At 48.1% G+C, this 131,216-nt stretch overlaps 4 protein-coding genes and 2 long non-coding RNA genes across 50 annotated transcripts; 2 read left to right on the top strand and 4 right to left on the bottom strand.

Annotated features, from left to right (window-relative positions):
* Nucleotides 1–4,234: 4,234 nt before the first annotated feature.
* On the bottom strand, nucleotides 4,235–13,651 carry ERVK3-1 (endogenous retrovirus group K3 member 1). 3 transcript variants are annotated; one of them, XM_045380534.2, is made up of 4 exons: nucleotides 13,577–13,651; nucleotides 12,827–13,005; nucleotides 6,635–6,931; nucleotides 4,235–4,689 (listed from the first exon to the last, which is right to left on the bottom strand). In XM_045380534.2, exons 3-4 carry the CDS (start codon nucleotides 6,926–6,928, stop codon nucleotides 4,654–4,656), a joined length of 330 nt encoding a protein of 109 aa, XP_045236469.1. In that variant the 5' UTR covers nucleotides 6,929–6,931; nucleotides 12,827–13,005; nucleotides 13,577–13,651; the 3' UTR covers nucleotides 4,235–4,653. The 3 variants fall into 3 exon arrangements, with proteins under 3 accessions (XP_045236469.1, XP_045236468.1, XP_045236470.1); XM_045380533.2 differs by having other exon boundaries at nucleotides 12,827–12,955; XM_045380535.2 differs by lacking the exon at nucleotides 12,827–13,005.
* Nucleotides 13,652–17,316: 3,665 nt separating this feature from the next.
* ZNF8 (zinc finger protein 8) lies at nucleotides 17,317–39,079 on the bottom strand. Of its 3 annotated transcripts, XM_015441641.4 has the most exons (5): nucleotides 38,912–39,079; nucleotides 31,282–31,408; nucleotides 30,914–31,009; nucleotides 24,618–26,102; nucleotides 17,317–19,705 (listed from the first exon to the last, which is right to left on the bottom strand). In XM_015441641.4, the coding sequence occupies exons 1-4, from the start codon at nucleotides 38,975–38,977 to the stop codon at nucleotides 24,664–24,666; spliced, it is 1,728 nt and encodes a 575-aa protein (XP_015297127.2). In that variant the 5' UTR covers nucleotides 38,978–39,079; the 3' UTR covers nucleotides 17,317–19,705; nucleotides 24,618–24,663. The 3 variants fall into 3 exon arrangements, with proteins under 3 accessions (XP_015297127.2, XP_015297126.2, XP_073881132.1); XM_015441640.4 differs by lacking the exon at nucleotides 17,317–19,705 and having other exon boundaries at nucleotides 24,330–26,102; XM_074025031.1 differs by lacking the exons at nucleotides 17,317–19,705; nucleotides 31,282–31,408; nucleotides 38,912–39,079 and adding an exon at nucleotides 26,543–26,615 and having other exon boundaries at nucleotides 24,330–26,102; nucleotides 30,914–31,281.
* Nucleotides 39,080–39,229: 150 nt separating this feature from the next.
* Nucleotides 39,230–56,439, top strand: LOC135968595 (uncharacterized). The gene is made up of 4 exons (XR_012428065.1): nucleotides 39,230–39,325; nucleotides 41,579–41,767; nucleotides 48,096–48,253; nucleotides 56,051–56,439. It is a non-coding gene; the product is annotated as an uncharacterized lncRNA (long non-coding RNA).
* ZNF544 (zinc finger protein 544) lies at nucleotides 40,528–76,756 on the bottom strand. 22 transcript variants are annotated; one of them, XM_074024995.1, is made up of 8 exons: nucleotides 76,727–76,756; nucleotides 76,138–76,236; nucleotides 64,282–64,373; nucleotides 61,942–62,068; nucleotides 61,581–61,664; nucleotides 58,956–58,958; nucleotides 41,593–41,696; nucleotides 40,528–40,823 (listed from the first exon to the last, which is right to left on the bottom strand). In XM_074024995.1, exons 3-8 carry the CDS (start codon nucleotides 64,312–64,314, stop codon nucleotides 40,581–40,583), a joined length of 594 nt encoding a protein of 197 aa, XP_073881096.1. In that variant the 5' UTR covers nucleotides 64,315–64,373; nucleotides 76,138–76,236; nucleotides 76,727–76,756; the 3' UTR covers nucleotides 40,528–40,580. The 22 variants fall into 22 exon arrangements, 17 of the variants coding, with proteins under 17 accessions (XP_073881096.1, XP_065392075.1, XP_065392079.1 ...); XR_012428040.1 differs by lacking the exons at nucleotides 40,528–40,823; nucleotides 41,593–41,696; nucleotides 58,956–58,958 and adding exons at nucleotides 43,104–43,256; nucleotides 75,252–75,320; nucleotides 75,727–75,810 and having other exon boundaries at nucleotides 61,979–62,068; XM_065536003.2 differs by lacking the exons at nucleotides 40,528–40,823; nucleotides 41,593–41,696; nucleotides 58,956–58,958 and adding exons at nucleotides 43,104–43,256; nucleotides 75,252–75,320; nucleotides 75,727–75,810.
* Nucleotides 76,757–76,801: 45 nt separating this feature from the next.
* On the top strand, nucleotides 76,802–97,057 carry LOC141409165 (uncharacterized). The gene is made up of 2 exons (XR_012428063.1): nucleotides 76,802–77,330; nucleotides 95,077–97,057. It is a non-coding gene; the product is annotated as an uncharacterized lncRNA (long non-coding RNA).
* On the bottom strand, nucleotides 94,035–126,517 carry ZNF274 (zinc finger protein 274). Of its 20 annotated transcripts, none has more exons than XM_005590583.5 (8): nucleotides 126,150–126,517; nucleotides 125,594–125,671; nucleotides 124,083–124,209; nucleotides 122,864–122,959; nucleotides 100,738–101,220; nucleotides 97,564–97,676; nucleotides 95,904–96,030; nucleotides 94,035–95,433 (listed from the first exon to the last, which is right to left on the bottom strand). In XM_005590583.5, exons 2-8 carry the CDS (start codon nucleotides 125,624–125,626, stop codon nucleotides 94,451–94,453), a joined length of 1,962 nt encoding a protein of 653 aa, XP_005590640.2. In that variant the 5' UTR covers nucleotides 125,627–125,671; nucleotides 126,150–126,517; the 3' UTR covers nucleotides 94,035–94,450. The 20 variants fall into 20 exon arrangements, with proteins under 20 accessions (XP_005590640.2, XP_045236458.2, XP_065392088.1 ...); XM_045380523.3 differs by having other exon boundaries at nucleotides 125,996–126,171; XM_065536016.2 differs by lacking the exon at nucleotides 95,904–96,030.
* Between the last annotated feature and the right edge of the window lie 4,699 nt (nucleotides 126,518–131,216).

Raw genomic sequence — 131,216 nt, 5'->3', positions numbered from 1 at the left:
GTGTGAGGGCTGAGGGTGGTTGTGTGAGGATGAGGGTGCCTGTGTGAGGGCTGAGGGTGGTTGTGTGAGAGTGAGGGTGCCTGTGTGAGGGCTGAGGGTGGCTCTGTGAGGTTGAGGGTGCCTGTGTGAGGGCTGAGGGTGCCTATGTGAAGGCTGAGGGTGCCTGTGTGAGGGCTGAGGGTGAGGGTGACTGTGTGAAGGTTGAGGGTGAGGATGCCTTTGTGAGGGCTGAGGGTTAGGGTGGCTGTGTGAGGGCTGAGGGTGAGGGTGCCTGTGTGAGTGTGAGGGAGCCATGCCACTTGCACACCCTCCTTCTGCTCCTGACTCCCAGGAAGGGCAAGGGGGTCACTGGCCTTGGGGTTCCACAGAAAGAGGATTCCTGATTTGATGCTTAAGACCTGTGCCTCAGACGCCTGCCTCTATAACAGAAAGCCGTCCACACAGACACCCCACCTCATCTGGGTACCTCCTCTGGACCTAGACTGGGTCTTCATAGGCAGCCACAGCCACCTGTGCTGCTGCCCCCACATTGCCTCTGGCTTTGGGCTTCTCAAGGACTTCCTGTGTGATGCTGAGTTCCTTAACATGGGGACGATGTGTTGGAATGTGGCAGTGTTCAGGCCCTGGTAGCCAAATAAGGGGACCCACTTCCACCAAATGACAGCAGCAGCTCCCCTTTCCTGAGCACCTCCTGCAGGTCAGGCCAGCCAGCAAACACCTTTGGTGGTACTCTCAACCAATCAAAGGGGAGGTATTATCATTACTGTCTTTTACAGGTTGGGAAACTGGGGCACAGAGAAGTTAAACCAAAGGTTGTTTGGTAAAGTGACTGGCAGGCGGAGATGTGAAACTTTGTGCTTTCAAAATTACATATACATGTTTTACAGAAGTACAAGTGCTCAGCTTAGTGAATTTGGTAAATGCACAGCCCTGTGTAACTAGCATTCAAATTAAACTCTAGAATGTTCTGTGAGGATGGAAAAGTTCTGGAGTTGTGCTGTCTAATATGGCACCATCAGCCCCATGTAGCTCCTGAGTACTAGAAACATAGCTAGTCTGACTGGGAAATGGAACTTGTAATTTTATTTGAATTTAATCATACCTACCATATTGGACGGTGCAGGGCTAGGACATTTCAGCACCTTAGACAGCTCCCCTGTAGTAAGTAGCCCTTCCGGAAAAGGTGTCCCAGCCTAATTTTTTTTTAATTTTAATTTTTTTTTTTTTTTTAATTTTGAGACGGAGTTTCCCTCTGTCGTCCAGGCTGGGGTGGAATGGTTCTATCTCGGCTTATTAGAGGCTCTGTCACCCGGATTCAAGCGCTTCTCCTGCCTCAGCCTCCAGAGTAGCTTGGGATTATAGGCACCTGCCACCATGCCGGGATAATTTTTGTGTTTTTAGTAAAGACACAGTTTCGCCATGTTGGCCAGGCTGGTCTCGAATTCCTGAGCTCAGGTGATCTACTCTCTTCGGCCCCCCAAAGTGCTAGGATTACAGGCATGAGCCACCATGCCCAGCCCAGCCTCTTCTTGAACTTCATGCAAAATTATGTGCCCTGTTATAGTCTGAGGCCTCAGCTCCATGCTATCAGGTTTCAAGGACAGCAGCCACAGGATACCTATATGAGGACTATGTGAGAACAAAGTGAGATGTCAAGTGGGTGAGTGCTCTAAAGAGAGAAAAATTGATCATTCCAGCTGTACTGAATTCAGGTCCTAACAGAGACTCCCAGGAAGGAAGGGCAGATGTGGGGTCTTTTGTTCCTTCCCACAGAGGCAAGAGTACTGAACAGACTCTTTGGGCCCTGATTTGCCCAGTACCTACACCTTCCTCCCCATCTTATTCCTAAGCTGAGAATGGCAAGTATGATGGTAGTCAGATCTAGGCTCAAATCTTCACCACTCTCTGCTGTGATTCTGTACTGCTCACATCCCTTGGGGTCTGTTTCCTATGTATAAAATGAAAAGCTTGTGAAAAGCTTTTTGCTCATTGATTAATTTAAGGAATGAATTACACTTAATGAAGTTTTGGATTTTATTAATAAAATGTATGGACATGTGTTTTTCTCTTGTTAGATAGGTACCTTTGTAACATCTTTGGTTTTCCTTCTGAGCCTACAAAGCTGACAACATTTGCTGCTTGGTTTTTTGTTTGGTTTTTGAGAGAGTTTCGCTCTTGTTGCCCAGGCTGGCGTGCAATGGTGCAATCTCGGCTCACCACAGTATCTACCTCCTGGGATCAAGTGATTCACCTGCCTCAGCCTCCTGAGTAGCTGGGATTACAGGCATGCACCACCACGCCCAGCTAGTTTTGTGTTTTTAGTAGAGACAGGGTTTCACCATGTTGGCCAGGCTGGTCTCATACTCCTGACCTCAGGTGATCCACCTGCCTTGGCCTCCCAAAGTGCTGGGATTACAGGCATGAGCCACTGCACCCAGCCTGCTGCTTGTGTTTTACAGAAGAGTTTGCCAACCATACTCTGATGGCCTGGGCAGTGATGGAGGGTTTAAAGTGAGGGGTGGCCTCACCAGTCAGGGGTAAAAGACCCTCTCTACCCAATGCTGAGTGGAGAGTGATGAAGGGGGCAATGGGAAGCAGGAGAACTGTGAGGAGGTAGTGGCTTAGAGCAGGCTGAGGAAGGCAGGGCAGTGGAATGAAGGAAGCAGAAGCAGGGTGTGTTTTAGAGGGATATCTGGTTTCTGAAAATATCTAGCCCTATACCTGCCCCCTATACCACTGTGACTGCCACCCCACCATCTACCTCACCTGGCACCTCAGGCTCCACCTCACCCACTGCTCTGTCTCCACATTGCTTGGCCTCAGCAGCTACAGGGTAGGGGGCACCTGAGGTCTCAGTCCTGGGCAGAGGTCCCAGGTTGCTAGTGACTCTTGCAGAGACAGGTTTGTTTCCAGGGCCACTGCCACCTTCTCTTTGATCCTACACACCAGTGCAGCTCTAGGCTCCTGGCTTTGACTTCAGGGGCCCAGGCCTGGGATTCTGGAAATGAAGCACGGCTAATGAGCACAGGCAGCAAGGAGAGGGTGTGGTCATGGCCATACACACAGGCGCTCCTGGGACAGAGAGATACACCCAGGCCAGGCTCTTCACAAGCCTAGGTCCCACCCATGGCATCCCCTTCCCAAATTAAAAATATACATCCACACAAACACCTGTACATGAATGTTCACAGCAGTAGCATTTATAGTATCAGAAGAGTTGGCAACAACCCCAACGTCTAGAATGAGTAAACAAACTGTGGTATATCCGTACAATGGAGTTTTTTTTTTTTTGAGACGGAGTCTTGCTCTGTCACCCAGGCTGGAGTGCAGTGGCACAATCTCAGCTCACTGCAACCTCTGCCTCCTGGGTTCACGCCATTCTCCTGCCTCAGCCTCCTGAGTAGCTGGGACTGTAGGCACTCGCCACTACGCCCGGCTAATTTTTTGTATTCTTTTTTTTTTTTTTTGAGACGGAGTCTCGCTCTGTCGCCCAGGCTGGAGTGCAGTGGCGCGATCTCGGCTCACTGCAAGCTCCGCCTCCCGGGTTCACGCCATTCTCCTGCCTCAGCCTCCCGAGTAGCTGGGACTACAGGCACCCACAACCGCGCCCGGCTAATTTTTTTTTGTATTTTTAGTAGAGACGGGGTTTCACCGTGGTCTCGATCTCCTGACCTTGTGATCCGCCCGCCTCGGCCTCCCAAAGTGCTGGGATTACAGGCGTGAGCCACCGCGCCCGGCCTATTTTTTTGTATTCTTTAGTAGAGACAGGGTTTCACTGTGTTAGGCAGGATGGTCTCGATCTCCTGACCTCATAATCCGCCCACCTCGGCCTCCTAAGGTGCTGGGATTACAGGCGTGAGCCACCGCGCCCGGCCTACAATGGAGTATTATTCAGCCATAAAGAAGAATGAAAAACTGATACATGCTACAACATGGATGAACTCTGAAAACATGTTCAGTGGTAAAATGCCAGACACAGGAAACCACATATTGTATAACTTCATTTATATGAAGTATCCAGAAGAGGCAAATCTAGACACATAACGTGGATTAGTGGTTGCCAGAGGCTGGAGGAAGAGCAAATAGGCAGTGATGATAACAAGTATAAGGGATACTCACAAACCTGAGGTCATACCTGCACAGACAGGTGGCATCAACACATGCAGGACTGTCACGGTTGCTTCTGGACCGAACGAAGGAGGATGAATGCAGAAATGAGACAAAGACAAAAGGATCTGTTTGAAAGAAGGGGTCAGGGGGCTCCTTGATTCTAGGGAACAAGGGCCCTGAGCTTTTACAGCCCTTCATATTTATTAGGTAGAGTGAATAGGGAGGAAGGGGTAACTGTCAGTCAGCTATTTAACACAGGCCCACATGATTGCTTTCTTTGTTCAACAGGTTCTAGATGTTCCTGTAGATAACCTCAAGGAGCATGGGACCTGGGACATGACTGCCCCCAGCATTCCTTCTGGTGGCAGACACAGTTTGTCAGTTTGCCAGCATCTTGCTTTCATGAGAACAGTTTGCTGTGTGCTCATAGAGCCTCCAGTAGTATATTGAGTTGGTCACGACCCTCATTCCTTCGGCCTCCAACATCTCCCCCTTTTTGTTTTTGCATTAATTGAATAAAGGTAATTTCAGGCTGTGCAGCTTTCAATTGCTGGTTGGTGGTTCACCTGATCCTATAGACTATAAGCAAAAAAACAGAGACATAACAACATTATTCTTCTAAAAGAGACATTGAGGTTATGTTTAAGTAGGTCCAGGGGTTGAGGCTATCTAAGTCCTGCTGGAATTCTGTTTAAGCTTCTAAAAGAGGGCTGTTATTTTTAAGTTTGCTTATTCAAGTTAAGAATTTTACTCTGTAAGTTACTGATATCAAAAGTAATATTGGATGTAAAAGCTCCCTGCAAATGAGCTTTTACAAGGTTCCATGGATATTTACTTTGGTTCTATTCCAAATTGATCACACAAATATGAATATGATTGAAATGACAGTGCAATTGCTTCTGCAATTGCAAACTTTGTACCTGCTTTCCCAGCCACAGAACAGTAGTCTTTAACACTGCTACCTTTGTTTGTAATTCGGTATTAATTTTATTTTGAAGCATCCATGCCTGGTTGGCTGTACGTGTCCAATTTTCTACATGTTGGGCTGTTTGAATAGAACTATGTAGTGCTACTGAGGACACCACAACCGAGGTTATTAGTGTGACTGAGATTACACTAAAAATTACTATGTTTAAGGCTTTATGTGCACAATGAGTGAGCTGAGTAAGGAGTTTTACAAAATGTAAAGCAGGGGTGGCAGCCCAAGGTTTGGACAAATTGACAGGGATCCATAACCCAGGGATACGACCCAGAATTATTAGAGTGGGGATGTTGTGTGTTTGTATTGTGCTATGATTGAGGCAGTGATACAGTTGACAAGAGTCACAAGTCAATTGGGTGATGTTTACTTGGAGTTGCTCCTTCTTAGATGCTAGAAAAACATAGGAATTAAAAATACAAACCAGCCAGGCGTGGTGGCTCACGCCTGTAATCCCAGCACTTTGGGAGGCCAAGGCAGGTGGATCACCAGGTCAGGAGTTCAAGAGCAGCCTGGCCAAGATGGTGAAATTCCATTTCTACTAAAAATACAAAAAACAAAAAATAGCCTGGTGTGGTGGGCGCCTATAATCCCAGCTACTCGGGAGGCTGAGGCAGAGAACTGCTTGAACCCGGGAGGCAGAGGTTGCAGTGACCTGAGATCGCACCACTGCACTCCAGCCTGGGTGACACAGCAAGACTCCATCTCAAATAACCACAACAACAACAAAAAAACCCCACAAACCATAAATTGGTAATATTTTTTACAAAGGTGATATTAAAACTGTGTTGAGTAATATTACTATTATTGGATAATGTTCTAACCCAGATGCTGTTATTCATAAATGGGAGTGTTGCCTTCCATATTGATTCCTGAATTGGGCCTCTTTTTCCTAGATGACGCCACTAAGGTAAGGCTGGGCTAAAGCCTGTCCTGTGCCAAGCAAGTTGTGCAGTCAACTGGGGGATTGAATCCCAGTGTGATGTGGCGAAGAGGTGTTGAAGGTCCGCCACCAGTGCCAGTGAAGTTTGTGCCAAGAGATCTGATTTTCATCTTTCCCATCTAAATGGCCAAGGGAACCCCAGTCAATGTTTCCCATTCACACAGAGTTGTCTGGCCAAGGGGCCAAGACACTGGGTCCAAGGAGGGGGGTGAGAAATATCAAAGGGAGCCCATTACGTATAATCAATACAATTTGAGTGATGGGGCCAGAAGTGATTGGTGAACACACCAGTAACATTAATGGAGCTGAGGCCTAATGAATACATAATTTTTCCGTGGTGATTTAACCATGCCTAAGATTGGACTGCAAGACAGCTGCAGTTGAGTGACATATCCGTGGTGATACATAAAGGGAGTCCTTCCAATGGGGTGGTGTAATTGATGCTATTGTTCTGTGTCAGGGGGAGTTAGGGGTCCTGGTGCCCATGCTCCCTGATCATGATATATTTCAGGAGGAGTTTCACTCCAGAGTACCAATCGCACTGCTGGTGGGTTAGGAACATATGCCCAATATGTTTTTGCCTCTACACAGGGGAAACATACCGCACAGGACACTACAGCTAGCATGGCCAAGAACATGGAGTCAGGGGTTTTTGCCTGACCCTGGCGCTCCAGCAGTTTCTCAGCTTCCTGTGTGGTTTTCTTGATCTGTCCCCATGTTATGGGGTTGGCTGTCATTGTGACTCCGGTCGGCCCTCGTTCTGTCTTCGCATTCAGATTCCGCTGGCTCATGGCTCGTACTGGAGGGAACAGGCCCATGGTTGAATACCATGGATCCCTCTGGTCTCCCATTCCATGGTCACACACACCTGGAGGGCACCCACACGGTTTGTCCATCTCCTGTAAAACACAAGCATACCCTCGTCCCCACGTCAGCAAATCCACCGGACCTTTCCATTGTCCCTCTTCCAGGGATTTCCATAACACTTTTGGATAAACTTGCCTCTTTTCCTCTAGCACTTGCCAGTGTCGTTCTGCTGGAGTCTTGCCCTCCATACCAGGAGTCAAACAATTTAAAGTAAACAAGGCAGCCGGGCGCGGTGGCTCATGCCTGTAATCCCAGCACTTTGGGAGGCCAAGGCGGGTGGATCACGAGGTCAGGAGATCAAGACCACGGTGAAACCCTGCTGCTACTAAAAATACAAAAATTAGCCGGGCGCGGTGGCGGGTACCTGTAGTCCCAGCTACTCCGGAGGCTGAGGCAGGAGAATGCCGTAAACCCGGGAGGCGGAGCTTGCAGTGAGCTGAGATCCGGCCACTGCACTCCAGCCTGGGCAACAGAGCGAGACTCCGTCTCAAAAAAAAAAAAAAAAAAAAACCAAAAAAAAACAATAGTAGTAAACAAGGCTAAATGTAATTTTGTTTGAGGTGGTAATTGGTCTCCTATTCTCCCTTTTTGTTTTTTCAGCATACGTTGTAGTGTTTGGTGTGCCCGCTCAATAATGCCTTGCCCTCAGGAATTGTATGGAATTCCTGTTTTATGATTGATTGCCCACAATTGTAAAAAATTTGGAAAGCATGACTAACATAAGCAGGTCCACTGTCAGTTTTAAATTGTTTAGGGACCTGTATATGGGCGAATGATGACAGACAATATCGTCAGACATGACCAGCTGTTTCCCCAGTTTGGCATGTGGCATGTAATATATGGGAGTAAGCGTCTATAGTTACATGAACATAGCGGAGTTTGCCAAAGGCTGCTCTCTCTCTATATGTAGCATTCATCTGCCAGATTTCATTTGGAGCCAAGCCTCATGGGTTGCATCCTTCCACGGGTGCAACACCAGGGATATGCTGGCAAGTGGGGCAGGCTTGTACAACAGCTCGAACCTGGCTGCGAGGCAGATGACACATAACGAGTAAGGGCAGAGGTGTTTTGATGCAGTAAAGCATGGGAAGCTTGGGCTTATTGAAATACAGAACTGATGAATTTATCTGCTCTATCATTACCTAGAGATAGTGGCCCAGGAAATTGCGCGTGAGATCAGATACAAGAAATATGAAAAGGGGCAGCATGAGAGCAAACAGCTTTTTGGAGTCTCAGAAATAGGTTAAGCAGTTCTGGTTTTAAGGTGCTCTTGATAGTGGCAGTTTTAATGCAACTAGCTACATTTACAACATAGGCTGAATTACAGACAATAGGAAATAAAGGTTGAGCTTTAAAACTTGAATAACTGCCATTAATTTGGAGTGCTGAACTGAAACTCTAGGGGTCTTTATTATTTGAGTATGTTTAAGTCCATAAATGGCTGTGCAGGTTTTGGAAGAGCCATCGGTAAAATAGGTCTGTCCACCTGAAATGGGTTTGTGATGAGTAATCACAGGGGGAATAAAAGGGTGAATTTTATAAAATTGCAAAATTTTGTCTGATGGATAATGGTTATCTATTATTTCTACAAAATCAGGGAAAGTGATCTGCCACGCAGTCGATACCTCCAGGCCTCAGCCTATTGTTAGGAATCCAAGGTAACAATAATTTTATCAGGATCATATCCTGTAAGCATTTTTGATCTATGCCTGCCTATTGTTATAAATTGTGTGACTAAAGAAAGATAAACTTGCAAAGATTTTACTGTTTGGATTAAAAAAACCATTCTATTACCATTATAATTTTGTCTATGAATTGACCTAAAAGTCCTGCTGGAGAATGGGGGGTAGCAAGAAAAAACAAAAGCAAAGTCTTTTGTGGTTGTAGCCGGGAGGCATGTCGTTGCTGAAACATCTGTTCTACAAGCTGTAATTCAGCTTCTGCCTCCTTAGTAGTTGCTGAGGGGAATCTAATGAAGAATCTCCTTGGAGGGTTTGATAAAGATGAGTGAGTTGATAAGGAGCAATACCTAGCATTGGGCACAGCCAATTAATATCCCCTAATAACTGTTGAAAGTTATTCAGAGTTTGTAATTTGTTCTTACAAAGAGCTACTTTCTAAGGCTAAATACTTTTTTCAGTAACAATAGTACCTAAGTACTGGTATGGGGAGGTTGTTTGCACCTTTTCAGGAGCTATTTTGAGATTCCATTGAGTTAAAGCCCATTTTATTTCTCTGAATAACTGGTATAATACTTGATCTGTAGGAGCGACCAAAAAAACATTATCCATATAATGAATGACGTAGGTGGTGGGAAACATATTCTGAGGCTCCTTCAATGCTTTTCCTACAAAATGCTGACATAACATAGGACTGTTGAGCATGCCCTGGGGTAATAAAACTTTTCATTGATCATGAGAGACAGGCTCTCTCTGATTAACAGAAGGCACAGAGAAGGCGAATTGAGGCTTGTCCTTCTTGTGTAATGGTATAGTAAAAAAACAGTCTTTAAGATCTATTACTACAAGAGACTAATCTTTTGGAATGGCTGCTGGGGATGGCAGACCTTGCCGTAATGCACCCACTGGTTTAATTTGTGCATTAACTCTCAAATTATGCAGCAGTTGCCATTTTCCTGACTTTTTTGGGGTCACAAATACTGGTGAATTCCAAGCACTAACTGATTCTTTTGTACAGCCTGCATCCAACTGCTTTCTTACCAGCTGATGGAGTTGAGTCAGTTTCTCCTGTGATAGGGGCCATTGATCCACCCACACAGGTTTATCAGTCAGCCACTCTAGCGGCAAGGCAGTGGGTGGAAGAGAAGTATCAATGACCCCTATCAGAAATTCTGATGTCCTAGCCCTGTCCTATCCGTTTGCCCAGTTACCGATATTGGATTGGGGTTTCCCTGTAGGAACTTTCCCAAGCCTTTCCCACTCTGATATCACATTTCCTTCAATATTTTAAATCCTACATTATCAAACTTTTCATTTGTGAGTCTCATATCCCATGCTGTAAGTAAATCTCAGCCCCAGAGATTTGCAACATAAGGTTGAAAAGTACATGGCTGTCCATCTGGACCTAGACAAAGTAAAATTTCAGCACTCTGTTGAACACTTTGAGCTGTTCCTACTCCCACTAAGGATGTAGAGGTTAATTGCAGGGGCCAAGATGGGGGTCAACTGTTTTTGGATATTACTGAAACATCTGCTCCCGTGTCCACACGTCCATAGCACTTCTTTCCTTTAATTTGCACTGCACAGGTGGGTCAATTAGAAGCTATGGGTTGGGATAGGTAAATTTCATGTGTAGTTGTACTCCCAAATTCTTGATTTCCTGTTTTCTCCTTTTGTGAAGAAGGGTGTAATTTGCAGAGAATAATAATAATAAGCCATAGATAGCTGAGCAATATATTCCCCAGGTTTAAAAACCCAAAGATGGGCCGGGCGCGGTGGCTCAAGCCTGTAATCCCAGCACTTTGGGAGGCTGAGATGGGCGGATCACGAGGTCAGGAGATCGAGACCATCCTGGCTAACACGGTGAAACCCCGTCTCTACTAAAAAAAAATACAAAAAACTAGCCAGGTGACGTGGCGGGCGCCTGTAGTCCCAGCTACTCGGGAGGCTGAGGCAGGAGAATGGCGTAAACCCGGGAGGTGTAGCTTGCAGTGAGCTGAGATCCGGCCACTGCACTCCAGCCTGGGCGACAGAGCCAGAGTCGGTCTCAAAAAAAAAAACAAAAAAAAACAAAAAAAAACAAAAAAAAAAACCCAAAGATGTTGTGACATTACAATTACTTGAATTTCTCTTTCATAATCAGAGTCAACAATCCCAGGGACCACAGTAATGCCCTGTAAGTTAAGATGGCTTTGGCCTAAAATTAATCCTTTATATCCTGTTGGCAAAGGTCCCCAAATGTTGGTGGGAATTTTGGTGGGTTTCTCTCCTCCAACTAACGTGACCCTTTCTCTGACTGGGCCATCTAATCCTGCACTCCCGGGTGTTCCAGAGGAGAGGGAGTCAATGTTCCTCCAGGAACCCACCCCTGTAGCCGGGTTGTGGCCTGGATGGGGAATGCCCTCATTGTTTGAGGGGCTGGGCCCAGGCCCCATTTTCATTTCCTGACAGCGGGGTGCCATTCTGATGAAATTTTTAGCAATATTGATTAGCCCAATGATTTCCTTTATTATGGCAAGGGCAGAGTCCCGGTATTTGTGTGTGTGTGTGTGTTTGGGGAGGGGGCAGGTACTGCATTATAAGATCCCTTCCGCCTAGAGGTCTGATGGCATTCTTTTTTGAAATGTCCAATTTTTCCACAGTTATAACATTTTCCCACTTTAGGGCTCAACCCTTGGCCCTTTTCAGATTTGTTCACTACTAAATTAGCCATTGCTTGAGCTAACATTGTTGAACGATGGAGTTCAGTTCCCACACCTCACAGGCTTTGAGAAAATTTCCCAAGCTCTTTGTACATCTCACAGGTGCTAATGCACATTTACAATCTGCATTTGCATTTTCTTTTTTTTTTTTTTTTTTTTTTGAGACGGAGTCTCGCTCTGTAGCCCAGGCTGGAGTGCGGTGGCCGGATCTCAGCTCACTGCAAGCTCCGCCTCCCGGGTTCACGCCATTCTCCGGCCTCAGCCTCCCGAGTAGCTGGGACTACAGGCGCCCGCCACCTCGCCCGGCTAGTTTTTTGTATTTCTTAGTAGAGACGGGGTTTCACCGTGTTAGCCAGGATGGTCTCGATCTCCTGACCTCGTGATCCACCCGTCTCAGCCTCCCAAAGTGCTGGGATTACAGGCTTGAGCCACCGCGCCCGGCAGCATTTGCATTTTCAAAAGCTAGGGTCAAAGTAAGCATTTTCGCAGCAGCAGTATGAGAAATTTGACGCTGCACTGCCTGTTGTAACCATGCAATAAACTGTGCATAGAGCTCTTGTGATTTTTGCATGATATGCAGAAAAGATTATACTGGGGCCCCTTTCTCAGGAATGGTGGCCCAGGCATGCTTAGCAGCCAAGGCACACTGATGGTAAGCGGCATCTGGAAGTGCAATTGTTGCACCAGGTCTGAATAAGTCACTACCCAACAGCATTTCCTCTGTAATGTTCCCATGTCCAGCGGCAAGATTCTGTCTAGCCTGGTCTGCACACATTTCTTGCCAATTTAAATTCCATGTCAGATAGGCACTAGCGGACAAACAAGTGCAAGCTAAATGCTTTATATCCAAGGGTGGGAAGCACACAGCGCTGAATACAGATTCTAACAATCCTAAAGTAAATGGGCTCTGTATTCCATTAGTAACCACACTAGCTTTTAATTAGTTCAATAATTTAAATTTTACTGGAGTGTGTTCATGAATAAACTGCTATGGATTATTTGGATCAGGCCTTAAGGTGATAGGAAAAGCGCAAGGTCCTAGTGGCTCGCCAGCTATGGCTGCAGCACACAGAATTTTTTGTATTGGGATCTCTATTTCTGCTACTGGGGGCAGTACAGGCCAGTTCTCATCCTCCCTCTCCTGTTTATCATTTTCAATAGGCGCTGTTGGTGAGACAAAAGATTCTTTCCATTTTTGAGATTCAGATCCTAGCTCCTGCTGTCCAGCAGAATAAGAAGGGGACAATGGCAGGAGAACAGTACAGACCAAACCCCAAGCAGAGAAAACAGAAGGATCCACTTTAAGAGCTTTCTGATAAGCTCGTTTCAATCCTTCTCCTACTTGGTCTCAATTTTCCACAGCCAGGGTACCTGTCTGCAGAAACCATGGGTTATGTGTAATAACCTCCTGTAAAAGCTTAATGTTTGAGAACTAACCTGAGCACCAGATTAAGTAAAACTTTAAGCAGCTGCACATAATGTTGCTCCTCAAAAGACAAATTCTGCCCCATGTTACCCTGATTCAGAAACTCCTCAGGGAACTGACCTTATAATCTCCACCTGCAGACTCTTCCTTCCAGGGGTTCCTAGTTCCTCTAATCAGTTTCACTTTCTCTGCTCTGGCAGACCTTCCTCGTTCAGGTCCCTGGTCGGGCACTACTTGTCAGGGTTGCCTCTGGACCAAATGGAGGACGAAGGCAGAAATGAAGACAAAGACAAAAGGATCTGTTTGAAAGAAGGGGTCAGGGGGCTCCTTGATTCTAGGGAACAAGGGCCCTGAGCTTTTACAGCCCTTCATATTTATTAGGTAGAGTGAATAGGGAGGAAGGGGTAACTGTCGGTCAGCTATTTGATTTAACACAGGCCCACATAATTGCTTTCTTTGTTCAACAGGTTCCAGATGTTCCTGTAGATAACCTCAAGGAGCACGGGATGTGGGGCATGACTGCCCCCCAGCATTCTTTCTGGGGGCAGACGCATTTGTCAGTTTGCCGACATCCTGCTTTCATGAGAACGGTCTGCGGTTTGCTCATAGAGCCTCCAGTGGACCCTCATTCCTTCGGCCTGCAGCACAGGACCCTCCCCTCCCAGGGGCGCATAAGCGGTGACACCTGGCCAGACACGGGAGGTAGCGCCCTCACGCACCGCGCGCGCCTCTGCCCGCACCCACCGGGGGTCGCGTTTCCCTCACGGGTCCCACCCGCCCACTCGTTCACTCCCACCGCCAGCATTCTCAGGCCAGGGCGCCTGTCCATCCCTCACAATCACCCTCGCCGCTCCTCCACACACCACTCACCACTGAGGCAGCCTCCTCAGAGAAGGCCCCGCGATAGTCCGCACGCCCGGCCTTGTCTTACACACGGCCGCCAGCACTTCCGTTACGCACTTCCGTCCAGTGGCCAGCGGCCGCCCAGGACTTCACCTCCCAGAAGGCCCTTCGCTTTCCTGCCTGGAAACGGGCATGCACGGGATACAAGGCCTTTTGGGAAATGGAGTTCCCAGCGCTGCGGGGCCGGAAGGGGAGCGCGGGAGCTGCAGATGGTCAGAACCTGTCGGTTCTGCGCAGGCAGCGCACCTAAAGGGAAGTATATTGACATCCATGGTTTTATATGTTCTTTGAAATATACAGCATATGTACTTTTTTCTTGCTCTACGCGCACACATGTACACGCATAGATATAAAAGTATATCGTTTGGAGATATTTTCCCCCCCGAACCTTGTATATCCTTAAGCAGATGTCCCTTAAGAACAGGTACGTTTGGCCGGGCGCGGTGGCTCACGCCTGTAATCCCAGCACTTTGGGAGGCCGAGGCGGGCGGATCACAAGGTCAGGAGATCGAGACCACGGTGAAACCCCGTCTCTACTAAAAATACAAAAAATTAGCCGGGCGCGGTTGTGGGCGCCTGTAGTCCCAGCTACTTGGGAGGCTGAGGCAGGAGAATGGCGTGAACCCGGGAGGCGGAGCTTGCAGTGAGCCGAGATCGCGCCACTGCACTCCAGCCTGGGCTGGGCGACAGAGCGAGACTCCGTCTCAAAAAAAAAAAAAAAAAAAAAAAAAGAACAGGTACGTTTGGCCGGGCGAGGTGGCTCAAGCCTGTAATCCCAGCACTTTGGGAGGCCGAGACGGGCGGATCACGAGGTCAGGAGATCGAGACCATCCTGGCTAACACAGTGAAATCCTGTCTCTACTAAAAATACAAAAACTTAGCCGGGCGAGGTGGCGGGCGCCTGTAGTCCCAGCTACTCGGGAGGCTGAGGCAGGAGAATGGCGTAAACCCGGGAGGCGGAGCTTGCAGTGAGCTGAGATCCGGCCACTGCACTCCAGCCTGGGTGACAGAGCGAGACTCTGTCTCAAAAAAAAAAAAAAAAAAAAAAAAGAACAGGTACGTTCTTCCACTCACCCAAATAATGACACTGAAGCCTGTACCCAATCCCCAGTCCGCATGCTAAATTCTCCAGTTGTCTCAATGTCTTATGTAGTTTTCATCTTTTATTCAAGCACAAATTAAACAGGCATTACACTCTACTGTCTGTATCATTTCAAGTTGCTTTCAATCTAGAATGGATCCTGTTGTTTCTTTATAATGATCTTGGCAGTTTTCATGTATCCAAGCGAGTTTTCCAAAATGCCCTCCAATTTAGGCTTGTCCGTATAGAGTATAAAACAATCATCATCTAATTTTACACACTTGTTTTATTCCACTGACCCTGCACATTTCTCCACTGAACAATTTTTGAAAACTTTTTGAAACATGGCATTACACCGTATGAATGCCATTTATTTATCCCCTACCTCCAGGCATTTAGCTAGAAATTGAGCAACAGGTGTATGCAGTCCCCGTACATTCGTATGTTCAGGAGACTCCCTAATAATAGGCAGGCCCTGCATGATGCAAATCACCTTAATCGAGGGAGGTGCCCCGGTACAGTGTGGGACATGATAATTCCATCTACACACAAAAGGCCTGTATGACCTAGTGGAGGAGGTTCCCAATGTGCAAACTGACTCGGGTTACCCCTCCCTATTCCTACCACGGTCAGATCATCACAAGGGTCTTTAAACATTCTATCAGCTACTTCCGGGCACGGTGGTTCACGCCTGTAATCCCAGCACTTTGGGAAGCCGAGGCGGGCGGATCACGAGGTCATGAGATCGAGACCATCCTGGCTAACACGGTGAAACCCCATCTCTACTAAAAATACAAAAAATTAGCCGGGCATGGTGGTGGGCGCCTGTAGTACCAGCTACTTGGGAGGCTGAGGCAGGAGAATGGCGTGAACCCTGGAGGTGGAGCTGGCAGTGAGCCGAGATCATGCCAATGCACTCCAGCCTGGGTGACGGAGTGAAACTCCGTCTCAAAAAAATAAATAAATAAAAATAAAAACAAATAAAATTTTTTTTTTTTTTTTTTTTTTTTTTTTGCGACAGAGTGAGACTCTGTCATAAAAAAAAAAAAAAAAAAAATTCTATCAGTTATCGGCCTGGCGCGGTGGCTCACGCCTGTCATCCCAACCCTTTGGGAGGCCACAGTGGGAGAACCACTTAAGCTCAGCAATTCAAGACCAGCCTGGGCAACATAGTGAGTCCCTGTTGCTATAAATGAAATAAAAAAAATTAAATAAAATTTTAAAAAACCATATTTACATCTAAATAGCTATACATGACTAGTGGCTACCATGTTGTACAGTGCATTCTGGAAGATGTCCATGTTGATTTCCTTACAAGAGACCTACGGGAGACTGCTTTTTCAGACTGGATGGAGATTTCTTTCCAGTTACCCATTGCAGAAACAACCTGAATACCTTGGAGGACATGCAAATAACACTGGAAATGGACTTGGCTGTTGCCTACAACTTGTATGTAGGGGGCTCTCATAATTGGGGCTCACTGATACAGGAAATTTTAAAAAGTAACTTGGAAATGTATGTGTGCGCTACAGCCACCTTCCAGGGACCTTTATCTTACATCTTTGGTATTGTCGAGTTAAAGCTGTTTTACACTCAACTGTTTCTGTCAACTGAACACACAAACACACATACACGAGTATATATAGAACAAGTATGAATATGACCAAGACACACAGTCTCTGCTCATGTGAAGATTGTGTGGGGGACGCAGACAGTAAACAATGAAAGAAATTATCAAACTTACTTTAATTTGAAAGAGTTAAGATTTTTGTTTAAATTTATTTTTTGAACTGGTAATAATTTTACATGTTTCAAAAATTCCAAAAATATAGAAGGATAAAGAATGAAAATTATTCCTCATCACTCTCCTCCCAATTCTCCTGGCCAACCACTATGCTTGACAGTTTTACCCTTTCAGAGATTGTGTGTACATATAAACAAATGTTTCTTATTTATTTATTTATTTATTTATGAATGAGACGGAGTTTCGCTCTTGTTGCCCAAGCTGGAGTGCAATGGCACAATATTGGCTCACTGCAACCTCCACCTCCCAGGTTCAAGCGATTCCCCTGCCTCAGCCTACTGAGTAGCTGGGATTACAAGTGTGCACCACCACACCTGGCTTTTGTATTTTTAGTAGAGATGGGGTTTCACCATGTTGGTCAGGCTGGTCTTGAACTCCTGACCTCAGGTGATCCACCTGCCTCAGCGCCTCAGCCTCCCAAAGTGCTGGGATTACAGGCATGAGCCACCCCGCCCAGCCTGTTTCTTCTTTAAATAAATGGAAACATACTCTATAGTTTGACATCTTGCTTTTATCTACTTAACTATCTTGGAGCTCTTTCTCACATTAGCATAGTTTGAGGATCCCTAATTCAAAAATCTGAAATCTGAAACACTTCTGGTCCCAAGCAGTTTGGATAAGGGATACTCAACTTGTATATAAAGAGTTTTCATTTTTAAGGCTATGATCTCCATTCCACCATAAATGACTTAGCCAGTTCCCCATGGTGGACACGGAGGGTTGGTTCCAAATTCTGACTTTTAAAATTAATAGCATAATGAAAACCATGTACAAACAGTCTGCACACATACAAATGCATGTGTAGGATTCATTACCAGCAGGTTTGCTTAGACAAAGGGTTTATGTATTTGTAATTTACATAGTGGCTGATAAACTGCCCTCCACAGAAGTTGTATCAATTCACATTCCCACTGGAAATGTATAAGAACCCCTCCAATGCCCCCTCTGAGAAAACTCCAGGCTGGTAAAATACTGGGTGGAGAGCACATTATTACAATCCTCCTGAAAGTTAATTTAAAAAGCTACATGAAATTCATAGAGAAAATAATCAAAATATAGTAAGCATATGTTACAAGAGAACTAGAAGGGATTCCAAATTTCTAAACACAAGATAACTATACACATATATATTCCTCTGTGTGTATGTAAAATTTAGTGTACACTATATGTATGTGTAGACACACATGTATATTTTAAGAAAAATTGCAACGAAAATTAGTAAAATCCTAATGGTAAGGACCATCTATGGATGGCTAAAGTATAAGGAATTTTACACAAGTTTTCATATATATATATTTTTACTTTTATGCATTTTCCAAGTTTTGCTACAAAGAACTCACATTACTTTTACAAACAGAAAAAAACATGTCTTTTCCCTAGTTAACAGTAATTTCCACAGAGGAGTTTCTTCTCTGTTTCAAAATATCTACAAGGAAATCAGTAGGAATATCATGTTTAGAAAATGTGAACTTAAATGAGAAACAGAAAATATGCAAAGATCTGAAACACTTCTGGTCCCAAGCATTTCGATAAGGAATATTCAAGCTGTATATAAAGAGTCTTCATTTTTAAGAATATGATCACTATTCCACCATAAATGACTTAGCCAGTTCCCCATGGTGGACAAGGAGGTTGTTTCTAAATTTTTACTTTTAAAATCAATAGCATAATGAAAACCATGTAGCCTGCACACATATAAATATATATGTAGGATTCATTCCCAGCAGGTTTGGTGAGACAAAGGGTTTATGTATTTGTAATTTAGAGACTGATAAACTGCCCTCCACAGAAGATGTATAAGAACTCTCCCACACCCGCTTTGAGAACTCAAGGCTCGCTGAGTTCCGGTTGATTGCTTAATCCCAGCTTACCACTCAGTGAGGCTGCTATAACCTCAGCCAACCCCATGCCCTCTCAGAGAAGTATCAACTGTGACCCCTTCAGGACTGGCCGTTTTGGGGGCCAAGGTGGAGGGAATGAGGCAATCACAGGCCTGACTTCCACAGCTGTCTAGAACCATGCTGTCACTGTTGGTCCCACTGCTTCAGAGGGGAGGGGCTTTCCTGTCTGGATTCCCAAGCCTGTGCCCCAAACTGCTGGTGGAGCAGAAAGGAGGAATGATCACGAATAGGGTTTTGGTACCAGACTGTTTGGTTCACGTTCTGGCTGGGCTGCTTGGTAGCACGTTGCTTCTCCTCTTAGGGCCGTCCTGCACTGTTGGTGGTGGTGGGGATGAAATGAAGTAAGCAAATCTGAAATGTTTACATGGCAAAATCAACAGGACCTCTAACTCCACGGAGTGGGGAAGGGGAGAGGTCAAGAAGACTGATGACTGATTTTCTGGCTTCCATGAAGGGTTGGCGAGTGGAAACAGCCTCCAGGAAAGGGATCAGGGAAGCAGAGACTAGTCTGGGTGGAAAATGAGTTTTGTTTGGGGTAGGCTGGGTCTGGGGAGCTTTCGGCACACCTCGGGGAGCTGCCCAGCAGCACACAGCAGTTGTCTGGGTCTGAAGCCCAAATCTCAGAAGCACCAGACTGATTTGGGAGTGAGCAGCACAAAGCTAGGGATGTGGATGACACCTGGGGAGGGCGTTGAGCACCAGGTGGACCCTGGGACAAGACCCCAGGGACCCCAACGTTTAGGAGGGGTGACGGGAGGTTGAGAAGTCCCTGAGGAGTTGGAAGGAACCCCACAATGCAAGGAGATGGAGCTTCGCAAAGAGGTTAGCAGGCTTCACAGTCCTGGGGATGAAGAGAGACGACACCAGAGGTGGTGCCCTGGACAGTGGTTGCAGTGGGTTCTGTGAAGCAGTAGGGGCGGACAGCGGGTCTGAGGTGTGAGCTGCCACCAAGGGAATGGGGAGCACAAGCAATTCTCCCAAGAGCTTGAAGGAGAAAAGCAGCAGATACGGCTAGCTGCCTCCATCATCCACTTCCCAAGACTTCTCTCCTACCTGTCTCCACCACAAAGGTTAGCAAGGTAAATACGAGGTTTCTAAGCCCCGCTGTTATTAGGGGTGGCCCCCTGACCCATCCGTGGCCAGTGAGACTTAGGGGGCCATGTGCTGCAGGCTTCTGGGAATGTTTTTCCTTTAAACATCATCAGAGATAAGTGTTGGCCTGCCCATTCCCTTCTTTCAGTCTTCACTGTGGATGCAAGGGCTGGAGCCATAGTAGTCTCCCCGTGATCACGATGGAAAGGTTGAGAGAACTGCAGAAAACATTGGCTATTACACAGCTGAGCCATTGAAAAGACAGCCTTTGAACAAAGCCTAATCTGTTTAAGCCATGGTCAGCTGGGTGCTGACATCAAATTCTAACTCCACGACTTCCTAGCTTGGGCTGGTTACTTTTATTCTAGTTACTACTAACTTTTGTCCTGTGCCTAATTTTGACTATCTGTAAAATGGTACTAACTCACAGAACAATTATTGTGGCAGTGTCTGAGGACGCAGCATTTAGCTATGCGAATGGAAGGTTATCTAAGGAGATAGAAGTGGCGCAGGTCAAGGTAGGAGGCCAGAGTTGCTGTGAAAAGTGAGCGCTGACACGGGCAATGTTTTGAGGACAACCCCAAAAAGGTAAGTGCAGAGAAACGAACCTGGGCCATCCACAGTGTCCTGTTGAACCTCTAAAGATGAACCACAAAGCTGGCTCTGGCATCCTGGAAGCTAGCTCTGCTTTGATTGAATAGCTGAGTTGTCACACTCCCAGCATCCAAAAAGCAAGAATGGACATGGGAAGTTCTGATGCTAATGAGTTCCAATGCTCAAACATTCCAACACGGTTATTCAAATTGCTGTTTGGCAGGGTGCAGTGGCTCACATCTGTAATCCTAGCACTCTGGATGGCCAAGGTGGGAGGATCGCTTGAGCCCAGGAGTTTGAAACTGGCCTAGGCAATGTAGGAAAACCCCATCTCTACAAACACGAAATTTGCTGTGTGTGGTGGTGCACGCCTGTAGTACCAGCTACAGGGGCGGCTGTGTGTGGTGGTGCACGCCTGTAGTACCAGCTACAGGGGCGGCTGTGTGTGGTGGTGCACGCCTGTAGTACCAGCTACAGGGGCGGCTGTGTGTGGTGGTGCATGCCTGTAGTACCAGCTACAGGGGCGGCTGTGTGTGGTGGTGCACGCCTGTAGTACCAGCTACAGGGGCGGCTGTGTGTGGTGGTGCATGCCTGTAGTACCAGCTACAGGGGCGGCTGTGTGTGGTGGTGCACGCCTGTAGTACCAGCTACAGGGGCGGCTGTGTGTGGTGGTGCACGCCTGTAGTACCAGCTACAGGGGCGGCTGTGTGTGGTGGTGCACGCCTGTAGTACCAGCTACAGGGGCGGCTGTGTGTGGTGGTGCACGCCTGTAGTACCAGCTACAGGGGCGGCTGTGTGTGGTGGTGCACGCCTGTAGTACCAGCTACAGGGGCGGCTGTGTGTGGTGGTGCACGCCTGTAGTACCAGCTACAGGGGCGGCTGAGGCAGGAGAATCGCTTGAACCTGGGAGGTTGCAGTGAACCGCATGACACAGCAAGTCTCTATTTAAAAAAAAAAAAAGAAAAACTCCAACCAAATGCACTGTGTGGATCTTGTTTAGATTATGATTACCGTGGCCGGGCGCGGTGGCTCAAGCCTGTAATCCCAGCACTTTGGGAGGCCGAGACGGGTGGATCACGAGGTCAGGAGATCGAGACCATCCTGGCTAACACGGTGAAACCCCATCTCTACTAAAAAAAATACAAAAAAAAAAAAAACTAGCCGGGTGAGGTGGCGGGCGCCTGTAGTCCCAGCTACTCAGGAGGCTGAGGCAGGAGAATGGCGTAAACCCGGGAGGTGGAGCTTGCAGTGAGCTGAGATCCGGCCACTGCACCCCAGCCTGGGCGACAGAGCAAGACTCCGTCTCAAAAAAAAAAAAAAAAAAAAAAGATTATGATTACCGTGAAACAAATAGAAAACAAAACAAAATTTATGAGGCAACCCAGAACATTTGAACACTAGATATTTGATATATGTTTAATGTGATAATGACAATATAGTTCTAGTTGAGATTTAACAAAATTAATTTTTCCTGTTTCATCACAGAAAGTCAGTGAAAGTAGGCCAGGCGTGGTGGCTCACGCCTGTAATCCCAGCATTTTGGGAGACTGAGGCGGGCAGATCACTTGAGGTCACAAGTTTGAGACCAGCATGGCCAACATGGTAAAACTCCATCTCTACTAAAAATACAACAATTAGCCAGGCGTGGTAGTGCGCACCTGTAATCCCAGCTACTCAGAGGGCTGAAGCAAAAGAACTGCTTGAACCCGGGAGGTGGAGGTTGCAGTGAGCCAAGATTGTGCCACTGCACTCTAGACTGGGCGACAAAGCAACACTCCATCTCAAAAAGAAAAAGAGGGCCAAGTGCGGTGGTTCACACCTGTAATCCCAGCACTTTGGGAGGCCAAAGTGGGCAGATCATGAGGTCAGGAGATCAAGACCATCCTGGCTAACACGGTGAAACCCCGCCTCTACTAAGAATACAAAAAATTAGCCAGGCGTGGTAGTGGGCACCTGTAGTCCAACTACTCAGGAGGCTGAGGCAAGAGAATGCCGTGAACCCGCGAGGTAGAGGCTGCAGTGAGCCAAGATCGCGCCACTGCACTCCAGCCTGGGCAACAGAGTGAGACTCCATCTCAAAAAAAAAAAAAAAAAAGAAATTAAGTGAAATTCTTTTTTATTTACTGCAATGTCCAGTGGAGAAGAATATGAACACCCTCAGGGCTACTGCCCTGCTTTGAACTCAGGCTCGGCAGTTTTACCCGCCATGGCTTTCACACTATCAGGGCACAGCAAAAATGCAAAATGACAGCTTAGTATGATTGTGAAATGGTTTTGTCCCAGTGGAGGAACATCGTTATATATATATATAGGGCAGGAGAGTGTGGGGGAGGTAGGTGGGTGTACCAGCAAAAACATACTACTCATGTTTGAAAATGTCCACAATAAATCCTTAAAGGTTATTCAGAAAAATAAGTGGCTGGGCACAGTGGCTCATGCCTATAATCCCAACACTTTGGGACGCTAAGGTTCGAGACCAACCTCGGCAACACAGTGAGACCCTGTCTCTGCAAAAAATAAAAAAAAAATTAGGAATGGTGGCGCATGCCTGTGGTCTCAGCTACTTGGGAGGCTGGGGTGGGAGGATCACTTGAGCCCAGGAGGTCAAGGTTGCAAGTGACCAGTGATTATACCACTGACTCCAGCCTGGGCAAAAGAGTGAGACCCTGTCTCAAAAAAAAAAATACTAATAATAACAATAATGGATTATCTTCCTTATTTCACATCAGTTATGAATGCTGCAAAACAGTAAAGGATGTACTAAAAATACATCATGTATAAACTAGCTAATGACACCATTTGTTAAAATCAAGCTTATATGATTTCTAGTCCAGCCCTGATCAATCAATTTGAAGTTTTTTGGTTTTTTTTTGAGACAGAGTCTTGCTCTGTCACCCAGGCTGGAGTGCAGTGGTGCGATCTCGGCTCACTGAAACCTCTGCCTCCTGGGTTCAAGCGAGTCTTGTGCCTCAGCCTCCCCCAGGTAGCTAGAATTACAGGCACGCGCCACCACACTTGGCTAACCTTTGTATTTTTAGTAGAGATAGGGTTTCACCACGGGTCCAAGCTAGTCTCAAACTCCTGACCTCAAGTGATCTGCCCTCCTCAGCCTCCCAGAGTGCTGGGATTACAAGCGTGAGCCACCACACCCAGCTTGAAGTTTTAAAAATGTCAGCTGCATTTCTGGGCTGGGTTTATACCCAGGTGGCTTCTCTACCTTGGCACTACTGACATTTGGAGCTAGAGAATCCTTTGTTGAGGAGCCGTCCCGGGCACAATAGGATGTTGAGCAGCATCCCTGGCTTCTACCCACTACATGACAGTGGCACCCTTCCTCCAGGCACAGCAACCAAAAATGTCTCTAGATGTCACCAAATGTGCCCTGGAGGCAAGAGCACCACCAGTTAAGAACCTCTGGCTCAGCTGGGCGTGGTAGCTCATGCCTGTAATCCCAGCACTTTGGGAGGCCGAGGTGGGCGGATCATGAGGTCAGGAGTTTGAGACCAGCCTGGCCAACATGGTGAAACCCCATCTCTACTAAAAATACAAAAATTAGCTGGCTGTGGTGGCGGGTGCCTGTAATCCCAGCTACTCAGGGGACTAAGGCGGGAGAATTGCTTTAACCTGGGAGGCGGAGGTTGTGGTGAGTCAAGATTGCGCCACTGCACTCCAGCCTGGGTGACAGAGCAAGACTCCATCTCAAAGAAAAAAACAAAAAAAAAGAACCTCTGGCTCAGAGCAACACCAGATGTTTTTCAAGAGGAGCTGTGACACTCCCCTGCAGGGAATGCTGTGAAATTTCATGGGGGCTAGTCATGTAAGTGGGTTGGGGGTGTGGCTGAAATGTGGGCAGGAGCCATGCATGCTGCAAAGATGGTGAGGAACAGAACTGCCCCCAGTGGACCACATCAACAGATGTGGAATAAGCAGTTTTCAGGGTATGAACTGAGAACCTAACTTGACTTCACACATAAGCACAAGCTAATTGCTGCATGCCTGGAATTTACCCAGAATTTCCCAGAAATGCAATAATAGCACATTGTGTTGTTAAAAACGTTTCCAGGAGTTGGTTACTACTTTGGAAGGTCACGTTCCACGTGGAAAGGCCCCTCACAGTATTGCCATGGTCAACATCATACCCTCTACCAGTCCACAAGCAACAGGCTATTGTCCTAGGTCTCCTGGCAAAATTGGGCCCACAGTGACAAGGAGAAATAGTGCACCAAGTCAGTACACGTTACTCTACAATTTACTCTACCATAAATTACTTTCGTTTTAATGATCCTTTACAAAATGGGGTTGCATACTGATTTCTTGACATTACACAGGTGGGTAGGTTATATTACCTGTGAACTCACTGTGCTGTAATGGAAGGAATGTCACAAAAGATGTCGCCAAAGAGGGCACTGAGTTTGACAGATTTGGACCAACCAACCTTGGGTGCTTGGGAAGTGTCATTTCCTCAGAAAGTCAGAAGTCACCAATGACATTTCTACCCCCAGCCCCTCTTTTCATGAGTACGCTATGTGGACTTACCACATTTTTGTACCTGTGGTTAAAAGTCATCAGCAAAGTTTCTCTCCTATGTGGATTCTCTGATGTCAAATAACATGGAAGCGCCCACAGCAGGCTCTTCCACTCCAATAACGTGCACGGGGTTTTTCTCTTGCATGATTTTTTGGATGTCGAACAAAGCCAGGGCTCTGCTTTCCGGCTGCCCTGCCTTTGCTCCGCCTGCAGAGCTCTTTCTGGAGTTCGAGTGTTCATGCTGAACTAGGCGTGAGTTCCTGCTCGAGGACTGTTCACGCCGCCGGTTTCGCCCATGAGGCTGCTCCTCTCTGGTGTGAGTTATCTGGTGCCGGATGAGGTGAGAGCTCTGAATGAAACACTTCCCACACTGATTACATTTGAAGGGCCTGTCGCTCTGGTGAGTCCTCTCATCTTGACTCAAAGGTGGGTCACAGCCCAGGGCTTCTGTCCATTCATGCTTCGTGAGAGCTGGCGTCTGCTCAAAGATCAGCCTCTGGCGGCACTCAAAAGGCTTCTCCCCTGCGTGCTTCCGCTGGTGCTGGGCCAGGGAAGAGCTGTGCCTGAAGCCCTTCCCGCAGTGGTTACACTCGTAGGGCCTCTCCTCGGTGTGAGTTCTCAGGTGCAGGAAAAGGCAAGTGGTCCGAGAGAAGGATTTCCCGCACACGCTGCAGGTGTACGGCTTCTCCCCAGTGTGTGTTCTCTTGTGCCGACCCAGGGAGGAGTTCTGGTTGAAGGCCCGCCCACAGTCCTGACACTCATAGGGCTTCTCCCCAGTGTGAATCCTCCGGTGGACGGTAAGGTGTGTACTATGGCAGAAAGACTTCCCACATTCGGCGCACTTGTAGGGCTTGTCTCCAGTGTGGATACGCTCGTGCTGAACGAGGGAGGAGTTCTGGCTGAAGGCTTTCCCGCACTCCTTGCACATATAAGGTCTTTCTCCCGTATGAATCCTCTTGTGCACAGTGAGGTGTGCGTTATGGTTAAACGACTTCCCACAGTCGGTACATTTGTAGGGTTTGTCCTGCGCCTGGTTTTTTGTGAGCTCCGTAATTGGAATGCCCTGACTGGAAGCTCTGTGACAGTCACTGTTTTCACCGGGCTGTTTTCCTGGGGAGCCTGTCTGCTGATTGACTAAGCTGGAGTTGTGTTCTGAGTCTGTAACCTGTGAGTCGTCAGTATAGAAATACTCTCCTCTAGAGATCTCCGGGAATGGATGTGGGCTTGAACTCAGGACGCAGTTTTCCCCGAGTCTGAGAGTTTTGTAGCCTTGATCTTGAACTGGTGCTTCCTTGAGGCCAAATTCCAACTGCTTCAAGTTACTCTGCTCCTTGAGTGCCAGACCCTGGCTCTGACACTCCCCGTCTTTCCCTAACGTGGTGGGATAAGGAGCACCTGTCGGGAATCCTTCCCTTCCTGTGACACGGGATGGCTCCTCTTCAGGAAGGCCCTCTTCCTTGCGTGATGCTTGGCTTTCAGATGGAGGCTCCCAGCCTGAAAGAAAACCCAGAGATCTCTGAGCTGTTGGGAGAAAACAAAGGAAGGGGGACAGGCCTCCAACACCGTAGGCCTGATATTGAACTGGGGTCCTAACCAGCTGCCCTGGCAAGTCCCCGATTCTCTTCTTATTTTAACATCAAATACGGCTTTGCTCATTCAACAAACATTTATTGGGCACCTGCTGTGGGTCATGCACTGGCAATGAAGTGAAGGTATGAGTTCCCTGTTCGCTGCTGTAACTTAAAACACACTTATTATCTCATAGTTCTGGGATGCAGAAGTCCTACAATCAAGGTGTTGGCAGGGCTGGTTTCTCCACGGGAGGTTCTGGGGAAAATCCTTGCATCTTCCCATTCCTAGAGGCCGTCTGCATTCCTGGCCCTTTCCGTCACCTCTGGAGCCGAGTACAGCATCTTCAGATCTCTCTCACTCACCTCTGCTTCTGTTGTCACATCTCCTTTTCTGATTCTGACCCTCTTGCTCACCCAGTATCCGAGATAACCAGTTCTGGGGATTAGGACAGGGACTCTGTTATAAGCCAGGCTCCCCTGCTTTCCCCAAGCCCTCTCAAGCCCTCTCATCTGCTCTCGTCCTGACCAAAATACATGTCATGTGTTCATTCATTCCGGGTCCACCTCACCACACTAGAATGTTCACAGCCAGTGCCTAGAAATGACAAGTAGTAGAAGCTCAAAAATATCTGTCTCAGTGAATGCTGAAGGAACGTTTCAAGGGAATGAATGAACGAGAGCTCGACAACAGGAGAGATGCTGGAGCAGCTGAAGCTGGCCAGGTGCCAGGCTTCCTGCTCAGTCACCTCTGGCCCCCAAATATGACTCTCTGGCTAGGTCCGGTGGCTCATGCCTGTAATCCTAGCACTTTGGGAGGCCGAGGCGGGAGGATCACTTGAGGTCAGGAGTTCAAAACCAGCCTGGCCAACCCTGTCTCTACTAAAAATACAAAAATTATTTGGGCATGGTGGTGCACACCTGTAGTCCCAGCCACTCAGAAACCTAAGGCACGAGAATCGCTTGAACCCAGGAGGCGAAGTTTGCAGTGAGCCAAGACCACACCACTGCACTCCCGCCTGGGCGACCAAGCGAGACTCTGTCTCAAAAAAAAAAAAAAAATTGACTCTCTACAGAGCACCCAGAGGTTTCTTCTAAAATATAAGTCACTTCACACAAAAATTTATACACTATGTTCACAGCAGCACTGTTAATTAACAGGCAAAAATGGAAACAACCCAAATGCCCCTCAACAAATGGATAAGCAAAACATGGTCTATCCACACAATGGGACATTATTCAGCCACAAAAAAGAACAAAGTAGTGACATATGCTACAACGTGGATAAGCTGGAAAACATTATGCTGAGTGAAAGAAGCCAGATACAAAGGTCACGAATTAGAAGATTCCATTCATATGGAATGTCTAGAACAGGAAAATCCGCAGAGACAGAAGGTAGGTTACAGGTTGGCAGGGGATGGGAAAGACAGAGAGTGACTTCTAATGGGTGACTTTTGGGTGACTGCTATGGACTGAATGTCAATAGCAAAATTCCTGTGTTGAAACCCTAATCCCCAATGTGAGGGTATTTGGAGATGAGGCCTTTGGGGGGTGATTAGGTCATGAGGGTGGGGCCTTTAAGAATGAGATTAGTGACCTTATAAGAAGAAATACCACAGGGCTTGCTTCCTCTCTCTGCCATATGAGGGCACAGAGAGAAGGCGGCCTTCTGCAATCGAGGAAGGGGCCCTTACTAGGGCCTGAATCAGCTGGCACTGTGCTCTTAGAATTCCAGCCTACGGAACTGTGAGAAATAAATGTCTGCTGTATAGGACACCCAGGCGGTGGTATTTTGTCATGGTACCCCAAGCTAAGATGGTGATGACATGTTCTGGAATTAGATAGTATAGATGCACACAATCTGAGAATATACTCAAAACCACTGAATGGTACACTTTAATAGGTGAACTTACGGTATGTGAATTGTATCTCGATAAAGCTATTATGCAAAACCAAACAGACCCACCCTCTTCCCCACTGCAAGCCAGTCCTGGTCACTCCTCTATTCACTCTGCAGTCACTTCTGAGGGTGGATATGACCCTGTGCCCTTCTCCACCATGCCCTGGCTGGCCTTACCTCCTGACTCTTGCCCCAAGCCCACTCTGCTCCACATGGTTCCTCACATCCCTCCAATGCATCCCCCATACTCCCTCCTGGGGCCCTTGGCACCTGCTGCTCCCTCTGCCAAGAACCCTCATCCCCAGACATCTGCCCACCTTGCTCCCTGTGCCCCAGCTTGAGTCACTTTCTCAGAGCGGCCTCCCTGCCAGTCCTGGGGCATGAGTGCCCCACCTCGCCCTCCCCAGGTGCCTTTTCCTTTACAGCCTCATCACGGCCTGGCACTGGCATCCATCTCTCAGACTTCCATCTCCCAGATGCTGAGTGAGGGCTCAGCCTTTCCTGTCATTCTTTGCTGCATCCACAGCACAAACAGCAGCACATGGCAGGTCCTCAGGAACATCCACGGCACAGGCTCGTGAGCCAGGAGACTGGCTGAGAGACAACATGGACGAAACACGGAGACTGAACACAACACTGTGACCCTGGCCAAGACTAACGCTGCCTGCTGGGAGAGTGCGGAAGAGCATCCGGAGGAGGCGGACTTGAGAACACTAGTGGGGTGAACTGGCCTGGCCAGGAACAGCAAAGAGCGCTGAGATTGAGACAGGCTCCAACTCCAGCCTGACTCCCGGCTGCCCAGAACGACTCACTGAGCCTGGCACTTGGGAAGCCACGGAGTCTCTGGAGAGAGGGTGAGCAGCTGATGAAGAGAGGAAATGGGAGAAGAGCTGGGACTGCAGTCAGCCAGGAGGTGACCTGCAGCAGGGGAAGCTGAGCAACCACGAGAGGGAACCAGTAAGGAATGATGCCAGATGAGTGACAGGGGCCAAGGAGGGGCTTGAGATCGCTCAGCCATCCCTGAGCCCACAAACCCCTGTGAGTGCACTGGGAGTGGGAGCTGCCTGGACAGGGATTCTTTACCATTATTTTATTTTTGAGGCAAGGTCTTGCTCTGTTGCCCAGACTGAAGTGCAGCGGCATGATCTCAGCTCACTGCAACCTCTACCTCCTGGGCTCAGCCTCCTGAACAGCTGAGACCACAGGCATGCAACACCACACCCAGCTAATTTTTTCGCATTTTTTGTAGAGATGTGGTTTTGCCAGGTTGCCCAGGCTGGTCTTGAACTCTTGGACTCAAGCGAACCACCTGCCTTGGCCTCCCAAAATTCTGGCATTACAGGCGTAAGCCACCATGCCCGGCCTCTTTTCCTTTATTTTTTTAATGCTCTGTTGCTCAGCCTGGAGTGCAGTAGTGCCATCGTAGCTCACTGTAGCCTTGAACTCCTGGGCTTAAGTGATCCTCCCCACTCAGCCTCATAAGTAGTTACGTCTACAGGCACACACCACCATGCCAGATAATTTTAAAATTTTTTTGTAGAGATGGGGTCTTCTTCTATTGACTAGGCTTCTCTTCCTTAAAAATAATTTAAAAATTTACACTCTCTTTAATCATGTGGTATGCTGAATAATGGCCCCTCAAAGATGTCCCCATCCCAATCCCTGGAACCTTATGTGGCAAAAGGAATATTGTAGCTGTGATTAAGAATCTTGAAATGGGCCAGGCGCGGTGGATCATGCCTGTAGTCCCAGCACTTTGGGAGGCCAAAGTAGGTGGATTGCTTGAGCCCAGGAGTTCGAGCCCAGCCTGGGCAACATGGTAAAACCCCATCTCTACTTAGAATACAAAAATTACCAGGACATGGTGGTGCACACCTGTAATCCCAGCTACTCGGGAGGGTGAGGTGGGAAGATCACTTGAACTACGGAGGTCAAGGCTGCAGTGAACCATGATTACGCCACTGCACTCCAGCCTAGGTGACAGAGGGAGACCCTGTCTTAAAAACAAAACAAAACACAAAACACACAGAATCTGGACATGCAAGAATGAAATAGAGAAGATGAAGAGCAGGTTCACACATTAGAAACGATCCCACAGAAAGGACAAGCTGAGAAGGATGGTGAGAGAGGGAATGACCTGGAACCTAGAAAGGAAGATGAAGCTGAGAGGGAGGAAGGGGTGGGATTCTCAGCACTGGAGCAGAGGTGATGACCTCTGAGCTTAGAAGATGGGGAGCTCAGGTGAGAAGGCTATGGAACACTGTGCAGAAAAGATTTAACAGGGCAGGCCTGAGACCAGCATTCTTAGGAGAAGCCTGTTCACAAGGTTAGCCCTTGGCTGCAACTGAGAATTTGGATTTGGGGATGGTTCCCACCACCCTAACTGATGAGAGTGCACACACTATGTGGTTTATTCTAAACACTGGCTTTCTCCTGGTAGCCTGGAACCTTGGTCTGTGCTAGGCAGAGAGTGTCTATGTGACAGCCTCAGTCAAAACTCCTAGCACTGAGTCTCTGACGAGATTCCCTGGTAGAGTCCATGTCTCACGAGGTGTCACACCCGAGTGCTGGGGAGCCTGGCACATCCTGAGTGACTCCACAGTGAGGGGACCCTGGAGGCTCATGCCTGGCTTCCTCTGACTTATCCCCATGCGCCTTTCCCCTTTGTTGGTCTCACTATACTGAGAGCTGTCAGCGTGACTTGATGCTGAGTCCTGTGTACTCCTAGTGAATGGGGTGGTCTTCAGGACCACCAACCACCACTCTTTCCATGAAGTGCGTCTCCAGTGACCTGCCGGGCTGCTCCCATTAGCTGCTCCCACAGAGGGGGTTCTCACCTGGATGGCAGCCCTGGATGGTTCCTCTCTCGGCCACCCATAGCTCGGTCCCTTGCTCCAGCTGGGAGATGACTTCAGGCTTCGGAAGCTCAGGACCTGGAAATGGGGAAAAACACAGGAGGCGAGGGGCTGCTCGGGACAGAAACAAGCCTGGGCTCCAGACCAGACTCCCGACTGAGAGGACATGTGGGCGCCTCACAACACGGCGAAGTCGGTGAAGCTCTGCATTGTGATGGAAAAGGGCAGACCTCCCTCTTCATGCACTTCCCACAGGGAGTGAGGACCCAAGGTCAGGTCCTCACACCAGAGGCCCCAGGACTTATAACCCGGGGAGAATCAGCTGTCGCACCTCGCGAAGCCGGTCTTACCTATGGAGAGCAGGTGCCCAAAGGTCTCCAGCATCACGTCACGGTAGAGGATCCTCTGGGTAGGGTCCAGCTGCCCCCATTCCTCCTGGGTAAAGTCCACAGCCACATCCCGGAAGGTCACTGGTTCCTGAAACATCACACACATTCTCAATCAGCTGGACTATCTCCATCATTGCTTTCTGGCAGAGGAAGAATGGAAAAGGAGAAAACAGGCAGGCCCGTGTCACGAGAGACTGCACGTTATGAATGATGGGAGTCAGGTTTCACTGGGCACCTATTAGGCCACTACACATAGGTGTGGGCTGTACAGTGAGGACATGTGAGAGGACTCACCAAATCAACGCCAAGCAGAGCTGACCTACATCGTCAAGACAGACGAGGGTACCAGCAGAACGTGGCCTAAACCACCAATTTGCAGGTTTTAAGTAAAACAGATACTGTTTTAGGATAGTGTGTTACACAGCAGCTAACTAATACACTCACTAACACTTAGATACAAAGTGAAATTGGCTGGGTGTGGTGGCACATGCGTAATCCCGGCTACTTGGGAAGGTGAGGCAGGAGAATCACTTGAGTCCAGGAGGCAGAGCTTGCAGTGAGCCAAGATTGCACCACTGCACTCTAGCTGAGGCGACAGAGCGAGACTCCACCTCAAAAAAAAAACATCCAAAGGGAGGTTCACCATCCTTCCTGAAAAGAGAAGGACATGAGGCTGGGGTCAGAAATTCACCTGCTTTCAGGGCAAAGCAGGCTCACATGACAGAAGTGGGCCAGTTTCAGAACCCACACTCACCTGTGAGTGGTGGGACTGGAGGTGAGAGGCAGCATGGACCTTGTCTGAAGGAGCAGCCGGGACTCAGAACTGACTGAGTATGGGAAAATACAGGCCCCTTTGTCAGAACTGCTCATCTCTAAAGAGAAGCTGAAAATTAGGTCAGATTTTTATGTGAAAAATTATTTTTCTTTTTGAGGTAGAGTCTCGCTCTGTCACGCAGGCTGGAGTGCAGTGGTGCCACACCTCCGCTTACTGCAACCTCTGCCTCCCGGGTTCAAGTGATTCTCCTGCCCCAGCCTCCCTAATAGCTGGGACTACAGGAGCGCATCACCACGCCCAGCTAATTTTTGTGTTTTTAGTAAAGATGAGGTTTTACCATGTTGGCCAGGGTGGTCTCAAACCCCTAGCCTCAAGTGATCCATCTGCCTCAGCCTCCCAAAGTGCTGGGATTACAGGCGTGAGCTGCTGCACGTGGCCTTTATGTGAAGAATTCTGACTTTTATAAGTTGATGCAACATTACCTAAAATGTGTCCCATAAACAAAGCCCTTCTGCAGCCATGCTTGAAAGCCAGATATTTCTGGATCAGAGTCTTGGCTCAGTCACTTCGTCCTCAAGAAGCATCTTTGCTTCCCAGTTTCCATATCAACAAAGCATCACCCCTTGGGGGCTGTATAATGATTAAGTGGTTTACAAACACTTCCTACGGGACATCTGGATAGCCACATGGAAAAGAGTAAAGATAGTCCCTGTCTCAGCATATTTTCTGTTGCTGTAACCAATTATCACAGACTGGATAATTTATTTTTTTTTGTTTTTTTTTTTTTCCTCGAGATAGAGTCTTACTCTGTCAATCGGGCTGGAGTGCAGTGACACAATCTTGGCTCACTGCAACCTCTGCCTCCTGGATTCAGTTCATTCTCCTGGCTCAGCCTCCTGAGTAGCTGGGACTACAGGCACATACCACCAAATCCAGCCAATTTTTGTACTTTTTAGTAGAGACAGGGTTTCTCCGTGTTGGTTGGCCAGGCTGGTCTCGAACTCATGACCTCAAGTGGTCCTCCCACCTTCTCCTCCTAAAGACGAGGTAATTTATAAAGAAAGTTTTGTTCTCTCTCTCTTTCAATAACTTAGATAAAGGAAGTTGATTTCTGGGCTGGGCGTGGTGGCTCACGCCTGTAATCCCAGCACTTTGGGAGGCCAAGGCAGGCAGATCACAAGGTCAGGAAATCAAGACCATCCTGGCTAATACGATGAAACCCTGTTTCTACTAAAAATACAAAAAATTAGCCAGGTGTGGTGGCGGGCGCCTGTAGTACCAGCTACATGGGAGGCTGAGGCAGGAGAATGGCGTGAACCCAGGAGGTAGAGCGTGCAGTGAGCCAAGATCGCATCACTGCACACCAGTCTGGGCGACAGAGTGAGACTCTGACTCAAAAAAAAAAAAAAAAAAAAGTTTACTTCTTTTTTTTTTTTTTTTTTTTTTTGAGAAGGAGTCTCACTCTGTCGCCCAGGCTGGAGTGCAGTGGCCGGATCTCAGCTCACTGCAAGCTCCACCTCCCGGGTTCACGCCATTCTCCGGCCTCAGCCTCCCAAGTAGCTGGGACTACAGGCGCCCGCCACCTCGCCCGGCTAGTTTTTTGTATTTCTTAGTAGAGACGGGGTTTCACCATGTTAGCCAGGATGGTCTCGATCTCCTGACCTCGTGATCCACTCGTCTCAGCCTCCCAAAGTGCTGGGATTACAGGCTTGAGCCACCGTGCCCGGCCAAAAGTTTACTTCTTACAGTTCTGAAGGCTAGGAAGTCTAATATCATGGTACTGGCATCCAGTGAGGGCCTTCTTGTTGTGTCATAAGATGGCGGAGGGCATCACATGATGAGAGGGTAAGACTGTGCCAGCTCAGGTCTCTCTCTCCTTCTAAAGCCACTAGTCCCATCAAGGGAGTCCCATCCTGATAACCTTTTCTAATCCCAAATTTCTCCCAAAGGTCACCACCTTCAAATACTATCAACACATGAAATTTGGGGAACACATTCAAACCAACACAGACTTCTACCTTATACTATATATAAAAATTAACTCAAAACAAATCAGGCTGGCTGGGCAGAGCGGCTCATGACTATAATCCCAGCACTTTGTGAGGCTGAGCCAGGCAGATCACTTGAGTCCCGGAGATCAAGACCGGCCTGGGCAACATGGTAAAACCCTGCCTCTACAAAAAAAAAAAAAAAAAAAGAATAGAAAAAAATTAGCCAGGCTGCCTGTAGTCCCAGCTACTTGGGAGGCTGATGTAGGAGGAGTGCTTGAGTCTGGGAGGTAGAGGTTGCAGCCAGCCAAGATCATGCCACTGCACTCCAGCCTAAGCAACCAGAGTGACATCCTCTCCCAAACAAACAAACAAACAAACAAACAAAAAGAGAAATAAAATAAAATAAAATAAAATAAAATAAAATAAAAACAAAGCCATAAATGTAAGAGGTTGGGCACAGGGGCTCACGCCTGTAATCCCAGCACTTTGGGAGGCTGAGGCGGGCGGATTGCTGGAGCTCAGGAGTTCGTGACTAGCCTGGGTAACATGGTGAAACCCCATCTCTACTAAAATATGAAAAAGTAGCTGGGCGTGGCAGCGTGCGCCTGTAGTCCCAGCTACTCAGGAGGCTGAGGCAGGAGAATTGCTTGAACCCAGGAGGCAGAGGTTGCAGTGAGCCGAGATCGTGCCATTGCACTCCAGCCTGGGCGACACAGCGAGACTCTGTCTCAAAAATAAATAAATAAAAATAAAATAAAATAAAAAGTAAGAGCTAAAACTATAAAACTCTTAGAGGAAAACAGAGATAAATCTTTGTTACCTTGGATTTGGCAAGGGATTCTCAGATATGAAACAAAAAGCATAAGCAACAAAATGTAATCAAAACAAAAACTTTTGTAGTTCAAAGGACATTAGCAAGGAAGTGAAAAGACAACTCACAGAATGGGAGATAATAATTGGAAATCACATTTCTGATAAGAGACTTGTATCTAGAGTATGTAATGAACACATACAACTCCGTAATAAAAAGAAAACCCAGTTAAAACAGGCAAAGAATCTGTATAGTTATTTGAAGAATATATAAAAGAAGATACACAAATGGCAAATAAGTACATGAAAAGATGGTCAACATCATTAGTCATCAGGGAAATGAAAAATCAAAACCACAAACCATCAGTGTTGCTGCTAGGTTAAAAAACAAAACAAAACAAAATCACACACACCAAATACTTCAATTTTTTTATTTTTTGAGACAGGGCCTCACTCTGTTGACCAGGCTGCAGTGCAGTAGGTGCAATCTTGGTTCACTGCGACCTCCATCTCCCAGGTTCACGTGATTCTCCCACCTCAGCTTCCCAAGTAACTGGGATTACAGGCATGTGCCACCAAACCCAGGTAATTTTTGTACTTTTAGTAGAGATGGGGTTGCACCATGTTGGCCAGGTTGGTCTTGAACTCCTAACCTGAAGTGATCCATCTGCTGCAGCCTCTCAAAGTGCTGGGATTACAGGCATGAGCCACTGCACCAGGCCCCAAATACTTCAATTTTAAAAGGACATTTCCTTTTAAGAAAAACGTGAGGCCGGGCGCGGTGGCCCAAGCCTGTAATCCCAGCACTTTGGGAGGCCGAGACGGGCGGATAGCGAGGTCAGGAGATCGAGACCATCCTGGCTAACACGGTGAAACCCCGTCTCTACTGAAAAATACGAAAAACTAGCCGGGCGAGGTGGCGGGCGCCTGTAGTCCCAGCTACTCGGGAGGCTGAGGCAGGAGAATGGCGTGAACCCGGGAGGCGGAGCTTGCAGTGAGCTGAGATCCAGTCACTGCACTCCAGCCTGGGAGGCAGAGCGAGACTCCGTCTCAAAAAAAAAAGAAAAACGTGAGTAGATTAAAAAACACGAAAGAAATGTTAGCACAGGTAGCAGGTGGCTCTGACAGGAAACATACAGAAAGATGCCTTTGGCTGGGAACTGAGGTCTCTGCTCCCGTCTCTGTGTCTTCACTTTCCTCCACTCAGAATGTCCACCAATTCTGGCCGGGCGCGGTGGCTCACGCCTGTAATCCCAGCACTTTGGGAGGCCGAGACGGGCGGATCACGAGGTCAGGAGATCGAGACTATCCTGGCTAACATGGTGAAACCCCGTCTCTACTAAAAAAAATACAAAAAACTAGCCAGGTGCGATGGCGGGCGCCTGTAGTCCCGGCTACTCGGGAGGCTGAGGCGGGAGAATGGCGTGAACCCGGGAGGCGGAGCTTGCAGTGAGCTGAGATCCGGCCACTGCACTCCAGCCTGGGCGACAGACCGAGACTCCGTCTCAAAAAAAAAACAAACAAACAAGAAAGTCCACCAATTTTGATACGTGCTTCCCATGCCTCCTGCCCCCACCTCCCATCATCACCCATTCTGCAAGAGTCACTGGTGACAGCCTAGACACCAGGTCCACTGAGTACTGGTCTGTCCAAGCCATGAGAGTTCTCCGTAGTATCATACAAGTCCTTCATGCCTCCTCTTGGCCTCCTTCTTGGAATTCTAGCAGAAGCCCACTCCTTGCTGTCTCATGATGTTCTTTCTGCCCCACATCAGATCCCTCTTGTCTTGCACTTCTGGAGCCTGAAGGGGTGGGGCTGTGCTCAGATGTTTCTCCTTTACACATTCTTCTGCTGCCCAGGCCACCCCAGTATCAGCCAACACCTGGCCACTGGGCCCTAACCACTCCTCTCTTTTCCCCACTGCCTCAGTTGAGCTGTCAGTATCTCCCTTTCCACCAGCCCCTAATGCATGAGTGGGTTTTTTTCAACCCTATGCCAGTCCTGCTTAAAACACGTGAGTGGCTCCTTCTCATCACTGGATACTGAATGGCTCCTCTCAGCCTAGTATGGTAGACTGAGATATATAATGGCCTCCAAGGATATCCAGGTCCTAGTTCCTAGAACCTGTGAATATTACTATATATGGTAAAAGGAACTGTGCAGATGTGATTAGGATTTTCAAACAGAAAAATTATCCTGGATTATCCAGGTGGGCCCTAATTGCAATCACAAGTGTCTTTTTGAGAGGTAGACAGAGGGAGCTATGACTATAGAAGACATAAAGCAATATGATCACTGAAGCAATATGCTACACTGCTGGCTTTGAAGACGGGCAAAGGGCCATGAGGCAAGGAATAGAAGGTCTGTAGCTCTCACAGAGCCTTGGTAGGGAGGGTAACTCTGCTCATACTTTGATTCCAGCCCAGAAAACCAATTTCAGACTTCTGACCTCCAGAACCATAAGGACAAATGTTGTTCTGAGCCACAAAATTTCTAGTGAATTGTTACAGCAGATACAGATAACCAGATAAAACACTGGACCTTGGAGCTCTCCATTCTGGTCCTTGTCTCCTGTGATGGACAATCTCCAAGATGCTCCCCACCACCTCTGCCAATGACCTCCAGCCCTGGTGTGGTCCCCTCCAACACTGAACAAGGTTGACTTTGTAACCAGTTAAGACACTGTGGAAGTGACAGGAGTGTGAATTCTGAATTCAGGTCATGGAAGGTGTTACAGTTTCTACCTTGCCCTCTCCTGGATCGCTTGTTCTGTGGGAAGCCAGATGCCATGTTGAAAGGATCCCCAGCAGTTCCAAAGAGAGGCCTACATGGAGAACGACCGAGGTCTCCCATCAACAGACATGTGAGTGAGCCATCTTGGAGGTGGATCCTCCAGCCTCAATTAAGTCTCAGGTGACCACAGCTATGCTGACATCTTCACTGTAATTTCATGGGCCTGGACCAGAACCACCAGCTAGGTCATTCCAGTACTCCTAATTGTCGGAACCTGTGAGATCTTTATTGTTGTTCCAGGTCACAAAGTTTTGAGTTACACAGCAACAGGTGACTAATACACTTTCTCTCAAGCCTTTCTTACTGCTCATTCCGTGTCCCCCATCCACAGCAAGAACAAACTAAAATGTGGTAGCATTTCATGCAAATTTGAAGTAACACACATCTGAAAACCTGCAACCTAAGATTATCAAGTCTCACTTTGTGTACCAAATCTGAAATAATGCAAATCCCCATGAACAAACCAACGACAAAAAAAAAAAAAAAAAGTACATAATTTCAAAGTTGCAGAGCTTGAGGAAGTATAATTATTGTTGTTTCCTGCCAGGCGAGGCAGCACTTTATGGAGAACACAGGCAGCAGCCACTTTGTCTAGAAAGTGGAGCTCTCCTGGCCAGATGGCCCTGCAAGCACTGGCCGCCCTGCACTGCAGCTCTCCCACAGTCTCGCAGGGGACGACCCTGGTAGTCACTCTCATCAAACTCAGTGCGTGGTGACCCATCGTTGCCCCCAAGAGGTCTTGCCCAAGCCCCAGGGCAGGGGCTCCGCGGTGCTGGGGTCCCGGTGGGTGTCGGCTGACTCCACGCGTTAAAGCATCTCTATTCGATGATTCGTGCCACCTGGGCACCCGGCCAACGCTACAGTTACTGTTATCCGTCAACACGAGTACAGACCTTCCTGGAACGGGTAAGGGTGTCGAGGGGCGGAGCCGAACGCGGGAGCTGGGCCTGCCGGATTCTCTCGGGAATGACCGACCCCAGCCCTGGGGAGGACACGGCCGCGTGGAGCATGCGCATTCGGGGGCCTGGCGCCTGGCTGGAACCCCGGTCCCCCCTCTGACCCGCCAGGCTGGTCACCACGCCCCGACCCGCGCCTCAGTTTCCCCACGTGTCAAGGGCTTAACAGCGGTGCCGCCCTCATCGCGCCGCGAGGTGAAAGGGTCAGTCTCAGCGGCAGACGCTTGCCCAGAGCCCGCGGCCGTCGTTATTGTTGTTATTGTTACCTGAAGCCGGGTCGCCGGCGGCCCCACAGACATCACCCCCGCTGCCCCTTCGTCCTCAGGGTCCATGATGGATCGCCCAGTGAAGGACAGCGCCTGAGGTGATCCCCAGACCAGAGAGGTACTCCAGCCAAAGGGGACCACCCGACTCGGCGAACGCCGGACAATGGCGGCCGCACCGGCGACGCGGCGACTACAACTCCCAGTAGGTTGTGCGGCGAGCCACAGCTCTCGGCCAATGGGGGCCTCTGCCGGCCTGGCCTTCGACCAATGGAAGCATTATGGCCGATGGCCAATGGGAGCCTCCACCCGCTGGCGTCTGGCCAATGGGAGCGCTCAGTTGGGGCTGGTGGGGGCGGTGTTGCTCCGGGCTGCGATACCCGCTAGGGTGCGGGCAACCAGAGGCCTCAGTCATGGGTAGGGAGCACGGGCGGACCCCCGAGGGATGGCGGATTGTGGGGCTGGGGATCGTTCGCTGGGGGCCGTGCACGTCTCCGCGGGCCGGGCCTGCTCTTCCCGGGAGCTTGCGCGGGAGGAGGCCCGTGGCTGTTCCGCTTTACCCTCTGCTCCGCGGTGCCTAAAACGCACACGCATCAGTCAGGACGACTTAGGGGTTTGTTCATAAAAAAGATTTTGGGGGTAGCGGCTGGAAGTGGGGAGTCTCGGAGCGCGGGTCCTGTTACAGGAAAGGGATCCGATTCAGACCCCAAGGGAGAGGGTTCTGGGATCTCGCGCAAGAAAGAATTCAGGGCGAGTCCGCAGTGCAAAGTAAAATCAAGTGTGTTAAAAAAGTAAAGTTGTGAAAGAAGAGCTACTCCATAGACAGTAGGACGTTCCTGAAAGTAAGAGGAGGAATGCATGCACCCTAGGCACAATGCTTGCGTATATATAGGCTAAAAATAGATTCTGGGGAGATGTGCTCTGCTACAAGGGTTTGTGAAAAAGAATTAATTTCTTAATTACTGTATTTTTCAAGAATCTATATTATTTTTAAAGCAAAATTAGGAATGCCTTTATTCTCTAGATACCAAGATTTTTGGACACTCCCAAGTCTGGGTCTGTTTTAGTAAACATTATTAATTTGTTCCCTTAACCGTAAACATCTAGAGGTTAGGAATACCTACTTTTCTGGGAATGCAGCCCAGCCTCATTTTCCTAGTCCTCACTCAAAATGGAGTCGCTCTGGGTCGAATGCCTTTGACAGTCCTATTGCTTCTCCTTGTGGATGTTCACTTTGTGATGTGTCTTTTCTGTGGGTCTGTTGTAGTCCATTAAAATGTTTATTAAAAGTCGGGCGCAGTGGCTAACCCCTATAATCCCAGCACTTTGGGAGGCTGAGGCGGGCGGATCACGAGGTCAGGAGTTCGAGACCAACCTGGCCAATATGGTCAAAACCCGTCTCTACTAAAAATACAAAAATTAGCTGGGCATGGTGGCAGACACCTGTAGTCCCAGTTTCTCAGGGGGCTGAGGCAGGAGAATCGCTTGAACTTGGGAGGTGGAGGTTGCCGTTAGCCGAGGTCCGGCCACTGCACTCCAACCTGGGAAACAGCAAGACTCTGTCTCAAAAAAAAAAAAAAAAAAAAATTAAAAAAGAAAAATGAGAAAGCAGATTTCCATTCAAAAATGTTGCATTCAAACCGCAACAATTTTTAATTTTGTTTAATTTTTACTAAGAGCCAGACACATAGCAGGGAAGAATGTAGTTACTTGTTATTTGCTCACTCCCATGGGGCTGATGGTGTAGTCTGAGGGAATGAAGATCAACCATGACATGGCCCTTCACACAGTGTTGAAGGAGTGAAGAAGTCACCAGTGGGGATGGAGCAGCTGACTCCTGAGGGGCTCGAACTGGCCACACTCTCTCACATCCTTCTGGCCCTGTACCCTCTCTGCTCTTTGCTGGACCTCGCTCCTGAGAAGGAGCAGGTGTTAGGCAAGTTACACAAAATTATGAGAGGACATGGTTTTGGACTGAGCTCCTGCTCTAGGCCTCATGAGACCATACCAAACCAAGACAGAGTCACTTAGGCTAAATGCCACATAATCAGATTGATACTTTAAGCAGGTAGATCCCTCAACAAACCAGATTTCCAGTCTATCTGCGTCAGCATAATAAGGAAGTCCCCTCTGCTTTAATCCCTACAAGAAAAGTAACCTAGTTAGTTAACTAATTAGCCTTTTCTCTATTGTTCTGTTTCCTTGTTCCCACCTTACAAAAACCACTATTCTACCATTGCCCGGTGGGATCCATCATTCTGTTTTGCAGAGTGGAGGCTGCCCAGATTATGAATCACAAATAAAAGCCAATTTGGTCTTTAACCAAATTTGTTAAAATTTTTTCTTTTGGCTAGGTGCAGTGGATCATGCCTGTAATCCCAGCACTTTGGAAGGCTGAGGTGGGTAGATCACCCGAGGTCAGGAATTTTGAGACTAGCCTGGCCAACATGGTGAAACCCTGTCTCTACTACAAATACAAAAATTAGCCAGGTGTGGTGGCAGGTGCCTGTAAACCCAGCTACTTGGGAGGCTGAGACAGGAGAATCTCTTGAACCCAGGAGGTGGAGGTTGCAGTGAGCCAAGATTGCGCCACTCTACTCCAGCCTGGGCGACAGAGTGAGACTCCATCTCAAAAAATAAAAATAAAAATAAAATTCTGTCTTTTGACAGATGTCTTCACTCACCTGAGCAAGCGGCAGCTGCTGTGGGAACTCGATCAGGCAGCCTTCCAGGAGACCAAATCTGTCTTCTATTGGGAGTCCCAAAAAGCTGCCAGCAGCACCCCCTTCTCTGCAGGCAAAGAAGATACTAGGAGGATCTATTGCCTTACCCTGAACAGTGGCCACCAGTGTTGGAGAGGTAGGGGCAGGTGTGCAAGGATCTATTATCTTCTCTTTAGGGGAAGCCTGTGTGTTCTTTTTTTGTTGTTTTTTGAGACAGGGTCTCACTCTGTTGTCCAGGCTGGAATGCAGTGGTGCAATCTTCACCCACTGTAACCTCTGCTTCCCAAGCTCAAGTTATCCTCCAACCTCAGCCTCCCGAGTAGCTGGGAGCACAGGTGAGAGCCACCACACCGGGCTTTTTTTCTTTTTTCTTTTTTTTTTTTTTTGAGATGGAGTCTCGCTTTGTCGCCCAGGCTGGAGTGCAGTGGTGCAATCTTAGCTCACTGCAAGCTCTGCCTTCCGGGTTCACGCCATTCTCCTGCCTCAGCCTCCGAGTAGCTGGGACTACAGGCGCCCGCCACCACGCCCGGCTAATTTTTTGTATTTTTAGTAGAGACGAGGTTTCACCATGTTAGCCAGGATGGTCTCGATCTCCTGACCTCGTGATCCGCCCGCCTCGGCCTCCCAAAGTGCTGGGATTACAGGCGTGAGCCTGTAATTACTGTAATTACTTCCCCCGGCCGGGCTAATTTTTATAGAGACTGGATTTTGCCATGTTGCCCAGGCTGGTCTCGAACTCCAGAGCTCAAAGCAATCTTGTCTGCCTCAGCCTCTGAAAGTGCTGGGATTACAGGAATGAGCCACTGTGCCCAAACCTGTGTGTTCATTTTGGAGCCAGTCACTGGGCTCAGCTTTCCTCCTAGTTCTAATGGTATGGAATCTGTTATTTTGATGTCCTATTATTTCCTCTTTCCTCCTCTTTTTTTTTTTTTTTTAATTTTTGAGACAAGGTCTTGTCTGTTGCCCAGTCCAGAGAGCATCACGGCTCACTGCAGCTTCAACCTCTTGGGCTCAAAGGATTCTCCCACCTCAGCCTCATGCCACCATGCCCGGCTCATTTTTGTATTTTTTTTTTTTTTTTTTTTTTGTAGAGATATGGTTTTGCAATGCTGCCTAGGATGGTCTTGAGCTTCTGATCTTAAGCAGTCCACCCATCTTGACCTCCCAAAGTGCTGGAATTACAAAAACGCACCCAGTCTATTTTTTTTTTTTCTAGTTCTTGTTTATCTCCTTGATTATAAGGTAGGAGTTTGTCTATTGCAGTAGTTCTTAAAGTGTGGGTCAGGGAGCCCTAGATGTTCCTGAGATCCTTTCAAGGTATCAGTGGGTTCAAAACTAAGTTCATAATAATAATAAGATGTTGGCATTTTCTTTTGTTGCCAGAGGGCTCAGGAGGGTCACTGGATGCCAGTGGCAGTTGGTGTCCAGGTTCTTGAAGCCATCGCAGGAAAGAATTCAGGGATAAATCAGAATAAGCAGAAAAGCCAGAAGCTTTCATTGCAAAGTGAAAGGAAACACGGGAGACAAGTGTGAGGGAGTGGTTCCTGGCTCCTGAGTCACACCCAACGTTGTCTGCATTTCTCCTTTTATGGGTGTTTAATTATGGGTGGAATAGTCACTGGTATCTGGAAAAGGAGGGGATTTCAGGCACCGTGCTCCCCCCACCCCCACCCCAGTTACCACCCCCTTTCTCCTGTATTTGGGTTTGCCTGGAAGAGTCATGGACATGTCACCCTGACCAGTTTTGGCTGTCTTCTCTCCCTTATTTTGGGTTTTGTTATTCTGTGGTTTCTTTGCCTACTGCTTGTTTTAGTTGTGTGGGTTTTTCCATTCTCCTGGACTACCCAGTGCTATTCCTCTCTCGCTCTCATTTTCATGGGAATATACAATACAGTTGTCCAGAGGCTGCTGGATGAGTCATATTGTAACAGATGCAATGGGGACATGCAGCTATGGGAACTCAACTGCCTTCAGTGAAGCCAGACATTAAGGAGATTTGAAAAAATATCATACAATGCCACTCTTCTCCCTATTTCTGTTTTGGAAAATGCTGTTTTTCATAAAGTAGGTGATTTTTAAAAATATGTTGTATTAGTCATGTGGGCGCTGGTAACAACGTACCACAAATGGGGTGGCTTAAACAACATAAATTTATTGTTACAGTTGTAGAAGCCAGAAGTCTGAGATCAATGTGTTGGCACAGTTGGTTCCTTCTGAGGGCTACAAGAAAGTATATGTTCCATCCCTTTCCTTAGTTTTTGGTGGTTTGCTGCCAATCTCTGGCATTCCTTGGCTTGTAGATCTCTGACTTTGTCTTCAAATGGCATTTTCCCTGTGTATGTGACAAGCTGTCTGTCTCCAAATTTCTGTTTTTATAAGGACAATAGTCATAATGGACCAGGGCTCACTCTAATGATCTCATTTTAGCTCTTTAAAGATGCTGTCTCCAAGGCCAGGCATGGTGGCTCAAGCCTGTAATCCCAGCACTTTGGGAGGCCGAGGCGGGCGGATCACGAGGTCAGGAGATCGAGACCATCCTGGCTAACACGGTGAAACCCCGTCTCTACTAAAAAATACAAAAAACTAGCCGGGAGAGGTGGTGGGCGCCTGTAGTCCCAGCTACTCGGGAGGCTGAGGCAGGAGAATGGCATGAACCCGGGAGGCGGAGCTTGCAGTGAGCCGAGATGGCGCCACTGCACTCCGGCCTGGGCAACAGAGCAAGACTCTGTCTCCAAAAAGAAAAAAAAAAAATAACAGCCAATATAGGCCGAGTGCGATGGCTCACGCCTGTAATCCCAGCACTTTGGGAGGCTGAGGTGGGCGGATCAGTTGGAGACCAGCCTGACCAACATGGTGAAACCCCGTGTCTACTAAAAATACAAAAATTAGCCGGGCGTGGTGGCGCCCACCTGTCATCCCAGCTACTCAGGAGGCTGAGGCAGGAGAATTGCTTGAACCCGGGAGGTGGAGGTTACAGTGAGCCGAGATCGCGCCACTGCACTCCAGCCTGGGCGACAGAGTGACACTCCTCAAAAAAAAAAAAAAAAAAAAAAAAAAAAAAGCCAATACCTGGGGTTCATGTCACAGCTATGCAAATGCCATTCCCTGAAGGGTCAATCAACACATCTGACTGCATCTCCTCCTCCTCTATTTAAATTTCATGAGCTTTTTGCCCCTCCAGCAGGAATTACTACATCAATGTCAAGTGAACACTACTTTCTAAAGTTACCTTCACATAGGAACTATAACCCTCTAGCAGGATTTGTATAGTATGAGCACAATTTACCTTGTAGCTTTCAATTACAATTTTTTTTTTAAAGTTATGGGTGAATAAACATTCATTTTCTTACCCTATTCCTTTCCTAGATTGAAAACTCTTTTCTCTAGAGAAGGTTCTGCCATGCCATCTGTTCTGTGTTTGTTTTATGACAGGGTCTCATTCTGTCACCCAGGCTGGAGTGCAGTGGCACGATCTCGACTCACTGCAACCTCTGCCTCCTGGGTTCAAGCAATTCTGTCCTGCCTCAGCCTCCTGAGTAGCTGGGATTACAGGCGTGCACCACTGCGCCTGGCTAATTTTTGTATCCTTAGTAGAGACAGGGTTTCACCATCTTGGCCAGGCTGGTCCCAAACTCCTAACCTAGAGTGATCCACCTGCCTCAGTCTCCCAAAGTGCTGGGATTACAGGCGTGAACCACCATGCCCAGCCCTGCCATCTTTTTTTTTTTTTTTTTTTTTTTTGAGACAGAGTCTCGCTTTGTCGCTCACACTGGAGTGCAGTGGCACAATAGCTCACTGCAACCTCCACCTCCCGGGATCAAGCAATTCTCCTGCCGCAGCCTCCTGAGTAGCTGAGATTACAGGCATGCACCACCACACCTGGCTAATTTTTGTATCTTTAGTAGAGACAGGGTTTCACCATCTTGGCCAGGCTGGGCTCAAACTCGTAACCTAGACTGATCCACCTGCCTGGGTCTCCCAAAGTGCTGGGATGACAGGCATGAGCCACCATGCCCGCCCCTGCCATCTGTTTTTTTTTTTTTTTTTTTTTTGAGACAGAGTCTCGCTTTGTCACCCACGCTGGAGTGCAGTGGCACAATCTTAGCTTACTGCAACCTCCACCTCCCAGGTTCAAGCGATTCTCCTGCCTCAGCCTCCCAAGTAGCTGGGAGTACAGGTGTGAGCCACCACGCCTGGCCCTGCCATCTGTTTTGTTTTTGTTTTGAGACAGTCTTGCTTTGTAGCCCACACTGGAGTGCAGTGGCACTATCTTAGGTCACTGCAACCTCCACCTCTTGGGATCAAATGATTCTCCTGCCTCAGCCTCCCGAGTAGCTGGGATTACAGGTGTGAGCCACCACGCCCAGCCCTGACGTGTTTTTCTTTTCTCTTTTTTTGAGACAGAGTCTTGCTTTGTTGCCCAGGCTGGAGTGCAGTGGCACAATCTTAGCTCACTGCAACCTCTACCTCTGGGGTTCAAGCAATTCTCCTGCCTCAGTCTCCTGAGTAGCTGGGATTACAGGCGCCTGCCACCATGCCTGGCTCATTTTTGTATTTTTTATTAGAGATGAGGTTTCACCATATTGGCCAGGCTGGTCTCGAACTCCTGAGTTCAGGTGATCTGCCTGCCTCAGCCTCCCAAAGAGCTGGGATTAAAGGCATGAGCCACCACGCCCAGCCTGCCATCTGTTTTTAATCGTGGTGTTCTCAATTTTCCATGATGCATGGGTCTTATTAATTCTGATAATACATGGCATGACCTGAAAATTTCCTTGCAGCCCTGGGGAAGTTTCCCTTTTTCTTTTTCTTACTTATTTGTTCAATGTGGAAAGTAAAAGTTCCTCTTCAAAGTTTCTCTTCTTGTTAAAGAATAAATCATAAATGTTGAAAAGTAAGTTTCTTTTATAAACTAACTTCCTTGAAGCCTCCTTGCTTTGTGCTGTTAAGTCTTTGTTAAGCCCTATCCTATGTAGCTGTTAAACATGCTCACAGGCACGTAGTATGTTCTATGTCCTCGTACCTTAACCAAGATATTTGTCCTGGATGTGCCCACAGGCACATTCCAGCTCACAGCCTATGCTCCTTCTGTATCTGGCATAAGCAACTTCCCCTTTTCCTTTGTCTTTCCATTACTTTTGCCTATTTTGAAAAGTTTTAAACGTTAGCCAATCTAGTGTTAGTTTAGACTGTGCAGTCTGGCTGCAGCCAATGGAGACATGACACAGTAGCAGGGACAAACTACGTAAGGAATAAAAATTGCTTCCCTACTTTGATCAGGTGTGCTCTTGCCATTGTTCCATCTGTGATGAGTACCCTTTCTGCAGAAAGTAAAAACGGCCTTGCTGAGAGAATTAAATTTATGTTCGAGTGCTATTTCTTTGCAGCACCAGGGAACGAGCCTTCTGTTTCTTAATAAACATTTTACATATAACATTGAACAATCTTACCTGTAAAGTCAAAGAGTCTGTTCTTGTTCTCATTGTTCTATTTTATCAAAATATCTGCATTATTTTTTATTTGTAACTCTTTTTTTTTTTGTTTTTGTTTTTTTTTGAGACGGTGTCTCGCTCTGTCGCCCAGGCTGGAGTGCAGTGGTGTGATCTCGGCTCACTGCAAGCTCTGCCTCTCAGGTTCACGCCATTCTCCTGCCTCAGCCTCCCGAGTAGCAGGGACTACAGGCGCACGCTACCACACCCAGCTAATTTTTTGTATTTTTAGGAGAGACAGGGTTTCCCTGTGTTAGCCAGGATGGTCTCGATCTCCTGACCTCGTGATCTGCCCGCCTCGGCCTCCCAAAGTGCTAGGATTACAGGCGTGAGCCACTGCACCCAGCCGATCTTGGCTCACTGCAACCTCCACCTCCCGGGTTCAAGTGATTCTCCTGCCTCAGCCTCCCAAGTAGCTGGGATTACAGGCGCCCACCACCACGCCCAGCTAATTTTTGTATTTTAAGTAGAGATGGGGTTTCACCATGTTGATCAGGCTGGTCTCGAACTCCTGACCTCACGATTCACCCACCTCGGCCTCCCAAAGTGCTGGCATTCCAGGCATGAGCCACTGCACCCAGCCTTGTAACCCTTTCTTGACTCACTTTTAGATTAACAAGATTCTTTAAATATTTGATTCTGCCTGGCGCAGTGGCTCACGCCTGTAATCCCACCACTTCGGGAGGCCGAGGTGGGCGGATTACTTGAGGTCAGGAGTTTGAGACCAGCCTGGTCAACATGGTGAAACTCTGTCTCTACTGAAAATACAAAAAATAGCTGGGCGTGGTGGTGGGCGCCTGTAATCCCAGCTACTTGGGAGGTTGAGGCAGGAGAATTGCTTGAACCTGGGAAGTGGAGGTTGCAGTGAGCCGAGATCGTTCCACTGCACTACAGCCTGGGCAACAGAGCAAGACTCTGTCTCAAAAAACAAAGAATATTTGGTTCCTCTGAATATCTATCTTTTCTGCTTTGTCTTAGATACCTTCTTTCATGATGGAGACTTTATCTTTTGCTCCTTGCCTGCCATCTATATTGAAGAGGCTATGAGAAAGCAGACAGGAAGCTCCACAGACAGGCGGGGCTGCTTTAAGAGTACGCTTTGCTTGAGGGTGAAGAGGGCAAGAACCAGCTATCAGGTAAAAAGTTCTGAAATGCCAGAATAAAGCAGCCCTTGCTACAGAGCAAAATACATCAGACTGGCCGGGCGCAGTGGCTCACGCCTGTAATCCCAGCACTTTGGGAGGCCGAGACGGGCGGATCACGAGGTCAGGAGATCGAGACCATCCTGGCGAACATGGTGAAACCCCGTCTCTACTAAAAAATACAGAAAACTAGCCGGGCGAGGTGGCGGGCGCCTGTAGTCCTAGTTACTCGGGAGGCTGAGGCAGGAGAATGGCGTAAACCCGGGAGGCAGAGCTTGCAGTGAGCTGAGATCCGGCCACTGCACTCCAGCCTGGGCGACCGAGCGAGACTCCGTCTGAAAAAAAAAACAAAAAAAACACGTCAGATTCAGTTGTCCCCTGAACTAATCTTTTAGCATGTGACTCCTTCCCTACTTAACTTTTTGCTAACCCACAGCCAGATAGTTAATGCCAGGCGGGAAAAAAAAGAAATGGGGAAAGAGTCTGAGTTTCATGGACAGACCTTTCATTAACCCACTTTCTGGTCTATTAATCTATGGCTCTGCTGGGGGCTGCCACATCTGCTGCCACAGCTTCTCCTCACCTGACCCTGTCCAGCTTTCCTCATTCTGTATGTTTGGCTATTGGCTATACTTCCATCTGCTTTTTTTTGTTTTTTGAGACAGAGTCTCGCTCTGTCGCCCAGGCTGGAGTGCCGTGGAGTGATTTTGGCTCACTGCAAGCTCTGCCTCCTGGGTTCACACCATTCTCCTGCCTCAGCCTCCTGAGTATCTGGGACTACGGGCGCCCACCACTAATTTTTTGTATTTTTAGTAGAGACGAGGTTTCACCGTGTTAGCCAGGATGGTCTTGATCTGACCTCGTGATCCACCCGCCTCAGCCTCCCAAAGTGTTGGGATTACAGGCGTGAGCCACCGCACCCTGCACTTTCTTTTGTTGTTTTGTTTTTGAGACGGAGTCTTGCTTTTCGCTTTTTTGCCCAGGCTGGAGTTCAATGGCGCAGTCTTGGCTCACAGCAAACTCCACCTCCTGGGTTCAAGTGATTTTCCTGCCTCAGCCTCCCGAGTAGCTGGGATTACAGGCACATGTCATGACAGCTGGCTAATTTTTTGTATTTTTAGTAGAGATGGGGTTTCACCATGTTGGCCAGGCTGGTCTCAAACTCCTAACCTCAAGGGATCCGCCTGCCTCGGCCTCCCAAAGTGCTGGGATTACAGGCATGAGCCACCGTGCCCGCCCTCCCATTGGCTCTTATCCTGCTTAAATGTGCAGTAATAGCATGCACCGTGGCTCATGCCTGTAATCCCAGGACTTTGGGAGGCCGAGGCTGGGGATCACTTGAGCCCAGGAGTTCAAGACCAGCCTGGGCAACATGGTGAGACCTTGTCTCTAAAAAAAATAAATTTAGCCAGGCTTCATGGCACATGCCTGTGGTCCCAGCTACTTAGGCTAGGACAGGAGGAACATTTGAGCCAGGTTGAGGCTGCAGTGATCCCTGACTGCGCCACTGCACTCCAGCCTGGGCGACAGAGCAACAGCCTGTGTCAAAAAATAAATATAAATGTGGCCAGGCATGGTGTCTCACACCTGTAATCCTAGCACTTTGGGAGGCCGACGCGGGTGGATCACGAGGTCAGGAGATCGAGACCATCCTGGCTAACATGGGGAAACTCCGTCTCTACTAAAAATACAAAAAATTAGCCGGGCGTGGTGGCGGGCGCCTGTAGTCCCAGCTACTCAGGAGGCTGAGGCAGGAGTGTCCGGAGCTGCACGCCCCGGCCATAGCGAATAATAACTGATGATTAAAAACGCCTGAGCTCTATTCATTTCCACCTTCTACCTCCTGCCTAGATTTACTTTTTTCCCTGTATTAATACCTCATAAAAGATGGCGCTCTTCCTGCTTCTTCTTCACCCATTTTTCCCGCGCCCGCGAAAATTACTACCTGACAGCGCAGGTGCAACATGACGTTCGACCAGAGAAACCAATACCTATCTGGCCACGCCTCCACTATGAGATCATTTTCGCCTTGGCCCAACCCCTTCCCCTCCAAGTGTATATAAGGCACTGCATTACCGCCATTAAACGAGACTTGATCAGAGCACTGTCTTGTCTCCATTTCTCGTATCTCTTGTTCCCCAAATTCCCACCCCCTCCTCCAGGGCCTGCTTCGACTATCCCGCGGGCCGGGATACAGGAGAATGGCGTGAACCCAAGAGGCAGAGCTTATAGTGAGCAGAGATTGTGCCACTGCACTCCAGCCTGGGGGACACAGTGAGATTCCGTCTCAAAAAAAATGAATGAATGAATGCAGACATGGCCTCTTCCACTTTCCCCACAACTGTCAATTTATGCTTTTTTCTTTTAGGGAACATGTTGCTGAGTGACCAATTTAAATTATGTGCTTGTAACCTTCTGTGAACATACTATTTGGGCTCCTGTTTTCACACCACCTGATAAGTATTTTCCATATTAATATGCTGCCAGTTCTGATTACAATCCAACCAACTGAGCAACAAAGTTGAAACATAACCAAATCCCTGAAATATTCAGAGTCCAATATTTTGTTGTTTTGTTTTAGAGATATGGTGTTGCTCTGGTGCCTAGGCTGGAATGCAGTGGTGTGATCTCAGCTCACTGCAGGTGCGACCCCCCACCATCCTCAGGCTCAAGTAATACTCCTGCCTCAGCCTCCAGAGTGCTGGGACTACAGGTGTGCAGCACCACGCCCAGCTAATTGTTTTTCTTTTGTAGAGATGGGGTCTCAACATGCTGCCCAGATTGGTCCCAATCCACTGGGCTCAAGTGATCTGCCTGGCTTGGTCTCCCAAAGTGCTGGGATTATAGGCATGAGCCATTTCGGCCAGCTCAGAGTCTTTTTTTTTTTTTTTTTTTTGAGACAGTCTCACCCTGTTGCCCAAGCAAGAGTGCAGTGGCATGATCTCAGCTAACTGCAACCTCTGCCTCCCAGGTTCAAGCGATTCTCATGCCTCAGCCTCCCGAATAGCTGGGATTACACACGTGTGCCACCACACCCGGCTAATTTTTGTATTTTTAGTAGAGATGGGGTTTTGCCATGTTGGCTAGGCTAGTCTTGAATGCCTGTCCTCAAGTTATCTGCCTACCTCAGCCTCCCAAACTGCTGGGATTACAGGCATGAACCACCATGCCTCACCAGAGTCCTTTTTTTTTTTTTTCTTGAGAGGAAGTTTCGCTCTTGTTGCCCAGGCTGGAGCACAATGACTCAATCTTGGTTGATGGCAACCTCTGCCTCCTGGGTTAAGATTCTCCTGCCTCAGCCTCCCGAGTAGCTGGGATTACAGGTGTCCACCACCATACCCTGCTCATTTTTGCATATTTAGTGGAGACGGGGTTTCTCCATGTTGGTGAGGCTAGTCTCGAACTCCTGACATCAGGTGATCCACCTGCCGTTGCCTCCCAAAATTCTGTGATTACAGGCATGAGTCATTGCGCCTGGCCTGTATTTTTTTGTTTTAAGACAGAGTTTCGCTATGTCGCCCAGGCTGGAGTGCACTAGTGTGATCTTGGCTCACTGCAAGCTCCGCCTCCTGGGTTCACGCCATTCTCCTGCCTCAGCCTCCCAAGTACCTGGGACTACAGGTGCCCACCACCATGCCCAGCTAATTTTTTTTTGTATTTTTAGTAGAGACAGGGTTTCACCATATTAGCCAGGATGGTCTGAATCTCCTGACCTCGTGATCCACCCACCTTGCCTATCTAAGTGCTGGGATTACAGGCATGAGCCACCGCACCTGGCCCCTGGCCTGTATTTTTAATAGAGACAGTTTTGCCATGTTTGCCAGACTGGTCTCAAACTCCTGACTTTAGGTGATCCACCCACCTCAGCCTCCCAAAGCACTGGGATTACAGTCATGAGCCACTGTGCCCACCCACCTGTGTGATTTTAGAAACTGCAGACTCCTGGATTCTACTACCAGAGATTTTTATTCAGTTGGCTAGAGTGAGCATCATAATACAATTTTATGCACACTCCAGGCAATTCTGATGCACATGGTCATGAAGCCCCACTCTGAGAGTCATGTTTTAGCCACTTGATTTCTAGTAAAGAGGGTATGGCAGGGAAATTTCCTATCTTGGTTATTATTTATTTAGAGAGTATCTCACTCTCTCATAAGGCAGCAGTGTGATGGCATGATCACAGCTCAATGCAACCTCCGCCTCCCAAGCTCAAGTGATCCTCCCACCTCAGTCTCCTGAGTAGCTAGGACTACAGGTATGCACCACCATGCTAGACTAATTTTTGTATTTTTTGTAAAGACAGGATTTTGTCATGTTACCCAGGCTGGTCTCAAACTCCTGGGCTCAAGCAATCCACCTGCCTTGGCCTCCCAAAGTGCTGGGATTACAGGTGTTGGCAACTGCATCTGGCTCCATCTTGGTTATTCAGAGAGTTTCTTGCCCATGAGCTTTCTCATGTTGAATAAGGGAAGTATCCTAACTGGAAACTTTTCCACATTAACATTCATAGGGCTTCTCTCCAGTATGAACTCTCCAATGCCTGGTAAGTTGACACCGCTGGCTAAAGGCTTGCTCGCAGTGGTCACATTCATAGGGTTTCTCTCCAGTGTGCGTCCTCTCATGTTTACTAAGGGTTGAGCGATCATTGAAGGCTTTCCCACAATCAATGCATTCATAGGGCTTTCCTCCAGGATGCATTCTCTGATGTTTAATGAGTCACTACTGCTGGCTGAAGGCCTTAATACACATCACACTGATAGCTCTTCCCACTGACAGGTGTCCTCTGGTGCATGATGAGGGGAGACCTCTGGCTGAAAGTTTTCCCACAATGACTGCACTCCTAAGGTTTCTCTCCAGTATGTGTCTGCCGATGCACTACAAGCTGAGATCGCTGCCGGAAGGATTTCCCACAGTCACTACATTCATAGGGTTTCTCTCCAGAATGAATTCTCTGATGGGAAAGAAGGTTAGAGCTCCCTGTAAAGGCCTTCCCACACTGACTGCACTCAAAAGGTTTCTCACCAGTGTGAGTTCTCTGATGCATCAAAAGGTAGGAGCTCCTCGCAAAGGCTTTATCGCACTGATTGCATTTGTACGGCTTCTCCCCAGTGTGAATTTGCAGATGCCTGATGAGCTGAGTGCTTCGATTGAAGGCTTTTCCACACTGGTTACATTCATAGGGCTTTTCTCCAGTGTGAGTTCTTTTATGTGCAACTAATTGATAGCTTTGGCTGAAGGACTTTCCACAATGAGTGCACTTGTACGGTTTCTCCCCAGTATGAATTCTCTGATGGATGACGAGGTTAGAGTTCCACCTGAAGGATTTCCCACATTCGATACACAGATACGGTTTTTCTCCAGTGTGAATTCGCTGATGCGTAATAAGTTTAGAACTCTGGGAGAAGGATTTCCCACACAGGTTGCACTCATAGGGTTTCTCTCCAGTGTGTGTCCTCTGATGTACAACAAGATCATACTTCTGGCTGAAAGATTTCCCACACTGAGTACATTTGAAGGGCTTTTCTCCAGTGTGGGTTCTTGTATGTGTAACTAACTCATAGCTTTGGCTGAAGGACTTTCCACAGTGAGTGCACTCGTACGGTTTCTCTCCAGTATGAATTCTCTGATGTACAATGAGGTTAGAGTTCCACCTGAAGGATTTTCCACATTCAACACACTGATACGGTTTTTCTCCAGTGTGAATTCGCTGATGCATAATAAGTTTGGATCTCTGGGTGAAGGATTTCCCACATAGGTCGCACTCATAGGGCTTCTCTCCAGTGTGTGTCCTCTGATGTATGACAAGGTCATAGCTCTGACTAAAAGATTTCCCACAATGAGTACATTCGAAGGGCTTTTCTCCAGTTTGTGTTCTCTGGTATATGTGCTTACAACAACAGCTGAAAGAGTTTCCACACTGATTACACACAAATGACTTCTCTGCAGTCTGAATGATGTTACAGTCAGAAAAAGATGAGGCCACAGGGAAGGCAGCACAGCCATCCTCACCTCTGAAGGGGGTCCCTCCAGGGTCACTTCTTTCTGTTTGTACAAGGCACAGATTCTCAGAACAGGCTTCTCTGCATTCATCACACTCATACTGACTTTTTCCAAAATGCGCTGGCTTCTGTTCATTCAGAGACACACTGTGACTGAAGAGATTTCCATAATCCTTACAGTCATCACTTTTCTTCACTGAAAAAGTTTTACCATGAAAACAAAGGGAGGAACCATAGTTGAGAGAGTCACGACCAACAATATGTTCATAAGGGTTTTTCTTTCCTGTTTCAATGTTTCCAAGTTTACTCAAGTAAATGCTCTGACACAAGGCTCTAGCATGCTGATGATTCTCACAGTGCTTCCCACCTGCTCCATTTTTCTCATGATTAATGAAAGTTGAATTTTGTTTAAACTCTTTAACCTGTGAGTTAGGCTTAGTGAAACCTGTACGTGCAGGTAATGTCATAGGTAGAAGGCTTAAAGTAGAAGGTACAGAATAACTTCCCCCAAGTTCAGGCTCACAGTGTTCTCTTTGAGGAAACAGTCTCTCTGAGGTGAGTACCATGAACCTCAAGGAGTTGTCCTGGTGTTCCCTTAACTGGTTGCTCTGATTGTGCACTTTTCCTAATGACACCAAACAGGGTGGCTCCTCCTGTACACATTGTTTCACTTCCACGTGGTGGGACAGTTCTTCCCTAGCCTGATCTTTTTCAGAATTCAACCTATTCTCCTCAAGGGTAGTCTTCCAGTCTGAAAGAAATCCAAAATGCCTGAGTTACTGGAGAAGCATCAGAGGGGGAGGGGGATGAAGGAGACAACTGTGTAATAGAGGTGTCTCTGGTTTGTTTCCAAGCTACAAACTGTAATCTGTATGCACGCTGTGAAAAGCACAGATGGATCAGCAAACATGGTATCAGTGGTAAAGTGCAAAATACACACAAACATAATAAAGAAGTGACTAAGTAACACTGGTCCCCAAATAGAGGGCAAAAGAATAAGCAGGGAGGGGCCAGGTGCTATGGCTCATGCCTGTAATTCCATAACTTTGGGAGGCTGAGGCAGGTGGATCACTTGCGGTCTGGAGTTAGAGACCAGCTTGGTCAACATGGTAAAACTCTGTCTCTAATAAAAATAAAAAAATTAGCCAGGTCTGGTGGTGGGCACCTGTAGTCTAAGCTTCTCAGGAGGCTGAGGCAGGAGAATTGCTTGAGCCTGGGAGGTGGAGGTTGCAGTCAACCAAGATTGGACCACTGCATTCCAGTCTGGGTGAGAGAGTGAGACCCTGTCTCAAAAAAAAAAAAAAAAAAAGAAGAAGAAGAAAAGAAAAGAAAAAAAGAGAATAAGCAGGGAGGTGAAGATAAAAAGAGAAATCCACAGAATAAACTGGGTCTGCAGGATATAAAGCCATTAACCATTGCAAAAAATATGTATGTTCTAAGCCCCTGGACCCTGTGAATGTGAACTTTTGGGAAAAAGAACTGTTCAGATGTGATTAGAATTTTATTATTATTATTTACTTATTTAGTTTTCTAGAGTCAGGATCTTGCTGTGTTGAACAGACCAGATAGCGGCACAATCATGGCTCACTGCAGCCTCAAACTCCTGGGCTCCTGTGATCCTCCCCCATTGGCCTCCCAAAGTGCTGGGAATACAGCCAAGCCAACGTACCCTTCTGTGATTAATATTTTTATTTTATTTTATTTTATTTATTTTTGAGACAGAGGCTGGCTCTGTTGCCCAGGCTGGAGCAAAGTGGCACAATCTTGGCTAACTGCAATCTCCACCTCCCAGGTTCAAGTGATCCTCCTGCCTCAGCCTCCTGAGTAGCTGGGATTACAGGTGCCTGCCACCACACCGTGCTAAAAATTTTTAAATGGGGATTTTTTTCTGGATTATCCAGGGGCTCTAAATGTAATCACAAGTGTTCCCATAAGAGAAAGGCAGAGGGAGATTTGAAACACAGAGGAGAAGGTGATGAGAAGACACAGCAGAAGGTATCTGAAGACTGGAAAAGAATGCTGCAACCAACAGGAGAAGGAAAAGACAGAAATGCGTTTTCCATTTGGAGCATCCAGAGGGAGCACAGCCGTATCAACACCTTGATTTCGATCCAGTGACATTGATTTTGGACTTGTAGCCTCTGTAACTTTTAGAGAATAAATTTGCATTGTTTTAAGCCAGCAGGTTGGTGGTAATTTTTTACAGCAGCCACAGGAAACAAACACAGACTCCTAACTGGTGCTTAGTCCTAGAATATGTTTCTGCTCCACTTCTGGATCTCATAATTGCATCTCAAACATCAATACTGACTTCATATTCTTAATGCACCAATTCTACCATTTCTTCACGCTGCAAACAGAAAAAGTTTTTTAAGCATTCCAGAATTGACCCAATAGACTCTCCAGAAAAGACTGCATGGTCTCCGACGCAGCATGGGCAGCATGACTGGCTGCACCTGGGCTTCACTGTTTGCCACTTCAGACAGGTCCTTAGCCTCTTAGAGGTTCACTTTCCTTGCTGTAGCCAGAAGAAAGAATGTTTATCCTACAAGATTTATTTTGAGGCATCAATGAATCACTATGTGAGCCTCACACAGTGTCTGGCACCGACATTACAAAACATGGTTGATCTTGCCATCCTTGTTATTGTGGTGGTGGGGATTCCTCACTGTTGAAGATACGGAGCCTCCAAAAATGAGTGGCAGAGGCTCCCAGCTTAGGATCCTTGTCCAGGTCCTAAAGATCCCTCCTCTGCTTGTCACTCTGTTCATTATGGTTGCATGGCACCACAGTCAACACTACTAAGGCCTACGTCAAGTTCCCATGCATCACTCTCTGAGCACATGAGGACACAAGGATCCTTTGGCAACACATTAACTATACTCTGTGGCCATCCCTTGACTTCTGAGAGGATTTTTCCCTCCTCTCAATCAAAACCTCTCTTCCCTCCTGGGCAAGACCCTTACATGCACCCAGCACCCTCACACCTGGTGCCCTCACACCCAGCACCCTCACACCTGGTGCCCTCACACCCAGCACTCTCATTCTTGCATTGTCCTCATCCCAGCTCTGTGGTTCCTCTGGGAAGTCACTGTGGAATCCCTCATGGGAGGATGTTTTGAAAAGAAACGATAGCCCAATGAAGGGTATTTGAGGATGAGAAGCAGGCAAGAAGTCATTGGGTGGCTGAGTTGTGTCCGGGTTTTGCCTGGCCATGGAAAATCAGGTGAAGGACATTAAATATCTTGCAGTGGCTTCTCCATTAGGAGCATGAAATGAGGAAAGAGGCTGTCTTCACAGGCCAGTCAAGAGGGATGTCTATGCCATACAGAAAGACTGACAGTAAACAGAATCCAGAATGACATGATTGAGGTATGGTATGCAGGGCATGGCCCAGGGAGGAGGGTAGATAAGTAAGTGTGGGCCTTCAGAGGAAGAAATAACAGAGGCTGCAGGCGAGAGAGTTACAAGGAAGGAGGAGCAGGAAGACATGAGACAAATTCAGATAAACTCAACATCTCCAGCCTGGGGGAAACGTGAGAGGGTGCTGTGAAGATATACAAGATGCACGTTGCTTAGTGAAAGCAGTCAGTCAGAAAAGGTTATATAGTGAATGACCCCAACTATGACATTCTGGAAAAGGCAAAACTATGGTGACAGGATAAAGATCCATGGTTGCCAGTGAGGCAGGAGAATAGGGTCTGGGGGCAGGGAGCCTAAGGCTGATTCATGCTGACTTCATGAATTGAATCAAAAGTAAAACCCTAAATTTCCACGCCCACGTAACAAAGGGTCGGAGGCTACTCCCTTTGCAACTCCTCCCAACTTTCTGTGTTGCAGATGAAAAATGGAAAGGACCTCTGATTGGTTCCCTCCAGCAACCCATCAGATGTCTGCACAGAGCGTAACTTTGTAACTTTACTTCAGCCTCTGCTTGGCCACCTTCCACAACCAATCAGACTGGTCATGGGCCACTACTTCATACGATATAAACCAAGTAACCAATGGGAAGTATCTAGAGAGCATTTAAACCCCAGAAAATTCTGTGGCTATTGCTTTTGAGCCTTGCTTGAGCCTGCAGGTGTATTTTTGTTTCAATACATCTATGCTTTTGTTGCTTCTTTTGTTGCTTTGTGTGTTTTGTCCAATTCTTTGTTAAAAATGCCAAGAACCAGCTGGGTGCGGTGGCTCACGCCTGTAATCCCAGCACTTTGGGAGGCCGAGGCAGGCGGATCATGAGGTCAGGAGATCGAGACCATCCTGGCTAATACGGTGAAACCCTGTCTCTACTACAAATACAAAAAATTAGCCGGGCTTGGTGGCGGGCACCTGTAGTCCCAGCTACTTGGGAGGCTGAGGCAGGAGAATGGCGTGAACCTGGGAGGCAGAGCTTGCAGTGAGCTGAGATCGTGCCATTGAACTTCAGCTTGGGCAACAGAGTGAGACTCTGTCTCAAAAAAAAAAAAAAAAGTAAAAGAACAAAATGCCAAGAACCTAGACACCCTCCACTGGTAACATATTTTGGTGAGCCAGCCAGAGGGAAGCTCGAAGTTTGGGGTTTCTTTTTCTTCTCTTTTTCTTTTCCCTTTTCCATATAGGGGAACCCTTTTCTCTCTCTTTTTCTCTTTCCAACTTATGGACCCTTGGTGGACAGCACCTAAGCATGAAAGCAACTGTAAGTTTCTGGCCAGCGCCACTCTCTGGTGAAACGGAGATTTCCGTGTTGAAGAGCCTGACCGCCACCACCCAGTTCGGGTGAAGGACCTTAGTCCTTTTCCTTTTTCTCTTTTTCAGTCTTTCAGCTGCCTTTTCCTAGTAGTTCCTTGGTAACTGAGGGAGACTGGCCAGGGTCACCCTCCAGTGTTGCCTGAAGGCCAAGGCGTATATGGGGATGGCTGCCATGCCCAGAAGGGGAAAAGACTCTTTTCTATCTTTTCCGGTTATAGTCCCTGATCCCCATCTGTGATGCAAGTGGCAGTGGCAGCTCGTCCAGGGTGAACTCACGCATGTTTCCAGTGACTTAAACCCTCTTTTCTTATGTAAAATTCTCCTTAGAGTTAGCCTGAAAGGGCAAAAGATAATGTATCTCATGCATTTGACTTACCTTCTCTTACTCGATTTATTTGACTGCCTTAAGACCTTTGGGGTCCACAAGCTTCAGTAGACATTCTACATCTCAGACTTCCACTGAGGGGATCCCATAGCTTCATGGTCATTGCTTCAGCATCAATTTGCTTGCCCTGAACCCCATAGAAATTCTCAACCCTGGCCAGGTGCAGTGGCTCACTCCTGTAATCCCTGCAATTTGGGAGGCCAAGGCGGGTGGATCACCTGAGGTCAGGAGTTCGAGACCAGCCTGGCCAACATGGTGAAACCCTGTCTCTACTAAAAATACAAAAAAAATTAGCTGGGCATGGTGGCACACTCCTGTAATCCCAGCTATTCAGGAGGCTGAGGCAGGAGAATTGCTTGAACCCAGGAGGCTGAGGTTGCAGTGACTCAAGATCATGCCACTGCACTCCAGCCAGCCTGGGCAACAAGAGCAAAACTCCATCTCAAAAAAACAAAACAAGAAATTCTCAATCCCAGTCTTTTACATACCCCTGGATCTTTCCTTCATGGAGAATACCCCAGCAACCTTGGTACTATTAACTCTGCAATGTTTGGGAACCTCCTTAGTCCTGTGAGGAATGCAGGAAGATACATCACATTGAAATTGGTGGGATACTAAAAGTCTGGAATTACACCCAGAAACCAAAGGAAAGCTCACAGTAGACCATCGCCACTGGAGGGAAAACATATAAAGCAGCACTGGTGCCCACCTAAAGACAGAGATGTCTGACACTCTAAGATTGGACCCCAAAGAGAGATCCCCTGGGGGATCCAACTCCAGACCTCAACCTCTCCAAAGGGGACACCCTAGGCTGAGGTTCTGAGGAATAGTACTACACCCTCCTTAGGATTTTCTCTCTTACAGACAGTAATAGGAAGCACTCCATCTATTCCATCTGACTCCCTGCTTGGCTGCATCCTTAACAACTGGAATAAATTTGACCTGGATAATCTAAGGAGGAAACACTTGATATTCTTGCAATACTGTTTGGCCCCAACATTGTTTGGAATCTGGTGTTTGCTGTTGAATGGGAAAGAGAGATGGAATTGCATGTATCCAGGCGTTTGTGCGGCATGTTTTTTTTTTTCTTTTTTTTCAGACAGAGTCTCACTCTGTCACCAGGCTAGAGTACAGTGGTGTGATCTCAGCTCAATGCAACTTCTGCCCCCCGGGTTCAAGCGATTTTCCTGCCTCAGCCTCCCGAGTAGCTGGGACTATAGGCACGTACTACCACGCCCAGCTAATTTTCATATTCTATAGAACCCGGCCGGGCACGGTGGCTCACACCTGTAATCCCAGCACTTTGGGAGGTCGAGGCGGGCAGATCACGAGGTCAGGAGATTGAGATCATCCTGGCTAACATGGTGAAACCCTGTCTCTACTAAAAGTACAAAAAATTAGCCAGGCGTGGTGGCGGGCGCCTATAGTCCCAGGTACTCGGGAGGTTGAGGCAGGAAAATGCCATAAACCCGGGAGGCGGAGCTTGCAGTGAGCCAAGATTGCGCCACTGCACTCCAGCCTGGGTGACAGAGCGAGACTCCGTCTAAAAAAAAAACAAGCAAAAATAACAACAACAACAACAAAAAACAAAATTAGCCAGGCGTGGTGGTGCATGCCTCTAATCCCAGCTACTTGGGAGGCTGAGGCAGGAGAATCACTTGAACCTGGGAGGTGGAGGTTGTAGTGAGCCAAGATTGTGCCATTGCACTCCAGCCTGGGCAACAAAAGCGAAACTCTGTCTTAAAAAACAAAAACAAAAAAATTAGCCAGGTGTGGCGGTGTGCACCTGTAGTCCAAGCTACTAGGGAGGCTGATACATGAGAATTGCTTGAGCCAGGGAAGTGGGGGCTATAGTGAGCCAAGATAGCGCCACTGCACTTCAGCCTGGGCAACAGAGTGAAACCCTATCTCAAAAAATAATAATAAAATACATTAATTAAAAACAAAACAAATCAAGTAAAGAGGCCTAAATGGTTGGGATGATGAACTGTTCTGGAACTGATTATGGTGAGGGTTCCACACTCAGGGAAGACACTGGAAGCCATGAACTGCACACTTCGAATGGGTGAAGTCCTTTGAATGGGGGAACTGCTGCAGAGAGCACCCAAGGAAGCTCCCTCCAAACAAGCCTCCCTCCTTGGCCCCTGGGGCCCTGCTCTCTGTCCAAGTTTGTTAACTGTGAGTTGCTCACCACAAGGTCTGCTCTTACCTCGGGGGACCACCTGCTCTGCCCTGCACAGGTCCTCTTCTTGCTCCAGCTGAGAGATCACATCAGATTTGGAAAGGAAAAGCCCTGGTCAAAGAGGGAAAAAGGACTTGCTCCTCTGCTTGGAAACCAAGAACCATGTCCTGGGTCCAAACTTCAGCCCCTAGTGCCATCCCGAGGAAACTCCCCACTGCTGGGACTACAAGTCCTGTTCCAGAGCTAGAGTGAGGGGCAACCCCTGGGACCTGCACCTGAAAGGGACCTGCTTTCAGTATCTTCCAGCCCATTCTGGAACACACTTCAGAACTTGGTACAGCTTTGAGTCCTGGGGGTAGAACCTCCTTCCATGGGCACAGCCCCTTACCCAGGGAGACAATATGCTCCCAGGTCTCCAGTGTCACCTCTCGGTACAGTGTCCTCTGGGCCAGGTCCAGCTGTTCCCACTCCTCCTGTGTGAATGCCATAGCCACGTCCTCGAAGCACACAGATGCCTGAAACAGGGCATTTGTTACTGCTCAGAGACCCCAGGTCCTCATGCCCTCATGGAGGTACCTGCTAAGGCCTAAATGTTGATGTCCCCCACTAAAATTCATACACTGGAACCCAATACCCAGTGAGATAGTGTTAAGAGGTGGGGTCTTTACAAGGCCATTAATGTCCTCATAAAAGAGGTTTGAGGGGCGCCTGTGTTCACCTCCTACCATATGAGGACACATAAAAGGTGCCATCTATGAGACAGCAGGCCCCAACCAGACCAACTCTGTTGACACACTGATCTTGGACTTACCAGCTTCCAGAACTGTGAGCAGTAAATTCTGTTGTTTGTAAATTACTCATTCTAAGGTATCTTATTATAGCAACCCAAATGGACCGGGACAGCTCCATGTATGTGGTCTGTACCGTTCCTTTTCTGGGCATCTCACCTCTTGCCAGTCACAGCAGTGGTCCTGATTTCTGGACTGGAAATGACAGGAACTCCACTAGGAGATCCTCACCCACTGCCTCTCTACAAAATCACAGATTCGAAATGAGGTAAGAAAGACGCTCTAAATCAGGGGTGGGAAAACTACAGCCTGTAGGACAAATCAGGGCTGTGGTGTGTTTTCAACAGGCTAATGCTATAGAATGAACTGTTCCCCAAATTCACATGTTGAACCCTAACCCCCAAAGTGACTGTTTAAGAAGGTGATTGGCCAGGCACGGTAGCTCACTCCTATAATCCCAGCACTTTGGGAGGCCGAGGCGGGCAGATCACGAGGTCAGGAGTTCGAGACCAGCCTGGCCAACATGGTGAAACCCCATCTCTACAAAAAATTAGCTGGGTGTGGTGGTGGGCACCTGTAATCCCAGCTACTTGGGAGGCTGAGGCAGGAGAATTGCTTGAACCCAGAAGGTGGAGTTGCAGTGAGCCGAGACTGAGCCACTGCACTGCAGCCTGTGCAACAGAACAAGACTCTGTCTCAAAAAACAAACAAACAAACAAACAAAAACCAAAAGAAGGTGATTAAGATTAAGTGAGGTCATAAGGGTGGGACCCTAATCCAATAGGACTGGAGTCCTTATAAGAAAAGGAAGAGGCTGGGCATGGTGGCTCATGCCTGTGATCCCAGCACTTTGGGAGGCTGAGGCTGAAGCATCTCTGGAGTCCAGGAGTTTGAGACCAGCCTGAGCAACATGGCAAAACCCTGTCCTCACTAAATATATAATAAATTCGCCAAGCATGCTAATGCATGCCTGTAGTCCCAGCTATTGGAGAGGCTGAGGTGGGAGGATCGCTTGAGCCCAGGAGTTCAAGGCTGCTGTGAGCCAACATTGCGCTGCTGCCCTCCAGCCTGGGCAATAGGAGATACTACATCAAAAAATAAAATAAGAAGAGGAAAAGACGGCCGGGCGCGGTGGCTCAAGCCTGTAATCCCAGCACTTTGGGAGGCCGAGACGGGCGGATCACAAGGTCAGGAGATGGAGACCATCCTGGCTAACACGGTGAAACCCCGTCTCTACTAAAAAATACAGAAAACTAGCTGGGCGAGGTGGCGGCGCCTGTAGTCCCAACTACTCGGGAGGCTGAGGCAGGAGAATGGCGTGAACCTGGGAGGCGGAGCTTGCAGTGAGCTGAGATCTGGCCACTGCACTCCAGCCTGGGCAGCAGAGCGAGACTCCGTCTCAAAAAAATAAAATAAAATAAGAAGAGGAAAAGACACCAGAGCACATGTGTGCTCTCTTTCTCTCTCCTCACTACATAAGGACATAGTGGGACAATGGCTGTCTGCAAGCCAGGAAGAGAGGGCCCTCACCATTTACAGGGGACCCTGTAGGTAGGTAACTACAGTGCTTTAAGGGGACACTCCCCCAGCCAGGGGTGTCCATGAGGGTTGAGGGCCCAGTGTGGCCGTCGGGGTGTAGGGCTCAGCCTCATCCATCCTCAAGGGCCTGAGGAGCAACCACAAGCAAAATGTCGGAAGCACAGACCTGGCCTGGTGGAACAGGCATGGGAGACTTGTGCTGGGTCTAGTCCAGGGAGCTCTAGGCTCATCCATGCTGGTGACGGGTGCCGCACTTTACTGCAGGGAACTGGAGCGTTTCACTGGAGCACTGGCCAGCACTGGAGCACTCCTGTGTGACAGCCTGCAGGGGCAGGTGCTATTCCTGGACCCATTTTACATCTGTGGAGACCAAGGCACTGAGAGCAAAGACCCCCACTCACCTGGGGCGGAACCAGCTTAGAACGTGCTTCCATTTCCTCCCTGCACCTGAAGAGGCTGCTGTGTGGAAGGCAGAGGTCCTCAAGAGACAAGTCTGGAGTGGAAAACAAGCAGAGATTCAGCCCCTCGGCTCCCACACACCTCCAGAGCCCACACCCACCCTAGAGAACGACGGGCTGGCCAGCGACAAGCGGGGCTTCCCAGGTGCGGGAATGGGCCTCACGCCTGGGTACAGACCTGGGCTACCTCAGGCTCAGGGGACGTGCCCAGTCACATGCTGGGTGTCTCAGCTGTGAGCCCAGACATGCAGCAGCCCCCTCAACAGTCAAGGGCAAGGAGGGGCATTTTTCCTATCATTTCATGACTAAGGAAGGGAGATGGAGGCCGGTGTCTAAGTAATTGCGCATTTAGCACATCACAATGTATCATAAGCTGTTTTCAGAAATGATGACGATGGGGGCGTGGGGACAAGGAGGATGTGACACTCCCCAGCAGGGCGGCGCAGGGAACTTCCCTCGGCTCTGGGAGGGGGTGTTGTCCAGGGATGCCCTCCCTTGGTCTCAGCTGGAAGTGCCAGGATGCTGCCTACTGCCAGGGCACGCCTGTCACCCTCTCTCCTGAACCCAGTCACCAAACCCTTCCTACCTTCTGCTTGTCTAACCCCCTTGCAGCAGTCACATCACTGTCCTACTGAGAGTTTGGCAAAAAGCCTCCTGAGTGGCACCAAACCCTTCCACACCTCTGACTCCCATCACCACATCGGCACTGAAGCACACCCTCTGCAGGTTCCAACAGGTTACTCGAGACCACTGAACATTCCAGAAACGCATCCGGTATCTCTGCCTTTGCTCATATGACTACGCTCGCTCGACCTGATGGTGCCTTTCGTTTGTACAATGCTTTCTAGTTCATGAAGAACCTTGAACTCTGACCCCAAAGGCCAGCGTGGTGGCTTATGCCAGGAATCCCAACACTTTGGAAGGCTGAAGCAGGCAGACTGCTTGAGTCCAAGAACTTAAGACCAGCCTAGGCAACAAAATGAGACCTCCTCTCTATAAAAACATTAGCCAGGCCGGGTGCGGTGGCTCACGCCTGTAATCCCAGCACTTTGGGAGGCCGAGGCAGGCGGATTACAAGGTCAGGAGATGGAGACCATCCTGGCGAACACGGTGAAACCCCGTTTCTACTAAAAATACAAAAAATTAGCCAGGCATGGTGGCGGGTGCCTGTAGTCCCAGCTACTTGGGAGGCTAAGGCAGGAGAATGGTGTGAACCCAGGAGGCGGAGGTTGCAGTGAGCCAAGATCACGCCACTGCACTCTAGCCTGGGCGATAGAGCCAGACTTTGTCTCAAAAAAAAAAAAAAAACACGTTAGCCAGCCGGGCACAGTGGTTCACATCTGTAATCCCAGCACTTTGGGAGGCTGAGGTGGGCAGATACAAGGTCAGGAGTTCAAGGCCAGCCTGGCCAAGATGGTGAAACCCTATCTCTACTAAAAATACAAAAATTAGCTGGGCATGGTGGCCTATGCCTGTAATCCCATCTACTCGGAAGGCTGAGTTGTAGTGAGCCGAGACTGCGCCACTCCACTCCAGCCTGGGCGACAGAGTGAGACATTGTCTCAAAAAAAAAAAAACAAAACAAAAACACAAAACGTTAGCTGGGCATGGTCTGCGGTCCCAGCTACTGGTGGGGGTAGGGGCTGAGATGAGAGGATTGCAGGAGGCCTAGAGGTCAAGGTTGCAGTGAGCTGAGATCACACCACTGGACTCCAGCCTGGGCAACAGAGCAAGACCCTGTCTCCAAAAAAAAAAAGGCGAAACAACTCCCATTTGGGCTAGAAGAGCAGATAAAGGCAGCCATTGCAGATGCTGAACACTTATCATTCTTCCGGTTTGAACGCTGGCATTTTTCTTGCTCCATATTCTCAGAAAAAAAATTTCCCTGGAATATCAAGTATCCAGCCATGCATTGCGGAAATCTCGCTTTCTCTGTGCCATATTTTTTTTGGCAGTTTTCACCTTTCCTTTCAAAAGCTTGGGAAACTTCTTCCACCAGCATCATCTCCTGCAGATGTTGGGGTGCTGGTCCCTGCTCTGGCCAGGAACACAGAGCCGAAGCATGGGCCACCTCACAGGAGCCTCAACACTCGCAGTTGCTGGGACGTCACCCCAGTGATGCTCTCATTTCCCAAGCAATCTCTTCAGAGAACTCTCCTGCTCTCACACACTCCTGGTGCCTGAGGCCTCCTTTCCTACGCTGAATTCTGCAGGGATACTCTCCCCTCTAGGCATGACTTCGTGGCAAGTCCTAATCTCTCTTCCGAACAGACACATAACATTCTTCAGGCAAACCAAGCACTCAAGTCCTCCAAGAACAAGTGGAAAGAGAGAGCTAGAAGTGAACAGCAAATTCAGTGCTGAAACAGAAGACAAAGACAATGCAATGCAAAGAACTGCATGTGACCTCAGTGCCAGGGGAGGACAGACAAGGCACCAACACACACAAAAGAAATGGAATGTAGGCGGGGCGCGGTGGCTCACGCCTGTAATCCCAGCACTTTCAGAGGCCGAGGCAGGCGGATCACGAAGTCAGGAGATCAAGACCATCCTAGCTAACATGGCAAAACCCCGTCTCTACTAAAAAATACAAAAAAATTAGCCGGCATGGTGGCAGGCGCCTGTAGTCCCAGGTATTCAGAAGGCTGAGGAAGGAGAATAGCATAAACCCGGGAGGTGGAGCTTGCAGTGAGCTGAGATTACGCCACAGCACTCCAGCCTGGGTGACAGAGCGAGACTCTGTCTCAAAACAACAAAAAGAAAAGAAAAGAAATGGAATGTGAATGATTAGAATTGCTATTAGATGACAAGTTTGGGGAGGAGGCATTCACACCCTACCAAAAAAGGTTTAAAATATAACATAAACTATGACAAAAGGTTCAACTTGCAAGACTTAGAATTGGTGTGAGTATGTACACATTTATCTGACTCGCAACATTAAACTTACTCAAAAGAACAAAGTGGGCCAGGCACAGTGGCTCACGCCTGTAATCCCAACACTTTGGGAGGCCAAGGCGGGAGCATCGTTTGAGCCCAGGAGTTCGAGAATCGCCTGGGCAACACAGGGAGACCCTATCTCTACAAATATATATACATATATATATTTTTTAATTGGCCAGGCATGGTGGTGCATGCGTGTGGTCCCAGGTTCTTGTGAGGCTGAGGCAGGATGATTGCTTGAGCCCCGGAGGTTGAGGTTGCAGTGAGTAGTGATCGTGCCACCACACTCCAGCCTCAGTTACAGAGTGAGACCCTGTCTCAAACAACAAAAAGAAAGGAAAAGAGAAAGAGGAGAAGAAGAAAGAGAAGGAGAAAAAGAAAAAGACGACCCCTACCCCAAAAAGGTAAATGCTGAAATGGTCACACTGCCACATCACACACACATTACAGGGAGTGTGCAGGGCTGGTTTAGCAAGCCTGGGTCGTCCACACCCTGCACTTTTCTTTTTTTTTTCTTTTTTTGAGAAGGAGTTTCACTCTGTCACCCAGGCTGGAGTGCGGTGGCACGATCTCAGCTCACTTCAACCTCCACCTCCCAGGTTCATGGGATTCTCCTGCCTCGGCTTCCTGAGTAGCTGGGATTACAGGCGCGCATCACAATGCCCAGCTAATGTTTGTATTTTTTAAGTAGAGGTGGGGTTTCAGGATGTTGACCAGGCTGGTCTCAAACTCCTGACCTCAAGTGATCCACCCAGCTCGGCCTCCCAAAGTGCTGGGATTACAGGCGTGAGCTACCACGCCTGGCCGACACCCTGCACATTCTTAAGAAAGGTCTGTGCTGTGCACAGTGGCTCATGCCTGTAATCCCAGCACTTTGGGAGGCCAAGGTGGGCAGATCACGAGGTCAGGAGATCGAGACCATCCTGGCTAACATGAGGAAACCCCATCTCTCCTAAAAACATAATTAGCCGGGCATGGTGGCGGGTGCCTGTAGTCTCAGCGACTCGGGAAGCTGAGGCAGGAGAATGGCATGAACCCAGGAGGCGGAGCTTGTAGTGAGCAGAGATCCAGTCACTGCACTCCAGCCTGGGCGACAGAGTGAGACTCTGTCTCAAAAAAGAAAAAGAGGCCGGGCGCGGTGGCTCACGCCTGTAATCCCAGCACTTTGGGAGGCCGAGGCGGGCGGATCACAAGGTCAGGAGATCGAGACCACGGTGAAACCCCGTCTCTACTAAAAATACAAAAACTTAGCCGGGCGCGGTGGCGGGCGCCTGTAGTCCCAGCTACTCAGGAGGCTGAGGCAGGAGAATGGCGTAAACCCAGGAGGCGGAGCTTGCAGTGAGTCGAGATCGCGCCACTGCACTCCAGCCTGGGCGACAGAGCGAGACTCCGTCTCAAAAAACAAAAACAAAAACAAAAAACAAAAAAAAAAAAAAAGAAAAAGAAAGGTCTGATCCTTGACTGGCTGCTGGGGGGTAACCTCTGAGCCCTTGGGCTATCCTGCCTGATAAAATGTCTTTGCCTGCCAGGGGCACTGGGCCATGGTGTATTAGGGGGATCTCTGGAGGGCCTGCGTAGCCAAAGTAATTTATATGGGTTCCATGCCTACATAACAGATCCCTCAATGAAAAAAACCTAAGCACCAAGGCTTGGGTGAGCTTCCTGGTCCACATGGTCATTGGAGAATTAAGCACTGTCTACGCAACTTCACTGAGCGCTGAATGAGCTGAACACTGGTCCTGGTCTCTCCCGGACTCCAGCTTATATGCCTTTGCCCACCGTAATTTTTTTTTTTTTTTTTTGAGACAGAGTCTTGCTCTGTCACCCAGGCTGGAGTGCAGTGGCGTGATCTTGGGTCCCTGCAACCTCAATCTCCTGGGTTCAAGCGATTCTCCTTTCTCAGCCTCCCAAGTGCGTGCCACCACACCTGGCTAGTTTTTGTATTTTTAGTAAAGACGGGGTTTCACCATGTTGGCCAGGCTGGTCTCGAACTCCTGACCTTGGGCGATCCGCCCACCCCGGCCTCCTAAAGTGCTGGGATTATAGGCATGAGCCACCATGCCCGGCCTTGTAATTTTAATCTGTAGCCTTTCAATGTACTAAACTGTAACTGTGAATATAAGAGCTTTTCAGAGTTCTATGAGTCCTTCTGGTCAACCTGTGAATGGTCTCAAGGACCCGCACACAGTGAACGCCAGGCTTACTTAATAAGAAACAGGCCTTCAGGAATTTTGAGAAAGGTGGGCCATTTCTTCACAGCAGTCGTCCTCAACTGGGGGCAGTTTTGCCTTCAGGGAACATTTGGCCACGTTTGAAGACAGTTTCGGGAGTTTGGTGGGAGTGGAGTGGGGAGGAGGTGCAGAAGGGGACAGCTACTGGCTGCAGAGGATAGGAAGGTGTAAAACATTCTACAGCTCACGGGGCAGCCCTAGAGGATGATCTGGCCCCAAATGCTGACTGTGCTGAGCTGAGAAACTGCTTTACAGGGAGGAAGAACCTTGTAGGCAAGGCTGTGTCAGGCACAGGACTCTTCAGCCTGAGGCCAACCTCACACACCAGCAGATGGGAAGAAAACCTGCAGCGTAGAGCGCCCAGCCCTGTTTAGTTTCACCACCTTCTCTTCCTGAACACGAAGAAAAACTCAGAGGCCAGTCAGTCAGGACACAGTAACAGCAAATGCTGAACACTCTGCCTCCCCTGCACAAGGAGAAGAAACTCACCCTGACACCACCAAACCTGCGTCCTGTGTCCCCTCCCTGTTCTCCCTGTCCCTTTGCATGCTGATCAGGGCTTTGCAATTTTTTTTTTTTTTGAGACGGAGTCTTGCTCTGTCACCCAGGCTGGAGTGCAGTGGCCGGATCTCAGCTCACTGCAAGCTCCGCCTCCCGGGTTCACGCCATTCTCCTGCCTCAGCCTCCCGAGTAGCTGGGACTACAGGCGCCTGCCACCTCGCCCGGCTAAGTTTTTTTTGTATTTTTAGTAGAGACGGGGTTTCACTGTGTTAGCCAGGATGGTCTCGATCTCCTGACCTCGTGATCCGCCCATCTCGGCCTCCCAAAGTGCTGGGATTACAGGCTTGAGCCACCTCGCCCGGCAATTTTTTTTTTTTTTAACCGTGACTGTAGTGAGTTGAATGATGGCCACATCCTAATCCCTACAACCTGTGAATACGTGACCCTACATGGAAAGAAGAGACCCACATTGAAGATCTTTAGATAGGGAGACTGTTGGGGGTAAGCCTGGTGTCACCACAATGATCGCTACACTGAGGGAGGTGGGAGGACCAGAGACAGAGGAGAAGTGACAACAATGGGAGGCTCCTGAGCCAGAAACCCACACCCCCTCTGTACTGAGCACATCGCAGACCCTCAGAGTTTAATGTTTGAGTATTTACGACTTTTCCAAATTTCACCCTCACATCAGCCCTATAATGGCCACTCTTGCTTTCACACATGCCTGCCTTTCTGCATGTGTATGTTTAGGTTAAATATTCAAAAGCAGAATTGCCAGGCAGCTCCCAGAATGCTGCACACAGGTACACATGCAAAGGGAAGAACTGCTCCTTGAGCTATCCTAACGCAATAAGAGAGGAAAAGCAGCAGTGTCACCATCAACAATGATGAACTCTGGGCTCGCTCCAAGTTCCAGGCTCCAGGCCAGGGATGTAAGTGGGACCCAGACCCAGCAAGGGCACAACCCCAGCCTGTGTGGCCTTTTCCCAGGTAGCAGGGAGGCCACATGAGCAAACAGGCAAGAATAATGAAGTGCAGTCAGCATTGGATTAAGGAAAGACTATAGTGCTATGGCCACAGGATGAGGTTAAGGGAGGGGAGGCACTCCAATGCACAGGCAGAGGCTGAGGCAGACTGGAAACCTCACCCCAGAGATTGGGAAGACCCTGGCACATCCCATGACCTGAGCATAGAGAAAGGCAAGGGCCACAGCTAGAGAAAGTCCCATACAAGTTTAGAATTCTATCTCAGAGAGAGAGAAGGCATTGCTGGGCTTATGTAGATGTTGGCAGGCTGGAGAATATCCACTGCGGGGAGTAAAGGTGCAATAAGGAGAAGTGGCTATCACCAAAGGCCTGGACTCAAGGGACAGCAAAATGGAGAGAAGTGGGCAGATTCATTCTCTACATTGGAAGTATAATCAGTTATGCAATAGAATTGGGAGCGAAGGCTCAATAATGACATCTCTTTTTCTAGATTCAAGAACTTGGGAAAGTTTCCATCTTTTCCCAGAGTGAACAAGGAGGGGGAGGAATCAAGACATGTTAAGGCTGGACACAATTTCCAAGTGGGAATGTTACACAGGCAGTTACGTTTGCCAGCCTGAAGCCCAGAGAAGAAATTGGGTCACCACAATAAAGATATTTAAGTCCACGAGACTCAGCAGCACTTAAACTAAACAGGAACAATCGAGTTACAGAGAGGGAACAGGACCCAGGACCAAGGGAACTCAATGATTTACAGATCTAATAAAGGAGGGGCCTTGTGTACAAAGAAGAAAATCTGGGCCTTTTAATTTTCTATGGGCTGAATATATTACAGACAGAAGTGTGTAGATAAATCTATAAATTATCTACTTTGACACCATACTTAAAATAATTTATTATACTCTATTTTGTCTGCCTGATCAAATTCTAAGATAAGTGTTTTAGTTTCTCATATAGTCCTTCTCATATTTCCTTTAAGTACACAATTTTTGTTTTATATCTATGCTATGGTGTCTGGCCCATAAACATTCAAGATTAATGTATCGGCCGGGCGCGGTGGCTCAAGCCTGTAATCCCAGCACTTTGGGAGGCTGAGACGGGCGGGTCACAAGGTCAGGAGATCGAGACCACAGTGAAACCCCGTCTCTACTAAAAATACAAAAAATTAGCCGGGCGCAGTGGCGGGCGCCTGTAGTCCTAGCTACTCAGGAGGCTGAGGCAGGAGAATGGTGTGAACCCAGGAGGCGGAGCTTGCAGTGAGCCAAGGTCACGCCACTGCACTCCAGCCTGGGCAACAGCGTGAGACTCCGTCTCAAAAAAAAAAAAAAAAAAGATTAATGTATCTTCTTCCTATAGCCTTTTATCACTAAAGAGATGATAAGGCCAGGCCTTAATCCTGTAATCATGCCTGTAATCCCAGGACTTTTGGAGGCTGATGTGGTTTGGTTGTGTCCCCACCTAAATCTTTTTATATTGTAGCTCCCATAATTCCCACGTGTCATGTTATAGGAGGGACCCAGGTAACTGAGTCATGGGGGCAGGTCTTTTCCTTGCTGTTCTTGTGACAGTCTCACAAGATCTGATGCTTCTATAAAGAAGAGTTCCCCTGCACACACCCTCTTGCCTGCTGCCACGTAAGGTGTGACTTTGCTTCTCCTTTGCCTTCTGCCATGATTGTGAGACCTCCCCAGCTATGTGAAACTGTGAGTCAATTAAACCTCTTTCCTTTATAAATTACCCAGTCTTGGGTATGTCTTTTTTTTTTTTTTTTTTTTGAGATGGAGTCTCGCTCTGTTGCTCAGGCTGGAGTGCAGTGATGCGATCTCAACTCACATCAAGCCTGCAAGCTCTGCCTCCTGGGTTCACGCCATTCTCCCGCCTCAGCCTCCCAAGTAGCTGGGACTACAGGTGCCTGCCACCACGCCCGGCTAATTTTTTGTATTTTTTTTTTTAATAGAGACAGGGTTTCACCATGTTAGCCAGGATGGTCTCAATCTCCTGACCTTGTGATCCACCCACCTCTGCCTCCCAAAGTGCTGGGATTACAGGCATGAGCCACCACGCCTGGCCCGGGTATGTCTTTATTAGCAGCATGAGAACAGACTATTACAGAGGTCAAAGCAGGAAGACTGCTTGAGCCTAGGAGTTGGAGACTAGCTTGGACAACAAAGTGAGACCGAATCTCTACAAAAAAATAAAAAACTTAGCTGGGTGTAGTGGCATACACTTGTAGTCCCAACTACTGAGAAGGTTGAGGTGGGAGGCTCACTTGAGCCGGGAGCTCAAGGCTGCAGTGAGCTGTGATAGTATCACTGCAGTCAAGCCTGGGTGACAGAGTGAGACCCTGTTTCAAAAAAAAAAAAAAAAAAGAAAAAAAAGATAAAAGTGTCCTAATGCTGTTGAACTAAAGGTCTACCTTATCTGATATTATCTTGCCACCCATTTCCTTATTTGTTTTCACTGATGGATCTATTCTCATCCTACCACCTATTTGTCAAAGCCTGGATCATCTGACTCTTCTAAGTAGCACGTATCTTTAACTTTTTATTTTCAATTCAAAGTGTCTACTAAAACAAGAGTTCTACCTATCACGTTTACTGTGAAAACTAGTCGTATTTCTGCCATTACATATTATGTTTTCTATTACTTTTCAAGTTCAAGACCAGCCTGGACAACATGGTGAAACCCTGTCTATACTAAAACAATAAAAAAATTAGCTGGGTGTGGTGGCGCACATCTGTGGTCCCAGTAACTTGGGAGGCTGAGGCACAAGAATCGCTTGAACCCATGAGGCGGAGGCTGCAGCGAGCTGAGGTCATGCCACGATTCCAGCCTGGGTGACAGAGCGAGATCCTGTCTCTAAAAAAAAAACAAAAAAAAAAAAACCAGGACTATTTTTTCAACTTGACAAAATATTTAAGCTTCTTTAATGAAAATAACGATCTATGAGAAAAAGAGGTGACAGTCACAAACAGTTCACAATAAAATAAACTGCACGGCTGAAAAATACAAAAAGCTGCTCTGTATTAAAGACATATAATCCCAGCACTTTGTGAGGCCAAGGCAGGAGGCTCTCTTGAGGTCAGAAGTTCGAGACAAGTCTGGGCAACATGTGAGACTCCGTCTATAAAAAAAAAATAATAATGAAGACATGAATCAAAACATGCTGGGGCCTATGATCTCAGCCTCCTTCCCTAGAAAATGCCCCAGGCCTTCCTACCTTTCAGAATCCACTGACCACTCAGGCTGTACTTCCTACATGACAGGCACTGTACCCTGTTCTCTGCCTGAATTCATGCATTTGATCTTCCTTGTAACCCCACAAAGACAATTATCAGTATTTACCCTGTTTTCTGAAAGAGGAAACCAAGGCAGAAAGAACTTGAGTAAAACTTAACTGAGGCCTTGTGGCTGGGGAGTGAGAAGTGGGGAGCTCCACAGCTCATGACCCTAAGCACACTACCACTCAGGCTCCCAGCCTCCCCATCTGGTATACCCCGGCCCAGCCCAGCCCAGCCCAATGCCCCTGTTCTTTTTCTTAGCATCCTTGGCTTGAGGTCCATCTCTTGGCCTCTCTGACCTGTTTGTTCTGTGTAATCTGCCCATGCCCTTGACTGCCCTCTCTGCCCAACCCTGCTAGTTTCTGAGTCCTGGGTGGTATAGGAGTTCAGGAACACCAGTATCTGCTCAGTCACCATCCCCTTACAGCTGCAAGCTCATGCTCTCACTCCCTACTTCAGCCCCCTTCCACCACTGTCCTCTCTTTGCAGACAAATCAGCCTTTTAATTCACTCCAAGGGATGACTCTGGACTCTTTCAACTTCTTGGCACACAAACTCCTGCAAGCCTGCACTCATTAGTAGCTCCCTTCAAATTCTGAGGTCAGATGTCTTCTCTCTGGTCAAGATGAATCCATAGCCCAGTGCCCCACCCCCATGACGCTTCTCCTCTCAGCTGAGGCCTGAACAGAGTGACCAACACTTTGTTTTCCCCTCCTTATCTTGCCCATTCCTGCTCTGCTCTCTCATTCCTGAACACACACACAAACACAAATGTAGACCACACCCAAGAGGTCTGCCCAATATCCTGTGTGATACTATCCTGTCCTGATGCTCCTGGCCTTCCCTGGGGAATCTCTCACTGCCTGTGTCCATCTCTGCTCTCTAACCCTGTCCTTCCTTGTCTGGAGGCATCCAAGGGCAAGGGCTGAGAACACTCACTTTGCAACCTGCTTTCAAAGTACTGCCTCCATTACCTGCTGCTGTAGGACTCTGAACGGGCCTCTTTAACCTCTCCAGGCCTCAGTTTCCTCATCTGTAGACATCTGGAAAGACAGCAAGCCCTGCCTTGTGAGGATGCTGAAAGAACTGAGTTGCATTTACAGAGCTTAACATTGTGCTGACCTGCAAAAGGGGCACAACAGATGTATTCATAGTGATTATACTTGGACATAAAATTCTCCTTCTTTCCTCATACTAGACCTGTGTGGGGGCTGAACTGGCAGAAGTCCCTCCGGCTGCAGGGCTAGGGAAGGAGTTGCTTTCTCTTTCCTTTTCCAGTTTTCTCCTTCCCTGCTTGTGGGGTGATGTTTCCAATCTGCTCCAGGTTACATGTCCAGCCCAAACGTCCTGGACTTCCTGCCGCTGCCATTCCCTCCTCCACATTCAGTCATGTCACCCACATGCTCCTCAACTCCCATGCAGAGACTGACCAGGAATTCCACAACTTGCCTGCACTGTGACTTCTATCCTGGCTCCACGCTGGAAACAGAAACACAGTCTTCCTCCACTCCTTCCTGTCTTTTGGCATCCCTCCTTAAACGGAGTCATTTCCACAATCAGATGTTTCCCTACTCCCTTAGACTCTGAAATCCAACCCCATGCCTTCCTCATTAGCACTGTCTTGTATGGTCCCCATCAAATATCACCCAACACAAATGCAACCCCGATCCCTCACTTACAGGCGTTACATACACATCCCATCCTGTTCACCTCTGTAGTCTCTCATTGGGGTGCACCAGCAGCGCTTAACCACTGCAGGCCCCCAACACCCCAGTTACCCCTGCCCTGCCAGGACTGGCCTTAATCTTCTCTTCACTTGAAAAATACACACGTTCTCTTCAAGGTTCAAGCTTCACGTACCATTGGAAGAAAATGTGTCCACGTCTGGAGCTGGGATGACCTCTGGGGTCCAATAGGCGCCACCTGGTGCCGCTGTACCAGGAGGCTCTTGGCTGCCACCTGTGGATAAGCCGCAGAAGAAGCGCTAAGGGAGGCAAAAGGAGCCGGGAGAGGCCCACTGGGTCGGCAGCCCCAGAGCTCCATACTACGGCCTGAATCTCCAGCCCCTGCAGCCCTCGACCCAGGCCCCTTCTGTCGGGAGGGCCCACCCAGTCCTACCCCCTGCCCGGACCTGCGAGGGGGCCCGGCCTTATCAGTTCCCTCCCAGCTCTGTAGCAAGAGAGCCTCCCAACAAGCTCAGACCCAGCCGGGCGCTGCGGCAGGGGAAATCTGATTGGAATGGCCTTCCCTGTCCCTGAGGCCGGAGAGATCCCGATCCCATCAGGCCCCTGCCCTTGCCCGGCCTCGCCGCATGAGGGACTCCCGCAGGCCCTGCTCGTTTCTCCGGCACGCCCAGGTCACTTGGGGCGGCTCTGGCCTGGTCCTGCGCTCCGGCCGCACCTGGCTAACAGTGAAACCTCCGCGCCAACCTTGAGGGGGCCAGACTCACCTGCACGCACCGGGCAATGGCGCTGCTTCCGGTGGCCGGCGGACGTGCCTGCGCTCCGCGCAACGAACAACTCCCAGAATTCCGCGCCGCGGCCGTTGCTCCCGCAGGTGTATTCATTGCCGGCGGGAGCTTGCGGTCCCGCGGCGGCGAGACGAGCTTTTTCCTGTGTTCGCGACTAGCACTGTGGCTTAGGGAGTTGCTTCCCGCGGCTCTGCTCCTTGGCGCGCCTGTGCCCTCCACCTTGAACGGGCCACGCTGGTTCTCATCCAGCAACCGAAGCCGAGACTGTGGAGGCGGCGCCCGGCGTCCAGGGCGGGACTAGCGCCTGATGGGACTCGGCGCTGTCATCTCCTCAGGGGCCTTCCCTTCGCCTTGGCCTGCTGGGGTGAGAGACGAAGACTGCGCCATGAGAACGGTCCGAGGCCGTTAACCGGGAGCCCAGGGGCAAGGGAGCCCGCCACCGTCTGCGCCTGTGGCAGGGACTCGGGGACAGCCTGGGCGTGGGGTCGCGTCCTAGTGACAGAACAAGCCCCGGGTGTGCCCACTGGGAGCATTCCGTGTGGAAGCTGGAAGCGCGCTAACTGGAGGCGGCGATTCGTCCTAGGTGATTGCTCAGTCGAGCCTATTTGGCTTTCTGTGGTAGCTCCTAAGTGGGACAGGGAAAAAAAACAGGGAGGCTGGCAGTTAGTGACCAAGTTCTGTTTCGTACCTATTGCTGCAGAAGTTGTGGGTCAGAGTTCTGTTATTATAAATGGTCTCATGTTCAGTCTCAGTGCGTTGTGGGCCTCAGTGTCTGAGACCCACCACCTGCTGTCCTGGCTCTTCAATGAGGGAGACCACAGGAAACTTTCCTACGAATGCCAGATAGGCGGGAACCACTGTGGCTCAGGCATCCTCAGCTCCTGGACTGTGTTTTTGTGTCTGGGGTGCATCTGTGACTAACCTTCCTTGGCTTGACTGTCTTGTGCCTGACCTTGTCAATAGCTTTACCCAACAGTCGTTACCTTTTTACTTGCTTATTTTCATACCTGGCTAGCACGACCCCGCAATTTTTAGATTCTTCCGGGAAATCTAGAATCTGACTCCCTAAGGGGGGATCTTGATGGATTCTAAGCTAATCGGAATGGACTCAAGCCTCTTGCTGTGTGAATTAGGCAAGGGTATTCTGGCCAAGGAGAAATAAGGCTGCTAGGGGTTTCCTGGGAAGGTTCCCTCAGTCTTTTTTTTGTGTGTGAGACGGAGTCTCCCTCTGTCCCCCAGGCTGGAGTGCAGTGGTGCGATCTCAGCTCACTGCAGGCTCCGCTTTCCGGGTTCACACCTTTCTCCTGCCTCAGCCTCCTGAGTAGCTGGGACTACAGGCGCCCGCCACCACGCCCGGTTAATTTTTTGTATTTTTAGTAGAGAGGGGGTTTCATCCCGTTAGCCAGGATGATCTCGATCTCCTGACCTTGTGATCCGCTGAGGCAGGAGAATGGCATGAACCTGGGAGGCGGAGCTTGCAGTGAGCTGAGATCACACCACTGCATTCCAGCCCAGGCTACAAAGGGAGACTCTGTCTCAAAAAAAAAAAAAGAAAGAAAGAAAGAAAATTTCAAACATACAAAAGTAGAGAGAATAGTGTAATGAAACCCCATGTTTCACCCATGCATCAATCACCCTCAACTAGTTTCATTGACTGTCAGCATTCTGCCTTTTACTCTATCCCTACCTGCTCCCAGTTCCCAGGGTTATTTTGAAGCAAATCCTAGACACATCATTTCATCCATAAATACTTAAGAATTTAAGAATGTATGTCTAGGGCCAGGCGCTGTGGCTCACACCTGTAATCCCAACACTTTGGGAGGCTGGGGCGGGTGGGTCACGAGGTCAGGAGATCAAGATCATCCTGTCTAACAGAAACCCTGTCTCCATTAAAAATACAAAAATTAGCCGGGCGTGGTGGCGGGCATCTGTAGTCCCAGCTACTCGGGAGGCTAAGGGAGGAGAATGGTGTGAACCTGGGAGGTGGAGCTTGCAGTGAGCCAAGACACTCCAGCCTGGGTGACAGAGCGAGACTCTGTCTCAAAAAAAAAAAAAAAAAAAAAAAGAATATCTCTAAAAGACAATGCTTTTTTCTAGAGTGGGCAAATCCAAAGACACAAAGTGTTGTCAGGGCCTAGGGAAGATTGAGGAGAAATTCCAGTCAATGGGAATTTGAGAAACTGGCTTCTTTCTGGGGTAATGAAAATGTTCTAAAATTTATTGTAGTGATGGTTGTAAAACTGTGAGTATATTAAACCATGTACATTTTAAGTGGGTGAATGGTATGTGAATTACATCTCAAGCTGTTTAAAAATCAACACCAAGACCTATTAGAAAAAAAAAGATATAATGGGAAAAAAGAATGACTTTTTTTTTTTTTTTTTAGACAAAGTCTCACTGTGTTGCCCAGGCTGGAGTGCAGTTGCCAGGCACGATCTTGGCTCACTTCAACCTCTGCCTCCCGGGTTCAGGCAATTCTTCTGCCTCAGCCTCCTGAGTAGCTGGGATTACAGGCACGCACCACCATGCTTGGTTAATTTTTGTATTTTTAGTAGAGACGGGATTTCGCCATATTGGTCAGGCTGGTCTTGAACTCCTGACCTTGTGATCCGCCCACCTTGGCCTCCCAAAGTGCTGGGATTACAGGCATGAGCCACCACACCCGGCAAAAGAATGATTTTTTAAAATAACTACACAATCATTAATTCACCTATAATGTTAGGAATAGTTTCTTAATATTATAAAATATTCAGTGTTTAAGTTACCCCATTTGTGTCTTTTTTTATATTTTACTTATTCAAATTAGGATATGAACAAAGTTCATACCTTGCCATTTGGTTAATATGTACTGACGTCTCATGTGGATGTCTTCCACATGTGATTTTTCATTTTATTTCCATTTATTTGTGTTTTGTTTTGTTTTGTTTTGTTTTGTTTTGAGACGGAGTCTTGCCCTATCACCCAGGCTGGAGTGCAATGGCGCAATCTCGGTTCACTGCAACCTCCGCCTCCCTGGTCAAGCGATTCCCCTACCCCAGCCTCCCAAGTAGCTGGGATTACAGGCTTGGGCCACTGCACCCAGCCTCAGGAGGCTGGAGCAGGAGAATCGCTTGACCAGGGAGGCGGAGGTTGCAGTGAGCCAAGATCGCACCTGGACTCCAGTCTGGGTGATAGGGTGAGACTCCATCTCAAAACAAAAGTATGAACTTTGTTCATATCCTAATTCAAATAAGTAAAATATAAAAAAGACACAAATGGGGTAATTTAAACACTGAATATGGATTCAGCCATATGTGGATTTTTAACATATTGAATGTGTTTTAATTCATTTCAGTGAATAACTTAATTCTCCACTTGACCCAACCTTGGTCAAGAGGAGCTCCTTCAAGCTTGCTCCTATGTCCTTGTGACATGACCCCAGTACTCTTTGATAGCTTCTTTGCTTTCTGGTATGGGCATTCTGCAAATGTCCTGCTTCAGCCCTGGAATCTGTTATTTCCCTGAGGAGCCTGGTTCTTTTTAGTGGGAAATGTGTTTCAGAGACCACAATCTGCGTACTAGAATGACTCATTATTACTAGCGTAGCCATTATAGACTTCTTCAATGTAAAATTACTTTTTAAGAAAAAATGTATTTTGGATTTATCCTGATATTTCTAATGAGATTTAGGATTACAGTGATTTAATTTTTTTTTCTTTTTTTTTGAGACGGAGTTTCACTCTTGTTGCCCAGGCTGGAGTGCAATGGTGCGATCTCGGCTCACTGCAACCTCTGCCTCCCAGGTTCAAGCGATTCCCCTGCCTCAGCCTCCTAAGTAACTAGGACTACAAGCCCGCGTCACCACGCCCAGCTAATTTTTTGTATTTTAGTAGAGTTGGAGTTTCACCATTTTGGCCAGGATGGTCTCAATCTCCTGACCTCATTATCCTCCTGCCTTGGCCTCCCAAAGTGTCTGGATTACAGGTGTGAGCCACCACGCAGGGCTGCAAACATACTTTAATATGGCAAAACAATCACATACATCATGCATTTTTCACTTTGTAGCATGTTTATGTCTTGCAGAATCTGCCGTGGTCTCACGTGGAAAAATGTTTAATAAGAACTTCAATATTACATTTCTGTCTACTGTTTCCATGTCTGTATCAATAATGCAGTCGTTTGAGGAACAACTTTCTCCACATCAGTGTTTATATTATTCATTTTTAGGCTTGGTGCTTAAGCTTAGTGATTGCCTTTTGTAGGATTGTGTCGTAAGAGCAAAGAATGACCATATATTGTTACATTAAAAATGTTACCTTTGGCCGGGCACGGTGGCTTAGGCCTGTAATTCCAGCAATTTGAGAGGCTGAGGCAGGTGAATCACCTGAGGTCAGGAGTTCAAGACCAGCCTGGCCAACATGGCAAAACCCCGTCTCTACTAAAAATACAAAAACTAGCCAGGTGTGGTGGCGGGCACCTGTAATCCCAGCTACTCAGGAGGCTGAAACAGGAGAATGGCTTGAGCTTAGGAGGTGGAGGTTGCAGTGAGCTGAGATGGTGCCACTGCACTCCTCCAGCCTGCCTCTGTCTCAAAAAAAAAAAAAAAAAAAAAAAAAGTTACTTTTACCTTGATGTCCAAATAAAGGGGAAGAAAATTTTTTTTTTTTTTTTTTTGAGACGGAGTCTCGCGCTGTCACCCAGGCTGGAGTGCAGTGGCCGGATCTCAGCTCACTGCAAGCTCCGCCTCCCGGGTTCACGCCATTCTCCTGCCTCAGCCTCCCGAGTAGCTGGGACTACAGGCGTCCGCCACCTCGCCTGGCTAGTTTTTTGTATTTTTATTTTTAGTAGAGACGGGGTTTCACCATGTTAACCAGGATGGTCTCGATCTCCTGACCTCGTGATCCGCCCGTCTCGGCCTCCCAAAGTGCTGGGATTACAGGCTTGAGCCACCGCGCCCGGCCCACATTGACTACATTTATAGGCTTCTCTCCAGAATGAGTTCTTTGCTGTTCAGTAAGGTGAGAATTCTTGCCGCAGGATTTTCCACACTGGTGACATTCATGAGGTTTCTCTCTAGTGTGAAATCTCTGATGCCAAATAAGTAATCAGCTACAGCTGATTTGTCACACTCAGGACACTCCCAGTTTCTCTGCGGTATGATTTATCTGATGAGCAACAAGTGAGAACTGTAATTGAAGCATTTCCAACACTGATTACAGTCATGAAGCTTCTCTCCAGTATGAGTTATTTTATGTGCAACAAACCCAGAGCTGTATAGAAAGATTTGCTACCTTGACTACATTCATAAGGCTTCTCTCCATTACACTTTCCTTGATGCAAATTAAAATCAAGGATGTCACTGAAAGATTTCTCACATTGATTACAATGGAATTGTTTTTCTTCAGTGTGAGTTTTCTATTGCCCAATTAGATAAGATCTCCTGCTGAAAGCTCTCTGATATTCCTGATGTTCCCAGAGTCTCCAGTATGAGTTATGCAATGTCTAACAAGGTGGGAGCACCAGGCTGAAAAACTTTCCACATTGATTACATTAATAAATTTTCTATCTAATAAGTTGTGATGTGCAAGTAGGTGACAGTTCCATCAAAACGATTTACCATGTTGAATACATCCATGGGGTTTCTGTCCAGGAGGAGTCCTCCCCCTTTGAGAAAGACAAGAGCTGTAAAAGAAGTTTTTCTCACATTTATTATAATCATATGAATTATTTTATCTTTTTTTTTTTTTTTGAGGCGGCGGAGTCCCGCTGTGTCGCCCAGCCTGCAGTGCAGTGGCACGATCACAGCTCACTGCAAGCTCTGCCTCCAGGGTTCATGCCATTCTCCCACCTCAGCCTCCAGAGTAGATGGGAAAACAGACGCCTGCCACCACGCCTGGCTAATTTTGTTTTTTGGGTTTTTTTTGGTTTTTTTTTGACGCGGAGTCTTGCTCTGTGCCCCAGGCTGGAGTGCAGTGGCGCGATCTCGGCTCACTGCAAGCTCCGCTCCCCCGGGTTCACGCCATTCTCCTGCCTCAGCCTCCCGAGTAGCTGGGACTACAGGCGCCCGCCACCTCGCCCGGCTAATTTTCTTGTATTTTTAGTAGAGACGGGGTTTCACCGTGTTAGCCAGGATGGTCTCGATCTCCTGACCTCATGATCCGCCCGTCTCGGCCTCCCAAAGTGCTGGGATTACAGGCTTGAGCCACCGCGCCCGGCCAATTTTGTTTTTGTATTTTTAGTAGAGACGGAGTTTCACCCTGTTAGCCAGGATAGTCTTAATCTCCTGACCTCGTGATCCACCCACCTCAGCCTCCCAAAGTGCTTAGATTACAGGCGTGAGCCACCGAGCCCGGCCAAATTATTTTATCTTTTAAGACTCTCTGGTATACAGTTAGGGATATACTGGGGGTTGTTTTTTGTTTTTCATTTTGGCCAATAGATCTAGTGTTGTTAAAGTTGTCTGTATTTACTATAGTTATAAAATTTTCCTCCTGTATGACTTTTCTTGTGAATATTAAAGGGTAAAACATGGCAGAAATAAAGATTATTGTTGGCATGCTTCTACAGTTTATCTTTTGTTTGCTTTCTTATTAGTTGATTAAGGTGAAACTCTGACAGAAAGTTGGTGCACACTCATTTCTGCACAATTTTTCACTTCCATACTTTTTTTTTTTTTTTTTTTGAGACGGAGTCTCATTCTGTTGCCCAGGCTGGAGTGCAGTGGTGTGATCTCAGCTCACTGCAACCTCTGCCTCCCAGGTTCAAGCGATTCTCATGCCGCAGCCTCCTGAGTAGCTGGGATTACGGGCGTGTGCTACCACGCCCAGCTAATTTTTGTACTTTTAGTAGAGACAGGGTTTCACTATGTTGATCAGGCTGGTCTCGAACCTCTGACCTCGTGATCCGCCCGCCTCGGCCTCCCAAAGTGCTGGGATTACAGGCATGAGTCACCGTGCCTGGCCATAATTTTTCTAATGATTATTGAAATAAACTTTTCAAACTTTTATTCTGTGAGCCAGGTTTATGGAAATATAATATGATTATCTGGAGTGGAAAAAAGTTGGAACTCAGGAAATAACAGAAACTTCAAACAGAAGATGACATAGACTCCCATCCTGAAATCAAATCTATGTTTTGATTTTTGAATGATTCTATTTCATTTTTGCCCAAGTGCATGCTCACTTTTACATGTCTAGAAAAACTTCATACATTGTGGCTGAGCTCGGTGGCTCACGCCTGTAATCCCAGCATTTTGGGAGGCTGAAGTGGCCAGATCGCAAGGTCAGGAGTTCAAGACCAGCCTGACCAACGTAGTAAAACCCTGTCTCTACTAAAAATAAAAGAATTAGCCAGGCATGGTGGTGGATGCCTGTAATCCCAGCTACTCGGGAGGCTGAGGCAGGAGAATTACTTGAATCCGAGAGGCAGAGGTTGCAGTGAGCCAAGATCATGCCATTGCACTCCAGCCTGGGCGACGGGACAAGACTGTCTCAAAAAGAAAGAAAAAAGAAAAACTTCATACATTGAACCTTACATTCATATTTTCTCTTAACTAATTATAGCAGACATAGCTTTCAATTTGCTACAGCCTACTTCTTCCCCCCTCATTTGCACCTCTTCCAGTGTAAAATCCTAGCATTCACCTCCCACACCCTTCTCTATCTCCAAACACTCATAAACAATACTGTAGTAAACACCCCTGAACACCCAGGATTAGTGCCTTCATTTCTATAGGTCAGAGCCTCTCCAGTGGGACTGCACAAGTTGAAGGATAAGTGTATTTTTAATTCTCTTAGGTATTGCCAAATTGCTTTCCAAAGTGAGAATAATGATCCCTATTCTTTCCAGCATTGGGTATTATCCTTTGTATTTTGCCAGTATTTTGGGTAAAAGTAACATTTCATTTAATTTGTATTCCCTAGCTACTTGTGCTTTCAGGATCTTTACATATTCTTACTAGTTATTTGGGTTTTGTTTTCTGTGTTTTGTCTAATTAATATATTTTTTTCTTTTTTAGCACTTTATAGGAGCTCGTGATAGTTTATAAATGTTAATGTTGTCTGTCATTTGTGTAACAAATACTTTTCTCAGTACACAATTTATTTCCTTTTTAAAATCTGTGGTATCTATTTTAGCATACAGAAAATTCTTTTTAGGCCAGATGCAGTGGCTCATGCTTGTAATCTCAGCACTTTGGGAAGCTGAGGCAAGAGAATCACTTGAGCCGGGCGCGGTGGCTCAAGCCTGTAATCCCAGCACTTTGGGAGGCCGAGACGGGTGGATCACGAGGTCAGGAGATTGAGACCATCCTGGCTAACACGGTGAAACCCCGTCTCTACTAAAAAATACAAAAAACTAGCCGGGAGAGGTGGCAGGCACCTGTAGTCCCAGCTACTTGGGAGGCTGAGGCAGGAGAATGGCGTAAACCCGGGAGGCGGAGCTTGCAGTGAGCTGAGATCCGGCCACTGCACTCCAGCCTGGGCGACAGAGCTAGACTCCGTCTTAAAAAAAAAAAAAAAAAAAAAAAGAATCACTTGAAACCAGGAGTTCAAGACCAAACAGGCCAACACGGCAAAACCCCTCTCTACTAAAAGTACAATAATCAGCCAGGGGTGGAGGTGCATGCCTGTAATCCCAGCGACTCAGGAGGGTAAGGTACGAGAATCGCTTGAACTCAGGAAGCGGAGGTTGCAGTGAGCCGAGATTGCACCACTGCACTCCAGCCTGGGTGACAGAACAAGACTCTGTCTCGAAAAAAAAAAAAATTCTTTTTATGTAAATTATGTATGTCTACTCTTACTTTATGAATAGATATGAGTTTTTTGTCTTGCTTAAAAAAGCATTGCAAGCCATAGATTTTATGTTTATGTAGTCTTCTAAATTTTCTTTTGCACTTTTTAAAACATGCAAATCTGGCCAGGTGCGGTGGCTCAAGCCTGTAATCCCAGCACTTGAGGAAGCTGAGGCAGGTGGATCACTTGAGGCCAGGAGTTTGAGAACAGCATGGCCAACATGGTGAGACCCCGTCTCTATTAAAAATACAAAATACGGCCGGGCACGGTGGCTCACGCCTGTAATCCCAGCACTTTGGGAGGCCGAGGCGGGCGGATCACAAGGTCAGGAGATCGAGACCACGGTGAAACCCCGTCTCTACTAAAAATACAAAAAATTAGCCGGGCGCGGTTGTGGGCGCCTGTAGTCCCAGCTACTTGGGAGGCTGAGGCAGGAGAATGGCGTGAACCCGGGAGGCGGAGCTTGCAGTGAGCCGAGATTGCGCCACTGCACTCCAGCCTGGGCGACAGAGCGAGACTCCGTCTCAAAAAAAAAAAAAAAAAAAATACAGACGGGGGTCTCACCATGTTGTAAAATGCAAAAATTAGGGCATTATGTAATTAGGGCAAATTGTAAAAATACAAAAATTAGGGCATTATGGCAAGTGCCTATAATCCCAGCTACTAGTGGGGCTGAGTGGGGAGAATTGCTTGAACTTGGGAGGCAGAGGTTGCAGTGAGCTAAGATCACACCACTGCATTCTAGCCTGGGTGACAGAGCAAGACTCCATCTCAAAATATAAAAAATTTTTAAAAACACACAAATCATTAGTCTATTAGGAATTACTTTTGTTTGAGGTCTGATGCAGGCATCAGCTTACCAGGAGAGGTAGAATTCTCCCAAAATCACTTTTCAAATAAGCTATCATTTTTCTTCTACACATCCATTTGTCAATTCTTATAATAACACCACTCTGTAGCAGGGCGTGGTGGCAGACACCTGTAATCCCAACTACTCGGGACACTGAGGCAGGAGAATCGCTTGAATCCGGGAGGCGGAGGTTGCGGTGAGCCGAGATCGCGCCATTGCACTCCAGCCTGGGCGACGGAGTGAGACTCTGTGTCAAAATAATAATAATAATAATAATAATAATAATACCATTCGGTTGAGATTATAATGGCATTTTAATATCAAGCAAGGCCAGTTCTTTCACTATTATTTTGATTATAATTTTCTTGACTGTCATAAGCGTTTATTTTTCCTTTTGATCTTTTAAATCATTTTCTTTTCTTTTTTTTTTTTTTGAGACAGAGTCTCGCTATGTGGCCCAGGCTGGAGTGCAGTGGCGCCATCTGGGCTCACTGCATGCTCCACCTCCCGGATTCATGCCATTCTCCTGCCTCAGCCTCCTGAGCTGCTGGGACTACATGCGCCCACCACTGTGCCTGGCTAATTTTTTGTATTTTCAGTAGAGACAGGGTTTCACCGTGTTAGCCAGGATGGTCTCCATCTCCTGACCTCGTGACCCGCCCGCCTCCGCCTCCCAAAGTGCTGGGATTACAGGCGTGAGCCACCGCGCCCAGCCTGAAGCATTCTTGCATTCCTGAAGCAAACTGAGTTTGAATATACTGTCATCCTTTTGATAAATTGTTGAGTTTGATTTTTTTTTTTTTTTTTTTTTGAGACAGAGTCTCACTCTTGTCGCCCAGGCTGGAGTGCAGTGGCTCCGTCTGGGCTCACTGCAACCTCCACCTCCCGGGTTCAAGCAATTCTTCTGCCTCAGCTACCTGAGTAGCTGGGATTACAGGCACCCACCACCACGCCCAGCTAATTTTTGTACTTTTAATAGAGATGGGGTTTCACCATGTTGGCCAGGCTGGTCTCAAACTCTTCATCTCAGGTGATCCGTCCGCCTTGCCTCCCAGAGTGCTGGGGTTACAGGCGTGAGCCACCGTGCCTGGCCCTTTTTTTTTTTTTTTTTTTTTAGACAGAGTGTTGCTCCATCACCTAGGCTGGAGTGCAGTGGCACGATCTTGGCTCACTGCAACCCCTGCCTCCCAGGTTCAAGCAATTCTCCTGTCTCAGTCCACTGAGTAGCTGTGATTACAGGCGCCCGCCACCACACTTGGTTAATCTTTGTATTTTTAGTAGAGATGGGGTTTTGCCATGTTGGCCAGGCTTATCTCCAACTCCTGACCTCAGGTAATCCACCCGCGCCTTGGCCTACAGGCATGAGCCACTGTGTCCGACCCTATGTTTGCTCTTTCATCCCTCTGAAATTGAACTTTCTGTGTGATATTATGGAGGTCTGACTTAATTTTCTTCCCAACAACTATATACTCTCCCAGCACATTTTCTGAACATTCCCTCTTTTCTGGATAACTTGAAAATGGCTGCTTTATCATATGCCACAAATGCCATCTCTACATAGCTTTGTTGCATTGATCTGTCTCTGCTCCAGGGTCACAGTTTTAATTACTTCAGCTTAACAATACACACTTTCATTTTGGTAAGACATGCCCTACGTTGTTCTTCCTGTTCAAAATTGCCTTAACTTTTGCCATTTTCCCTTGTAGATGATGATGGTGATGATGATGATGATGATGATTTTGAGATGGAGTCTCACTCCTTGTCCAGTCTGGAGTGCAGTGGCGTGATCTCAGATCAGTGCAACCTCTGCCTCCTGTATTCAAGGGATTTTCCTGCCTCAGGATTCTGGGTAGCTGGGACTACAGGAATGCCTGGCTAATGTTTGTATATTTGGTAGAGAAGGGATTTCTCCAGGTTGCCCAGGTTGTTCTCGAACTCCTGACCTCAACGGATCCACCCACCTCCCATCTTCGATCACTGCAAGCTCCGCCTCCCGGGTTCATGCCATTCTCCTGCCTCAGCCTCCCGAGTAGCTGGGACTACAGGCGCCCGCCACCACGCCCCGCTAATTTTTTTTATTTTTAGTAGAGGCGTGGTTTCACCGTGTTAGCCAGGATGTTCTCGATTTCCTGATCTCATGATCTGCCCACCTCGGCCTCCCAGAGTTTTAGGATTACAGGTGTGAGCCACTGCGCTGGGCCTTTAACCAACTGTATTTAACTCACGTTTATTTTGGCAAATAAATAACCAAAAGGCCCCACCCCCACCCCCTTTTTTTGAGACAAGGTCTCCCTCTGCTGGTCAGGCTGGAGTGCAGAGGTGCAACCATAGCTTACTGCAGCATCCAACTCCTAGGTTCAAGCGATCCTCCCAAGTAGCTGGGACTACAGGTGTGTGCCACCATGCCCAGCTTTTTTTCTTTCTTTTTTCCCAGATATGCGGTCTTGCTATGTTGCCCAGGCTGGTCTGGAACTCCTGGACTCAAGCGATTCACCCGTCTAGGCCTCCCAAAGTGCTGTGATTACAGGCCTGACCCACAGCACCCGACCCGAATGACCCCTTTTAAATCAGTTTATAAATTTTGAATTTTAACCCATAGATTTAAAAAAATTATTCAGCAGGCCGGGTGCGGTGGCTCACGCCTGTAATCCCAGCACTTTGGGAGGCCTAGGTGGGTGGATCACGAGATCAGGAGATCAAGACCATCCCGGCTAACACGGTGAAACCCCGTCTCTACTAAAAATACAAAAAATGGCCGGGCGCGGTGGCTCAAGCCTGTAATCCCAGCACTTTGGGAGGCCGAGACGGGCGGATCACGAGGTCAGGAGATCGAGACCATCCTGGCTAACACGGTGAAACCCCGTCTCTACTAAAAAATACAAAAAACTAGCCGGGCGAGGTGGCGGGCGCCTGTAGTCCCAGCTACTCGGGAGGCTAAGGCAGGAGAATGGCGTAAACCCGGGAGGCGGAGCTTGCAGTGAGCCGAGATGGCCCCACTGCACTCCAGCCTCGGCGACAGAGCGAGACTCCTTCTCAAAAAAATAAAAAATAATAAAAATTATTAGTCAGTAAATAAGACTGAGGGTCCTGGATATGGCAAAACACAAACTGGTGTGGTAAACATCTCGATATTCCCCCTGCTGGGAGTGCCTGGAGATGTGTGGTCTCGGCAGAGCTACTCACATTTCTTTCAAGTTTCTGCTCAGGACACAGCTGGAGTCCCCCAGCACCCCTGCTATCATCACCACTACCACAGCTGAGTGATGCGCCGCCTGACCCTTCACCAAGAGTCCATGGCCAGGCCAGGCCGGGCATCTAGGATGGGAAGGTGCTGGGCCACTCCCAAGGCGGGAACCGGATGCTTCTCACCTGTGATTGACGGGCAGGCCAGCACAGCGCTTGTGCGCCTGAGCCTGATGAGGAGACCCCGGCCGGGCCTGGCGGTTGCACAGACCAACCTCCCTAGGGCCCCAAACCCCTGGGAGCCTGCGACCACCCAGCTCCAGTCTGGGCTCTAACTGTTACTGGAAAGAGAGTCCCGATCCAGACTTCAAGAGAGGGTTTCTGGCTCTTAGGCAAGAAAGAATTCAAGTCCAGTCCATAAAGTGAAAGCAAGTTTATTAGGAAAGTAAAGGAATAAAGAATGGCTACTCCATAGACAGAGCAGCCCTGAGGACTGCTGGTTGCCCATTTTTATGGCTATTTCTTGATGATATGCTAAACAACGGGTGGATAATTCACGCCTCCCCTTTTGAGATCATATAGGGTAACTTCCTGACGTTGCCATGGCATTTGTAAACTGTCATGGCGCCGGTGGAAGGGTAGCAGTAAGGACGACCAGAGGTCACTCTCATCGCTATATTGGTTTTGGTGGGTTTTGCGGCTTCTTTATTGCAAGCTGCTTTATCAGCAAGGTTTGTATGACCTGTATCTTGTACTGACCTCCTATCTCATCCTGGGACTAAGAATGCCTTAACTTACTGGGAATGTAGCCCAACCGGTCTTAGCCTTAGTTTACCAAGCCCCTGTTCAAGATGGAATTGCTCTGGTTCAAACGCACCTGACACCACCCTCCAGGTGGAAGACGGGGTCCCCAGGGGGCAGGCGGGCCTCCACAGATCCGGGGCCATTCATCTTCGCAGGGCCGCAGCCAGCCGCGGGGCGCCCTGCTCCCAGGTGTAGCCAAAATGGCCCTGAGTCTGTTTCCACCAGGCTGGGGAGGGGCGCGAAGAGGCGCAAGCCGCTGATTGGGCCAGGCACAGGCACACGCAAGAAGCAGTTTGGGGGAGGCAAGAATCTGGTTGGGCAAGACAAGGAACTAACCGGGCAGGCGAGACGCTGATTGGATGAGGCAGGTTGCTTATTTAGCAAAGCATGACTCTTACTGGGCATCGTGTGTCGCCGGTAGGTCGTCGCGGTGCGATGATTAGGTAGGTCAGTTCGGGCGGGCCGCGCGCGCGGGCTTTAGGGACTTGTGGTTTCTGGCCTCCAGCGTGAACTGGTGCGATGATTAGGTAGGTCAGTTCGGGCGGGCCGAGCGCGTGGGCTTTGGGGACTTGTCGTTTCCGGCCTCCAGCGTGAAGCGGTGCGGTGATTGGGTAGGTCAGTTCGGGCGGGCAGAGCGCGCGGGCTTTGGGGACTTGTCGTTTCCCGCCTCCAGCGTGAAGCGGTGAGGTGATTGGGTAGGTCAGTTCGGGCAGGCCGCGCCCGCGGGCTTTGGGGACTTGTCGTTTCCGGCCTCCAGCGTGAAGCGGTGCGGTGATTGGGTAGGTCAGTTCGGGCGGGCACAGCGCGCGGGCTTTGGGGACTTGTCGTTTCCCGCCTCCAGCGTGAAGCGGTGCGGTGATTGGGTAGGTCAGTTCGGGCGGGCAGAGCGCGCGGGCTTTGGGGACTTGTCGTTTCCGGCCTCCAGCATGAAGCGGTGCGGTGATTGGGTAGGTCAGTTCGGGCGGGCACAGCGCGCGGGCTTTGGGGACTTGTCGTTTCCGGCCTCCAGCGTGAAGCGGTGCGGTGATTGGGTAGGTCAGTTCGGGGGGGCCGAGCGCGCGGGCTTTGGGGACTTGTCGTTTCTGGCCTCCAGCGTGAAGCGGTGAGGTGATTGGGTAGGTCAGTTCGGGCAGGCCGCGCCCGCGGGCTTTGGGGACTTGTCGTTTCCGGCCTCCAGCGTGAAGCGGTGCGGTGATTGGGTAGGTCAGTTCGGGCGGGCCGCGCACGCGGGCTCTGGGGACTTGTCTTTCCGGCCTCCAGCGTGAAGCCGACTGTGGGCTCTGGAAAGTCGGCGGTTGTGTGCACTGGTGCTTGAAGCTTAGCGGGGCGACGCTTCGGGAGAGAGGCAGAACCAGCCTCCTAGAGCTGTGGGCTCGGCTGGGTCGCGACTCCGCCATTAACCCCCCCGCCAACAACCCCTCCGCCAACGTCCCCCTCGCTTGTCGTCCTCCCTCGGGCCCTGGTCAGCCTCCCCCGGGCCTGCAATCTTTGACGCACTTCGAGGCGGAGACCTGGCCTTGGAAAGCACCCGGGGAGCCACTCCGTAGCCTGTGCAACTAGGATGGACCCTCCTCGCTCAGACCCATGCTGGCCATGCTGAATAGCCCCGCACATTCTCACAGCAGTGACAGGGAATCGCGAGCTATGAGGGAAAGGCAAAATCATTTCGCACAGCATCAAATACCACAACCCCAAGTGTGGTTTTACACCCTAAGAAAGAAAGATCACACTATTGGAGGATAACTTTTGTGTGGTGCAAATGTCAGTGATTTTGTTTATGTTTTTGGATGCACTGTAGTCCACTGAGGCATTTTATTTGTAAGCATTACACCCCTAGAAAAAGAATCCCAGGATTTTCCCTCTTGTGTATTTTTGTCTTGATGCTTCGTGGTCCATGATGCCGGCTGAAGTCAGTACAATGAAACCAAATTGGCGGGATGAGAGCAGATTATTCTTCCGTTTTTCTAGAACTTTGAGTACATCAAATCTGGGGCTGATCATTCCACACTTGTTTAACCTGCCTGTGAGGTTCACAACAATTTCCCCAGTTCTGTGATCATCAGTGATGTCAGATTTACCAATGTAACCATGCTTCATCATCACAATTAGAAACCGGAGAATGTCTTTGGAGCACCGCCTAATAAGAATCTTTTTTTTTTTTTTTTTGTTCTGAGACGGAGTCTCGCTCTGTCGCCCAGGCTGGAGTGCAGTGGCGTGATCTCCGCTCACTGCAACTTCCGCCTCCCGGGTTCACGCCATTCTCCTGCCTCAGCCTCCCGAGTAACTGGGACTATAGGCGCCCGCCACCATGCCTGGCTAATTTTTTTTTATTTAGTAGAGACGGGGGTTCACTCTATTAGCCAGGATGGTCTTGATCACCTGACCTCGTGATCCGCCCTCCTCGGCCTCCCAAGGTGGTGGGATTACAGGCTTGAGCCACAGCGCCCGGCCCGTCATGTACCTTTCCACTGGTGTACTGGATATATGGAAGGTGGACCCTCCAGGCATTAATCCTCTTTCCGACAATCACAGACCCAGTGAGCAGCAGAGTGAGGATTTAAACCACATCTAATACTTGTGTCTAGTGTGTCAGCTCCCACACGTGCAGTCCCTCTCCCTGCCTTCCTCTTCCTGTCTTGCAAGTACAGGTGGGGATACACAGTATTTAAAGGTAAATGCTGGCATACTTGTAGACCTTCTTATCCAGAGTTGGCCACTACACTCTCCTGCCTTTCCTAACCTTGCTACTCTCCCTTCAAGAGATGGAGTTTAACCCCCTTCCCACTGAATCTGGCTGGCCTTAGTGACTGGCTTGTAAAGGATAGACTGTCCTAGGGTGACACCATGTGACCTAGGCTGGGTCAGAAAAAGCCATGCTGTTTCTGCCTAATTCTGTTGGAACCCTGGCTCTTCGGATGAGAGAACCCAACACAACTGAACTCAGCCTTAGAGCCACCTCAAGCCCAGGTGCCAGCCATGAGATGAACCTAAGTATTTTTGGTCCAGAGTTTAATGTTTTTAAATGTTACACAGAACTCAAGAGCAAAGGTGGAGCCTAGAACAAGGAATGGAGCAGGTCATATACTATGGGCTATGTGACCTAGAGAAAGAATGTGAACTGTGGGCAAATACATGCTCTAGTACTGCCAGTGTCTTTTTGCTTAAGTGATGGGCTCCTGGCCAGAGCAGTTGCCTTCCTTGTGATAGTCTCTCAGGAAAAATGGAAACACAAACCAAATGAAGCTAGGCATGGTGATGCATGCCTGTAGTCCCAGCTGCTTGAAAGGCTGAGCCAGGAGGATCCTTTGAGCCCAGGTGTTTGAGGCTACAGTAAGCTATGATTCTACCTCTGCACTCTAGCCTGGGTGACAGAGCGAGATTCTGTGTCAAAAAACCAAAAGAAACATGAATATTCCCGGGAAGCCCCACACTTGCCTGGGGTTTCCAGCCCTTTGGGTTTAAGTTTTCCTTACCTCCACCTAACCATGTCATGACAACCCCCTAAGGAATAGAAAGATCTAGTCATCCCAACTCACATAGTATCTTGTGCCCAAGGTGCTGCAGCCTTGCACAGAATCTTCTAGAACTATCTGATAATCTCCCTCCTTGTGTTTTAATGTTCCTTAAATATTAATCATTACTACAGAGATATTTAAGTAGGCAGGAAATACACAGGTTCTACACAGAAATAGATCAATAGTTTATTTATCCACACTATCTTTTAATCCTTAATTCATATACATAAATACTGTGGTACTGTGGATATAATATCAGTGCAGATTATTAATTACCTGGCTTTTTAAAAGTTATTATATAACATTTCAGATTTTATTAATCTCACTTTTAATGACTAAATGAGTGAACAAACAATATCAAGTGAATGGGAAATCTTTTTTCCAACAAATGTTAATAACTCTTCACTCATTTTATTTATTCATTATGTGCTGGGCAGTCTCCTCAGTTGTCCTTTGGTTTTGGGAATGTCCTCACTCAATGCTTCCCTTTCACATTCAGTTCTGATTCACAAGCAGGCCTGTGCACGTTATATTGTAGGGTCAAGCTGAAAAGACAAAGTTTCTTCAACTGGATTGAGATCTATGAGGTAGGCTGTTTCTTCTTTCGCTTTGTCCTATTGTGGGTTCTCTGGTGCCCGATAAGGTGTGAGCTCTGGGTGAAGGCCTTTCCACATTTGTTGCATGCATATGGGCGCTCTCCGGTGTGAGTCCTCTGATGTCTGATGAGGTGGGAGCTCTGGCGGAAGGCTTTTCCACAGTCCTGACACTTGTAGGGCTTAGCTCCAGTGTGAGTCCTCAGGTGCTGGGAGATGGCTGAGCGATCATTGAAGGTCCTCCCACACTCATGACATTCAAATGGTCTCTCTCCAGAATGAACTCTCTGATGCTGTGTAAGGGAAGAGCTCTGAACAAATCCTTTCCCACAGGCTTGACACACATAGGGCCTCTCTCCTGTATGAATTTTCTTATGCACAGAAAAGTATCTTGGGTTCCGGAATATTTTACCACATTCACTGCATCGGCAAACTTGGCTCCCCTTGTGAATTCTTATAAATGTAATCTGTTTAGCACTCCGACTGAAGGTTTTCCTGCAACCATTGCCTTCCTTGGCCTTTTGCCTTTCATAGCTCTTCTGATGAATTTTTACACGTAAATTATGTTTCATGCTTTTAACTTGTGAGTCACATTTGCGCAATTGTTTTCTAGGAGGAATTTTCTGGAGCAAAACTTGGTTTGTGTTAAGAGCACCATTGTTTACCTGGGACTCAACGCTGTCAATTTTCTGGAGCGAAACTTGGTTTATGTCAAGAGTACCACTGTTTGCCTGGGACTCATGGTTGTCAAAGTGCTTCTTCTGAGGAAGGTCTTTTTCCTTAGCAGACTCCACCTGCTTCAACACTGTTTCTTGGACTTCCTGGACTCCACCCTGCAAGGTATCTTCTAATGTAGAGGACAAGGTACAATCCCTTGAGGATTCTTGCACTTTCAGGCTGGGGGCTGGTTCTTCCTGAGGAATGTCAGAATTTGGAGCTAACTCTTTATTTTCCAATGTAGTCTCCCACCCTGAAAAAATAAACAAAAGATGTGGATACAACAGGGAGATGTGCTGGGATGGGTCTGAGAGCATGAAATGCATAATTAAGTTCAAAAGTCAGGATTTTTTTTTCCAAGTAGAGTCATGCAACCTGGAGAGAGACTGAAAAGCAATGAAGCAGCAGGGAGGGGAGTACTGACCTTGGTGAACAAGGGACAGAAAGGGTAGGGAGTATCCTCTGAGCTCTTCGAGTTCCTGTTCTCTTATACTGCCTCAGGAGATAGACAGCAAATCACTCCTTCACTGGACCTAAGGCTGCTTCTGGCCAACCAATGCCCCCACCCCTGTAAGTCTACAGTTCTACTTAACAGACCCTGGACGGAGCAAGGGCCCCTTGAGGGAATGCCCAGTGTGGAGTCCAGAGAAGGTAAACACCCCTGACTTGGGGCTCCTGTGGCCTACCAGCCCTGAGGTGGGTGAAGAGGGGGCACAGCCTTACCCACAGAGACCAGGTGCCCAAAGGTCTCCAGCATCACATCGCGGTACTCAGTCCTCTGTGTCGGACCCAGAAGCCCCCACTCTTCCCGGCTGAAGTCCACAGCCACATCCTGGAAGGTAACTGGCTCCTGTAACATCACACGTGTGTCTATGCTCAGCAAGAGTGTCAGAGGGTTGTCAATGAGGGCAGAAGAAAGGCCAGCTGGGAGGTTCTGACAGAGCTCACTGTGCTAGAGACTCTCTTGCTTTGGGGATTTGCTCAGAGACACCAACCCAGGGCCCACAAGAGTTCTACTGGGTCCAAACCAGGGTCTGGGTCTCAGGCTGGGAGGCAGAGCCCTTGCTTCATAAAGAGCTCCAAGTGCAACAAGCAAACAACTCCATCCTAACGGCTCTATCCAGCTTGCCCAGTGCTGAAATCTTCCCACTGCAGAGGGTTCTCCATCTATTAATACTGTCTTCCCACTTGGTGGAAATGACAACCAAGCCCCTGCCTTTGTCGACAGGGCTGACCTGGGGGAGGGCAGCCACCTTGGCACAGCCATGACTGGTCCTTTCTGGGGAATTGACCAGGACTTTAGGAAGAAGAGGTTCCCCCAACCCTGCTTTACCAGGATCTGAGGCATTTTGCTTACATGGGGCAGAATCTGCCTAAGAAGAAAGGGGAGTGGCCAGGCACAGTGGCTGACACCTGTAATCCCAGCACTTTGGGAGGCCGAGGCAGGTGAATCACTTGAGGTCAGGAGTTCGAGACCAGCCTGGCCAACATGGTGAAACCCCATCTCTATTAAAAATACCAAAAATTAGCCAGGTGTAGTGGTGGCTGCCTGTAATCCCAGCTACTCAGGAGGTTGAGACAGGAGAATCACTTGAATCTGGGAGGCAGAGGTTGCAGTGAGCTGAGATCGCGCCGTTGCACTCCAGCCTGGGCAACAAGAGTGAAACTCCATCTCAAAAAAAAAAAAAAAAAAAAAAAGAGGAGGAGGAGGAAGAAAAAGGAAGAAGAAGGAAGAAGAAGAAAGGGGAGAAAGCAGAGCCATGAAACAGGTTGGCCAGAGATTCTTCCCATCACCTGGGAGCACCTGGATGCAGCCTTCCTTGCCTGAAGCCTACTAGAGAAAACATGAGAGCCAATAAATTTACTTCTACGCTTGAGCCAGTATGAGCCACTTGCAGTGCAAACAGCTCTGACCAATGACACATACATACCACTACCCTAGTGGTCAGCACATCAGAACCAATCTTTTTCACCCACACCCCAGCTCTGGGTTATTCTGAAGCAAACCCCAGATACCAAAGATAAATACCTAAGTATGCATTTCTGAATGAGGGCTCTCTTGTTCTGACCTGCATACAGATGTGCCTGCCTGTGGTAGTTCCACCTCTCAAGTCTCTGTAAACACTTAGTTCCTTCCCTTTTGCCTCCTGCTTTCTCAACTCCTGAGTCACCATGCCTTGTCCCCAGTGACGCCATGGTGGCTGGAGGGCAGGGCTGCTCTTCATACTCAGATTGCTTCAGCACAGACCTAAGAGCTCACAATCTCAGAATGCCCCAGCCTGTGGGAGGTCTTAGGAAAGCCCAGGGCAGAGTGGATGCCTCAGGGGTGGGCCTGCCTCACAGGAGATGCTGTGACCAAAAAAGGGCGACACTCCCCGCTTACCTCAGAGAGCACTGTCACTGGGCAGATGGCTGCATCCTCCTGCTTCTCCTCCTGCTGGGCAGTGACCTCAAGGCAGCAGGTGGTGCCCTCGGCAGGTTGTCCTGCAGGAAGTACTGGGAGGAGACACCAACCAGAGGAGGTCAGCAGGTGTGGGGACCCTTGGGCAGGGCAAGGGTGGCCTCTTTGCAACCCATGGGGCCACCGCACACCTGCATCGTACTGTGACTCCATGACAGCCTCTGTTCCTATCCTCCCTTCTCACCAGCTCAGCTCCCCTCACAGCACGTGCCTGAGTGCCTGCACCTGGATGGGCCCAGGATGGCTCATCCTCCAAGGGTCACAGGGCACCAGTGTCCTCACTGCTGAGACCACTCCTTCCGTTTCCGAGGGCGGCTGAGGGCCCCAGCCCCTCCTGTGAGGCAGCTGACTGACACCTCCTCCTTAGAGTCAAAGCCCCTGTTTCCGGCCTCCAAGCCCTCCACCGCGCCTATTCAGGCACCTCTTCCTTCCTCCTTCTCTCCTCCCACCTCGTGGAAGGTGAGACTGTCCCCGGACCCACAACATGCAGCCATCTTGAAGTGAACGTCACCAAGGCTCCTCCACCTAAGGAAACAACAGCTCCACCCAGGCCGAGGACGCCTCTAACCACGGCTCCTTCATTCCAACCTTCCTCACATGACCCCACATGGTCCACAGGCTTCCACAATGCTAATCCACCCCCACCATCAAGGTGGGCAACAAGATGACTTAGGCTGGCCCACTGGGCCATCCCTTTCTCTTGGCCACAGTGATTAGATCTGGGATGAACACAGCCTATGGCCAGATGATTGGAGCCAACAAGGCTTTAGCTGGAACATTTGGGAAAGAGAAATCCCATGCAGGCAGACAGCCTGCCCATGAGTGAAGCCAGTGGAGAGCAGAAGAGGTAAGAATGAGACACAGAACAAGTCTGGAGGACACTACTGGAGCTCCTGGGTCCAGCCCTGCCTGATGCTCGAGCACCATGGAACTTTTTCAATAAATTCTCCTTCTCCCATGAGCCATTCTGTGCAAGGCTTTGCAGCAGTCACATCCAAGAGTCCCAGCTAACACACTGATCACATAATGTGAGATTCTCAGGGTTCTCTGGAAAGCCTCTTCCCACTGTCTTCTGTGGCACTAATTTATTTCATTCACCCCTGAGGTTAAACAAAGGGTGAATTCACTGACTTTCACCTCATTAACCCTACAACTGTCTCCTTGGCACCTAACTAACTAGTTTCCTACTGCTGCTATAGTGAATTGTCACAATGCCAGCGGCTCAGATTAATGCAAATGTATTACCTTATGGTTCTGGAGATAAGTCTGGTTTGTGCCTCACTGGGCTAAAATGAAGGTGTTAGCATGGCTGTGTTCCTTTTGGAGGCTCCAAGGGAGAATCCATTCCTTGCCTTTTCCAGCTTCTAGAGGCCGCCCCAAACACTTGGCTTATGGCTTCTTCCTCTATCAGCTGCTTCTATCATTACATCTCCTCTGACCCTCCAACCTCCCTCTCCTAAGGGCCCCTGTGGTTATGTTAGATCCACTCAAATAATCCAGTGCATCTCTCCCTCTCAAGATCCTTAAGTTAATTGTTTCTGCAAAGTTCCCTTTGTCATGTGAGGCAACTTATTCACAGGGTCCAGGAGGCAGGACATGGACACCTTTGGGGCAATTATTCTGCCAAGTACAGCACCCCAGACTTGGTGCATCTGACACAACTCATGCAAGTGCCTGCCCTGCTGCCTCGGATACCTGCATCTCCAGGATGCCCTGGCCTCTTAGAATCCCACCATCCCCCTGCAGGATACCTTCCCCTTCCCCGCAATCACAAACATCAACCAGTCAGTCATTTGCTCACATCAGAAACCTCTTCTGGGCACCTGTGAATGTGGAAAATGGAGGTGAGCAATGCAGAAGCACGCACACTCTGTGAAACTCAGCCTGATGAAGAAACCGAGTCTTGGAGTCTTACTTCCAAATACACACTCCACACGTGTACTCTCTCCCCAGTCGGCCATCACCATTGTTCCTATCCGAGACACCACCCATCAAAGGGCATGGCAATAGCTGCGGGTAGCCTGTGTGTCCAGCCTCACTCCCATCCTCTGTCCACCATCCACCACCCATGCAGCCTGGTGGATTTTTTTTTTTTTTTTTTTTTTTTGTTGAGACGGAGTCTCGCTCTGTCGCCCAGGCTGGAGTGCAGTGGCGCGATCTCGGCTCACTGCAAGCTCCGCCTCCCGGGTTCACGCCATTCTCCTGCCTCAGCCTCCCAAGTAGCTGGGACTACAGGCGCCCACAACCGCGCCCGGCTAATTTTTTGTATTTTTAGTAGAGACGGGGTTTCACCGTGGTCTCGATCTCCTGACCTTGTGATCCGCCCGCCTCGGCCTCCCAAAGTGCTGGGATTACAGGCGTGAGCCACCGCGCCCGGCTAGCCTGGTGGATCTCTAAAGGTCAAATCCAGTGGTGCCACCAGTTTCTGGAACACAGGGATCGAACCCTACTGTTTTAGAAGAACATTTTGCTTTGCTTTAGGACTAAAGTCCCCACTGGCTGTGCCAGCTCCACCCTCTGCTCGCTTCCATCACAGACATACCCGATTTTTCTGAGTTTTGCATTTACTGTGATCCCTTCCATCTTGGTCCTTACAGGCAGTGCTTCCCTCTACATGGCACATCTTTCCTACCCCCTTTCTTTACCCTGGCCAAGTTCCACTCCACACCAGGTGTCAGCTGCAGACCTTCATGAACCTTACCATCACCTCGAGCTCCTCGCAGCCCCAGCATTTTTCTATGCATTCTCATTTGTCAAATCCCTGTCTCTCCTGCTACTGCAGGCTCCGTGAGCTCAGTAGTCCCATCTATCTTATCAAGTGCTATAGGGTTTATGGTGCAGCAGGGATGCCAGAGGGATGAAAATGAAGCACTTCATCTGTGTGCATCCATCAGAAGCCCACGAAGGGCTAAAGAATGCAGGGGTTTCAGTGGCTCTGACTCAGGAACACGTGGGGAACGTGGATGTCCTCAGTCTGTATGGAGTGGGCACAATCCTTCCCACGACCTTCCCAGGAAGCCTGGAGTTCTTATCTCCCCTACAGGGTCCTCCAAGACACCCTCATTAAGCTGTCCCTCTACCCACCCTTCCACTTACCTTCCTCCTCAGATATCCAGGTCACACCCTCTACCAGGGCCACCACCTCTTGGCAGTTCTCTGGGTGCTGCGATTCCACCCATGTCCGTAGCTTCACAGGCAGTGCACCTAGGAACTGCTCTAGCACCAGCAGCTCCAGGATCTGCTCCTTGGAGCGTGCCTCAGGCTGCAGCCACTGGTGACACAGCTGTCGGAGCTGGTCCAGGGCCTCCCGGGGACCTGTCATGTCCTTATAACGGAACTGCCGGAACCTCTGGCGAGCGGCCTCAGGGTCACCTGGATGCTTGCCCTGCTGTTGGACCTCCTCACTGGGGGCATCTGGGCTCAGGCTTCCATCTTCAGCATATAGGGCCTGGATCTGGGCATTCCGGGGACCAGCCACCTCCTGGTTCAGTGTGAGGACCTCAACAACCTCAATGTTCATCAGGGGACTCTCAGCAGGAAGAGGATCCAATTTAGGGTCCAGCTGGAGCTCAGAATACTCTGTAAGTCAAAAGCAGAGCAAGATAAATGAGAATAAGCACATGAAAAGATGCTCAACATCATTATTCACTAGGAAAATACAAGTCAAAACCACAGTGGAATATACTTCACACCCACTGGGATGGCTGTTACCAAAGATGATGGTAACAGGAGAGGATGTGGAAAAACTGGAATACTCATACACTGTTGGTGGGAATATAAAATGCTGTACCGCTCTGCGAAACAGGTTAGCAAATCCTCAGAAGTTAAACACATAGTTATCCATGACCCAGAGATTCCCCCCAAGTATATATAGCTAAGAAAATTGAAAGCATATGCCCCCAAAAACTTCTATAAGAATGTTCACTGAAGTGTTATCCATAATAGCCAAAAAGTACAAATAATCCATTGTCTATCAACTGAGGAATGTATAAACAAATTGTGATCTATTCATACAATGAAATATTGGCAATCAAAAGGAATGAAGTACTACTAATATATGCCACAACACAGGTGAACCTTGAAAACATCATGCTAAGTAAAATAAGCCAGACAAAAAAGGCAACATATAATATGAAATGTCCAGAATATACAAATCCAAAGACAGACAAGTAGATTAGTAATTGTTAGGAAATGGAGAAATTGAGAGGATTGGTGGGAGACTGCTAATGGGTATGGGGTTTCTTTCTTGGGTGAAGAAAATGTTCTGGAATTAGATAGCAGTGAAAACTGTACAACCTTGTGAATATATTTAAAAACACTGAACTGTACACTTTACAAGAATGAACTTTACAATGTGTGAATTATATCTCCATATAGCTGTTATAGGGAAAAGAACAAAAGGCAATGAGGGTTGAGAAGGGATCTGTGACACTGTACATGTATCCACAGTCACAGGAAAAATAACCTTCTCCAACCTCCACTGGGGACAAGAACGAGGATATCTGGGAAAGGTAGGGGCTCTGGGTCCTGGCACAGAGTCCACAAGAGCACACTGCTAAACTGAACACCAGGACGGTCCTGAAATGCTGAGGAGGCAGCACAAAACAACAGGAAACAAGAAAGCCCACTAAAACTCCCCTCCAAAATGCTAATTCTAAATAATCTGGCCAGCAGAGTGGCTCACACCTATGATCCCTGCACTTTGGGAGGCCGAGGTAGGAGATTCGCTTCACGCCAGGAGCTTGAGACCAGCCTGGGTAACATAGTAAGACCCTGTCTCTAAAAAAGTTTAAATTAGTCGGGTGTGATGGCATACACCTGTGGTCTTAGCTACTTGGGAGCCCGAGGCAGGAGGGCTGCTTGGGCCCAAGAATTTGATTTTACAGTTATCTATGATTGCACCACTGCACTCCAGCCTTGGTTACCAAGCCTGACATTGTCCCTAACAAATGAAGCCTTAAAAACAAATATAAAAGCATAAATAACTACAGATTATGACTTACTTCTGATATTTGTAGTGTTTAGTGGCAACGACAAGAACAAACCTGCAATTTCACCCTTGCTGTTGTGAGTATAAATGGTTAGTACAATTTTACCAGGAAGTAGCTCAGCATGAACTAGCAAAGCCACAGCAAGGAACCACAAATACTTTCACTGGATGAATCTACTGGAGCTATTCGTAGATGAAGATAGGTATAGAGGCACCAAGGGAATGAATAAAAACACCACAGCCAAACCAAATATAGCTAACACAGCACTGACCCACAACCTCGCAACAAGCACAGGTCAGGACTTAGATGACTGCCAGTATACCCTTTTATTGCTCCCCGCCAAGCCAATAGGGTTCTCCACTCAGAACCCTCCCTTATAAATGCACGTCTTCTCACTCCCTACCTGCCTTTGACCCTCTCTACAGAACACAAGGGACCATGGCTGGCTCCCTACTATACCTGGCTCTGAGTCAACCTCTGCGTGTGCTCATCTGGACGGCCTAGGTCTTTATTTCCACAACATACAATTCCTGCCCCGCGCGGTGTGTGTTAGGACAAAGCTGGAAGAACAGGTAGTGTTGTAACACAGTTTAAGAAAATTGTTAAAAACTCCCTTGTAAGCAGTAAAACCTGCACTAGTTTTAGCGGGATTACTACAACGCAGAAAAGCGGTCGCAGGGCATAAAATTACTAGTGTGCAACAGCTGCAGCTACGTTAAAAATAAAAAAGCTCCAGCGGAAGCATCTTTCAGAGCCCGGTGGCCGCCTGCACAAGACCCTCCTCGGCCCTGGTCTCCGTCATCGCGCACTCAGGAATTCGAAGCCACAACCATAAGCTGACCCTTTCGCCCAAATCACCGTCCACACAAGACTCGCTCTCTCTGCCAGCGAAATGGGTCGACGCCTCTAACCCCGCCTCCCGGACCCGGAAAAGCGCCCAGAACTACGTCACCCGCGGGCACTACAGCTCCCAGCAGCCTCTGAGACACGGGCTTCCGGTACCGTTCTCCCCACTACCGGCTGACAGGGACACGTCCTGGGCCTACATGGGGCAACGGGGCAGCGCGGCAGGAGCTTCCACGCCTGCCTCACTTGAAAGTATTTCGCCGGACTTCGCGGGCTGGGGGAGACCTTCCGCTGAGGCCACAGCAGGCGGCTCCCAACCCCTTCCCTCTCCCGTTTCTCGAGTACAAGCCCTGGTCTGTCTGGGCTTCCTGTCTGCGCGCTGCACAGGTTTGACTGGAGGTGCCCACTGCTGGCACGGGCCCAGGTAGTCAGCTCCGCGCTGGGATCCGCCCAGAGCCAGCGGCCGCGCCGCCTCCTTGCAGCCCACGCCGTCCTTCCAGCGAGGTGGCGCAGTTGTAGAGCAGGACCTGAGCCACGCTTTTAATTCTTGACCATTCCTAGTCTACGCTTGAAGTGATTTTTCTTCTTGATAAGATTAATCAGACACACTTGAGCACCTATTTCCAACCTCTTCCCCCAAATAAGCTTTTGAGGTATTTTCATTTTGGGGGCTTGCCCGCTCCCGCTTATTTATAACTGCTGTGATCTATATTTAATTCCCTTTCTGTTTCTTAGGACTTCTGGGGACTTATTTCGCCCCAAATAACTTTTCTTCATTTGAGGGCATACTTCATTTATTTTCTCTCAATTACAGCGTTTTTTTGTTTTGTTTTGTTTTTTGAGACGGAGCTTCACTCCTAATCGCCCAGGCTGGAGTGCAGTGGCGCGATCTCGGCTCACTGCAACCTCCGCCTCCCTGATTCAAGCAATTCTGTCAGCCTCCCGAGCAGCTGGGATTACAGGTGCCCGCCGCCATGCCCAGCTAATTTTTGTATTTTTAGTAGAGACGGGGTTTCGCCATGTTGGCCAGACTGGTCTCGAACTCCTGACCTTAGGTGATCCGCCCATCTCGGCCTGCCAAAGTGCTGGGATTACAGGTGTGAGCCACCGCATACCCCAATTACAGCTCTTAAAGCTTGACTTTTTCCTGAGAAGCAGCTGGGGATAAGATTTACTGGCGGCCCAGCAGCACTGGACTAAATGCCTAGGACATGGGATATGCACCAACTGAATCTTTACTTCCTAGGGGGGGTCAGTGGCAGACCAGCACTGGGCCGCCAGCACTATTTTAGGTAATCATGCATGACACTTAAAAAATCTTAACATGTTACTTCATAAATTTCTAAAATTTTCTTTCTGTATTCCTTAATTGAGGGATTTTAGTGCCTTAGCCCCTAGGAAAACTGTTGGATTCTTCTACTCCACCCTCCCCCCCCCGACTTCTTTTTTTTTTTTTTTTTTTTTTTTTGAGACAGAGTCTTGCTCTGTTGCCCAGGCTGGACTGCAGTGGCCGGATCTCAGCTCACTGCAAGCTCCGCCTCCCGGGTTCACGCCATTCTCCTGCCTCAGCCTCCCGAGTAGCTGGGACTACAGGCGCCCGCCACCTCGCCCGGCTAGATTTTTGTATTTTTTAGTAGAGACGGGGTTTCACCGTGTTAGCCAGGATGGTCTCGATCTCCTGACCTCGTGATCCGCCCGCCTCGGCCTCCCAAAGTGCTGGGATTACAGGCTTGAGCCACCGCGCCCGGCCCCCGACTTCTAATGTACTTACTTCTGCTTTAATCTTGATCATCAACCCATGAGGCACCACACTCTGTTCTGTACACAGTTATCATAAAGCACCTTTTGCATGCTATGGAACCAAGGACACCACAGTGAACAAGACAGGCCACGAACCCAGAAACTGGTGGGGAAGTGATGGACTCATTCTGTGCACCTCAGTCCTCCACATCTCAACCCAGACTATCCCAAGACCTTTAGGACAATCCTTACCACTGTCTATTCCAGGAAATTAGCTGCTCCACTTCATGGAGAAGAAAATGGAAGCTCTTAAGTTCACCAGCAGGCAGAGGTGGAACTGGATTCTCATTCCACCCATCTCATTCCACAGACATGACTGACCCAACCCACTCACGTAGAGCTGCATGATCCCTATCAGCTGGAACTCCAAATGGCTTTGAGCGCGGCAGCTGAATGAGCCCGTAGCAACGCAGTCCCCTCACCTACAACTGTCTAATGGGTTATGAAACAAATTCACTGAGGCTCAGAGCAAGGGGTTTAATCAAGAGATTAACTTCTTGAGCCTGAGTTTCTTCAGCCGAAGTGATTAGATACTGTCCAGGCACAGCATGTGGTAAGGGCTGAGGGGAGCTGCTACTTTCTCTCTCTTGACACTATTTTCTTCTCTCAGGATATTTCTACCTCTCTGCTGCTTCCCTTGCACGGTGACAAACAGGCCTTAGGCAGCTGTCTTCCTCACAGTGCTGTTTCCCAGTGAATGCTGATTAGCCAGGTATACTAGTCCAAAAGACAACAAAAAGCAATGATCTTTTCAGCAGCTTGTTGTGGGGGAAGAGTCAGAAGAGTACTTACCCTCAGCTCCCCTAATCCCTGGGCACGGTACTCCATCACTTTTCCTCCTTGTCCGGAAAGCTCTCAGCTTTCCTGTTCTCTCTCATCATTCCCTCAGTGCCACTAAGCTCCCTGTTGGATTACCTTCTGCGTCTGTCTCCTCCAGTGGACCACTGAGGCTGCCAACTGGGACTTGTGGATCTCACACCCCGAAGTAGAGCCTAGAGGAGGATCTGCCAAAGGCTGCTGCTGATCTTGACATCACTCAGTTTTCGAATCAATGACAGTACCACCATTTCATGAAGGCTGCCCACAGTCACAGGAAGCAAATGTACAACCCATACACAAAAGAAATACGCCTGGCACGGTGGCTCACGCCTGTAATCCCAGCACTTTGGGAGGCCGAGGCCGACAGACCACAAGGTCAGGAGTTTGAGACCAGCCTAGCCAACATGGTGAAACCCCATCTCTACTAAAAACACAAAAATTAGCCAGGCGTGGTGGTGTGCGCCTGTAGTCCTAGCTACTCGGGAGGCTGAGGCGGGAGAATCGCTTAAACCTGGGAGGCTGAGGTTGCAGTGAGCCAAGATTGTGCCACTGCATTCCAGCCTGGGTGACAGTGCAAAACTCCATCTCAGAAAGCAAAAAAAAAAAAAATAATAATAATAATAAAGAAATTCATGTTGGGATAGGCTAGGAACCCTGCCCAGGGTTGCAGAGTGGATGATATGGTTTGATTCTGTGTCCCTACCAAATCTCAGGTTGAAAAGTGATGCCGTGTTGGAGGTGGGGCCTGATGAACCATCAAGAATGGCTTAGCACCATCCTTCTGGTGATAAGTTAATTCACACGAGATCTGGTTGTTTAAAAAAGTGTGGCTGGGCAGAGTGGCTAACGCCTGTAATCTCAGCACCTTGGGAGGCTGAGGTAGGTGGATTGCTTGAGCCCAGGAATTCTAGACCAGCCTGGGCAACATGGCAAAACCCCATCTCTACAAAAAATTAGCCAGGTGTAGCAGCATGCGCCTGTAGTCCTGGCTACTCAGGAGGCTGAGGTGAGAGAATCGCTTGAGCCCAGGAAGTCGAGGCTGCAGTGGGTCATGATCGTACCACTGCCTAGGTGAAAGTGAGACCCTGTCGGCCGGGCGTGGTGGCTCAAGCCTGTAATCCCAGCACTTTGGGAGGCCGAGACAGGTGGATCACGAGGTCAGGAGATCGAGACCATCCTGGCTAACACGGTGAAACCCTGTCTCTACTAAAAATACAAAAAACTAGCCGGGCGAGGTGGCGGCGCCTGTAGTCCCAGCTACTCGGGAGGCTGAGGCAGGAGAATGGCGTAAACCCGGGAGGCGGAGCTTGCAGTGAGCTGAGATCTGGCCACTGCACTCCAGCTCGGGCGACAGAGCCAGACTCCGTCTCAAAAAAAAAAAAAAAAAAAAAAAAAAGAAAGTGAGACCCTGTCTAAAAAAAAAAAAAAAAGTGTGTGGCACCTTCTTCCTCTCTCTGGCTCCTGCTTTTGCCATGATGTGCCTGTTCCCTGCCTTCCACCATAAGTAAAAAGCTCCCTGAGACCTCCCCAGAAGCCAACCAGATGCCAGTGCCACCCTTGTACAGCCTGCAGAACTGTGGGTCAATTAAACCTCTCATCTTCATAAATAACCCAGTCTCAGGTAATTATAGCAATGTAAGAACGGCCTAACATAGTGGGCAACAAAGGAGTTGGGTTCCAAACCCTGTTATTTCATGCCCTTGACACTACAGGGGTCTCCCACAGCCAGCATCTTACTTTTCCTAGAATAAGGCCTTTCATCCAGAGATCCACATGTGCACCACCCTCCTGCCTGGTATAGTCTTCCCCAACATCTTCACCTGGTTCGCCTTTCCCATTCAGCTCTGAGCTCAAATGTCACCTCCTCAGAACCATCTTCCTGCTTAGTTCTAAACTACCGCTGTCCACCCATATCTCGCTTGTCCCCCAGCAACATATCCCATTGTTTCCTTCTCTTTCCAACAGATTACCATCCCAAATATCTGATTAATTTATCATGTCTGTCACCCTATCTAGAGCAGTGCTGTCCAATGGAACTTTCTATAAATGAGATGTTCTAATCTGTACTGTCCAACATAGTAGCATTAGCTGCAGGGCCAATGAGCAGTTGAAAGGTGCCCAGTGCGACTGAGGTAATGAATGGGCAAGCTCATTTCTGTTGATTCAGTCAGCCATGGAATGGATGTAGGCCCAATGAAAGCAGGTGTAAGACCTGCCCCACTCGTCACTGTGATCCAGTCCTGGAACAGTACCTGGAATCCTGGCAAGTGCTCAAGTAATATTTGTTGATTCAACATAGCTTCTTTGTAACATGAGAGCACACATAGTTTGCACCCCACTTGCTTCTTTTCAGCCAAGCCCATGTCAGGGACTTGTATTTCTGGTCCCATGGTAAAATGGCTCCAGCAGCATTTCTCCAGAGGTTGATGGCTAGAATGACTTCAGGACACTACTGCTGAAACACATCAGTACTTCTAGCCTTTTTAAGCCCTCAAAGTAAGTTAATACTTCTATTTATCAAGTATTCCACACTCCAGCACTTATGACTTTCTTCAAATAGGTCCTGCTCATCTTTAATAATTTATTCTTTGGTGTAACTTTTTAAAGGTTTTAATATCTTTTGTATATCCAGGTCAAATTTGATATTCCTGGTGTAAACCAAAGCTTGTTCTTTCTTTTTGAGATGGAATCTCACTCCTTAGCCCAGGCTGGAGTGCAGTGGTGCGATCTCTGCTCACTGCAACATCCGACTCCCGGGTTCACGCCATTCTCATGCCTCAGCCTCCTGAATTACAGGTGCATGCCACCACGCCCAGCTAATTTTTTGTAGTTTTAGTAGAGACGGGGTTTCACCATGTTGGCCAAGCTGGTCTTGAACTGCTGGCCTCAAGTGATCCATTCATCTTGGCCTCCCAAAGTATTGGGATTGAGCCACCCCAGTACACGTGTGAGCCACCATACCTGGCCAAGCCAAGCTATTATTATAAATTTATTTTGTAATGTCATTTTGCTGAATCTTTCTTTTTTTTTTTTTTGAGACAGAGTCTTGCTCTGTCGCCCAGGCTGAAGTGTAATGGTGCAATCTCGGTTCACTGCAACCTCTGCCTCCCGGGTTCAAGCAATTCTCCTGCCTCACCTTCCCAAGTAGCTGGGATTACAGGCGCCCTCCACCACACCTGGCTATTTTTTGTAGTTTTAGTAGAGACAGGCTTTCGACATGTTTGCCAGGCTGGTCTCAAACTCCTGACCTCAGGTGATCCACCTGCCTCGGCCTCCCAAAGTGCTGAGATTACAGGCCTGAGCCATCGTGCCCGACCAAATAGTATCATTTTAATAGTATTTCAGAGGTGTGCACCCTGGCATGCACGGCTAATTTTTAAATTTTTTGTAGAGCCCAGGAATTGCTATGCTGCCCAGGATGGTCTCCAATTCCTGGCACCAGCAATTCTCCCACTTCAGCCTCCCAAGGTGTTGAGATTATAGGTGTGAGCCACTGCACCCAGCCCTGTCTTTAATGGGAAGTTAAAAAATCTCCACTGCTCAGGGCAGTACTCAGATGCAAGTAGTCAATTTGTTCTTTAAAAAAACAAAAAACAAAAACAAAAAAGAAAGTTAATTTTAATGTTTCTCCTAGGACTAATTTTGTCAACTCTATACTTTTCCAAAAATCTTTCCATGTTTTGTTTGTTCATTCCTACACTCAACAAATAATTACTGAGCACCTATACTGTGTCAGGAACTGGACCAGGAAGCAGTGACACAACAGGAAGGAGCTACCATTTCCATTCTCTGAGCACAGTTATGGGCAGCACCTCCAAAAATTAATATAAAATTCCAAAGAAGTCTCCACGTTTTTCCACTGATGATCAACTGACACACAACCATATTTGTGTGTTCGCACTTGACTGTGTATTTTTTTTTTTTTTGTGAGATGGAGTCTCGCTCTGTCGCCCGGGGTTGGAGTGCAGTGGCCAGATCTCAGCTCACTGCAAGCTCCGCCTCCCAGGTTCGCACCATTCTCCTGCCTCAGCCTGCCGAGTAGCTGGGACTACAGGCGCCCGCCACCTCGCCCGGCTAGTTTTTTGTATTTTTTAGTAGAGACGGGGTTTCACCGTGTTAGCCAGGATGGTCTTGATCTGCTGACCTCGTGATCCGCCCGTCTCGGCCTCCCAAAGTGCTGGGATTACAGGCTTGAGCCACCGCACCCGGCCAGTGTATTTTATTTTTAAATTTTTAAATTTAAATTTAAAATTTTTATCCTAATCCTCTCTGTACTGTTCCAATTTTAGTATAAGCCAAAGCAAGCACTTGAATGTAATTTTAATAGTTTATATATATTTATATATTAAAATGTCATATACTTTAAGTACACGCATACGGTTTCAAATCAGTCATAAAGAGGTTTCTCATTCTTTGTAACAGCTGTGCAAAGTACTGTAACTAAAAACTACATGTAAAATATCCGTACAGGCTCTTTTCCCCTATATAGGTTTACTGTTTGGTTATTTATTCTTTACTTACTCAAAGTCATTTTGGCATTTTGTCTACCCACAAAATAAGTTCTTGGAATATTATTTTCTTCTCTACTTCTGATTTATTATTATTCTTTTTTTATTCCCTTAAAGCCATTGTTCCTCTTTCTATAGGACTGTTGATGGTATTTTTCTTTCCCCAAAAAAATGTCTGCTTCAAACACTTGGTTCGTTTGTTTTCCTTCTTAATTACTAGTTAAGACATTTCAGGCTTTGAAGTTATCCCTGAGTACATGCCCTGAAACACAGGGAGAGTGGTCCCCAGATAAGAGGGTCACAATTTACATAAGTCTTAGAGATCAGATATGTGGGAGGTGGCACAGAATGTAAAGTGTTCTTCAATAAAAGATCACAAAGCATGAGATCACTCTGCTTCACTGAATTCCAGCCAAAACATGTTTGACAGCCACCCAACATTCCAGACTCAACCTAGTTGCCAAGAATGTGGGCTCTGCAAAGTTCTTTGTAGCACTCAAAGTGAAGATTTTCCTGGCTGGGCGCAGTGGCTCACGCCTGTAACCCCAGCACTTTGGGAAGCCAAGACGGGTGGATCACGAGGTCGAGACCATCCTGGCTAACATGGTGAAACCCCGTCTCTACTAAAAATACAAAAAAAAAAAATTAGCTGGGCGTGGTGGCGGGCGCCTGTAGTCCCAGCTGCACGGGAGGCTGAGGCAGAAGAATGGCGTGAACCCGGGAGGCGGAGCTTGCAGTGAGCCGAGATTGCGCCACTGCACTCCAGCCTGGGTGACAGAGCGAGACTCCGTCTTGGGGGGGGGAAAAGAAAAAAGATTTTCTTTTACCCTCTCTTACCTACCCTCTTGTTTCAAAGCCTTGCCTTATATTCAGTCTTCTTTGAAGACATATTCTTGTCTCCTGCAACTTCTTCAGACATCTATTCGCTCAACAGTATGTACTGAGCTCCTAGTAATTCAGTCATTGTGTTAGCAAATGGGGACATATAGAAGGAAAAGAACACCTGCTCTCATCCATATTTTAAATATTGTTCTAAATGTTCAGGTCAGATAATAAGCCAATTAGAACAGACAAGACTAACTACATTTACATACTTAGTGTTTTATGTAGGCTTTGCCTTCTCTACAACATGATATAAAAATAGGATGAGACATTTCATTTTTATTATTCAATGGGGTTCTTTCCAGTGTGCATTTTTTTCGTTCTGTCACATAAGTTGAGAGTTAAGGCTGGTTATTTGTCTGCACAGATTACATTCACAGGATGTTTGCCCATATGAGTCCTCTGATGCTGAAAACAATGAGGACTCCTACTGAAGGGGTTCCCAAAATGCTGTGTTCAGAGAGGGACCCTTGCCAGTGAGTTCTGGGACACCCGAAGCCTTTCCAACCCTATGTTCTTAGGTAATCTCTAGTACAACTTCTGTGATGCTGAATAAGAGAGCTATGCATGAAATCTTTCCCACAGCAATTATATTCTCATGGTTTCAGAAGCTCTTCGATGCAATACTCAATGTAAGAACTTTTCCAGTATGAATTCTCTCAAGATAAGACTGAGTTAGGCCAGAAATCTTGCCTCACATGATCATCTTTCTGAGGTTTCTTCCCTGTGTGAGTTCTCAGATGTTGAAAAGTTCGTGAAAAGGACTTACTTCATTTGGGGTGTTTGCTGGTTAATGTCCCATGAAAGATGGCAAAGACATTAAAGAGGGCAAAAACATTAAAGAGGGCAAAGACAGGCCGAAAGTGAATTTTTTCAAACTAAACACATTTATTCCATCTTGTTCTTGGATAAAATAATGGTATGCCGTTGATCACTCCATGGCCTGTGTGACCTTCTCAAGCTATACAAAGGATGGGATCTCAAGAAGAATTTGGCTTTCTTCCTCCCAATAAAACACACTCCTCATCACACTTATTTTTTCAGACTCATGTTTGGTCTATGTTTCAAAAAGCTGCCAAGTTCTTATTTGTAGGACTCATTTCCTACTTAACTTTGTTTTCTTTTCTGCAGTGGCAGGATCCCAGCTCACTGCAACCTCCACCTTCCAGGCTCAAGCCATCCTCCCACCTCAGCCTCCCAAGTAGCTGGAACTATAGACACACACCACCATGCCTGGCTAATTTTTGTATTTTATGTAGCAATAGGGTTTCACCATGTTGCCCAGGTTGGTTTCAAACTCCTGAGCTCAAATGATCTGCCCACCTTGGCCTCTCAAAGTGCTGGGATTATAGGCATGAGCCGCTGTGCCTGGCCCCTACTTAACTTCTTGAGAAGTAAAAAATGTAAAATGCCCTGCAGGGTTTCCTAAATCATGACCTTCATAATAGTCTCTTCCCTGCATTCCTTTCCTAATGACTAAACTCTTAACAGTTTACATCTCAAGTGTTCCACCCAACAGCCACATATATGGCAATGGTTCTTGAAATTAGAGAGAGCTGAAGATTTGAGTGCCGCGTAATTTATTTCCCTACATTGCTTATTGTCACAGCATCATTCCTCATTCAGTGCTTTCCTGAGGAGGAATGCCATTTGTCCTAGCATTTGTTTCCCTTGTACTTAAACCAAGGGTCCCCAACTGCCAGGCCATGAACTGGTACCAAGCTGCACAGCAGGAGGTGAGCAGCAGGCAAGTGAGCATTACCACCTGAGCTCCGCCTCCTGTCATATCAGCAGTGGCACTGGACTCTCACGAGCATGAACCCTATTGTAAACTGTGCATGTGAGGGATCTAGGCTGCATGCTCCTTATGAGAATCTAATGCCTCATGATCTGGGGTGGAACAGTTTCATCTCAAAACCATCCCTCCCCACCCCAAGGTCCATGGAAAAACTGTCTTCCACAAAACTGGTCCCGAGTGTCAAAAAGGTTGGGAACTGCTGACTTAACTGCCGTTCTTGCTATCATGGGAAGCTGGAGAAGCACATGGGGTGAGTTGTCAAAATGGTCCAAGTCTAAACTCAATACCAATTCTGTGCATTAATTAGAGGCACAGCCATGCCATTGTTGGGAGAAACCGACCACTTTAGAAGACAGTTCTCTCATCTCACACTCACAGTAAAACATTCCATTCTAAACACCTATGACTTCCAAACGGATGTTTTTATGTGCTGTGTGGATGTCCTTCTTAGGTATAAATAGGTGTATTCGACTGACTTTGGAAACCTTTGAGTGTCTCCATGGTGCCTTCTCATTCATTTGTCATTCCAAGAATCAGTTAAGACATGGGACAGTTCAAAAACTTCAATCAATGTGAAAGCTATTGAGTTATCCATACTATTAGTGTGTGTGTGTGTATATATGTATATATATTTTGTATTTTGTTTGTTTGTTTTGAGACAGAGTCTCACTCTGTCGCCAGGCTGGAGTGCAGTGGTGCCATCTCGGCTCATTGTAACCTCCGCCTCCTGGGTTCAAGCGATTCTCCTGCCTCAGCCTCCTGAGTAGCTGGGACTACAAGCGAGCACCACCACGCCCAGCTAATTTTTGTATTTTTTTTTATTTATTTATTATTTTTATTTATTTTTTTGAGACAGAGTCTTGCTCTGTCGCCCAGGCTGGAGTGCAGTGATGCTATCTCGGCTCACTGCAAGCTCCACCTCCCGGGTTCACGCCATTCTCCTGTCTCAGCCTCCCAAGTAGCTGGGACTACAGGTGCCCACAACCACACCCGGCTATTTTTTGTATTTTTAGTAGAGATAGAGTTTCACCGTGTTAGCCAGGATGGTCTCAATCTCCTGAACTCGTGATCTGCCTGCCTCGGCCTCCCAAAGTGCTAGGATTACAGGTGTGAGCCACCGTGCCCGGCCAAGTTTTTTATTTTTAGTAGAGACAGGTTTCACCATGTTGGCCAGGATGGTCTCAATCTCTTGACCTTGGGATCTGCCTGCCTCGGCCTCCCAAAGTGCTGGGACTACAGGCCTGAGCTACCGCACCTGACCTTTTTTTTTTTTTTAAGACAGAATCTCTCTTTGTTGCCTAGGCTGCGATACAGTAGCATGACCTTGGCTCACTGTACCTTCAACCTCGTGGGCTCAAGTAATCCTCTCATCTCAGTCTCCCAAGTAGCTGGGACTGCAGGCATGTGCCCCGACACTTGTTTTGTTTTGTTTTTTTGTGGTACAGAGAGAGTCTTACTTTGTTGCTGACACTTTTCTCAAGTAATCCTCCCACCTGGGGCCTCCCAAAGTGCTGGGATTACAGGCCTGAGCAACTGTGCCCAGCCTATTGTAAATTTTTGTTTAAAATTATTTCAACATAGGGGCTGGGTGTGGTGGCTCACGCCTATAATGCCAGCACTCTGGGAGGCCGAGGCAAGTGGATCACCTGAGGAGTTCGAGACCAGCCTGGCCCAACACGGTGAAACCCCGTCTCTACTAAAAATACAAAAATCAGCTGAGCATGGTGGTGCATGCCTGTAATCCCAACTAATAAGGAGGCTGAGGCAGGAGAATTGCTTGAACCCGGGAGGCGGAGGTTGCAGTAAGCTAAGATCACACCAGTGCACTCCAGCCTGGGTGACAGAGTAAGACTCCATCTCAAAAAAGAAAAAAAAGATTAAAAATTATTTCAACATAAAAAGTAAAAAACAGGCCAGGTGTGGTGGCTCACACCTGTAATCCCAGCACTTTGGGAGGCCCAGGTGGGAGGATCACTTGAGGTCAGGGATTCAAGACCAGCCTGGCCAACATGGTGAAACCCTGTCTCTACTAAAAAATCCAAAATATCAGGTGTGGTGGCAGGTGCCTGTAGTCCCAGCTACACAGGAGGCTGAGGCAGGAGAATTGCTTGAACCTGGGAGGTGGAGGTTGCAGTGACGTGAGATGGGGCCACTGCACTTTAGCCTGCATGACAGAGTGAGACCCTGCCTCAAAAAAAAAAAAAAAAAAAAAGGTAAAAAAACACAAAAAGCACAGAAAACAGAAACCCCTTATTTCCTCTCCTCAGCAAAGTCTAGGTCTTTACCAGACATCCCCACATCCTTGGCTAATGCCAAAAACTCAGAAATTATTTTTCTCCCTTATCTCACACACTCTCTCTCTCTCTCACACACACACACACACACACACACACACACACACAATTTTTGAAACAAAGGCTGGAGTGCAGTGGTGCTAATATAGCTTACTACAATCTCAACCTCCCAGGCTGAAGTGATCCTCCTGCCTCCACACCCGGCTAATTTTTATTTTTTTGCAGAGACTTGTATTCACCTTGTTTCCCAGGCTGGTCTCAAACTTCGGGCCTCAAGCAATCCTCCTGCTTTGGCGTCCCAAAGTGTTTGGGTTACAGGCATGCGCCCACCTGGCCCTTTTATCTCGTGTTTTATATACATTTTTTGTATATATATATATATTTTTTTGACATGGTATCTTGCTGTGTTGCCCAGGCTGAAGTGCAGGGGAACAATCACAGATCAATGCAGCCTCAAACTCCCAAGCTCAAGCACTCCTCCTGCCTCAGCCTCCCAAGGAGCTGGGACTACAGGGATGCAGCACCACATCTGGCTTATTATTTTTATTTTTAGTAGAGAAGATGTTTTGCTGTGTTGGTCAGGTAGTCTTGAACTCCTTAGCTCAAGTGATCCTCCCACTTCAGCCTCCCTAAGTGCTGGAATTCCAGTCATAAGCCATCACACCTGGTCCCTTTATCGTATTTTTAAAAGAAGCGATGGACACATACAGGCACAGTCCTGTAGTCTCAGCTACTCAGGAGGCTGATGCAGGAGAATCCCTTGAACCTAGGAGGCAAGAGGTTGCAATGAGCCAAGATTGCACCAATGCCTGCCAGAAGCCTGGGTGACAGAGCAAGACTCTCCAAAAAAAAAAAAAAAGGCCAGGCGGCAGTGGCTCACGCCTGTAATCCCAGCACTTTGGGAGGCCAAGGCAGGCGGATCACGAGATCAGGAGATCGAAACCATTGTGGCTAACATGGTGAAACCCCGTCCTAAATTTTAAAAAATTTACTAAAATTACAAAAAATTAGCCGGGTGTGGTGGTGGCCGCCTGTAGTCCCAGCTACTCAGGAGGCTGAGGCAGGAGAATGGCGTGAACCCGGGAGGTGGAGCTTGCAGTGAGCCGAGATCGCGCCACTGCACTCCAGCCTGGGCAACAGAGCGAGACTCTGTCTCTAAAAAAAAAACAAGAAAAAAGATATTGACAAAAAGAATGTTCAGTTGGACCTGTATCTTCTGTGGGTTCCACATCTGTGAATTCAACAAACTCTGGATTGAAAATATTTGAGAAAAAAAAAAAAAAGAACGATGTGCCAAACATGGTGGCTAAAGATGGTAATCTCCGCACTTTGGGAAACTGACACGGGGAGGACTGCTTGAGGCCAGGAGCTCAATCCAGCCTGGGCAACATGGTGACAAAAAAATATAAAAATTAGCCAGGTGTAATGGCACACACATGTAACCAAGCTACTCGGGAAGCTGAGGCAGGAGGATGACTTGAGCCCAGGAGTTCAAGGCTGCAGTGAGCATGATCATGCCACTACCCGTCAGCCTGGGTGATACACAGAGTGAGACCTCAACTCGAAAATATATATAAAGGATGGCTGCAAATGTACTGAACATGTGCAAACTTTTGTTCCTTGTCACCATTCCCTAAACAGTATAACAACTACTTACGCAGCATTTACATCGTATTCGGTATTATAAGTAACCTAGAGATGACTTCAACTATATGGGAGGATGTGAGTAGGTCATATGCACACCATTTTATACTGGGGACCTGAGCATCTGTGGATTTTGTTATGTGCAGGAGGTCCAACTTTACATGCGAAATATGTTAGACACAGTCACCTATGAGAAATTCTTGGTGGCCTGTTCTTTCATGCCTCTCAATTATTCGCCTAGTCCCACTGAGTTCACCTATGAATCACACACACCTGACTCCCCCAATGTGCTGTTACTCTCAGGCCACTTATTACCACATTAGCAGGTATTACCAGGTGTAACTGCGGGCCCTGCCTGCCTCCAATCTGTGACATACCACAATTCTTGCTTCACAAGCCACCCCAAGTGAGCTGTGCTGTGAAAAGCAGCGTCACATCCCTTCATTTTACTTGCTCCTAGTCCACTAGGCTCGAAGGGCCCCTCAAAATGCCAAGTTCTTTCCCATCTGACAGTCACCTCAAATGGTGACTCCATGCCTAGAAGCTCTCTTCACCACTAATCCTGTATGTCCACGGACTTATTTTCCTTCAGGAATTGGCTTAAATCTCACCCCTGCAGTGTCTCCTGACTAGGTCTTCCAAAGTAATTCCCCACTGCTCCCCCTCTTTATACCAGGTTCTTTTCCTTCTCAGTACATTTATCACTGTATCTGTGTAACATGTTTGTAAAAGGCCATGACTGCTTAGACCATGACATCTAAGATGGTAGGGATTATGTAAGTGCTTTGGTTTATCACCAAAGTTTTTAGTGAGTATATTGCACGGGACAGAAAAGGCCCTCCATAAGATCTGTGAGGTGAGAGAAGGAGAAGAGGAAGGACAGCATCTAGTTAAGGACTCTTTCTGTGACAGAGCAGAGATGAGTTGGACACCCATCACCTCAGGCCTAGGCTGCAACAGTACCTCCTGATGAGCCTCCCCTCATGTGGCCTCTGACTCTGGCACACCAACCTGAATCTGTCACCTGTGGAGCCAGCTCTCCCAAGATGTGTGGCACCCACAGTGCCCCAGACACCAGCCAGATTTAGGATACTACCAGATCATCCAGAAGTGTATGGCCTGGAGGTTTGCCCATTCAGAACATGGGTCCTGAGCTCCAAGAAGGATGAAATGCAGACCTGTCACAGCCTGAGTAATCCAGAGACATAAAGACCAAAAGGAAGATCAGGAGGCTGGGCTGGGCGCGGTGGCTAACGCCTGTAATACCAGCACTTTGGGAGGCTGAGGTGGGCAGATCACAAGGTCAAAAGATCAAGATCATCCTGGCCAACATGGTGAAACCCTGTCTCTACTAAAAATACAAAAAATTAGCTGGATGTGGTGGTGCACACCTGTAGTCTCAGCTACTCAGGAGGCTGAGGCAGGTGAATCACTTGAACCTGGGAGGCGGAGGTAGCAGTGAGCCGAGATGGCGCCGCTGCACTCCAGGCTGGTGATACAGCGAGACTCCTTCTCAAAAACCAAGGGGCACAGAAACCACTGCAGGCAGATACAAAGCACTTGCATTGCTGGAGACCTTGCAGGTGAAATAGTTTAGTGACCTCTTTTGCTAACAAAGATTTTCAGTGAAGGGAACGGAAGGAAAAACTTTGAATGTGGAAACGAAAAACAAAATATTAATGCTGAGCCGGGAAGCTGAAATACAAAGAAACCAGAAACAGGGCCCAGAGAAAGGCTGGGGGTGGGGGAGAGTCACAGACTCTAGCCCTCTATTCTGTGGCAAACAGGTCATCACCAAGGATGGGAGTTAGGTGAGGATGTCACAGCTCAGTACTGCCAGAAGTGGGTAGTTCTGATGCCGCTTGCATCACAGCGCAGAAAACAAAGAGAAGGGAAAGCATCCAGTGTGCTCTGCATTCAGCACACTGATAGAAAAGCTGACCAAGCAAACACACAAAGAAAACCACCTCCCCAACGTAACTTATGAATACTGACACAAAAATCCTTTAGAAATTCAGGACTCCAGCAGCACGTTACAAAAGCACTTCTATAAATATTATACTCCTATGTTAACTGCTCAAAGGAGAATCGTGTGACCACTTTAGTAAGCTCTAGAAGGGAAATAGGAGATATTACCGATTTTCATTCATTAGAAAAGACAAGATGACTATTTGTTAATCCAGATAAAACTGATTTGAATCAAAGCAGAATCCAGCATCAAGCTCATCAAAACCTAACTTTTCCATTTAAGTCAGAGACTAGATACCAACTCTTCACACTCTGAGCTTCACACGATTTTGGACATACTACCCACAATGAACACAACTGCATGATGTAACACAACTGTTACAGATGATAAAAACACTGGCCAGGCATGGTGGCACATGGCTGTAGTCCCAGCTACTCAGGAGGCTGAGGCACCAGAATTACTTGAACCCAGGGGGTGGAGGTTGCATGAGCCGAGATCACACTGCCCTCCAGCCTGGGTGACAGAGGGAGACTCCGTCTCAAAAAAAAAAAAAAAAGAGAGAGATAAAAGAATTTTTTTTCTTTTTTTGAGATGGAGTCTCGCTCTGTCGCCCAGGTTGGAGTGCAGTGGCATGATCTCGGTTCACTGCAACCTCTGCCTCCTGGGTTCAAGTGATTCTCCTGCCTCAGCCTCCCAAGCAGCTGGGACTATAGGTGCCCACCACCACGCCCAGCTAATTTTTGTATTTTTAGTAAAGACGGGGTTTCACCATGTTGGTCAGGCTGGTCTCGAACTCCTGACCTCGTGATCTGCCCACCTCGGCCTCCCAAAGTGATGGGATTACAGGTGTGAGCCACCGTGCCCGGCCAAAAAAGATCAAAGAATTTACGAGCATGACAGGTTCATCTGGAACAACTATGCAAGACCATGAGGCAGGATTAACTTGACCAGGTAACAGTAATAATGAAAACCTAATTAAATGTAATACACATCCCAACAGGATTTTCTCAATGAACACTGACAAGCTGAGAATAAGTGTTTATCTGGAGAAATAGATGGCTAAAGCCAGCTAACACTTTTTTTTTTAATAACAAGGGGAACCATTATATATCAAAGCACAGTAACATGGCTTTTACTCAGACAGAAAAGATGAAGGGAGAGTCCATAGAGGCCAGTATATAAAGACAGCTACTTAGTCCATAACAAATATGGTATTTCCAGTAAGCAGAGGATGAACCCCATCCATATATAAAAGGACATTCCAGATAAACTGAACTAAAAAGAAAAAAATTTAAGTGATGTAATCCCAGCACTTTGGGAGTCTGAGGCAGGAGAACTGCTTGAATGCAGCAGTTTGAGGTATATAACAAATACCACAAGACACTAAAGTGTTTGGATAATCTACCTATATATGATACAGAATCTAGAATAGAAATAAAGACATATTTGAAAAGAAAAAGAAATTATAAAACTTCTGTATAGAGCCTACAGAAAGGTAGACAATACATGGTCTGGGATATGATATTTCAATATTCACATCCAGAACATATAGAATTCCTACAAATAAAAAAGAAAAAAATGGGAAAATACATGAACTCACAAAAGAAAAAATACAAACAGGCCATAGATTTATAAAATATGTCCAACTTGGTCCATTGTGAGGAAAATGTGAACTACATTGAACATATTGTATTTATCCCATCAGATCTGCAAACCTTCAAAAGACCATTACAAATTGCTGTTGATAAAGAAGAAAAAGAGCTGTCATTTACTTCAGCAACTCTATGTATTCTGAAGGATTTTAAATTTTTTTTTTTTGAGACTGGGTCTCACTGTCAACCTGGTTTGAGTGCAGTGGCACGATCATAGCTTACTATAACCTCAAACTCCTAGCCTCAAGCAATCCTCCTGCCTTGGACTCCCAAATTGCTGGGATTACAGGCATGAGCCCTGTGCCTTGCCTATTTTAAAAGATTTATGTTTGGCCGGGAACGGTGGCTCAAGCCTGTAATCCCAGCACTTTGGGAGGCCGAGACGGGTGGATCACGAGGTCAGGAGATCGAGACCATCCTGGCTAACCCGGTGAAACCCCATCTCTACTAAAAAATACAAAAAACTAGCCGGGCGTGGTGGCGGGCGCCTGTAGTCCCAGCTACTCGGGAGGCTGAGGCAGGAGAATGGCGTAAACCCGGGAGGCGGAGCTTGCAGGGAGCTGAGATCTGGCCACTGCACTCTAGCCTGGGTGACAGAGAGAGACTCCGCCTCAAAAAAAAAAAAAAAAAAAAGATTTATATTTTTATATATATATATATTTGTACTTTTTTTGGGGGGGGGGATGGAGTCTTGCTCTGTCACGTAGTGGCATGATCTCTGCTCACTGCAACCTCCGTCTCCTGGGTTCAAGCGATTCTCCCACCTCAGCCTCCCAAAGTGCTGGGATTACAGGCGTAAGCCACTGTACCTGGCCTTAAAGGATCTGAGATGGTAATCTGTCACTACCAGATTTTTAGTTTACAACATTGGTTGATCCTGTAGTTCCATTTTTAGAAATCCAACCTACAGAAAAACCAACTCATTCATGCAAAAAAAAAGTATGCAAGGAGGTTTTCTGTAGTAAATTTAATGTCCATCAAAAGAAGAAAAATCAAATGTGGACCACACCAAAGCTGTTAATAAAGCAGAGGTCGGGCACAATGGCTCATGCGTGTAATCCCAGCACTTTGGGAGGCCAAGGTGTGTGAATCACTTGAGGACAGGAGTTCAAGAACAGCATGGCCAACATGGTGAAACTGTCCTTTACTAAAAATACAAAAATTAGCCTGGAGTCATGGTGCACACTGTAATCCCAGCTACTGCAGAGGCTGAGGCTGGAGAATCACTTGAACCCGGGAGGCAGAGGTTGCAGTGAGCTGAGATCATACCACTGCACTCCAGCCTGAGCAACAGAGTGAGACGCCATCTCTCAAAAAATAAATAAAATAAAGCAGATCAGACAGACGCGGCGACTCATGCCTGAAATCTCAGCACTCTGGGAGGCTGAGGTGGGTGGATCACTTGAGCTCAGGAGTTCAAGACCAGCCTGGGCAACATGGTGAAACACTGTCTCTACAAAAAAAAATTAAATGGGCATGGTGGTACTTGCCTATAGTTCCAGCTACTTGGAAGGCTGAGGTAGGAGGACAGCTTGAGTCCAGGATGCAGAGGGTGCAGTGAGCTGAGATCATGCCACTGCACTCCAGCCTCGGTGACAGAGTGAGAGCCAGTCTCCAAATCAAAAAGAAGCTGAACTGTCTGTATTATAACACCCTCAAAATGTGTATATATATTCGCATACATTCACATAAGCCTATGTAAGAAAGTCTGGCTGGAAATACACACCAGGGTTACCAGTGGTTATGAGGGGAAGGCAGAGTAGACAATGCATGTAACAGACTACGGGAGCCCCTACTGTCAACACAATTATCACCTGCCACCGGCAACAGGTTCACTTTCAACCAAGCAGGACACTGCTGATTCTGGGGCCAGAGAAAAACTTAAGAGTTTGGTTCTGCAACTGCTCATCACAGCACCCCATCTGGGGTATCCCAATGCCTACTGCTTTTCCAAGATATGGGTCCCTGACTAATCAGTTGGCCCCTTCCCTGTGGGGGCTTCCCATGTCTGGTTCTCACCTGGAATGGTGTCTTGAGGAATTCCTCTCTCCACTGGCCAGAAATCTTCTGCCTCCTCTAACTGAGATACCACATCTGGTTTGGAAAGCTGATGTTCTGCTCAAAGGAAAAGAGACAGGGCTTGTGGGGGTCTGTGTTCGGGAGAAAATGCTATCCTACTGCAGCACAAGCCATCTCCAGCTTCTCCCCTGCTAAGGCATGACATACATGACTTCTGGCCTAGAGCGGTGAACACAACTCCATCCATCCCTGTTGTTGGCTTTCTAAGACTCCTTTGCCAAGCAGCTAAGGGGCCCAATTCTGGTCAGCCAGACACAAAGACAGATCGGTCAGCTGGGAAAGCTTTTGCTTTCTGGTTCAACATGACAGCTATGAAAGAGACTTGGCTGGGGCTACCCCTTCTCCTTGTTTCTGCCTTGAGCATAGATGCAATGCTTGGAGCCACAGCTGTGCAATGACTATGGGGAACATGGAAAGGTTCACAATACCAGAGTCTGAAGGGACAGGCTTTTTTTTTTTTTTTTTTTTTTTTTTTGAGACAGAGTCTTGCTTGGTTGCCCAAGCTGGAGTGCTGTGATCCAATCTCAGCTCACTGTAACCTATTCCACCTCCCAGGTTCAAGCAATTCTCCTGACTCAGCCTCCTAAGTAGCTGGGGCACCTGGCTAATTTTTGTATTTTTAGTAAAGACAGGGTTTCATCATGTTGGTCAGGCTGGTCTAGAACTCCTGACATCAACTGATCTGCCTGCCTCAGCCTCCCAAAGTGCCAGGATTACAGGCGTGAGCTACCGTGCCTGGCAGGGACAGGCTCTTTGGTGCTACTCCTAAACCGTTGGGACACTGGCATCACATTGTCTGGAATTTCTGTGGAGTTGTTTGTTTGTTTTGTTTTTTTAAATAGAGACAGGGTCTATGTTGCCCATACTGGTCTCAAACTCCTGGGCTCAAACAATCCTCCTGCCTTAGTCTCCTAAACTGAGCCACCATGCCTGGCTGGAGCTCTTGTTACAAAAACAATAAGCATCCACTATTGCAGCTGAAAACATCCCCCACAGACCCATCTCCCTGGTATTCACGGAGGGATGGACTAGGCAAGGCTTCAGAAGTCATACTGAAAAGCTGCCCTTTTCCTACTGGTGCCCCTGCAGTCTGAACCCAAGCAGACACATACTTCAGAGGTGCTACACAGATCCTTATTGACCTGGAGGCCAGCCTTACCCACTGAGACCAGGTTCCTGTAGTTCTCCAGCATCACTTCCCTGTACAGGGACTTCTGTTTGAGGTCCAGCAGTCCCCACTCTTCCGGGGTAAAACCCAGTGTTACATCTTCAAAGTTCACTGGTTCCTAAAAATCCAGATTCTTGTTCAGCCATGGGCCATCCGCATCCATGACAAAAGAAAGACAGGGGAGGCTGACCAGGCCAGTGAAAGCACAGAATGGTCTACAAGATGACCCAAGGGCATTCTGACAGTCTCATCCTGAGTTCCTGTCTTTGTCTGAAACTCCAAGCAAACCCAAGCTTGACTCTATTCAGGTTATAATAAGGAGAGCAACACATGAGTCCTCTGTAGCATATGAAAACCTGTCCATTTATTTTATTTTATTTTATTTATTTATTTATTTGTTTGTTTTTGAGACAGAGTCTCACTCTGTCTCCTAGGCTGGAGTGCAGTGGTGCAATCTCAGCTCACTGCAGCCTCCGCCTCCCGAGTTCAAGCGATTCTCCCGCCTCAGCCTCCTGAGTAGCTGGGATGACAGGTGCACACCACCACGCCCGGCTAATTTTTGTATTTTTAGTAGAGATGAGGTTTCACCATGTTGGTCAGGCTGGTCTCGACCTCCTGACCTCGTGATCCATCTGCCTCAGCCTCCCAAAGTGCTGGGATTACAGATGTGAGCCACGGCACCTGGCCCTATTTCTTATTCATTTGAAAATTCTGACTTTGAGAGTGGTGCGTATGCCTCCTAGGGAATTCTCTGAGCTGAACCATCACACCCAAGCTGTCAGCCCCTACCCAGGGCCCTGATGCTTCTTTCTATGTCCTTCACCTGTCAGGGATCCATCCTCACCTGTCTTTTCTATTTGTTATTGAATTCTGCTGCTGTCACCTCTTGCTCGATGCCAATTTATCTGCTGAAATCTAAACATAAGCCTGATCTCTGCATAGACCTGTCAATGACTCTTTGGGAGGCCGAGGTGGGCGGATCACCTTAGGTCAAGAGTTCGAGACCAGCCTGGCCAACATGGTGAAACCCCGTCTCTACTAAAAATACAAAAAAAAAGTAGCTGGGCATGGTGGCACACGCCTGTAGTCCCAGCTACTCGAGGAGGCTGAGGCAGGAGAATCACTTGAACCCAGGAGGCGGAGGTTGCAAGATGGCGCCAGTGCACTCCAGCCTGGGCGACAGAGGGAGACTCCATCTCAAAAAACAAAAAAACAAACAAAAGTCCTGTCAATTACTCTTCCCAGTATAAAGGATACAAGGAAGAGCCTTGACCTGGCCTTCAGAAGCCCCTACAATCTGGTCTCTATTCTAACTACACCCTTGGAAAACCAAACCACCTGCGGTTCCACTATCACGCAGGATCTCTCATGCCCAACCAATCTACCCCTCCCCGAGGTGCTCTGGGGGACGGGGGTATCTCAGGGAAGGTGGTATCTCACCACCATCCGCATCCCCCCAGGTGCAGCAGCGGACACAAAAGCCGAAGGAAGCCTCTACTCACACAGGACCAGGCCGTCGGAAGCCTTGAGGCCATAGTTTCCTCCTTCTCAATGTGTCTCTGGTGGAAGTGGGCAGAGTCCTGAGGAAACCGAAGTTGGGAGGGGAGGGAGAGGCGTAAGAGCTCCGCTGGGGAGCTACCCCAGCCTCCGCCCAGGAACGGCTCCCTCAGCGGGAAATGACAAGTCCAGCCAAACTGGAAAACGCCCAGAGTGAGTCATAGGACTCCCACAGTACTGGATAGCACCAGTTTTCCCCTCCCCGAGAGGACACCGAGCCTCCTCTGTCCCGCGCATCGGAGGGGATCGCCTCCCTGGCCCAGACCCCACGCTCCCGGAGGCGATCTGTTCTCTCCACCCCGGCGCCCCGAAACCACTGTCTCCCCTCGGGGTTCCGGGTCACCGACCCCATCCCACAGAGCGGCGGGAGGACTGCAGGCACGGCCAGCTCCGGGTACCCGAGCTCGGCGGGAAATGCAGAGGACGCGCTCGCCCCCAACTAACGGTTCCGGACCCGCCCAGCGCAGCCCCCGACGGACGCATGTTTCGCGCGGCACTCACCCGGCGCGCGCCGCACAATGGCGCCCGTCGGCCGGCGGCGAAGTGCGTCAGCCCGCCGTCCCGGACTACAACTCCCAGATGCCCCCGCGGCGTGCCAGCTCGCCTCACCCAGCGGCGGCCATCTTGACCGGCCGGTTAGGGACGGCAGGCGAAGCCAGGGAGGGCAGGAGGAGGGCAGTCGTCGATGTCCCTCGGCGGTCCAGCTAGGCAAGGGGAAGCCTCTGATGAGGGACGCTAGGCCGCAGGGCCCCACACTAATGTGGGCGGCGACCCGAGTTGGAAGAGAGTCGTGCCCTGCCACGAAGGCGACCACTCTTGGGGCAGAGCAGAAGCTGGAGATAGGAAAGGAGCTGGACAGGGGTCAGGCCGGAAGTGCGGAGTAGGTGATGCTTAGTTGGTGGCGGTGGGGGCGGGATTAATTATGACGTCCCTTGGGAAGAGGAAGGGCGGGTAGGGCCGGAAGTGCAGGGGGCGGGCCTAACTGGCCGTCCATCTCGGTGGAGGGGCGGGGACAGGGAGGGCGGGGAGAAGGAGGCGGGGCTAGGGTCCACGCAATTTTTAGGGAAGGGGGCGCGACTGGAGGACGGAAGTCGCGGGGGGGAGTGGGGAGGTACTGTAGTTCCACCAGTTTCAAAGGCGAGAAAGAAGGCGAGGACTGGGAGAGCAGGAAGTGTGCAGGAGTTGGGACTGACGGCACCTATGTTTCTGGGAGATGGGTCCTGCCTAGAAGTGAGGGTGGACAGGGCCACGTGTCCACTCAAGGTCAGGGAGGGGAGGGAAACTCGGAGGACCGGAAGTGTGATGGGAACGTGGCCAAATGTCCACCCTAGTTCTGGGGATTAGAGGAAGGGAGTAGGAAGGTCAGGGGTGTGCAAGGGGAAGGAGGGAAGACTAGGTGGACCGTAAGTGTGATGGGAATGAGGCCAAACGTCCACCCTAGTTCTGGAGAGATGATTAGGGCTAACTGCACCCCAGGCATTGGGGAGGAGGAGCAGTATTCTCTGCCCAGTGTCCCCCTGTGGTCCAGTTTGCTCCTGGAAGCTGAGGTTCTTATGTCTAGGGAGAGGAAACTGAAGTCTCTAACTGTCCAGGACCTGGTGTGTGCCACCCATCGTTGGGCCCAGGGTGCTCTCATCTTCCTTGGAAGCTCAGGACAAGGAGGTATTCTCTTGGCTTCCTCAAGGACCGACATCTGGTGTTTTCGTATCTTCCTTAGGTCCCAGGTCCTGGTATGGTCTTGTCTTCTTGGGATCTGAGGGCCTTGATGATCTCTCTCGGTGCTCAGGGCACTGTGCACTCTTTCTTAATAGTTCCTGGCAGGTCTCAGCAGTCCTCTGCCTCCCTCTGGTGGTCCTGTACATTGCCTGCTAAACTTGTTCCACGGGTTGTTAGTTTTTTTGGTTACTGTGGAGGATCCAACCTCAGGCTACACGTTGTTTAATTGTTGTTGCTGTTAGTGTGTTGATTTTGGCATAGGAGTATTTACTCAGAGACTGCAGATATCTTACAGTCTAATAACATTTCCTTGGATTTTTCTTGTCTATTATAGATATAACACTATCCCCAATTAATAAGTAATTTGATATCTTCCTTTTCCATACTTCAACTTTAAAAAAGTAACATTGTATAGTCCTAGCTAGTATGACAGAGCTATGTCAAGTAGTCATGTTTACTAATAGTCAGTCTTGTTTTGTTCCGGATTTGAATAGGGATACGTCTAACCCTTCATATTCAAGTTTGATGGAGGCCCTTAATCGCAAGGAAGCAAACCCCCTTAGAAATTCTTTTTTTTTTTTTCTTGAGACAGGGTCTTGCTCTGTCACCCCGGCTGGAATGCATTGGTGCGATCACAACTCACTGCAGCCTCCGCCTCCTGAGCCCAAGTGATCCTCCCACCTTAGTCTCTCAAATAGCTGGGACTACAGGACAGGTGCACGCCACCATACCTGGCTGACCTTTTTTTTTTTTTTTTTTTTGGAGACAGAGTCTTGCTCTGTCGCCCAGGCTGGAGTGAGGTGGCACAATCTCGGCTCACTGCAACCTCCGCCTCCTGGGTTCAAGTGATTATCCTGCCTCAGCTGCCCAAGTAGCTTGGACCACAGGCGTGCACCACTATGCCTGGCTAATTTTTGTATTTTTAGTAGAGACAGGGTTTCACCGTGTTAGCCAGCCTGGTCTCGAACTCCTGACCTCAGGCAGTCCGCCCGCCTCAGCCTCCCAAAGTGCCAAGATTATAGGCATGAGCCACCCCGCCCGGCCTCTTTTGTATTTTTCTGTAGAGACAGAAACCTCACCATGTTGCCCAGGCTGGTGGAAATTATTCTAATGATTTCTTTCTATTTATGTGGTATAGGATAAAACCTGATTTTTGATTAAAAGAATTTGTTTTTGATACAGGGTCTTGTTCTGTCACCCAGGCTGGAAAGCAGTCATGGCTTACTGCTGGCCCAACCTCCTGGGCTCAAGTGTTCTTCCCATATCAGCTTTCCAAGTAGCTAGGACTGACTACTGGTGTGCATCACCACACCTGGCTAATTTTTAACAAATATTTGTGTAGAGATGAGATCTCAGTGTGTTGCCAGGGCTGGTCTTGAATTCCTGGGCTCAAGCAATGCTCCTGCCTCGGCCTCCCAAAGTGCTGGGATTGCAGGTGTGAGCCACCATGACTGGCCAAAGATGTTTTGTTTGTTTTGAGACGGAGTCTCGCTCTTTCACTCAGGCTGGAGAGCAGTGGCGCGATTTTGGCTCAACTGCAACCTCTGCCTTCCGCGTTCAAGCGATTCTCCCTGCCTCAGCCTCCTGAGTAGCTGGGATTACAGGGCGTGCCACCATGCCTGGCTAATTTTTGTATTTTTAGTAGAGATGGGGATTTGCCATGTTGGCCAGGCTGGTCTCAAACTCTTGACCTCAGGTGATACGCCTATCTCGGCCCCCCAAAGTACTGGGATTACAGGCATGAGCCACCACACCCAACATAAAGACGGTTTTAAATAAGTATATTATTGAAGATTGATTTATGAGAGCCATTTTAATTCAACTTTTAATAATTGCATACTCTTTTCCTGTTTAGCAAATTAAATATGCTGTTTCTTGTAATTTGTAAAAAAAAAAAAAAAGACTTCTGAAGAAACGTTAACTATTAAACATGTAAAATGTTGAAAAAATGTTATTCATCATTGTTGGATTTAGACAGTGCCTTGATTGCTTGTTCAAAACCTTCTGGGCCAGATGTATTTTGTAATTCACAATCATTTGGATTTTAGTAGGATGGTAATGTATTTACACCATACAGTATATAAATCCCTAAGAGGTTTGGGGTAGCATCTGACCATCAAACACATGAGTATATCTGTAGCAAAATACGAGAATATTTACACTAGGTAGCAGAGAGACAAAATATAAATAGCCTTGTTCATATAAATTTTGCAGACTCATAACAGGGAGACATTTTCTGTTAGAAAATATCTGGAATTTTGAATTGCACAGAAGGCATTATGGATCATAAGTGAAAATGCGTGTTTTAGAAATAGTAGTTATTTCATTCAATTGCAAAGTTTAATTTTTACTTTTTCTCTCTTAATATAGTCCACATAGGGCCAGGTGCGGTGGCTCACACCTGTAATCCCATCACTTTGGGAGGCTGAGGTGGGTGGATCACCTGAGGTCAGGAGTTCGAGACCGACCTGGCCAACATGGTGAAACCCTGTCTCTACTACAGGGGGCTCCATCTCAAATAAATATATATATATTCCACATAGTCAGACATAGGTTTATTGAGATACTGAGTTATTTAAATATATTAATATTCTTCTATATGCTTTTTTTTTTTGAGATGGAGTTTCGCTCTTGTTGCCGAGGCTGGAGTGCAATGGCACTGCAACCTCCACCTCCGCCTCCCAGGTTCTAGTGATTCTCCTGCGTCATTCTCCGTAATAGCTGGGATTACAGGCAGATGCCATGACGTCCAGCTAATTTTTGTATTTTTAGTAGAGACGGGGTTTCACCATGTTGGTCAGGCTGGTTTCGAACTTCTGACCTCAGGTGATCTGCCCATTTCGGCCTCCCAAAGTGCTAGCATTACAGGAATGAGCCACTGCCCCAGCCCCATATGCTTTTTTAAATCAATGGTCTTCTATTGGTTCAAATTAAGCAACATATGACTAAGAATAAAATATGTAAAGCTATAAGTTGGCCCAAACGATTATGACAGCTGGACCATTATGGCAGCTGGTGGTGTTCAACTGAGTCCTAAACCAGCTGTGCAACTGAATCCTGGACCCAGGATTTGATTTCCACTCATCATTCTCTGTCTCTCTTTCATCACACACAGCATCTCAAATCGTTCCATGTAAAGGGGGACACATTTTAAAATTGTTTTTAAAAAGAAGAAAGATGTGTCTTTCTGTCTTTGAAGTGTGAGCTTTGAGGACACCTCTGTGAACTTCTGAGAGCTTGGGAACGTATTGTAAAAATTAATGTGCATTTGAACTATAAATTATTAGTATCATAGCTTTGTTCCCAGAAGAGAGGCTCTTTGGTTACCGCCGCTCATTCATTCTTTGCCTGTTTTCCCCAACATCAAAAGTAAGCTCACCATCAGGATGATCCACACTGGACATAGCACATGGGGGAAAGGCTAAGACTTTGGGCTCTGAGCAGAGGCTGATCACAAACAACCTCCAGAAAATGACCTGCCTCGAAGAGGAATGCAGGAAGTCCACAGAATGCCGGACAAACCAGTGAGGCAGGTTTGGAATAATCTAGTACACACCTTTGCACCCTGTATCTGTTAAGGCATGTTTGGTTGGAAATAAATAAAAACCCAAATAACCAACACCGTTTTCTCACAAAGAAAATCTGCAAGTATAGGTCTTTCCTGGTGCTAGTTAAGCTGCCCAATGAAGTCACAGAGGAGGAGGCTCACTCTTTCCCTCTTGCTGTCCTTAGTGTGGGGCATCTTTTCTTTAGGCCAGTAGGATGTAGACAAGGAACAAGCCAGCCACACACCTCCTGCTAGTCCTGAACACAACCCATCTCAATATTTCTCTGCCTTGGGAATAGACCTTT

The sequence above is a fragment of the Macaca fascicularis genome, chromosome 19 (assembly GCF_037993035.2).
Source record: "Macaca fascicularis isolate 582-1 chromosome 19, T2T-MFA8v1.1".
Lineage (NCBI taxonomy): Eukaryota > Metazoa > Chordata > Mammalia > Primates > Cercopithecidae > Macaca > Macaca fascicularis.
This window is presented reverse-complemented; position numbering and strand designations above follow the sequence as displayed.

What these genes read in the sequence shown, in the direction of transcription:
- ZNF544 (XM_065536000.2), bottom strand. Translation starts at nt 64,314, where the DNA reads ATGGAAGCACGTTCTAAGCTGGTTCCGCCCCAG. An exon ending in GGAGCATATTGTCTCCCTGG is followed by an intron (nt 61,665 to 61,941) that starts GTAAGGGGCTGT and finishes CTCTTTGACCAG; the next exon opens with GGCTTTTCCTTTCCAAATCT. An exon ending in AGAGCAGGTGGTCCCCCGAG is followed by an intron (nt 55,010 to 61,580) that starts GTAAGAGCAGAC and finishes GATTTCTTTCAG; the next exon opens with ACTGGAAGACTACCCTTGAG.
- ERVK3-1 (XM_045380534.2), bottom strand. Translation starts at nt 6,928, where the DNA reads ATGGACAAACCGTGTGGGTGCCCTCCAGGTGTGTGTGACCATGGAATG. An exon ending in TAGCTGTAGTGTCCTGTGCG is followed by an intron (nt 4,690 to 6,634) that starts GTATGTTTCCCC and finishes TTTTGCTTATAG; the next exon opens with TCTATAGGATCAGGTGAACC.
- ZNF274 (XM_005590583.5), bottom strand. Translation starts at nt 125,626, where the DNA reads ATGGCCTCAAGGCTTCCGACGGCCTGGTCCTGT. An exon ending in TCCTCAAGACACCATTCCAG is followed by an intron (nt 101,221 to 122,863) that starts GTGAGAACCAGA and finishes TTTGACTTACAG; the next exon opens with AGTATTCTGAGCTCCAGCTG. An exon ending in TGGGCACCTGGTCTCTGTGG is followed by an intron (nt 95,434 to 95,903) that starts GTAAGGCTGTGC and finishes TTATTTTTTCAG; the next exon opens with GGTGGGAGACTACATTGGAA.
- ZNF8 (XM_015441641.4), bottom strand. Translation starts at nt 38,977, where the DNA reads ATGGACCCTGAGGACGAAGGGGCAGCGGGGGTGATGTCTGTGGGGCCG. An exon ending in TGGGCACCTGCTCTCCATAG is followed by an intron (nt 31,010 to 31,281) that starts GTAAGACCGGCT and finishes CCCCATTTCCAG; the next exon opens with GTCCTGAGCTTCCGAAGCCT. An exon ending in CATCCAGGGCTGCCATCCAG is followed by an intron (nt 26,103 to 30,913) that starts GTGAGAACCCCC and finishes GTTTTCTTTCAG; the next exon opens with GCTGGGAGCCTCCATCTGAA.